At 43.2% G+C, this 138,709-nt stretch overlaps 1 protein-coding gene across 3 annotated transcripts; it reads right to left on the minus strand.

Annotated features, from left to right (window-relative positions):
- Positions 1–27,758: 27,758 nt before the first annotated feature.
- Positions 27,759–114,014, minus strand: SCN10A (sodium voltage-gated channel alpha subunit 10). Of its 3 annotated transcripts, none has more exons than XM_047754344.1 (27): positions 113,745–114,014; positions 111,628–111,755; positions 107,658–107,738; positions 89,601–89,729; positions 89,006–89,097; positions 86,478–86,669; positions 85,984–86,050; positions 81,303–81,444; positions 80,951–81,159; positions 80,079–80,235; positions 75,197–75,490; positions 71,748–71,856; positions 69,355–69,593; positions 65,920–66,093; positions 56,214–56,573; positions 53,556–54,002; positions 52,097–52,231; positions 50,364–50,487; positions 49,251–49,405; positions 45,920–46,093; positions 41,929–42,051; positions 39,724–40,008; positions 38,940–38,993; positions 37,992–38,129; positions 37,644–37,748; positions 32,072–32,342; positions 27,759–29,378 (listed from the first exon to the last, which is right to left on the minus strand). In XM_047754344.1, the coding sequence occupies exons 1-27, from the start codon at positions 114,012–114,014 to the stop codon at positions 28,171–28,173; spliced, it is 5,862 nt and encodes a 1,953-aa protein (XP_047610300.1). In that variant the 3' UTR covers positions 27,759–28,170. The 3 variants fall into 3 exon arrangements, with proteins under 3 accessions (XP_047610300.1, XP_047610295.1, XP_047610305.1); XM_047754339.1 differs by having other exon boundaries at positions 53,550–54,002; XM_047754349.1 differs by lacking the exon at positions 75,197–75,490 and having other exon boundaries at positions 53,550–54,002.
- Between the last annotated feature and the right edge of the window lie 24,695 nt (positions 114,015–138,709).

Consider the following 138,709-nt stretch of genomic DNA (forward strand, 5'->3'; position numbering starts at 1 on the left):
AGACAAGACACCATAAAACTCCTAGAAGAGAACACAGGCAAAACATTCTCTGACATCAACTGTACAAATGTTTTCTTAGGTCAGTCTCCCAGGGCAATAGAAATAAAAAAAAAATAAACCAATGGGACCTAATCAAACTTAACAAGCTTTTCCACAGCAAAGGAAACCATAAAAAAGACAACCTGTGGAATGAGAGAAAATAGTCTCAAACAATGCAAGTGACAAGGGCTTAATCTCCAAAATATACAAACAGCTCATGCAACTCAACAGCACAAAAGCCAAACCACCCAATAGAAAAGTGGACAGAAGGCCTGAACAGACATTTATCCAAAGAAGACATACAGATGGCCAACAGGCCCATGAAAAATGCTCAACATCACTAATTATTAGAGAAATGAAAGTCAAAACTACAATGAGGTACCACCTCCTACCTGTCAGAAGGGCCATTATTAGTAAGTCTACAAATAACAAATGCTGGAGAGGGTGTGGAGAAAAGGGAACCCTCCTACACTGTTGGTGAGAATGTAAATTGGTACAACCACTACGGCAAACAGTATGGAGATAGCTCAGAAAACTAAATATAGAGCTACAATATGATCTAGCAATTCTGCTCCTGAGCATGTATCTGGACAAAACTTTCATTGAAAAACATACATGCACCCCTATGTTCATTGCAGCACTATTCACAATAGCCAAGACATGGAAACAACCTAAACGTCCATCAACAGATGAATGGATTAAGAAGATGTGTTACATATACACAATAGAATACTACTCAGCCATAAAAAAGAATGACATAATGTCATTTGCAGCAACATGGGTGGAACTAGAGACTCTCGTACTAAATGAAGTAAGTCACAAAGACAAATACCATATGATATCACTTATATCTGGAATCTAATATATGACACAAATGAACCTATCTACAAAAAAGAAACTCATGGACAAGGAAAACAGATTTGTGGTTGCCAAGAGGGAGGGGGAGGGAGTGGGATGAACTGGAAGTTTGGGGTTAGTAGATGCAAACTATTGATTGCATTTGGAGTGGATAAGCAATGAGATCCTGCTGTATAGCACAGGTAAATATATCTAATCACTTGTGATGGAACATGATGGAGGATTATGTGAGAAGAAAAATATGTATTTATATATAACTGGGTCACTGTGCTGTATAGCAGAAACCAACAGAACATTGTAAATCAACTATAATGAAAAATTTTTAGGAAATTATACAAAAAGAAAGAAAACCCCCTAGTTGCAGAAAACATGGTTGTCTATTAGAAAATCCCATGGAGTCTTACAAAAACAAATTCCTAGAACAAACTAATAAGTAAGAAAAATCACTGGATACACATCGATCAACACACAAAATGCAATTACATTTCTGTATATTAACAATGAATACATGGAAATTGAAATTAAAACAGTTATCAAGAAGATTGGATCAAGATGGCAGAGGAGTAGGATGTGGAGCTCACCTTCTCCCACAAATACATAAAAAATAACCCCACATCTACTTGTAGAACAATTCTCATAGAACATATCATACAAACTGGCAGAAGACCTCAGACTTCCAAAAGGGCAATAAAATCTCTACATAACTGGGTAGGACAAAAAGGGAAAAAAAAGGAGAAGAGAGAAAAAGAAATCAGGACAGTACCAGGACTCCTGGGAGGGAGCTGTGAAAGAGGAAAGGATCCCACACCTGGGAAGATGTCCTGACTGGCAGAGAGATCAGCTGGGATGGAAGGGGAGCCTTAAGCCCCAGAGAAAAGCCCAGAAACCAATCAGGAGGGGAAGGCAGAGAAAGAACCACACTGGTGATCGGTGCCACTGCCTGGCACACCCCAGCCAGAGATACTCAGACAGGGTATGGGTGCTGAGACTCAGGCCATGGAGGTCAGTCCTAGGGTTAGCTTCATGGAAACAGCCTGAGGAGGCTAGGGTGTGGTGTGGCACAGATAAAGGAGTGTGAAGGAGGCCTGGGGCCACTAGACAAGCAAGGTGCCATTGTTGGGGAGTGCAAGAGGAGGGGAGCAGGACCTCCTTATGGTGGTAAGAACTTACTTCTCTGTGTGCCTACAGGATCAAAGGCAACAGGACACCTCTTGCATGGGCACAGGGGCAGGCAGAAACCACTGCAGCCATTGCAGACTCCAGAGGTGGGTGTGGTCTACCACCAATGAGGGTCAAATAACTGGACATCACCTGCTGCCCCCACTTCCTGAGGAATGTAAATATTCTTCCATTTCCACTGCCAAGGGCCCTGCAACCAGACACAACCCATTACTCCCACCTCCTTGGGAACACACATGGGCCATGCAGCTGCACACTCCCTATTAAGGGAATAAGGGCATGCAACACTGAGGAAAGAGACAGCAAGCTTCCAAACCAAAAGTAGCCCTCAAACAAACAAACAAACAAACAAACAAAAAAACCCACACAATCTTCCCAGGGACCCTCCCACATAAAAATAGCCCTCCAATTCTATAGTAGGTAATTGTTTTCCCTAAATTCACAGGCTAAGAGAAAAATAAGCAAAATGAAAAAGCAGAGGAACCATTCCCAGTTAAAGGAACAGGAGAATTCCCCTAAAGGAGCAAACAATGAACAGACCTCTGAAGTCTAATAGACACTGAGTTCAAAAAGAAGGTAATGAAAATACTGAAGGAATTAAGAAAGGCTATCAATAGAAATGCAGATTACTATAAAAAGGAACTAGAAACTATAAGTAGGAGCCAGGAAAAATTAGAAAATTCATTTGCCTAGACATAAGCTGAGCTAAAGGCAATTATAGCAGAATGAATAAAGGAGAGGAATGAATAAATGACTTGGAAGATTGAATAATGGAATTTACCCAGTCAGGATAGCAGACAGAAAACCAAATGAAAAAAATGAAAGCAATATAAGAGACCTATAGGATAATATAAAGCATACCAGTCTATGCATAATAGGAATCCCTAAAGGAGAATAAAGACAAAAGGAGATTGAAAATGTACTTGAAGAAATTATGGCTGAAAACTTCCAAATCTAACTAAAGAAACAGATAACCAGATACAGGAAGCACAGACGGTCCCAAACAAGATGAATCCAAACAGACCTATGCCAAAATATATTATAATGAAAATGGAAAAAGATAAGGAGAGGATTCTACAGGCAGCAAGAGAAAAACAAAGAATTAATTACAAGGGATTTGAGGCTGTCAGCTGATTTCTCTACAGAAATACTGCAGGCCAGAAAGGAATGGCAAGATACATTCAAATTTCTGAAAGAGAAAAATCTGCAACCTAGAATACACTACCCAGAAAGATTATCATTTAAAATAGGAGGAGAAATAATTTCTCAGACAAGCAAAAACCAAAATAATACAAGAATACCAAACTAATTCTAAAAGAAATATTGAAAAGTCTCCTCTAAATAGAAAAGAAGAAAGATATAGGTAGGAGAAAATCAAAATTGGAAATTAATCACTTAAATAAGCCAGTACATAGATCAAAAAGAAAAAAAAATATTTGTGAAGGTGATGATAAACATAGGAACAGCAAAAGGATAAACATGAAGATGTAAAAAAGGACATGAAAATCATAAAATGTGGGGGGGTTCTGGTTGTGGCCCAGCAGAAACAAGCCCAACTAGTATCCATGAGGATGAAGGATTGATCTCTGCCTTCCTCAGTGGGTCAGAGATCCAGCATTGCCATGAGCTGTGGTGTAGGTCACAGACATGGCTTGGATTCCATGTTGCTGTGGCTGTGGTGTAGGTGGGTGGCTGTAGCTCCAGTTCAATCCCCAGCCTGGGAATTTCCATATGCCATGAGTGTGGCCCTAAAAAGCACACACACACAAAATCATAAAATGTGGGGAAGGAAAGTAAGAAAATGTATACTCCTTTTTTTTTTTTTTTAAAGAATGTGTTTGAGCTTATATCACTATCAGTCTAAAGCAAGCAGATATAGGAAGGCGTTAACATTCTCAAAAAACAGGGCAACCACAAATAAAAAAACAAATAATAGATTCACACACACAAAAAGAAGAGAACACTAGCCTTAAATAAAAGGAAGTCATCAAACCACAAAAAGTAAAATTAAGGATAAACACAGAATCGATGTCAATGAATTGACTGTTCCAATCAAAGGACACAGAGTTGCAGACTGGACAAAAATATAAGAGGCTATATACAATATGCTGCCTACAAGAGACCCACCTTAGGGCAATGTACAGACATGGATTGAAACTTAGGGGATGGAAAAAGATATTTCATGCAAACAGAAACAACAAGAAAGTGGGAGTTCCGATACTGAGACAAAATAGAGTTTAGAACAAAGGCCATAAAGAAAGACACTCATGTTACAAGGATTACTTCAAGAAGAGGATATTACACTTGTCAACATATATGCACCTAATATGGAAGCACTCAAATAATTAAAGCAAATACTGTTAGACATAAAGGGAAAAATCAATGGGACTACAATAATAGTAGGAGACTTTAACATCCCTTGACATCAATGGACGGATCTTCTAGACAGAAAATCAGCAAGGGAACAGAGATCCTAAATGACATAATAAAACAGACTTAATTGATATTTTAAGGACATCACATCCAGAAAACCAGAATATACATTCAAGTGCACATGGCACATTCTCTAGGATTAACCATATACTAGGGCATAAAACTAACCCCAACAAATTTAAGAGTACAGAAAGTATCTCAAGCATCTTCTCTGACCACTATGGCATGAAACTAGAAATTAAACAGTGTAAGAAATGAGAAAAAACCTGACTACATGGAGACTAAACAACATGCCACTAAAAAACCAATGGATCAACAAAGCAAAGAAAAGGGAAATTAAAAAATACCTTGAGATAAACAACAATGAAAATACAACTGTACAAAATCTATAGGATGCCACAAAACTGTTCTTAGAGGGAAGTTCATAGCAATATAGGCCTTCCTCAAAAAATCAAGAATCTCAAATAACCTAACCTACCAACTAGAAGAATTAGAAAAAGAAGAACAAGAAAAGTCAGTATAAGAAAGGAAATAATAAAGATCAGAGAGGAAATAAGTAAAATAGGGATTAAAAAAATAGAAAAAAGGAGTTCCCGTCGTGGCGCAGTGGTTAACGAATCCGACTAGGAACCATGAGGTTGCGGGTTCGGTCCCCGCCCTTGCTCAGTGGGTTAACGATCCGGCATTGCCATGAGCTGTGGTGTAGGTTGCAGACGCGGTTCAGATCCCGCGTTGCTGTGGCTCTGGCTTAGGGTGGTGGCTACAGCTCCGATTCGACCCCTAGCCTGGGAACCTCCATATGCCACAGGAGCGGCCCAAGAAATAGCAAAAAGACAAAAAAAAAAAAAGAAAAAAAGAAAGAAAAAAAATATCAATAAACCCAAGAGCTGGTTCTTTGAAAGGGTAAACAAAATTGACAAACCTCTGCCAGGCTCACCAAGAAAAGAGAGAACCCAAATAAACAAAATAAGAAATGAAAAAGAAATTTCAACTGAATGCGGAAATACCAAAACCCATAAGAGAATACTATGAACAAGTGTATGCCAACAAATCTGACAACCTAGAAGAAATGGATAACTTTCTAGAGACATAGAGCCTACCAAAGCTGAATCAAGAAGAAATAGCTAATTTGAACAGACTGATGACTAGAAGTGAAATAGAATGTACAATTAAAAAAACTCCGGGAGTTCCCACTGTAGTGCAACATCATCAGTGGCATCTCTGGAGCACTGGATGTAGGTTTGATACCTGACCTGGCAAATAGGGTTAAAGATCAGGTGTTGCCATAGCTGTGGTGTAGGTTGCAACTATGGCTCGGATCTGATCCCTGGCCTGGGAACTCTATATGCCATGGGGCAGCCCAAAAAGAAAAAAAGAAAAGAAAAAAATCCTTAATAAAGGGAATTAAATAGGATTCAAAGAAATGCAAAGATATCCCATGCTCTTGGATTGGACGTAAAATTTAAAATTCTTAAAATGGCCATACTACCCAGCATCATCTATAGATTTAATAAAATACCTATCAAATTACCCATGACATTTTCCAAAGAACTAGAACAAAAAAATCCAGAAATTTATATGGGACCAGTAAAAGACCCACAATCACCAAAGCAGTCCTGAAGGGGGAGGGAAAAGGAAGCATAACTCTCCCAGACTTCAGACAATATTACAAACCTACTGTAATCAAAACAGTTTGGTACTTGTACCAAAACAAACATATGCATCAATGGAACAAAAGAGAAAGCGCAGAAATAAACCCACACACTTACAGTCATTTAATCATCAACAAAGTACACAAGAATATAAAATGGGAAAAAGACAATCTCTTCAGCAAGTGGTGCTAGGCAAACTGGACAGCTACATGTAATTCGATGACATTAGAATACACCCTCACACCATGCACAAAAATAAATTCAAAGTGTCTTAAAAACTTAATCATAGGACATGATACATTAAAACGCCTAGAAGGGAACATAGGCAAAACATTCTCTGGCATAAACCACACAAATGTTTTCTTAGGTCAGTCTCCCAAAGCAATAGAAAAAAAAAATAAGCAAGTGGGACATAATCAAACTTAAAAGATTTTGTACAGCAAAGGAAACCATGCAAAGAATAAACCTAAAAGACTACCTATAGAATGGGAGAAAATATTTGCAAATGATGCAACCAGCAAATGCTTAATCTCCAAAATGTACGAACTAATACAACTCCACAACAATAAAACAAAAAACTCAATAAAAAATGAGCAAAGACCTAAATAGACATTTCTTCAAAGAAGACATACAAATGGCTAGTAAGCACACAAAAAGATGCTCAACATCACTAATCATGAGAGAATTGCAAGTCAAAACTACAGTTAAGATACCACCTCACACCAGTGAGAATGCTCATCATTAATAAGTCTAAAAATAACAATTGCTAGAGAGGGTGAAGAGAAAAAGGAACCCTCCTACACTGTTGGTGGGAATGTAAGATGTTACAACCACTGTGGAGAACAGTATGGAGGTTCCTCAGAAAACTAAAAATAGAATTACCACACAATCCAGCAGTCCCACTACTGGGCATATATCTGGACAAAACTATAATTTGAAAAGACACATGCACTCCTGTGTTCACTGCAGCACTATTCACAGTAGCCAAGACATGGAAAAAACCTAAATGTCCATTGACAGATGAACAGATTAAGAAGATGTGGTACCTATACACAATGGAATACTACTTAGCCATAAAAAGAACAAAATAGTGCCATTCACAGCAGCATGGATTCAACTAGAGATTCTCATACTAAGTGAAGTAAGTCAGAAAGAGAAAGACAAATATCAAATGATATCACTTATATGTGGAATCTAAAATATGGCACAAATGAACTCATCTGCAAAACAGAAACAGACTCATAGAAGAGACTGTCATTGCTAAAGGGGAGAAGGGAGGGAGTGGGATAGATTGGGAATTTGGGGTTAGCAGATGCAAATTATTACATTTAGAATGGATAAACAAGGTCCTACTGTATAGCACCAGGAACTATATCCAATCTCCTGGATAGACTATGATGGAAAAGAATATAAAAAAAGAATGTATGTATGTGTATAACTGAGTTACTGTGCTGTACAGCAAAAATTGGCACAACATTGAAAATCAATTATACTTTGATAAAAAAGCACATTATAATTACTCCAAAGAAAATAAAACACTTATATGTAAATCTAATAAAACATGTATAGCATCTGTATGCTGAAAAATACAAATGTGGATTTTAAAAATCCAAGATCTAAATAAATGGAGATACATATCGTATTAATGAATTGTAAGACTCAGTAAAAATATCAGTTTTTCCCAAATGACTCTATAGATTGAATGTAATTTCTGTTAAAATCTCTGCAACAGTTTTTGTAGACATTGACAAGTTTATTCTAAATTCTATATGGAAAAGCCTGGGACTTAAAAGAGCTAAAATGATTTTTTTTTTTAAAGTTGGAGGAGTCGCTCCCCTCAATATTAAGCCTTACTACATAGTCACAGTAATCCAGACAGTGTAGCACTGGTAGAGGGATAAGCACATAAATCCATGTAATGGAATAAAGAATTCAGAATAAATCCCAAACAAAATGTCTAACTGACTTCTGACAGATGCAAAATCGTTTCAATAGAGTCAGGATAGACTTTTGAATAAATGGTGTTGGAGCAAAAACATGAACTTAGGAGTTCTCTTGTGGTGCAGCAGGTTGGGGATCTGGCATTATCATTGCTATGGCTTGGGTCATTGCTGTGACACAGGTTTGATCCCTGTCCTGGGAAATTCTACATGCCATGGGCAAGCTAAAAAAAAGTGAACCTAAACCAAAACCTCAAAATTAACTCAAAATGTATCACGCACTTAAATATAAATGTACAACTAAAAAAACTTTTAGAAAAATATATAGGTGAAAAACTTCAAGATTTTAAGACTTAGACATGACATCAAAACCATGAAACATAAAAGGAAAACTTGGTAAATTGCATCTCATCAAAATTTAAAACTTTTCGTGCAAAAGACCCTAATAAGAGGACGAAAAGACAACCTATAGTTAGAGACAAAATATTGGCAGTCCACATATCTGACAAAGGACTGTTGTCTAGTATGTGCACAAAATTCTATAATCTCAACAGTAATACTAACCCAAACAAATCGAAAAGTGGACAAAAGACATGAACAGATGCTTCACTGAAGAAGATTTACAGATGGCAAATAAAGTCATGAAAAAATGTTTAGGGAGTTCCTGCTGTGCCTCAGCAGAAATGAATCTGACTAGTATCTGTGAGGATGTGGGTCCGATCCCCAGCCTCACTCATTGGGTTGGGGATCCGGTGTTGCTGTGAGCTGTGGTATAATTTGCAGATGCGGCCCGGATCCCAAGTTGCTGTGGCTGTGGTGCAGGCCAGCAGCTGTAGCTCCCATTCAACCCCTAGCCTGGGAACTTCTTCCATATGCCACAGGTACGGCCTTAAAAAAAAAAATTCAATTATTGTTAACCATTAGGTAGTGGGTAAGTGGGGGTTTGTTTGTGGAATTGTTCTTTGTACTTTTCTCTGCATTTTAAAGTTAGAATAAAAAAAATAGAAAGAAATTCGATCCAAATCAAACAAATCAACAAACGAGAGTTAAATGAGTAGAGTGAGTCTAGATCACCTTCAGCCAAGTTTTGCTGTGAAGGACAACAGGCAGATGGGTGGGAGGGAGCTGTGGGGAGGAAGGGGAGTGTGTGTTTTAAGATGGGGGACACATAACATATTTGAAGGCTGGATTGAAGATGTATGTGATTGGAGGCACAGACTGACTCTTGATTGGCCTCATTTTAGGAGGGGGTAGCACAGAGCATGTGCTTATAGAGGCAGGTGGGTTTGTCTATTTATTGGTGGGAAGATGTCTGATAACTTTATTCTTTCAATTAAGAGTAACAGGATGTTAAATTCTAAGTGTTGATTGAGACACCAAAATGTAATAAATCTGACATGTTGAAGTGAGGTGCTAGACCAAGATGCAAATTTTTGAAGAAATAGTTCCGTGACTCAAACTTCACTCACATTGAAGGATGACAGAGTCAGGATGAAGGTGGAAGGATTTTTGGGGTTGATTATTTGATGAGAGGAGCTATAGTGGGCAGATACAGTGTGCAGAGACCCATCCCCACCTCCACTGGGGAGGTGCTGTGGGTGGGATGTCTGCCTTTTATCTGAACTCTGTGAGGAGGATTTTAGGAGGCCAACTTCGGGAACCCTGCAAATGGGAGAGGCAGTGGCTGGTGTTTGACTCCTGCCTGGGACATTAAACAGCCAATGGTGGGCTGTCTTAGCTGTTGGCAGAGAAGCCGAAGGAGAGGTGGCTCTACTGTGACAGAGATGCCCTCCCAGAATTTGTTAGGGTATTTGTCAGATCCATGGCTGTTCCCATGAATCAGATGTGGGTTATGGGAGAGAGAGAGAAAGGAAGAGAGAAAAGGAGGGGGGAGAGAGGGAGAGGGAGAGAGAGTTTATGAATCTATCAGGGCCCTCAGCAGAACCTGGAGGTGGACCACCTCAGGGTTTCTCAGGGCTGTAGGAAAAAGCGAGTGGGCAGATGAGCTGGAGGAGAGCATATTACTCCAAACAAAGGAACTGCAGGTGAGAGATTCCCAGAACCAGAGCTTTTAGATGAATTCATAAAAGCTCCCTGAGAGTCATCTTTAAATGTTAGCCAGGCTCAGAAAGCAGGAGAATTTTCTAGGTCCCTTCTCTCTCCAACCCACAAACCCAGTTGGAGTCAGAGACAGCATCTAGGGGAGTGGAAGCAGGCAAGTGAGTGGGGAAATACCCACTTCCCAAGAGTGGAGAGCTTGCTGCAGCCCACCTCAGCTTGAGGGACAGGGAGGAACCAGAACTTTGAATGAAGTTGGAATCTTTGGTTATTACACAGGACCAACATGCTAAATGTCAAATCAATTGTGTTTTGAGACTTAAGTGACTTATTACACAAAAATAATCAGCAAAGTTATGACACAATCTGAGATTTCATTCAGAAGTGTTATAACATACCCAAAGAGGACATGCAGATGACCACCTGGCACATGAACAGATGTGCCACACCACTAATGATCAAGGAAACTCAAATCAAAACCATAATGAGACATCACCTCACACCTATCAGAATGGCTATCCTCAAAAAGAACACAAATAAGAAATGTTAGCAAGTATATGGAGGAAAGAGTACCCTCATATACTGTTGGTGGGAATGTAAACTGGTGCAGCCTCTGTGGAAAACAGATGGAGGTTCCTCAAAAACTTAAAAATTGAACTACCATATGACCCAGGAGTTTTACTCCTGGGTATATGTCAAAAAAAACCCAAAACGAACAAACAAAAAAACCATGTAATTCAAAAAGATACATGTACTCCAATGTTCATAGCAGCATTATGTACAGTAGCCAAGATATGGAAGCAACTTAAGTGTCCATCAACCGATAAGTGGAGAAAGAAGATGTGGTGCATATATACAAGGGAATATTACTTAGCCATAAAAGAGGAATAGAATCTTGCCATTTGCAGCAACATGGATGGACTTATGCTAAGTGAAATAAGTCAGAGAAAGGCAAACACTCTATGACATCACTTATATGTGAAACCTAAAAAGTGAAACAAATTAATATTATAAAACAGAAGCAGACACACAGACCACAGAACAAACAAGTGGTTACCAGTGGCGAAAGAGAAAGGAGGAGGGAGATATGGGGTAAGGGGATTTAGAGGTACAAATTATTAGGTATGAAATAAGCTACAAGGATATACTCTACAATATGGGGAGTACAGCCAATATTTTATACTAACTATAAATGGAGTATAACCTTTAAAATTGTGAATCACTACATCATACACCTGTAACATATAACTTTAACTTTACTTCAATAATAAGTAAATAAAAATTTAAGGAATGGTGAGTGACAGAAATGAAATAGCATCATTTAATAGAGAAGTGTTGGGAGCATAGACTGAGGAATGAAGGAGGAGAGAAGTTAGGGGTTGGGAGGGTTGTGAGTTTGAGAAAAAAGAGGCACAAAAATATAATTTTGGTGGGTAGGAAAATTAACTTTCTAGGGAAATGCAAGTAGGATTATTGGAATGTATTTATAGCCCATTTGAGGTTTATGGTTATGAAATTGAAGTGAGACCAGCAACTGTGGGGAGCAGGAGCAGAGAAGGTAGAGATTTGGGGTTAAATGGAGGAATTTAAAGTTTTACTGGACATGTAGGAGGCAGGGAGAAGGTCGCAAAAGGTTTGAACATGTTCTGAAGCATTAGATTATCAAGATAGACGGTGACACAGAGTGGGGGCAGAGAGAAGGGGAGTGATGGAAAGTCGAAGGATGGAAGTCCTATAGCATTTGGGGAATTATTTAGGTGGAGGTAGTAAGGCAATCACACTGGAGAGGGGATAGTTGGCAAGATTATAAGATTGGTATTGTTGATGGTGATGACTGCTGAGTGGGTGGTGAATGTAGGGTGGAGGATGTGCCCCTTGAATCTGAGAAACCCTGTGTTGGACAAGCCCCTCTGGAGCTGAGGATAGGAATAGGGTTGTCGACAGTGAGCCAGAGGCTGTGGCCTTAATGAATGTGGAGAATAACCTCAGACTGTCACTGTAAAGTTCCATGGGTGGATTAGAAGCAGGGGTAAATGGGGTCAAAACTAGGATGAGGCAAAAAAGGTGCCAGGGTGCAAAATGTAAGGAGGTGCCCACTCTCAGGTTTATAAGGTGCACAATAGGACTTGAGAATGAGCACCTCCCTAAATACTGTGCCCAGGGCACCTTGCTTGCCTCACTCTGTCCCCACCCTGGTAGATAGGACTAGAGGGAAAGGCACAGCCCCTGCTAGAGGGGAGGAGGTAAGCCTACTCCTCTGTACTGACTTGGAAAATATCAAAATTATTGTGTGGGGGCTTCTTGAGGGGGTCCTGGCTTCAGGGCAGTGATGACTGGGGGCACCTTGGAAGGAGGGGTTGCTAGATTTAACTAGAAAACATCCTTTCTGCTTCAAGATGGCTCAGGATTCTCCAACAATACATTCTGAGTATCTGCCCTGGTAACCTCCAGTTGTGGCACCTTCAGGATTTACAGCAATGTTTATGCAGAAGGAAACTTCTCCCTGCGCTGCTCCCATCCATGACTAAAGATGGTGGGGGAACAAGAGCTGGGCCATGCTCGCCCAGGAAAGAGACCTCCACCAGGTAGTCTCTTTTCTGGGACGCCCCACCAAACTGGCTGAGACTTTCTCAGAGCTGCTCTGCGGACTGAGGTTGTCAGGCTGCACCCTGCAGGCCCACAAGCCCTGTGCTTGCCTAGCTACAACCAAAGGAAGAGCCTAGAGTCAACAACAGAAACGACAGTGGTTTAATGGATGGGGGAGCTTACATGTCTGAGGCAAGTTCCCGGAGCGACTTGCCACGGTGTGCAGCTGAAGGAGGGCAGGACATGGCATCAGGTTTCACTTCAGGGGAAGGGGAGAGGAAAATTGTCAATTATAGGAGGAATTGATGCCAGGTGGGCTCACCGGTTACCAGGGAAACCAGCAAGAAGCATGTCCCCCTTTGAGAAGAACCATCACCAGCTGGGACTTGGAGGCAAATGTATAGTCAAGTGCATAGGGTACAGGTGAAGCAGGCACTGGTCAGGCAGGAGATACAGGTGTAAACAGAGCAAGAGAAGGGCCACTGTGAGTGGTTTGACCTTACATTCCATCCTTACACATCCTGCATGACCCTTACAATCTTGGCGTGGCCCTTTTCTGCAATATCCCTGGAGTCAAGTGTGTAGGGGGCACTAGATGGGGAGGGGCAGGCTCTGGCTTTAAAAGGAACATTCTGGTGGCCTGGGCAGGAATTAGCAGTCCTAGTACAAGTCTGCCACCCCATGTTATTGTCAAGCACCTTTAGGGTGGACCCTTTAAGTTTTTCCAAACAACAACAACAGAAGAGTTAATGCCACTAGTTGGACTTGTGCGTCCAGAAGTCAGCCTATTCCATTCCACACAGCATAGCCCGGGCAGGGCTCTGGGGAAGTCAGGTGTATAGTAATGCTTTCTCACCTATTGGCATGTGAGACAGAATGGCGGTGAGAGTGTTTTCCCCCCACTGTCAGTCATCCTCAAATAGTCCCAGTAGCCGGGTCAATTTTTCATGAAGTCCTGAGAAGGATGACAACAGCATCTCACTGAAGACCCAGCAATTAAACTCATTTCACAGTGAACCTATCGTTGTGGCTCAGTCCTCAAATAGATTCCCTTTGCCCAGATTAGGGACGAAATGTAAGCCATCTAACAGGCCCAGCACAGGGGAGATGATGACAACTGAGTAAAATACAAGCAGTAACCACCTTCTGAGAGAACATCACACTCGCCTGTGGTTTTGTCCTGGTGTGCAATAATACAATTCAGAAAACTCTATTTTTCAATTATACAGGAATGTGTCTGAAATCATGTCTACAATGGCCACCTAGTTTTACCTTGGATGTCTGAACCACAGCAACTCCATTCTGACTTTCAAATGCATTCTCTTCCTCAGTGGCCAAAGCAGATGTAAATGCATCTCTGAAAGGCCACAAAATAGGCCACTTTGGTCAGTAAAATTTAAGTTAAACCATGTATAAGCCTGCTAACTCCCCCCAACCTCAGTACCGCAGATTTTTCCATCATGTCCTTTTGACTGCAAATCTTTCAATAGGAAACACTGACAATCAAAGTACTTGTCCTATAATGTTGGGATGCTGCCTTCTACCCCAGGTTCAGATCATGTCCCTCGGTATAGGACCCCTTTATATTCATCTAGTCATTCACATTGGGGGAAAACAAATCAGATCTCATTAACAGGCTCAGAGATCTGTTAATGTGGAAACGCTTTAGAGGCCATACATTTTATCACTTACACCCAAGTGTGACACAAGCATCGTACATGTGCTTTCAGCAGCAGCCTTACAAGCAAGCATTGTCACACATTGCAAGGAGTTATATTCTGTGACAACTCCATTAGAAAATTTTCCTCCTTTGCTGAACATCAGGGTGAAAATACGGCTATCACAGTAACGTTCCTAAATCTAGACCTCAAATAACAGAACTGGAATTTAACATCCACTGAAACATAATGTTGTTCTGAAATTACCCTCATCTCCACCAAACACTGCCAAATCAAGATGAATTAGTTTGCAAAGTAAGTCTGGTCAATTGATAACATAGGCTCCTCCAAACCAGCAATGGTAGAACTCCTCAGAAGGGGTGTCAGACAAGTCTTTTCCATCATCCTGATGAGGCTGCTCAGAACCCAAGAGCCTCCAATTTACAGAGGAACCAGGCAGAGAGAAAAGAAAACGAGTTCAATTCTACCCACAGGAGTAGTTTATCAAATTGCTGCAAGTCATAACTAACTTGAGGGTGAAAGCTCCCCTGTATCTGGAAAACACAGATCAAAAGCAGTAATATTCCAGAAAAATCCATAAAATTATAACCATATTCACCAGTTCCCTCAGTAACCAATTCTTTTGTTAATTTTTTTATGAAATCGTCAGGGCTTTCCTTAGGATTCTTTTAATTTCATACCCATGCCACCCCAGGATCACTCCCGCAACTTTCAGGCCCTACATTCCAGCAGAAGCCCCACAACTTTCCATTCCCCATCCTGTAGTTCCCCTCATCTTGGCGCTCATAGGAGTTTCCTCAGTTTCCTGTCTGCTCTGCCAATTGTCAGGCTGCACTCCGAAGACCAACAAGCCCCATGTTTGCCCAGCTCAAAGACCAAAGACAGAGCTGGGAGTCATAACAGAGACATCAATGGCTCAATGGACTGGGGAGCTTACACGCCTGAAGCAAGGTCCTAGAGCGACACCCCACCGTGTGCAGCAGACGTCCAGATGGCAGGCAGGACATGGCAGCAGCCTTCACTTCCGGCGGGAGGGATAAGTTACCAGTTATAAGGGGAATTGACTCCAGGTGGGCTCATTAGTTGCCAGGGTAACAAGCGAGGGGCACGCCCCTCACCACGCCTTTGATAAGAACCAGCACCAGCTGGGGCCTGGAGCAAGTGTGTAGGAAGGTCAGTCAGTTGCATAGGGTTCAGGTGAAGCAGGCACTGGTCGTGCAGGGGATGTACAGAGAGCAAGAGAACAGCCACCTTGAGTGGCCTCAATGTACAGAGTTTCTTTTTGTCTCATCTTCCTTCCTTCCCTCTCTCCTTTCACAGTGTCAAACCTGCATCACAGTCTGAGGCTCTCTCTGCCAACTCCTGCTCCCCCTCCCCTTTTATTCTTCATAAATATTTCTCCCATTAAATCTCTTGCATATCTAGTTCTGACCTGACCTCAGCTCTTGGAGGACCTTGCCTCACCATAGCAGGGTGTTATGGGAGAAGTTTGTCTTAGTCTGTAGATTCCCTATGGGAGAGTTCCAGTGAGGGATTTTTAGAACTGGTTGCTGCAGAAACTGTTTCAACTGGCAGAATAAAGACATCTAGAAGTGCTCTCTACTATTCTTGAAGAGATCTCTATTCAGAAAGATGTAGAATTTGTAAAACATGGTGCAAGTCCAAAGAAGGGATAGTGGTGACTTAGGTAGACATCACAGTTCACGCATATGACGTCACTGGAATGAAGCCACCAGTTTGACCCCTTACTTATTTTTCAGGTTTCAGGGGAGAGCTTTGGCTTGCTCATTGATTTATTTTCTTTTTTGCCTGCAGCCTCAGCATACAGAAATTCCCAGGCTAGGAATCAAACCTCCTCTGCAGCAGCGACCTAAGCCACAGCAGTGACAATGCCAGATCCTTAACTGCTAGGCCACCAGGGAACTCCTGATTTCTTTAATGGGATGGACAACAAGGGGGAAGCCAGAAAGATTCTCCCATAGTCCTCTGCTGCTCTGAGTGGCACAAGCCAAGCTCCTTGTTAACTGATGGCCACTTAGTACAATGCTGTGTGCCAGAAAGTCACCATGACAACCTCTAGGTAAAGTCCCAATTTGGTGGGTCTTCTTGCAAACTGCAGAATGCCAAAGTAACCTAATACAGTCAATTGGGTGATGGGTAGAAAACTAGGAGGGGTGATGACAATACTGCTTCTAGGCAGGACCCTTTGTACACTTGTATAAGCTGGGGGAAGTGATTCCTTTCCTGCAGACCTTTGTCCAGGAGTCATACATAGCAAGTCTTCAGATGGCATGCATGAGGACCGCATGAGAAAATAGCTTCCTAATTCTGAGCAGAGGGATATCTGGAAGTTTGTCTTAATTTGCATTCTCCCAGATCAGGAGCTGAGACAAGGACCTAGGGGCAGGTAGTTTGTTTCAGAGATGATTCTGAGAGTCAAAAGAAGCAGACAGAGAATCAGCTAAGGAAGGCATAAACTCCCCCCCAAAGCTGGTTTGCGCTATGGGCAACTGGGCAGGGCAGGGGTAGAGTGAGTCTGGAAAGTTGCCCAGGGTACAAAAGTTAAGGGAGCACTTACTCTCAGGATTGTGAAAAACTGGTCTTACAACTAGGGCTCAGACTTTCTATGGATTCTCTGAGAAATCTGACTCAGAATTTTTCCTCCATGCATGGGTGGCTGGGGGTACTTATTTATCTTCCAACTCTTGTCTTGTATTGGTTGAGGATTGTCCTTAAAGATGTCACCATCTCCTCTTTTCTCAGCACTTCTGGGCTGCAGTGCCTGTGTAGGGAAAAGCCCAGAGGCTTTGGAGAAAAGCTGAGACGAAAAGCTGCATTATTCTCTTCAAAGTCAGACAAGGCAAGAGATGTGGTGTAGGGCACCATTAGTACCTGCTACAGGATCTGGCAGTCAAATCCAAGCATGCACCCGCATGTTCATTGCAGCACTATTCACAATAGCCAGGACATGGAAACAACCCAAATGTCCATTGACAGATGATTGGATTCAGAAGAGGTGGTATATATACACAATGGAATACTACTCAGCCATAAAAAAGAATGACATAATGCCATTTGCAGCAACATGGATGGAACTAGAGAATCTCATCCTGAGTGAAATGAGCCAGAAAGACAAAGACAAATACCATATGATATCACTTATAACTGGAATCTAATATCCAGCACAAATGAACCTCTCCTCAGAAAAGAAAATCATGGACTTGGAGAAAAGACTTGTGGCTGCCTGATGGGAGGGGGAGGGAGTGGGAGGGATCGGGAGCTTGGGCTTATCAGACACAACTTAGAATAGATTTACAAGGAGATCCTGCTGAATAGCATTGAGAACTTTGTCTAGATACTCATGTTGCAACAGAACAAAGGGTGGGGGAAAAAATGTGATTGTAATGTATACATGTAAGGATAACCTGACCCCCTTACTGTACAGTGGGAAAATTAAAAAAAAAAATCCAAGCATAGTTTTCCAGAGTGTAGTTTGGAGGAGCTACCCTCTATTCTGACCACCAAGGTGCTGGTCGTGTCCAGGGAGGACCCTGCATGTGGTTAGATGCAACTTTGCATGTGAAGCACAATGTTCCCCACCCAACACCTCTATACATACTCAATGGGGGAGGGGCACAGCATTGCCCTATGTGAGGACCAGCCTGGGACACAGAGTAGGTGGATGAGTTCTCTAATTTTCGCCCCTTTTTTCTTTCTGCTTCTTTCGTTTGTCAGAGCGGGTACTTTTTTCCTCCATTAAACCTCCTTAGTGAATTCAGCAGGGCAGGAATATTTATTCCCATTGTATAGACAAGGAAGGTTCTTCAGAGGAGTTGTGACATGTATGCAAGGGAAAGTCTGGAATCAAAGTGGGACCTTCTGCTCTCATCCAGAGCTTGGTCCAGAGCACCATATTGCTTAGCCGATGAGTTGAGTGTTTCTGTGTGGATCATTGGCAGACATCCTCACCTTCCAAGTGATGTTCTAACTACAAGAAGTATCATTCTTCTTCTTCTTCTTTTTTTTGTCTTGTCTTTTTAGGGCTGCACCTGTGGCATATGGAGGTTCCAAGGCTAGGAGTCTAATCGGAGCTACAGCTGCCGGCCTACACCACAGCCATAGCAATGCCAGATCTGAGCTGCATTGGCAACCTACACCACAGCTCATGGCAATGCCAGATCCTTAACCCACTGAATGAGGCCAGGGATCGAACCCGCAACCTCATGGTTCCTAGTTGGATTCATTTCTGCTGCGCCATGATGGGAACTCCAAGAAGCATCATTATTCAGTAGACATACAAACATGGGTACACACACACCTTTATATTGCTTTATAATTTGATTAAATCTGCAAGCAAGAGCAGCCATATTTCTAATAATCACTTAACTCACTTCTGGTAAAAAAAAAACAAACAAAAAACAAAAAAACAAAAAACTGAGTTGGGGAAAAAAAAAAAGATTCTATGCATACCCCTTTAGAATTTGTTATCTTTGTGCAATGAATTATATTGACTGAGTTTTGTTGTGGTTTTTGGTTCTTCTGTCAGAACTGGCATTTTAAAGGGTTGATGGTAGACATGAACTTTCCCGGTACAGATTTGATGCCCACAGGCAAGACCTGCCTTGCTCTGCTTGAACTCACTTGGCTGATGATTCATCTGGGGCATCTCAGGAGAACACACTTCAAACATATTTCCTCTTTAGGAAATATGTGAGTGATTTTCCTGAGACAGAGTACATTGCTGATATTTGGGCCCTATAAGCATTTATCTGGAGGAAAAGGACTTGGACCTATCACCAGAGATGGAAATGGAAGCCAGCACCCTCATCTATGCTATGGGGTTCTATCTGAGCAGACTTGGTACTTTTAGTCAATGTGCATGACAGACTCAAAAATCCATAGTTCAGTCCCCATTTGGCACCCCCCCTTAATCTCTCTGCTTTAACTTCCTCTAATTTGTCACTGTTGCCAGATGGATCTTTATAAAACCTGAATTTAACTTGAAGCTTGTAACATGCATCAGGCATTTTTATTCACCGAGCTTCCTTCTTCCATAGTAACAGTGCCTTAACTTTTGGGGAGGGGGCATGAGGAGTGGGAAGAGGTAAATGACTGCAGTCTTGCTGGAGCTATTGATCAAAATTCACTTCCATTTTCTGGCTGGAGCTGAGCCAATCAGATGCTCTCTCCTGGGAATCTGAATCCTAATGGACATTCCCCTCCCCCACTCCCCCAAAAAGTAGGAACTGATTGGTCCTGGCCTCATGAAGAGATTGTCTATTGGTTCCCAAAACCCAGAAACCTGCCCAGCCTTGGCTGCAATACTTGCTGAGTGTTTAGCATTCATGTTCCATTCTGAGCTGTCCAATAGCCTTCCAATAAATTCTTTTTATGCTGGAATGGGTTTCTGTTGCTTGTGACCAAATAATTCCTACCAACATAGAAATTGATATGAGACTGGTGGTACTATTAATAGACCTTAAAGTGTGGCTTTGGCCAAGATGAGATGGGGTAGAACACTGAAAATCCCCTATCCCCAGGTCTGAATCTGGAAATTTTCGGCTACAGTTTTAGCTATAGTCTATTGTATTCAGAGACTTGCACCACCTACCTCTTGCAGCAGGAGTTTAAGGACCTTCATATAAAAATGTCTAGAATTTGGAAAGATGTGGACTACTTAGTAAAGACACACACACACACACGAAAAACTTTGCCTAAACTGGCCCATGTGAAAGCAGAAAGGGAGGCCTTTTCTGGCTATGGCCAGCAACCCAAGATCTTATAGACCTTCTATGCCTTGGAGAATGGAAAAAAACAAATTTCTGTCCTAAGCTAATATTGGTGGAGAAAAGGCAGGGAGGTTGGAAAGAGTGGTGTGCTGGAGCCAGCTCATACTGACTCAAGTTGATGTCTCTTTCCAATTTTGCCTTCAGGGATGTCATATCCGTAGCTTGACATGAGCCATGGTGGGAGTATTTATATCAGATAAATCAGAAAATGCTACAAATCAGGGATTTCTTTTCTCTCCTGAGAAGTTAATTGTTAAACATTTACCAGCATACTGATCATTGGAAACATAAAGGCAGAAGTAAGAGTGGGAGCTGGGAGAAGCCTGATGTTCTCCCCTCCTCCCCTCAAAGGATCCTGTCCCTGTACTCTTATAGGGCAAAAGAGATATTGCTCCAATTTGAGGAGCTGTCCAATGGAATACAGACCAGGTTAAGTGCAGGTAACTGTGCCTCTATACCCAAGCCAATTTTTTTAAAAAAACAATATCTATGTACGGTGGCTGCCTGAGGCCAGGATGCGGGCAATTCAGCTGAGAGGTGAATGAGGGCAAAAAAAATCTATTACTAAAAAGCAGTAATATCCAGTCCTGATTCTATACTGAAGGATCATAACCTGACAAGATCTAACAAGTTGGTAAAATGTAAGAGGTAGAAATCACACTAGTGTTTCAAGGGAGTTATATTGCCAGAGAAACTTCGGTCCAGGGAAATAAGAGTCTGTGATTGCTCAAACCTGAAGACAGTTTCCAGGGCTCACTGGTAACCAACAGAAACTACAATAAGCCGTCCATTACTTGGAAGAAATTGCTTCCTGGTGCTCCTTTCTCATGAGGGAGGAGGTCAGTGGATGAGGAACTCTCCCAGAAGCAGGACCAAGAAATCTGTCCACTGTCAAGGCCAGCAGTACACACTCCAGGGTATGCTGTGGACTAGCACTTTTGGAGGTGGGTCCTCTTTTTCCACATAGAGATTTTCTTTTAAAAAAAATTGAGGAGTTCCCGTCGTGGCACAGTGGTTAACGAATCCAACTAGGAACCATGAGGTTGCTGGTTCGATCCCTGCCCTTGCTCAGTGGGTTAAGGATCCGGCGTTGCCGTGAGCTGTGGTGTAGGTTGCAGACGCAGCTCGGATCTCGCGTTGCTGTGGCTCTGGCGTAGGCCGGTGGCTACAGCTCCGATTAGACCCCTAGCCTGGGAACCTCCATACGCCACAGGAGCGGCCCAAGAAATAGCAAAAAGACAAAAAAAAAAAAATTGAAATTAACATGTTTAATCCTATGCTATTTTCTATGTGATGGCTAGCCTTTGGGTACCGGGCCATGAGAAGCTACCTTTGGGTTGATTAAGAAGAAAGAATTAGACAAATATTGTGAATTTATTACTTTGACACTGTTCTCCATGCTGGGGATACATCCATGAGCAAGTAGAGTCCTTGCCCTCAGAGAACTTATATTCTAGTGGGGAAGACAAGCGATGAGCAAGTCCATATATAATACCTCAGAGTGTTCTAAGTGCTGGATGTGGCTGGTAATTAGATAGGTTGTTCAGGGAAGAATGGAAGAAAGTGTGGAAATGAGCCATGTGGATATAATGGCTGAGGGAAAGCAAGTCCAAGGGCCTTTGTCCTGAGGCAAGAGCCTGCCTGATGTGTTTAAGGAACAGCAGGCAGCAAGGAAGACAGTGTAGCTAAAGCACAGAGAGTTGTGGGGAGATGAGTTCAGAGGAGAAGAAGGGCCAAATTAGGTAAAACCAGGGTAATGATGTCTGCTTGGAGTACATAGAAGCCACAGGTAGATTTTGAGCTCTGGCTGCTGTTTGAGTATAGACTGCTGGGGGAATTCCCACTGTGGTGCAGTGGGTTAAGGATCTGGCATTGTCACTGCAGCAGTTTGTGTTTATTGCTGCTGAGATGCAGGTTTGATCCCCAGCTGGGCACAGTGGGTTAAGGATCCAGCGTTGCTGCAGCTGTGGCATAGGTTGAAACTATGGCTTAGATTCAGTCCCTGGCCCTAGAACTTCCATATGCCGAGGGTGTGGCCAAAAAGAGAGAGAGAATAGACTGCCGAGGACAGGAGCAGAAATTGGGGACCATTTGGAAAGCTATTGAAGTAATACCTGTCGGAGATGATGATTACTTGGATAAAGTTGATTGTTGAAACTTCCCTTTCTCTAGAATTTCTTTTTCTTTTGCTCACTATAGAGCTCCCAATCCTTTTGCAACTCAGCTCAGTTAATCCAAGTCTGAGATAGAAACACCACAATTCAAAGCAGCAGACTTTGTGAGTGAGGAGAACCTAACGTAAGCTATTTAAAACTTTTAACTTGTGAGCTGTGACACACACACAGAAAAGTGCATCAGACATATATGCCTAGCTTAACACGTGGTTATAAAGAAAACCACCTAGATGGGAAATTAGAACATTACCAAAGACCCAGTTACACATGTCTCCTTCCCCCATTGGTAATCTCTACCCTGACTTTTATGGACTAATCTCTGCTTTCCTTTATACATTCCCTAAACAATAGATTTAATTTTGCCTGTTTTTGAACCTCATAAAATCATATAGTACATATAGGTTGGTGCTGGCTTCTTTCACTGAATGTTATATTTCTAAGATGCATCTATAAACTTGAAAAAGGCTCTATATGTCATCCATTTTCATTAAAGCATAAAACTACATTCCAGAAATGTACCACAATTTGAGATTTTATTCTACTGCTTATGGACATTAGGTTGTTTCTAATTTGGGTCTATTACAAACAATGATGAAAAGAAATCTTGTTCATGTCTCCTAGAGCATGTGTGCATGGTTTTCTCTAAGTTTTATACCCATCAGTGGAAAGCCCAAGCCATGAGTGTAGATTCAAATGTACACTTCAACTCTTTCAGTCAAGTTAAACTGAATCTAAAATGATTGTGCCAGTTCACACTCTCCGGAAGGGCACTAGCCCTCTTGCTGTTCTCTATCTTTGCCAACACTTGATATTTGTTAGATTCTACAAGTTTTACGGATCTGATAGATCTGTAGTGATATTTCACCATGGTTTTAATTTGCATTTCCCTGATTACAATTAGATTGTGACCCTTTTACATGCTTATTGGTTATTCACATTTCCTCTTTTGTGAAGTGCCTCTTCAAATCTCTTGCCATTTTTTCTACTGTGTTACCTATTTTGTAATGATTTGAAGATGTTAATAAAATTCTCCTCTAGATATTAGATTTTTGTGTTTTGTATATTTTATCCACTCTATACCTGGTTGTTTTTTTTTTACTCTTTTCCATGATATAGTGAAATGAATTTATGTTATAAATTTTAATGTGGTCGAGTTCATCAGCCTCTTCTTTATTTCATGTAGATAGTTTCCTATATTACTTCTAAATGTGTAATTTGCCTTTCACACTTAGGTATACCTGGAATTGATTTTAAGTACAGTTTTAGGTAGGGGTACAATTTTGTTTATTTTTCTCATGAAAACACAATTGTCTTTGCACCATTTGTAGGAAGGTCATCTTTTTCCTCACTGCTATGCTTTGCCATCTTTGTCCTATATTAAGTGTCTGTATATGCTATGGTCTGTTTCCTTCTGTTATTCTCAGCTAAATTGTATTTTAGTGTGAAAACATTCATTATATACTTTTAATCCCTTGAAAACTTTTTGAATCTTATTGTATGGCCAAGTATATGGACTAATTTGTAAATATTGCATAAGTACTTTTTTTTTTGTCTTTTTTTTTAGGGCCGCACCCAGGCTAGGGGTTGAATCGGAGCTCTAGCTGCCAGCCCACAGCACAGCCACAGCAACGACACATCCAAGCTGTGTCTGTGATCTATAGCACAGCTCATAGCAACACCAAATTGTTTAACCCACTGAGCAAGGCCAGGGATCGAACCTGCATCCTCATGGATACTAGTCAGGTTCATTACTGCTAAGCCGCAATGGGAATGTCCATAAGTACTTTCAAAGCACATTTTTTTTTGCAGCTTCATGATGATTATTTACATAATATATATATCCTTTTATTTTTACCCTTTTGGTAACCTTAGGTTTTAGAGGTATCTCTTTGCAAATATCACTTATTTGAATTTTAAAAGTTCTGCCTGATATTTTTTCACTTATTTTGGGGGCATTTAGTCCACTTACATTTAATATAATTACTGATAATATATTTGTGTTCAAATATATTGCATTACTCTGTCTTTTCTAAGTTGTTCCTCTTGTTCTATATTTCTTTTATCCCCCTCCTTACCTAATTTTGTTGATTGCCTAATTATTTATTAGCATATTTTCCCCTTGTCCAACTTTGGAAATTGTATACTGTTTCTGTTCTGTTAGCGGCAACCCTGGTAATTAAGTCATGCATTCTTTTTTTGGGGGGCGGGGGGGTAGGGGCAGGCCCATGGCCTGTGAAAATTCCAGGCTGAGGATTGGACAGGTACCTGAGTGGCAATCTAAGCCTCTGTGGTGGCAAAGCAAGATCCTTAACCTGCTGAGCCATAAGAGAACTCCAAGTCACGCATTCTTACCTAAATATAACAATTATAAAAATTTTACTTTACTCCTGGATAAAAATAAAGCTTTAGAACCCTTACCTTGTTCATGTCACCCCATGAGGACATGTTATTGTTGTTTGGTATTTATCCAGAATTTTCATCATTTTCAATGGGAGGAATGATTCAAATAGCTTGCCACTGCTGGAAATTTTGGAATTGTTTTTTTTCCCCCCTTCACCTTCAACTGTATTCAGCTCCAGGCTGAGGATCTGTCTTATTAATTTTATATCCCTAGGACTTGGGAAAGTGACTTCACCTTTGTCTTAAGGCAAATGCTTATCACACCAAAGCTCTACCTACATCTTCCTATCTGTGTTGGCTGAATGTTCCTCAATGTTCCTGATCATCTGTGTCTTATACAGTTTAATGGATAAAAAGTCAGGGTGTGGTTATGGTGGAAGCATATTTTAAAGAACCTGTAGGCTCCAGATATTCATGTAGTCAACACCACTATTCTGTACTGATAAGGTATTCTCATGTATTCTAGGCCAGAGAGTAGCTAGTGCCATCTCCTAGGGGTGAGGTGGAGAAGGTAGCTCTGGCTCTTCATCTGCTCTGGACCTCTGAGATTTTCTTCCCTTATAAGTCTAGTTCCTACCTTGTAAGTAGACTACCAGGTGAACTTTGGAACTAGATATAGTAAAATTTATTTATTTTATTTTATTTTTTTGTCTTTTGTCTTTTTAGGGCCGCACCTGTAGCATGTGGAGGTTCCCAGGCTAGGGGTCCAATCGGAGCCATAGCCACCGGCCTACGCCACAGCCACAGCAACACCAGATCTGAGCCACATCTGTGACCCACACCACAGCTTGCAGCAATGCCAGATCCCCAACCCACCGAGCTAGGCCAAGAATTGAACCCACAACCCCATGGTTCCTAGTTGGATTGGTGTCCGCCACACCACTACGGAAACTCCTGATTTAGTAAAAATTTTAAGGGCTAATCCTGCATTTGTATTAGATACATTTTCTGAAAACTGTGTAAGGCAAGCTGCATGTACTGTATCACTTTTCCACTGGTTCCCATTAGAAGCTGGTAAATCTACGTGGGAAAAAAACGTGGGGTGAGTTCATTTCCTAGGGCTTCTAGAAGAAAGTACCACAAACTAGGTGGCTTAACATAGTAGGAATTTATTCTCTTGAAGTTCTGGAGGCCAGAAGTCTGAACTCAAGGTATCAGAGGGGCTATGCTCTGTGAAGATTCTAAAGGACAGTCCTTTCTTGCCTCTTTCTTGTTTCTGGTGGTTGCCAGAATTCTTCAGCATTTTTTGTCTTGTAATTCCATCAGTCCCATTTCTGTTTCTGTCTCTGTCCTCACATAGCTGCCCTCTCTGTCTCTCTCACTTTCTCTCTGTGTCTTTACATGGCACCCTCCTTTCTGTGTGTCTGTGTCCAAATTTACCTCATTTTAAAGACATCAGTCATTGGATTAGGGCCCACTTTAATCTAGTATGACTGTAGTTTAATGTGATGACATCTGCAAAGACCCTATTCCCAAAGAAGCTCAGATTCCCAGGTACCATTGGTTAGGACTTATCTTTTGGCGAGACACAATTCAACTCGCAAATTGGGACAAAAATGTAATAAGAATATCTTTGAGAATAGTATCATTTACTTCATAAAACTAGTCTGATGGTTGGGTACCTTTAATTCTTCCATACAACACTGTAAAAGTTAGCCAGTCCCCAAGCTCTCTGTCCACCCAGCTGTCTTATAAACTCTTGGGTGAGCATCCTCTCTGAGGGCATTTTCATTGGCTGCATGAGTTTTAGCTGTTGAAGAAGCTGTACAGTCAATATGTGTTCTCTCTGGTCCAGTGGAACTAGGGAGGAAGAGCTATTTTGCTGAACTCATCTTTTAGAGGCAAACCAGGCCTCCAGAGAATAGCTGATTTGTACTGGGTCAGCCTGTGCCCTTAGCTATTCCAACATAACCTTATTAACCTGCATTTGTGGGTGCCTGCAAACCCCAACAAGAAATTTGAAAGCCTCTTTGGCCTCTGATGGACCAACTGCGACAGAGAAAGGAGAGCAAGGCCCTAGAAAATCTATATCCATGAAGCATGTAAGGTGGACCTGTCTTTAGACTTTGTGATTAAATAAATGGAAAACCTTATAAAGCGATCAAATATATATCAGTGAATTGACCTGATCCTTGTCATTGTGGCAGGGAATGTCCTAAGATTTAATAGAAGATCATGCTGTCATTAAACTCCGTTATGTTCTATGTTGCCACATGAACTTCTTCCTCTCCTTCGTCTTGAGACCTGCCATGTGCCTTTTGTCTCCTGATAAACCCATACTCCATCCACTGCATAAATCAGTGAATCTTTGGGGGCTTAACACCCATTATGTCTTGTGCTTAGGGCAGAGCCTCTCATATAACAGGTACTTAATGACACTTGTAGAATGAATTAAAGAAAGTATTGGCCATAACTTTGATCTCCCAGATCATCTTTCTCAAAATTTCCCGTTTCTTTTGATTGCATTCATTACAGGCTCCTGGCCCGAGGGGAATATGTAAACTTTCCTGTAAGATGTGAAACAGGCTCTGGATTATATTAAAAAACTGCCTTTTGTCTACACAGCATAAAGGTCTGGCCGTTGCCACTTCAGAAGAGTGTTTTTGTCATCTAAATTGGGAATGGGCACCATTGTATTCTACAATAGGAAATGCAAGGGCTGCAAAGAGAATCCATTCTGCCCCTGGCCACTGTCGGGAAAGAGGATCAGAGGGGAAAGAGTTTGGTCCAGGTCAGCCAGGTGAGCATTGGAAGAGTCTGGATTAGAACAAGCTCCCAGCCTTAAGCACAAACTGCAAAACATCAGGAACTGCGAAAGTGAAGAATTGATTTATGACACTTCTAAAAAATGATGCCTTAAGATATAACACTGGCTTTGACATATATTTAAAATATTAATTTTAATAGATATATCAAAGGCTTTTCATGACATAGACCACAGGTGCTACCCTGGGCCAGAGCAATTGTCATCTCTCAACATGCAGCCATGCAAAATTCTAAATAACACTTCCAATCTCTATGTGGTGTTTCATGAAGGACAACCTTGGATCTTCAGCAACATTCATACCATGTATCTTTGGAAGTTCTGGTCCTGAGATGTTTGTGTTGGTAAATACAAGCTCTGGTCACCATCAAAATAAAAGGACTAGGGATATTTCCTGGAAGGTAAGGGAACCCATCATCTGATATTGAAATTTAAAAGGGAAGACACAGTGGAGATGCCCTTGGCCTCTTTGGCTTCTCCAAAGGTGGACACCAACTGCATTCCTTGCCCAGTCCTGACAGTGTGACCAGTGGCATGCATTGGTGAGGTGGTGGTGGTAAGTCGCCATGGAGCAGAAGGACATATCAGAACTGGACATGCCCATGCTGGAGTGTCCTCATTAGGGTCCAGGGGCTTCCTTATTGGCAGCCTCATTTTCATGTTGCATTGAGCTTGATGTGCTTAAATTGACTTGATCACTGAGGCCTCCAGTGACGCTGTCGTAGGACGGTGGGAAAGATGTGGCAGAGGCCGTTTCAGATTTGTCTGGGAGCATGTGGTTTTCATTTGCCATGAATGTAACAAAGCCTTCATCTGGCACTGGTACGGCCTCTTCCTCAGCCCTGGGCACACCTGAGGGACTGGAGATTGTCATGGAGCGTTGGAGCACATAGCTCCGATAGGCCTTTTGGATGACAGTGGCTGAAATGTCTTCTTGCTTCCACCGGAGGGTAGTTGCTATTGGTTCATAAGATGCTTTTGAAAGATTAGTTGCCATGAATTTCTCTTCCATATTTGCCTTCAGAGAATCCAACTCCCCAGATTCCCCCAAGACATTCTTGGTGAAGGCAAACAGGATGTCCAAACAGTGGATCTTATCTCCAGGGACCAAGGGCAGGTCCATCTGGATTAATATATTCCGATTCGGTTTGGGGATTCTCAGGGGGCCAGTGAGGGTGTCTGCAAAGTCTGAGAGGGCAGAGAAGGTAATGAACTGGGTGGCCTCTGGGTCAAACTTCTCCCAAGTCTCATAGAACATGTCAAAGTCGTCCTCACTCAGGGGCTCTGTGCTCTCCTCTGTGGCCACATTGAAGTTTTCCAGAATCACTGCAATGTACATGTTGACCACGATGAGGAAGGAGATGATGATGTAGGTGGTGAAGAAGAGGATGCCCACCAATGGGTTTCCACAGTCCCCTCTGGTACTGCTGCTGTTGGGCAGGTTAGGGTCGCAGTAGGGCGGCCCCGTGTTGAGGATGGGGCTCAGGAGGCCGTCCCAGCCCGCCGACGTGGTGATCTGGAAGAGGCACAGCATGCTGTTGGCGAAGGTCTGGAAGTTGAACATGTCATCGATGCCAGCCTCCCACTTGACGTAGGCGAAGTTGGCCATGCCGAAGATGGAGTAGATGAACATGACGAGGAAGAGCAGCAGCCCGATGTTGAAGAGGGCGGGCAGGGACATCATGAGGGCAAAGAGCAGTGTGCGGATGCCCTTGGCCCCACGGATCAGCCTGAGGATGCGGCCGATTCGGGCCAGGCGGATGACTCGGAGGAGTGTTGGGGAGAAGAAAACTCCAAGTGATGTAAGAATTTCAGCAAACACCAGGCCTTTAAAAGTGAGGGGAAGTGATCTAATTAGTACTTCTAATCACAAGCCCTGACAGGCTGTCATTGCACCTCATCATCTCTGCCCCATATGGATCTCCATGTGAGCATCTGTATTCAAGGACTCTGTGCCTGGCATAGTGCTTGGCATAAAGTAGGGGCTCAGTAAGTGTCCAATGCATAAATCCTTTCTCCCTGGAGTAAGTCTCATTCTTCCTACTGTGTTCTTATCTTTCCCTCCATCTTATCTTCTTAGTCAACCTCCATGGTCAAAATCCTACCTTCTGCAGCCTAGTTCAGCTGGAAGTGATTGCACCCTACTTGGCACACACACACACACACACACAGAGTCCTATGTTTCTGTCTGTGACACAGATCTGGCTGTTTCCTGAGAATTCAGCTTTTGGGCCATGCCTTTTCTTCCACTCTGGTCCTATGTTCTGTGAGGGCCCAGACCCCCTGTGATACATCTCCATATCTCCCACTGTGAAGATTGACTCAGTTCCTGGCACATGGTCCCATGGATAATTGTACAGAGCCTAGTATTAATTATAAGGGGCCTGAGGAGTTGGGCAACAGGCTGACAGCTAAAGCCGAATGGCTTTAAGTGACCAGCTGTCTGCTTAATGGCGTTTATTTGTTTCTTTCATTTCCAGCTGTGTTTGAACTCTGTCTTGGGGCCTAGAGATGGGATTTTTTAGGGTCAATTATAGCTCCTCAACCCAACTATAAACAAGACTGTATACGTCTCCCTATGTGATATCTAACTTGAAGATCTATGAAGCTTGGTCTTGGGGCTCTGCAGAGGCCTGTTAAGACCACCAAAAATTAGGCGAAGCTTTCAGGTCAGACAGGATCCACAAATACTCGGGACAAACGACAGGGGGTATGATCAGAAGCTCTCTCTCAGCCAGGGTGCCCTTGACCCTTTTCCCTTACTTGTCTTTTGTCATGTGAATATGGGTGGTTATAATACTGTGTTGGAAGGAAAAGGGAGAATTGATCAATAATTATAATTTTATATTATGAAATCTTTATTACAGCCCCTCTCTTAAAGTCCAGATTAGCTGGGGCATTGTCCCATAGTGTGGGACACATTATATGTCTATATAATCAAGTGAAATTCTATCAGCCAACTGGTCTACCTCTTCACACTTGTACTGAGATACTCAGTGCACGTTTCACTGGTGGGAAGGAAGAAAGGTGGAGAGAGAAGGAGGGCAGAAGCATGGCTGGTGGGTTCTTGCAGTGTTTTCAAGCTTGCTCTATGAGTAATTTCTGACAGTGAAGGGTGTTGCTATATAGGTCATAGGAACTTGTAGTTAAGGAATCCCCATGATAGAATGGAGTACTTTGAGTATATTTTATTGCTACAGGATTGATATTGGAAGTCACATAAGCAAGCTTCCTTCCCTAACATAGAATCAAAAATGGCCTTTAGAGTTTCTCAGTTTGGAGGGCAAACAAACAAAACAAAACAAAACAGACTTCCCACCAAAAAAACCTTGGGAGCAATAGAAAAATAAAACAAAACAAAAAGCAAAAATAAAATTAAAATCCCCAAACACAACCCAAGGCTGTGTTTCAGCACCAGGATAGGGGGATTGATTAAATGATGCCAAGTTGTATTTAGATGCTATTAACTCTTGAGGATAAATCGATGGAAAATTAAATCTATGGCTATGCCCTGACATGAAAAGTAAGCAGGTCAGGATATATTTACAATGCAAAGTAAAGCTGGTGTGCTGGGATTTGGCCTTTATAGGGCCAAACTTTGGCTAAACCACACAAAGGCCAGGGACAATCTCTTAGTTGTTTGTGGGAGGTTGTTTATGAAAAAGGACATTAGCCTGGTCTAAAATCAGTTCCACCATTTACAAACTCTATGACTTTGCATAACTTCCTTAATCTCTGAGGTGCAATCAATATTAAATGTATAAAATGAGTATAATAACACTCTTACAGGGCTGCTGTGAAGCTCCATGGAGGCCAACCCAGTGCTCAGAACTCAGCAAGCACTCAATTACAGTGGGTGCTCCATTCCCCTCTTTAGCCTCTGAAATCCATTCGTTTTTCTCTGAACACTGTTAGCCCCCACATACTGAGCTTGTCATTCAACAGCACCCAGACTAGGTCATAACAGCACTGATCTCTTGGAATTGGCCCCTTGACTTTTCTATCACTCATATTCCCTAAGTGGACAGTTACACAGAGATTTAATTCCAGACCCTTGACTTAAGAATCTCCTTTGAACAATCGCCTTCTAGTCTTTCCTCACTCTTCTGGCAACCACCTCCTTTTCCAGAAAGTATATTATGACTCACCTCACACCATACCACCCACTCTGTTTTGAAGGCCATAAAGATAAGACCCACCAGAAACGCCATCCTCTTAGGTTCTCTGGTGAGTGATTATTCCCTGTCAGCCCCCTGAATTTTGGCAATGTCTCTGCACACAGTAGGTGCCTGAATACATTTCATGGCAGCAGGGAAAAGGCCAGTGGAGCCTCTCCATTTCACTGAGAGGCCAGGGGCCTTTTAAAGCCACTGCTCTTACAAAGCAGCAAATACTGAGCTCCTACAACACATAATGTAGGTTTCTAAATGTTTGTTAGTTGTCCCCTTGGTTTTGAAAGAGCAGCCAAAACAACCCCAAGCAGAGCCTGGGTGTCCCCACCACACGTGATGTCCACTTACTCAAAACAGAGAGGACGACGACAATGAAGTCAAACACATTCCAGCCATTGATGAAGTAGTAATGCCTCAAAGCAAACATCTTTGTGACACACTCGCCCGTGAAGACAGCCACAAAGAACTGGTTGATTTTGTTCAGGATTTTTGTCTTTTCTTCGCTCTGCTCATCAGTCTCCACCATCATGGTGATCATGTTGAGGCAGATGAGGACCATGATGATAATGTCGAAAGTTTTCTTGGTCACGATATCAAAGACAAAGCCCTGGTACTTGTTCTGAGAAAACAAGAGAGGGTACGTCAGGCCTTCATGCCAGCGTAAACTAAGCATCTAGAGAGGCTATGTTCTTCACAGACAAGTTTTGAAAGTCTGTCTCTTTTGTCTCCCTCACACTCCACATCTAAACAGAAGCTGAGTCCTGTCGTTATTGCTTTTAAAATCTCACTCTTAGTTGATTCTACCTCATTGCCTCAGTTGAAGTTCTCATTGCTTCTCCTGGCTCCATGAAGTCACCAGGCATTTTGTCCTTGTCCATGCTCTTCCCTCAACTTGCAATGCCCTTCCAGTCCCTTCTCTTGGCCATCTAAATCTCAATGGCCTTGCATGATCCATCCCTTCTAAGCCCCACTTCCTCCAAGGAGACTTCCTTTATCACATTATATCACATGGCTCCATCCCTTCTTTGGGCTCCCACAGCCATTAGGGTCAGTCCTGAATTCTAGTGTTTTGGGTACACTTTTTTTTTTTTGTACTAGTCAATGAGCTCTTTGAAGATGGGGCCAAGTCTTATTTAACTGCGTTCCTGTAGTACTCTGCATAGAGCAAGAGTTCAAGAACTGCTTGAAAAATTACTTACTTGAGGGTAAATTCAAGTGTAGCTGTATAACTTATTCCTATAAATGTTCTTTTTACTGCTAGGGCTGTGCAGATACCTAAGCAAGGCATGGTGTCAGGTCTAGGTCGTTTGCATTCTCAGAGGGAAGCAGAGCAGCCCCAACAACCAAGAGATCATTTTTTGGGGGAGCTATTTTTAGGGTGCTTATTAATTTTAAAAAATTTTTTCATTTTTTGTCTCTTTAGGGCCACATTCACAGCATATGGAGGTTCCCAGGTTAGGGGTCAAATCGGAGCTGCAGCTGCCAACCTATGCCACAGCCACAGCAATAGGGCATCTGAGCCATGTCCACAGCCTACACCATAGCTCATGGCATTGCCAGATACTTAACCCACTGAGCAAGGCCAGGGATTGAACCCATATCCTCATGGATACTAGCCAGGTTTGTTACTGCTGAGGAACAATGAGAACTCCAGTTTTTACGGTGTTTAAAATTTTTTCCTGGTATGGTCCTCTAGTCTCTCCTGTGCTGTTAACATCTTACTGCCCTGTGAATTCTCGATTCCAGCCTCATCCTCCACCCCCACCTTCTCTTGGCCACTTCTGAGCTCTGTGGAACTTACCTGCCTTGATCTGCAAACCTCTCCTCCTGCTCAAAGGCTAATTGATCATTCTCCTCACCCCACAGACCCCATGGCTGGGGGTATGCCTGAGGTCTCTCTTGTTCCTCATTGTCACCCCCAGACCTTTGCTTGTGTCTTGTGAAACCCTTCTTCCTCTCACATCTGCGTCATTGAGTTAGCTCACTTTCATCTCCTCTTCATCGCTGCCACTCACCAACTTCCTGGTCCCTCTGCTTCATTACTGATGAGTGAGGCTCCTCACCACACTTGGCCACTCTTAGCTATTTTCTCTTGGTTCCTTTGCTAAATCTCTAATGATCTAGTTTTTCCTAACTTAAAGAAAAATCTTCCTAAACCTCCCATCTCCCTCCAGCTCCCACCCTACTTCTCTCCCCACTTTCACAGTTAAATTTCTTGAAAGAGTTTTGTAATCACTGTTTGCCATTCATTCCTAAACCTACTCCAACAGAGCTTTTGTCCTTGTCCTGACACTGATGTGGTTCTTGTTAAGATCACTCGTAACCCCCATGATGCAAAATCCCAGGACACTTGTTTGGCACTGCTCACCACCCCCTCCATCTGGAAACACTCCTTTCTTGATTGCCATTAAGCCTAACTTCCCTGGCTCTTTTCTATCCTTTCTTGTTGCTCTTTTTTGAGTTTTCTTTACTCAACCTTTACATGTAAGAGCTCCTCAAGACTCAGCCCTAGGATTCCTTTGCTCTTCACCCTGTTCTTTCTCCCTTGGCAATCTCTCCAGCCTGTGAATTAATATGTGTGTGATTTTTTCAAATTGTTTTCCTGTGTCATTGAACTATCATCTCTGTGAAGGCAGGAACTTTGTCCATCTTACTCATTACTCTATTCCCATTGTCTGCATAGTACCTGGCATGCAATAGATACTCAATAGGCAGATGAATGAATGGATGACAGAATGGATAGCTCTGGATTACCCACACCTCAAATAAAATTATAAAGCCACTCCACTAGGTGGATTAAATATAATTCTGTACAACAGGCTTCTTGAACATGTACTATGTGCAGTGCTCTGCATGAGGGGCTGTGAGGGAGAGAGGAACCTGTTATGAATCTCACCAGGATGCTCCCAGGAGCTGCAAAGCAGGCAGAGGGAGAAGGGCTGTGACAGAAGCTGGTTCCTACTTTCTGCTTCATGGTGGGGATGGTTTGCTACCCTGCAGGGTTAGAGCAAAGAATCAGACCCAAGTGGGCCTGGCTCCAGGCATAACTGCTGGCTCATGTCTTTTTTGGAATGGGGGAGGGACTGCTGAGCCACTAATAGCTTTCATTCCCTCATTGAAAATGATGAAAAAAAAAACAGAGTCGCATTCATGGCCATACGATTTCTAATTAAACAGAGCAAGCTCCTAATTTGCCCTGGATATTCAGCTACTGGGGAATGGAGCAGCTTGCTGGCCACTCTTGGCTTAGCCTGTGGGCAGGGATCACTTCTTTGCATCCCTCAGTGCTCTCAGAGATGATGAAGTGGGTGACTGATGATGTAATATTCTGGAGCCCATAATTTTCCTATAAAGTGGAGTATGTGAAACCTGCTTTTAGTGATTTCTATAGTAGACAATGTTATAGCATAAAACTTACCAGTCTTGTGGAAGACTTAGTCTTTGCTGTGGATGAAGCATAAGATTTAGAATTTGGGCTTCACCTGCGGCAAGAAGTAATGTATGCCATCCAAGGCTGCCCTTGCCATGAACTGGCACCTATGCACCTTTGGAGCAGAGTCCTGTGCCAGTGCTCAGCTTATCTAACCAGATAAACCTGTAGGACCCCCTCAGGGAAGATGGGCATTCCAGCACCAGTAATTTGTTGAAAAGGAGGCTGGATCTGGGAAGGTGAGTCTTAGGTGCGAGTGGGAATTTCTTTTTTCTCTTGGGTGTCTTTCTTGGCTCTGGACTCTGTGGAGGGCAGATGATCAGCCTTGTCCTACTGGGTGGTGGGTGCCAAGATGCTGCCTGCCACATGGATGCTAGCCAGGAGCTAGGACGGGCCAAGGCTTGTGGGCCCTGGAGAGCAGCCAGATGTAGTTGCTGCTTGGACCCTGTCCTGCTAGTTTCCCTTTTGGCATCCCTAAGCCTCAAAGTCTTGTTTAAATGTTCCAGCCTTGCCTCAGCTATGCAGAGAGGAACAAAGGAAAGAATGTTTGCCATGCTTGGACCAGAATATTAAGGAGAGAGGCATGTTCTCCCACTAAAGCCAGTACAATGCTGATAGTTAATTAATAATAGACCCACTCCCATCCAAAAAGATGGCTAATCTCAGGAACACAGCTGGGCTATGAGGTCTCATTTCCCTTATCCATGTGAAAGACCTCCTCCAGTGCCAATCTTGAAGGACCTTGGTTAGGGCTTAATTAGGAATCATAATGATGTTGTTGTAGGTCTTCCTGCCCAACCACTGACTTCCATTCCTATTTCAGAGCCTGGAATTTCAACATTCAGTTCCTACCTTTGTATTAAGATAGTGTCCTTTCCGGAGTTCCCATCGTGGCACAGCGGAAACAAATCCGACTAGGAACCATGAGGTTGTGGGTTCGATCCCTGGCCTCACTCAGTGGGTTAAGGATCTGGCATTGCCATGAGCTATTGTGTGGTCACAGACACGGCTCAGATACCGCTTTGCCACAGCAGTGGTGTAGGCCAGCAAATGTATCTTCGATTTGACCCCTAGCCTGGGAACCTCCATATGCCGCAGGTGTGGCCCTAAAAAGCAAACAAACAAAAAACAGATGGTGTCCTTTCCTAGGGTCCCTTTTGGAAATGCAGCTCACCCTATCCCAAGGAAATTAGCCTCCTGGAGAGGAGGAAGCTATGGTTGCCTATGGGATTGGCTGATGAGGAGGGAGAAGCTGAGATGTTATAGAGATTGAGCAAGTGTGAAGGGAAAGGTACAAAAACTGTCATGATTTTGCCAAGGGTTGTACCTAGCATAGCACTCCTTGGTGTCTGGTCCAAATGTGGATTCAATACTAGTCCAGCCACCAGTAAAGGCCAGCAGGGACTTAGCTACTTGTTTCTTAGGTCTTAGGACCCTCCTTCCATAACCCCTCCTTGGCTCTGAGTGGCTGGGCCAACCTTTCACCTACATCTTCTGGTACTGAATCTGCTCCTATCCACTGCACACTGGAGGGATATCCCAGAGCCTCAGGGACTCTCCCTTCAGGCTAACTCAACCCAGTTACCTTGAGTTTGTGGGGGATTTGGAAGGAAACCTCTGCTTCTTCAGAGGTCTGCACATTCCATCAGTCCCCATTTGTAACACGTCTTATCAGAGCTGAGAATAGTAATAAATTTGTGACCACTGTTTCCAAGTAAAGTGTGTGAAAGGTCATAGCATTTTCCCCCTCCTGTGAATGTTTTCAAGATTTTGTGCTCATTAAGTTTTTAGTTTTAGTTTATGCAAACCCCATGCCTTGATTTAGAAATCCTAATGCTTTGGCCAATAGAATGTATGTCTCCCCAGTTCATTTAGGGAAAGGCCTGTATCTTTGTTGAAGGTCCTTAGGCTTTACGTAGGGAAGGACAAATGGGGTTGTGCTATGGTTCTTTGTGAATAAAGGAATCAAAGGGGAGCATGGCTTTAAGGGTCAGTCAGTCCTTAATCACTAGAGTGGGATAATTTTTGGTTCCTATTACATCACCTGACCACAACCATGACTGGGTCCACAATCCTAAGAGGGCTGGGTTTGGCCATTTCCTCTCTGCCTACCTGTCCACATGGGGTGGAATGTGGGGTGAAGCTGGCAATCCATTGCAACCTATATCATGATGTGTAACCACAAATTTTTTCATTGTGGGGTTCTAACCATCCTTACTATTATTTAGCCTAATCTTCTCCCAGTCCTGTGCTATACCACTCAGCCAGTTGTACAACTCAGTACTTCCCTATACAGTAGGAGATATTTCACTCCAGAAGACCAGAGTTGCTGCTTGCAGACTTTTCTTCCTTGGGCCTGGGAACCCTCATTATATCATCCCCAAACTCTCCTCCACTAAGAGCACTAGCCAGACTCCTACTGGCACAGGTATGGGCTGTTGGGTTGGATTTTTAAGACACGCTCTGCCAGAGGAGAGCTCTGGAGCTCACCAGAGGCCGTGGGATAGGCTTCTGGGGTTTCTTGGAGCCCAGCTTCTTCATGGCATTGTAGTACTTCTTCTGCTCCTCTGTCATGAAGATGTCCTGGCCCCCTAAGTGCAGAGAGACAGGGAAACACGCACAACTGTCATTGCCCCCTGAGGGCAGCCATCACTCCTTCAGACCTCAAACAGGGGTGAAGGCTGCCATCAGGGGGCAAAGGTCAGTGTTGGTACCAAAGGCCAAGATTGGGCTCCTAGTCAGGCAAGAGGACTGTGCTTAGCGGTGGCTTCAGTCACGAGGCTGGGAGTGGGAAGTCTAAGATTTGCCCTACCACAGAAACACTTGAGCCCCACTTATCTTTTTTTTCTGCTGGTTGAAGTTGTCAATTATGACTCCAACGAAGAGATTGAGTGTGAAGAAGCCACCGAAAATGATGAAGATGACAAAGTACATGTACATGTACACATTGTCCTCCCACTTGGGCTGCATGTTCACCTGTGAGCAAACAAGGAGGGGCATGGTAGGATGGGGTGTCTGAGCTTGTGTTCACCTCCACAGAACCCTGAGACAAGGACCTGGGTGCAGGTGGCTTATGTAGGAGGTGATCCCAGGAAGCAGGAATGAGGGAGGGGTGGGGAGACAAGAACAGGATAAAGGCAGTGCCATCACATGGGCACTGGCACTCCATCCTCTAAGGACCATAGAACACACCTCAAAATTGTGCCTCCAAAGGAAGGAAGCGAGAACATTTATCTACAGATTCCTAAAGCTTATCTCTGAGGTTTGCCCCTGCAGACGTACAGTCCTCCACCCTTGGGGGGAGGGGTTACTGAGCAAGCTCTGAGGCCCCAAGGAAAGGTAAATCTCAGAATCAGAAAACTCAGGTGGGCTGAGGGCATGTGGGGCAGGGCATCAGTAATGTCTGCCCCAGTGGGAAAGGGTCTCTCCCCAACAGTACCCATCTCCTCCACTTGGCTGCCATGATGGTGCCTGAAATTACATTGTTCCAGCCACTGCCCTCGCCCTTGCCTCTGCCCAGGGATTGCCCTCACACACAGTTCTTCAGAGGTTTCCTGATAATTTCCTTAATGGTGAGTGGAAAAAGAACTTGAGAAGTCTAGAAGACTAGGTCAGCTTAAACATCTATCGGAGAACCAGCTGCCACTGCTCCAGGGAAGGACAGTGGAAGGCTGCTGGGTGACTGCCTCTCCCAGCACCAAGGCCACCTTCACTCCATTTCAAATAGACTAATGTGGGAGGGATGCACAGAGTGGGAGGCAGTAGGCACCGCAGGCTAAGACTCACCTCCCGGGAATCGACAGCTGCATACATGATGTCCATCCAGCCTTTAAAGGTTGCCTAGAAACAAGGAGCAGAGGCCACTCAGTGTCTGCGCATCCATCTACACTGGCCTCTGTTTTGATTCGCTTATTTGTCCGTTTTTCTCATAGAGCATTGGGCCGCCTGGAGCCAGTTCTGACATGTCTCTGATTTCAGTGCCTGGCACACCGTAGCTACTCAGGCACTAGTTTTTGAATGAATGCATGAGCAAATGATGGAATGGAGGAAGTTGTAGGTAACTGCATGACAAAATGTATATAAGCAATTGCATCAACATGGAATGAACACGTGGATGAAGGCAAGGGGTGCATGAATGATTGTATGCCTGGAAGTATGAATGTTATTGACTGTCGTCATCACAAGCATTATTGATCATTATATTACACCTGGAACATAGTTTACTACCCTCTAGGAGGTGATTTGCAGTAGAAGACTGAATATATGGCTATACAATGTCTATTTTCTACAAGCAGTGTATTCTAAGTCATCACCTGATATAGTCCCATGACAGGTGGGACCCCTTAATTCTATTCTTTTAGCACACATTGGTCTAATTGCACCACTGTGAGACCACACTCATCAGTAGGACCTTTCAGCCTCACGATGTAGTCTGTAGGAATGGGGAATAAGCTCAGTTTACAGAGTGCTACCCCTTGCAAAATCTCCTTGTAGAATCTTCTGGGAGACTGCAGACCCTCCATGTTATCGAGCAGCCAAAGGAAGAAACGTGGTTGATTTCAGGACTCACCACCTGTAGAAGTGCAAGGTAACCCATTGCAACATTATCAAAGTTGACCTTCACATTGACCCAAAATAAGCTTCCAGTGTAGTTTTGACGTTCACAGTCAGATATGTTATTCACAGTAGTCCAAGGCACAAGAAGAAAGCCTTCAGTTGTGTTGTTGATGCATTTCTGAAACTTTCCTGCAAAGAAGTTCACGCCCATGATGCTGAAGATGAGCCAGAAGATGAGGCAGACAAGGAGGACGTTCATGATGGACGGGATGGCGCCCACCAGGGCATCCACCACCACCTGGAGGGAAAGGCAGAAAGACCTGGAGCCCCACAAATTCCTCCCCCTCTTTGCCAAATCCCACTTCTTTCTACATTCACTCAGGCTGCTTCATGAGCCAGTGGCCTTTGAAGTAAGAGATGTGGGTTAACTAGAGCCATATTTCAGACTCATAAGACAGAGACATGGGCAGCTGGAGATAGGTTTATACCTTCTTTCTAAATTTCACTCAGGGTAGGTTCCAGTATCTCTCCTCCAGATTGAGAAGATAGACAAATTCACACGTACACAGATGCTCATTTAGGGGTGTAAGCATGTGTGTTGTGCTTAAGCCTTGCTTTATTTTCCCTAAGTACAACACACAACATAAGAGTTTATAGTGTGCTTTGGTCAAGAATCAGTGAACACCCAAATTCATATTCACAAACTTGCTTACTTGTAAATCAGCAACCTGGATATAAAGTAAAATAAAGATCAAAGTATCTCAGTGATAAACTCCTAGTGTTTGTAAAGATACAAGTTAATTTTTTCCCCGTACCTGTGGCATGTGGAAGTTCCCAGGCCAGGGACTGAATCCAAGAGGCAGCTGTGATCTGAGCCACTGCAGAGAACATTCTGGATCCTTAACCCTCTGTGCCACAGTGGGAACTCCAACGAGTTAATTTTAAAATCTTACTTTTGTGGAGTTCCCGTCGTGGCTCAGTGGTTAACGAGTCCGACTAGGAACCATGAGGTGCGGGTTCAATTCCTGGCCTTGCTCAGTGGATTAAGGATCTGGCGTTGCTGTGAGCTGTGGTGTAGGCTGCAGACGCGGATCGGATCCCGCGTTGCTGTGGCTCTGGAGTAGGCTGGTGGCTACAGCTCCGATTAGACCCCTAACCTGGGAACCTCCATATGCCATGGGTGCAGCCCTAGAAAAGGCAAAAAGATAAAAATAAATAAATAAAGTATTACTTTTGTTTTGAAGATATGATATTTTCTTTGAGGCAATGATAGAGGAAGAAAGCAAACCTTGCTTTCTGTACCAGGAAATTTTGTAATTAGGAGGAAGGGGAGGAGGGGAAATTAGCAGCCCCTTGCGGTCCCAGAAGATTAGGGCCAGGCTTGTGAGCATTCCATCCTGAGGAAGACAGTGAAGCTGATCTCAAAGGATGAGGAGAGGGATGGATGAAAGGGGAGAATCCATAGGACCTGAGGACTTCGCTGGATTGGGGAGAAGATACATTACAGTGGGAGAGGACTGAGCTGATGATGTCATTACACATAAACAGAGTGTCAGAAGCAAGCCTTTTTTTTTTTTTTTTTTTTTTTTTGCTTTTTAGGGCTGCACCCGCAGCATATGGAAGTTCCCAGGCTAGGGGTCAAATCAGAGCTACAGCTGCCAGCCTATGCCACAGCCACAGCAATGCTAGATCCAAGCCATGTCTGTGACCTACACCATAGCTCGTGGCAATGCTGGATCCTTAACCCACTGAGCAAGGCCAGGGATTGAACCCGCAACCTATTGGTTCCTAGTCAGATTCGTTTCTGCTTTGCCACAACGGGAACTCCAGAAGCAAGCCTCCTTTGTCATGGAAACATGAAGCTCAGGATATTCTGGAGGTGTTGGCAATAAGGACAAAAGGCAGGGTGGGGAGACTGAGGTGAGAGATGCTTAGGAAACCATGAAGCAGGATCACCTCTCTAAGAGCAGGAGAGAGTGAGGTCTGAGTCCTGGTGGGTATGATTGTTAAGGTGAGAAGGGAAGAGGGCTCACAGAGGGACTCAATGTACCAGGCGAGTTGGGACACTGTAGCATTGCCAACATCAGAGCAGGAGGTGGGGACCCAGAGCCCATCTGCAGGGCTGCGGCCTGGAGCTCAGGGTCAGCAGTATGGAGGGTGTAAAGGGGAGAAGGGTACCAAATATCAAAGACCAGAGCAGCTTGGAGATAGGTCTTACCCGCATGCCTTCAAATCGAGACAGGGCCCGCAGTGGCCTCAGGGCACGGAGGGTTCGAAGGGCTTTGATGGATGCCATATCAGAATACTGCAGCAACTTTGCTATAAGGCTTGTCAGTGAGATCTGAGTGCAGGCAGAGAGAAAGAGCATCACCCTAGGTAGGGTTCCAGAAAGTTGGTCCTGGTAGAAAGAGATGGGAACTCCCTCCCACCTCTTACTTTGCCGACATGGCTCCCACCTTATTCTGAACTTCAGTGAGAGGTGTAGCAAGAGTTCAGTTTCTTCTCTTTCATTAAAGATTTCATTAATCATTTATCTGAAGCTTTGGGCAAGAATATTTCAGTCTCCCACATCACCACCCCCTGGTATGCAGATGGTCAAGCTCCCAGTGGAGTTCCCCTTCCCCTTCTCCTCTAGGACACCAGCCAGGCCCCAACAGCCATGAAAATCTAATTGACCTTCGGAGACTTGGAGAGATGCTGATCCTTCATGGGGGTTATGCTGAAAGTCTATTTTGAGGAATATAAAGTGAGTCTTAATTGTTTTTGCTCAGAAAAGTGGAAAGGAAAGAGTCCTGGGCAGGGTGGAATCTTGTTCCCTCTCAACCATAGTTTTTTGGGACTTTGGATCAGTGCCTTGCTACTTCAGGTGGCATTCCCACCCTTTGTAAAATGAGAACCCCAGGACCCTCACAGCTCTGCAGCTCCTCAGGAAGAGTGACTGGCATGGGGCCATGAGATCCCACTTTGACAGGCAGTTGAAATGTAATTACTGAGTTGGGAGTCTGTGTTATAGGTCGGTCAATTTTGTCTATTTTTTAGTGTTGGACCAAGGACATCAAAGGACACATATTGACATGGAAAAATGGTCACATCTTCCAGGAACTTCAAAGGTGCCAGGGAGATTCCATGTATATTGGCTTGAGCTTGCCAGAGGATGTGACCCGATCCTGGGAGATTCCAACTGTGCCCTGATTGGTGGGCTGAACTCAGGCTCCGCTTACCTTGACAGCTAGGTGGGGATGTACATCAGAACTTCTGAAAGGGCAGGGTTTACACTTGGGTGCTAGAGCCTCGAATAAAGCCCTTTCTCTGAATGGTGACTTCCTTCACCAGGACAAAAAGGTGGAATGGAAAGGAGCTCCTTCCTTCATCCAGGCAAGGCTCCAAACACCAGTAGGTGGCACCCAGCTGCCTGGGAGCAGGAGGTCTGGGGACAGTTCCATGCTAGACCCTGTTCAGTCTTTTGTTCAGCCTCTGGGAAGTCTGCCTCCTATACAAACTCTGCAGTTGGGGCAGTCAGGAGCTGGGGCCTGTCCATCAAAGCCCTCCCACCCAAGCCCAGCTCCACTTCCACTGCTCAGGCACTAGCCTCCCCAGTATTGCATCCATCCCATCATTTCTCCACTGCAAATTTGATTATGATCATGTTTCTCTCTTACTCCCAAGCTTCGCTAATGCTAGCATTCTCAGGATAAGCTCCAGACTCCCTACTCTGTATTATATAGCTACAGCCTGCATTTCCAGTCATATTTTGCCCATATATCCTATCCAAATAAAATCGTTGCATAAATGTACCTGTCTGTACCTTTGCCCAAGGTCATCCTTTAATTGAGATTGGACACCACCAGTCCTTCTTTCACCTTGTTGCCCCTGCCCATCTTAAACCCCACATCTAATACCACCTCTTATATGAAACCTTCACAACTACCCAACCCCCAGAATGGAAGAAGGCTCATGTCTCTGTGTTCCTAGGACACTAATTATTTCCAGCAGTGCTCACCACATTCTCTTCCTCATCATATGTTTATTTCTCGCTGTGTGTCTTATCTGATGGAAGATTAAAGTATAAACTCCTGGAGATAGGGAATTTTTATTTCTTGGCTTCTGTCTCTCCAGAGCACTTCATAAAACAATCCAATATTCAGTTGTTATAAATAAACATTGGATAAATTGAATCATGTTGGGATGGATTGATGGAAGGAAGGAAGGGAATAAAGGAGAAATCTTGATGAAAGTTGAAGGATGTTTGGATAAAATAACGGATTAAATGATCTAAGCATGGATATGATAGTTGAAGGAAAGGATGGAAAAAAAGAAACCAAAGGAGAAATGACAAAATACAGAGGCATGGATAGTGGATGAATGGGATAGATTGGGGAAGATGGATGGCTGGGTAAAATGACTGATGGATGAATGAAAATATAGAGAGGCGGATAGAATAAAGGAATGGAAGAGATCACAGAATGGACAAAAGGTTGACTGGATGGATGAATGGATGAATGGAAGAAAAAGGACAGATGAGTGGAAGAAAGGAAGGATAGATAGATAAGTGAAAGGAAGAATAAAAAGATGGAAAAATGAGTGAATAGAAGAATGCTTGAATGAGTGAACAGAAGGTCAGATGACTGGATAGTTCAATAGAAAGACAAATAGGAAGATAGAAGGGTTAAGGACCAATGATGGGTGGAAGGAAGGTTAAGATAAATAGATGAGTAGAAGGGAAGGGGGAAAGAAGAATGAGCATGGATGGATGGAAGGAGATGATATGAATAGATGTTAGGAAGGAAGGAAAAAGTCAGGGTGAATGGTTGGAGAGATGGGAGAGGGATGTATAGAAGGAAGGGTGGAGGGTCAGAAGGAAGAATTAGTAGGAGGAGGGATGCATGGATGAGTGGGTGACCATTTCAGGTGATCAGGGCTGAAACTAGCGAGACCTACTTAGGTGGGAATTACTATGCCCTGAACAGGGGTGGACAGCTAGAATAAAACATTTTCCCTTCATTTATGAGGAATTACTTGATATTCACAAAATTATCACCTGTGATTCAGATTTCAGGCCTCACAGCTAATCCTTGTGTTGCAGTGGCCTGATGCTGCTAGTTCACTGGTGTCAGGAAAGAAGAGAATTGGGTGCACAGACCTGCTGTGGAGGACCTGCCAACACAGGAGGCTGGACAGAATGTTCTGAACTGGACCCCATCCAGCTTCAGGAGGCAAGCACCAAATACAGACACATTTCCTAACACCTCTGATGTGCAGACCTTGGCACTGGTGGCTGTGGGAATGTGAGAGGCAGAGACAAACATAGCACGTGCCTCCCCTTGCCTGCAGGGACCCTCAGCCATGCAGCAGGGAAGAAATAGCTCAGGCAGCCATCCTGCCAAGCCAAGACTGTCAGGGCCTGGACAGATAGAGGACTGTGTGGTTAAGAGGAGGAGGAGGTCACTCCTGGCTTTGGGGCTAGGAGGACTCTTAAGAGAAATTTATTGGGGATGGTATCCCCAGAGTTTTGAGGAATCTCAAGTTTAAGGTGTGGGAGGTACACGGTAAATCCCCTAATGCAGGGCTAGTGGCCACAGGTTAGTCTGAATATAGAGTTCCAGCTCATCACCCCTCCAAAGGCAACCTCTGCCCCTTTTAATGCCACTGGGGAAATACCAGTGGTATAAGCTCAGTGGTTCTCAAGCCTGTTTGCACACTGGTCATGCCCAGGAGCTTTCGCAAAATACTGATGCCTGTACTCCATCTAGGACCAATAAGACCTGAATCTCTGGAAAGAGTAGTGTTTGTTCATTGTGTTCTTGAGAGCTCCTCAGGTGATTCTAAAGTGCAGCCAGGGCTGGAGACCATTGAGTTGGGGGAGGGTTGATTCTCTAAGCTGGACAATTCCCACTATCCATAGGTCCAGAAGCTGTGTCAGTGGATGCAAGGTCATGTGCCATCTTGCTTTGGATATAAAATACAGAGGTCAGTAAGCAGTCTTTCTGGATGGAGACCTAGGAACTGAGGATCACTGTTGTGTTGGAATCATGTACTGCCCAGATCTTACCTGGACCACGGATACGCAGGGCTATTCTCAGACCCCTTGCTAAGAATTCTCTTTGGAGTAGCCCCTGAAGGTCAGACCTCTGAGCTTCCTTTGCACTGGATACAGTCATCAGCCAGAGGAGAGGACCCCAAACCCCATACGTGCCTACTGGGCCACTCACGTTCACGATGAGGAAGTCCAGCCAGCACCAGGCGTTGGTGAAATAACTGTTTAAGCCATAGGCCACCCACTTGAGCAGCATCTCAAACACAAAGATAAACGTGAACACCCTGTCAGTGTACTCCAGCAAGGCCTTCACTGTGGGCTTCTGGTCAAGGTAAAAATCTTCAAAGGCCTGTAAGGAAGGGAACAAAGTGGTAGGCAGACAGCCTGGACCCAGAGCCCTGGGGCCTAGGGACTGGGAGGGGCCCAGTCTGCCCTGCCTGCAGTCGCTAGAAGAGTTTGCTAACCAGCTTGCCCACATCATTTTGTTTTCTGCTCTGGGGAGGAATGGTGGGGGTAGTGGAGGAGGCTCTGGAAGATATAAACCAGGACTTCCTCGGAGCCAGTGGGGACACACAGCCCTGCTTACTTTGCAGGGGAGCTGAACACAAGTGAGAAAGGAAACCTTCTCAAATTGGCTTTTGGAAGTAAACCAAAGGAATTGCTAACAGTGACTTGGTTTAAAAATAAAAGCATCAAAGGATGTTCATGAAAATAAAAGTAAGACTCCTACATCTCACTGGTAATCAAGGAAATGCAAATGAAGAAAAGATGCCGTTTCTCTTTTATCAGATTGATGAAGATGAAAAGGCACTGGTGTGGGGGGAACCCCCAGTGTCAGTGTGGTTGTAAAGAAGCAGCTACTGTCACACAAGGCTGGGGGAAGTGAGAACTAGTTCAGTCTTTTGGGAAGCCAATTTGGTAATATGATTCAAAGGTTTTAGAAACCCAGCAATTCTGCCTTCAAGAGTGTGTCCTTAAGGACCCTAGATATTACTGGTGCCCCACCCAGATCCTGTTTAAGGGGCCAATGAGACCATCACTGCTGTGAACATTGGCTGCTAACAGCTGGCCAATGCTTCCATTGCCCGAGGACACTTCCTTGGGCTGAAGGGAATTGCCTCCACCTTAGGAGGTTATATGGCCCCTCTGGAGGCAGCCGCAGCCAGTGCCTGACTGTCCCCTTGCCTCAAGATGGGACAGTTCTGTGATGTCCTTTATGCTTTAGAGCTTCTGTGGGATCAGGCTGAGGCTGGGATTCATGTGAACCCAAGTATTTTCTCAGCTTCTTTCCCTGTCCTACTTCCTTCACATGCTCCAAACTTAGAGGGAATGGCCTCCACAAACTGCATCAGAATTCCTGCCTCCAGTTCTGCTTCTAAGGCTGGACCTAAAACTGGAAATAAGCCAACATCTCTGAAGGAGTGTATATAAGGATATTCAGTGCTTATTAGAAGTGAGCATGGGGATTAGTTACACTGAAGCCATTTAATGAGTTGGGAGGAGCACAGTACCAAGAAAATTTACTGAGAAATTACAGAATGCACCAATGTGGTTTCCATTTGTAATATTTATGTATTACATGCATAAGAAAGATGGGAAGGAAGTGCACCAAAATGTTTTCAAAGTGAGATTCTCTTTGAGTGATAGGAAAATTGGTGATATTTTTTCTTTGCATTTCCCCATAATTTCCAAGGTGTTTTTTTTTTTTTTTCACTTTGTCAGATAAAAACTCATGCTATTTTTTTCAAACATACTCGAAGTAAAAGCATAAGGAAGACTAAATTTGGTGCCAGCCTGTTTCGTCCCTTGGGGAAGGAGATGGGGAGGGAGGGAGAGCAATGGGGTGGGGCCAGCAGCTGGTGCCCCGTGTGAGCTCCCAGGCAGGAGGGGAGGGTGGGAGAGCAGCTGGGCATGTGGAGAAGGGGAGGAGGGAGAGAAGGGAAGGGATAAGGGGCAGTGGAGAGGAGAAAGGAGGAAAGAAAGCCCGTGGGAGCCAATGAGGTAATGAAAAAAGCATCTGTCCACAGCCAATGTGGTTACATTCTCATCAAATGATGGAGGTTAAAATTTTCAGCATAGAGGGAAGAGTAGGTGTGGTGAAAGCACTTCCCAGTCTCCTCTTGTTGTGCAGTGTGGCCTCTGCACTCAGGACTCTGCTGAGACTGCTATTTTAGGGGGACAATTGCCACCCTGTGCCAGGGCAGTGGGCAGCGTCAGACACTGCCACCCCCTCTCCACTCAGCCAAGGTGGCAGGCCAGCCTGCTCCGTGAAACTCTTGGAGCTTTGTGCCTAGTTTTCCTCTCACCTCTCAGATCATACCTTCTCATCTGCCTTTGCTCCTCCCTAAGGCTGGGATGACACCCTGAGCAGTTCTGGCTCCCTTCCTGGGAAATCTGGCACTTAAGTGGGTGCCCACATAGTCTGTAGACTCTTTTCAGGGAGTAAACCCAGGGAGCAAGAAAAGTGGAAAGAGTCAGGGCCATGAATCAAGAGGTAGGGCGCTGGTCCTCCCTTTAACTAATTAGCCGGGATCTGGGCAGCTCCCCACATGTCTTTGTGCTGAGGCTTCCTCATCCATAAAATGTGGACAGCTGGGGATGATGAGCCCCTTCCTGGGTCCACATGTACCTTAGTTCATTGGGAAGATTGGCTGAGATTGTGTAGTGAGCCTAAGCACTACAGAAACATCTGCAGAGAGAAACATTCTTTCTTGTTCTACAAAGCTGGGCATTCAGCAAGGGGCTTAAGTGTCTCAGCTCAGAATCTCTATGCCTGTAAGGCTTTGTTATTCAAAGTGTGGTCTATGGACCAGCAACATCAATATCAGGTGGGGGCTGTTGGAAATGCAAATTCTCAGGGCCCACCCCAGACTTTCTGAATCAGAGTCTGCCTTTTTTGGGGAGGTGGGGGATGAACCCACAGCATGTGGAAGTTCCTGGACGAGGGATTGAGTCCATGCCATAACAGTGACCCAAGCCTCTGCAGTGACAAGGCCAGATCCTTAATCTGCTGCACTACAAGGGAACTCCCAGAATCTGCATTAACACACTCCCCAGGTGATTAAATTTTGAGAAGTGCTGTTGTAATGGTTTGTGGTAAGCTCTGAACGAGTAATAGAGATATTTGCAAGCAGCTTGATACGGCAAGGGAGATCAGAAGGTGGAAAGTCAAGGACTTTGGGATCGAATGAGGGCTACTGACAAACTGGGTAACCTTGGACAAGTCCTATAAACCCTTTGAATGTCAGTTTCCCCACCTGCAAAGTGGAATGTACATACTCAGTGCTTAAAATTCGTGCAGGCAGGTGTAGCAGGCCAGATATGGGCACCTCCAAGCCCTCCTGCTGAGGGAGCCCACGTGTGGGGCTGTGGTTTGCCTTTCAGCCGCAGATGAGGAGACTTTTGGCCCAGGGATCAGGGGAGTCCACTACTGCAGCCTCAGGGTTTTTGGATGGTGTGAGACCCCATCTGGAGGGCTTTGGGGTGGGGACCCCACCTCTCCTCACCAGTGCTCCGCTGCTGAGCAGGATCATGAAGATGATGAAGCTCTCAAACCAGCTGTGCTCCACGATGCGGTGGCAGGTCTTGCGCACTTGCCAGCTCACGGCCCATGGCAACTTGGAGCTGTTCACTCTGCAGCAGGGACAGTGGCGAATGCAGCCTATGGGGAGAGAGGACTGATGGTGAGTGATGTTCCTCCGATAAAGGAGGAGCATTTGGGCCCCAGCCCTGCAGGGAAACCGCTTTGCTAGGAAACCCACTTGCCACTCCTTTGGAGAAGAATTGGGGTCCATCTCAGGCAGCCTCTCCCACCTGCCCTTTAGGTGCCCCTCTCCACTCTGGCTCTTGCACAATCTCACGTCCTCCCAACCATCTTCCTCCCCATAGAGGATACCATAGTCTCCGTCCAGGAGACTTATCAAGCCCTGGACCTGGGCCTGGGCCTGGGGGTATCTGAGGGGCAAGGCCATGAGCCTGTGCTGAACTGGGAGGTCACCACACGGCGGGAATGGGGCCTGGGCAGCCTAGCCCAGGGTCATGTGAAACTGGAAAGTATTTTTTCAAATATTTTCAAGTATTTTTTCAAAACTTTTCCATAATTATTTACATATTCATTATTATTCATTTATTGTAAAATGTCTACTGAGAATGCAATGGGCCTCGCTGTTCTAAACATTAAGAGCAATGATGAGAAAGATGCAGGTTCTACCTTTTAAGAGTCACATAGACTGGAAGGACACAGATGTATCAGGGCCCTCCTCTGGGCCCTTTGGGGCCCAAGTCAGGAGTTTATGGTGGTGGCCACCTTTTCCCTTTCAACTTCCAGAGGGATAGTTTACATAACTCGGTGAGTGTTTTTGAGGGTCAGAAGGGAGGCAGAGCATCTGTTATCCGGGTCTGATGCAATGTAAGTTGCATATCCCACCGCTAGGCTGCTCCCCGTTGACATCTGTGTTTGATGCCGGGCCCTCAAGCCTGGGAGTGAGGAGCAAGGGGCCCTGCTTCTCAGTCTCCCATGGACCCCAGGCCAGGACCCCAGGTTCAGAGAGGCCCAGATCCGTGTTTGTTGAGCTAGATTCTGGCCCTAATGAACATCAATCTAGATTCTGCCACTCTACCTTCTGTGAAGCAGTCATCTGGTTCGTCGAGGTCATCTGCCAGCTCGGGGATCTTCCTCAGGATCTCCTCAGGATCCAGGCAGTCCACAGTGCTGCCTTCTGAGGAGCTTGTGTCATCCATGCCCTGGAGGGCAGAAAACCCAGCAGTAAACTCAACTCTCTGAGGGGCCCAGTGAATCTGCACACGGTCACCACAGGTCCAACTGGCCCAGGGCTCTGAAATGTTCTAAGATGTGGCGAGAGCACCCTTGGGGCTGGACCACCATGGCGTCCCTTGTGATTCAATGCCTCACCAGCTGAGCCCCAGAACAGCGATGCTCTCTGTGGAGGCCCGGAGGTTCAGCTGTGTGAGGCTTTAAACCTCTAGGCCCCTGATGGAGTGCTGGCGGTGGCCCGAGACACCGTAATTACACCCACAAAGACGCTCAGCCTTCACGGGGCTTGAATATTTAATCACGGAGCAATGCTTCAGGGGCCCTGCTGCCCTCCTGGCAGCTTCAGCCCTATAATGTCTCCAGATGAATTCAATTAGGAGCTGAAGCTGCTCTCATATTAGTAAACCTGATCGCTTGGCTAATGGACCCAAATGGTGGGGTGGGTCCCCATCTGTCACTGTCAGGCTCCTCCCTGCTTGGCCAGGGTCATGGACAAAACAAAAATAATCCCAGCAGTGGTGTACTGAAAACAATGAGTAGAGAAAACTAGCTGGGGGAGTCCTCAGAATGCCCAGCAGGAACCTATTGTCCACGTGTAGAAGATGGGCCAGCACCCAGCTGGACCCAAGAGGCTGGTGTTCACCCAGGGCCCTCAGATCCCCTCTCAAGCCCACCGTCTGTCTCACCCCGCTGGGTTAGCCTTGCCCAGAGGCACTGGCTCTCCTCAAACCGATGGGCTTGATAACTTTGGGATGAATTATGTCTTCCTTATTTTTGCTTTCCCAGTGCCTGGCACCATCAGCACTCAGGGGCTAGGTGTCAAGTTAAATTCTTGAATTTAATACAGTACTATTACAGATGCTGAGTCTTTAGAGATACCTCTTTCAGTGTAGCTTGTTTTCTTTAAAAATTTGTAATGAAATCACCAAGTATATTTTTACCTCTTATACGCCATTCCTAAATCTTCCTGCTCAGTCTATGTGAGGCTGTCAGTAGAGCACTCTGTACAGACAGCCTCGCCCCAGCACCAGTCTGGTTTTGGCCAGAGAAGATGGTGTGGACAAAAGAAAGCGGGGGTGGGAGGGTGGGGGCTAGTCACAGGGAAGACTCCCTCACCCACAGGAACTCTGGCTTTTATCTGCTGGCTCTGAAAGATACTTAACTTGCTCTGTGGATTGTCTTTTGTTTCCTTTTTTCTTGGCTGTCATTTTCTGGGCACTTATTTCCATTTCAGGCAGAAGCTAAACACTTGACAAGCAACATCTCATTTAAGCTTCCAAAGAATCCTACCAAGTAGGCATTATGGCTTAGTTTCACAGATGGAGACATGGAGACTAAGAGGGGTTAAGGAAATGGTCCTTGGCCTTCCAGTTTATGGAACATCACTCTTCCCACTGAAATCATGCTGATTCACCCAGAGGTTAGGAAGGACTTGAAAAATTCTCAGCATGAGACACGATGTTATGTGGTTGAGTGCAGTCTGGAATACCCACGCCTGGCCCCGTCAACCAGCCCCACCATACCACTGGTCAGGGTCCAGGAGGCTGTTCTGCATCTCTAGGAAGCTCACATACCTACCTCTGCAGGGCCCTGAGCAGCAGCCTTGGCTTTCCACTTCTCACCTAGGTATGGAGCCAGGTCCTCAGAGGATGTTCCAGGACCTGGGCTCCTGGATGAGGAGTCCTCAGACCTCCCAACTTGCTGCAGCTGATCCTGTTGGTGAGAGAGGGTCCCAACTTGTATACGTGGGCTCCCCCTCAGCTGACCATTTCTAAGTTTGAAGAGATCTTGTACAGCACAGTCTGCCAGAGCCAAGGACCTAATATATACAACTAACATAATACGGTCAGACAGATCTGTGTGTAACTCTTGATGTCATTACTTACAAAAAGTGTGACCTTAGGCAAAGTTATTTAACTTCTCTGATCTTCCTTTTTACCCCATCTACAAACTTAGAGAAGGCAAGATCTACTTCATTTGGTTATTTCGATGACTAAATATGTTCATCCTTGCAAAACACTTCACACACAGTGCCTGGCTCCATAGAGGTTAGCCATGACCATTATTACTTGTCCAAGGGTTAGAGTGGTAGTGAACTTGGCCCTCCAGACACCCCAAAGACCCCCCAAAGTAACTGAAAATGACTCTGAGTGGAGACAACCATCACAGAGTTCATGTCCTTTACTCTGGGGCTGGTGATGCTCTGCCCTTGGCTGTCACCCAGACAAAGGCATGTAAAATATGGCAGCTGATAACAGCAGCTGCTGGAACACAAGCGAAGTGACAGCTGCAGGGGAAGGAGGCTAGGGAAGAGCTACAGTTCAAAGTACAGCTGTCTGAGGCCACTTAGTGGCCTGGCCAGCGGTGCTCCATGTCCCCAGGTCCCACACTGAACCATGCCTTCACAAATTGTGCAGATGTTCATGCCTCGAGTTGTTGAGAAGAGGTTAACAAGGGTTGATTTATAAGCATAAGGTAGAAAGGAACTGTGTGAAGCATTTAAAAATATATGTTACCAGAAAATGTGCTTTAAATTTTTTTGTGCCAAAAGGAACAAGTGTCATTTCCCTGTGACATCCCTTGTCAGAAAAAGCTGGATGAATGAGTCACATAATGATCATGACTCTTTAGGCTGCTGGTGAAGATGAGCCTTGCTCTTGGACAACATCCCGTTCTTAGCATCTCATGCACAGAGACTGGGTTGGGTGTAGCAAATGGGGCAGCTGTGTTAAAGACAATTTCAAGCACCTCCAAGTGGCCTGGGTCTCAGGCACTGTCCCTGCTCCCTGCTTGCCTGGGGAATTCTGACTCTGTCTTCCAGGTTCTGCTTAAATGCCACTTTTTCCAGAAAGCTTGGCACAGCCTGTGCTTCCTTACATCAAGGGCTCCTATGCCTTGCTTGCCTGGGGCTCTTCAAGGCTGTGCCAACCCTGATGTTCGAAAACCTCTTTATCAAAATTTCCCTACTTCCCCTCAGCCATTCCAGCCCTAAGGCCCCTCCCTGCTTCCCGTGGCTGTCCTGTGGGAGAACTCTCACCTGCCCTTGGGGGATCACTTCTTGCTGCGTGCTCCGAGCATCCTCCTCACCATCATCCTCCAAGTCATCGAGGTCAGATTCGCCCTCGGCAATGGGGACAGAGACCCATATGTTAGGATTGGTGATGAAGTCACTGTGATCATCCCTGGGGCCTCTGGGAGCCGGGAGCCCTCCAGGGTTCACCACAGCTGTGTCAGCAGCAATGTGGTTCTTGGCTTTGGGGGTGGAGAGTGGGAGTTTCACTACTAGCTGAGGCTCTGCCTTGGGCTGGGGGAGCAAGCAGGGCTGGTTGAGGAAGCTGCAAAGGGCCTCCTTGGTGCGCTGGCCAAACAACTGAATCCGTGCTAGGGCCAGCTGCAAGTTGTTCACCTCCCCATCATCCTCCTGGGTTGTGAGGTTGTCAGCACTGAAGGAATTCAGCAGCAGGGCGATGAATAGGTTAAGCACCTGAAAAAAGGAATGGAAGGAAAGATCACTCAGTCAACAAGCAGAGCCCCTCCATGGCCCACCAGGTTGGCAGCTGGATGGCAGGACAGCCACACCTGGGCCTCTCTCTGCCTACACAAGAAGCTTTCCCTCTTGGAGCCACGGACATCCTGATAGCAACTGAGGGGAGCCATGGGGGCATCCCAAGTGACCTGCTTCAAGTGCACAAGACTTGTAAGTACATTCTCTACCATAAAGGAGGATCACCCCTGCTGAACAAAGGGACATTTAGAGACAACAGAGAGGAACAGGCCCAGGCCTGCCCCTGGACCACCCTTATCAGCCATACCCTGGGTTCTGTTGCTCACTCTGGGATCCTGGGCCTATCTCCTTGCTGCTTCCTACTCCAGGTCCTTCACCTGTAAGGAGGAAGTGGAAACTCCCTACCTTTCAGAGAGGTTGTTAAGAGGAAATGACATGAGGGATATAAAAGTGCTTAGAGAGGCAAACTTCCTGTCTTGGGTCAGGGGCACCAGTACCTCTGCAGGGATGGGGAGCTTAGTTTGGGAGAAAGGAGCTTTGCCCCTACTCAGGAATGCAGGCAGGAGGCACCTGTGGCTCAGTAGCCCTAGTGGGAAAAACTCTGAAGAGTCTATATTTGTTGTTTCATACCCTCTCTTGATTTAGGTTTCTCTTATCTGTAAAACTCTTATGGGAAAAGAATCTAGGTTTGTTGACTTCCAGGGCAAAAAGAAATGGGCTCCTGGGAGTTCCTTTGTGGTGTATTGGGTTAAGAATCTGTCATTGTCACTGCAGCTACTAGTGTTGCTGCAGTGGTGCAGGTTCATTCCCTGGCCTGGGAACTTTCATATGCAGCCAAAGAAAGGGGAAGGGGCTCTTGCAAGACATGGAAGCAAACCAAGCATCCATCAACAGACAATTGACTTAAGAAGTTGTGTACACACACACGCACACACACACACACAATGAAACACTAATCAGCCATAAAAAAGAAGGAAATATTGCCATTTTGCAGCAATATGGATAGACCTAGAGATTATAATGCTTAGTGAAGTGAGTCAGACAGAAAGAAAATTACTATTGGATATCACTTATATGTGGAATCTAAAAAATAATACAAATGAATTTACACACAAAACAGATACAGACTCACAGACTTAGAAAATAAACTTATGTTACCCTTTTACCAAAGGGGAAAGAGGGGGAGGGATAAATTAGGAGTTTGGGATTAACACATTTACGCTACTATATATAAAATAGATAAACAACAAGGACTTACTGTTTAGAACAGGGAAGTATACTCAATATCTTGAAATAACCTATAATGGAATATAATCTGCAAAAAACCCCCATATCACCATGCTGTATATCAGAAACTAACACAATATTATAAATCAACTATACTTCAATTTAAAAAAATAAGAAAGAGACTCCTAGAAATCACACCCTCCACTACCCCTACCTCACTTCTCCAGGCCAGAGCTGGGAGGGCAAGGGTGCCCAGAACTTGAGGGAGTGGAGGCAAGCCAAGGGTGAGGAGCCAGGCTGGGACAGAGAAGGGGTGCTGGGACCAATTGGAAGAAAGGCCTCCAGAGGGGCTCCTTCCATGGGAGTGGATTTTGTTATTGTCATGATGGCGTTGGATGTTGTCCATGACCCAGCTCCTCTCCCTCCTCTTGTCCCACTCTGCCTCCTTCTTGCTCCTAGTTAGAACCCGTGTAGCTTGAAGACCAACTAACTCTTACTCACCTGGAAAAAAAAACAAAAAACAAAGAAACAAAAAAACACCTTCTGAGACCCCGTAGAGTGGAGAAGGGAAATTTTCCTTCAACAGCTAACAGCTACTATTTATTGACTTCCTGCCATGGCCCAGACATTGCACTAGGCAATTTGCATATGTCATTCACATAATTTAATTCTCCCAGTAAGCCTATGAGTAAACACTATTTTCTTGATTATAAGGAAATTAAAGCTCAGGAGATTGTCTCTTGCACAGGGTCACCCAGCTTTATCAGAGGTGGAGCTGGGATTCTAAACCAGATCTTTCCTGTTCTGTCATATGTGCTTATTCCAGCTGCTTCTCAATGGACAGTTCTTATGATGATGTGTCCCACATGACCCTGAAAAGTTTGAAGACTTTTCAGTCAGGGAGGTATGGTGTCAAAGCTTTCCAGTATAACCTGAAGTCTCCTGCATTTCCCATGCACTCACCACCAGGTTTCCCAGCACCATTACTGTCAAGAAAAGGATGAGGCATATGGACTTCTGGCCGACTTCCATGCAGGCCCACATGTTCTCAATCCACTCTCCGCAGAGAATCCGGAAGACGATGAGGAAGGAGTGGAAGAAGTCATGCATGTGCCAGCGTGGCCAGTCCTCTTTGGGTGCTGAGATTTTGTGACGGTTGGTATTATAGCTTTCCCCCAGGAGCTGCTTGCCAACCAGAGCGAAGACAAAGACAATGATAGCCAGAATGATGGTGAGGTTCCCCAGAGCCCCCACTGAGTTGCCAATGATCTTGATGAGCATGTTTAAGGTTGGCCAGGACTTGGCCAGCTTGAAGACCCGCAGCTGCAGAGAAACAGAGATTGTATTATGTCCTGGGGGCTGCTTCCATCACCTTTCAGCTCAAGGCTTGCCCAGAGACCAAAGGTCTGGAAGAAACACAAGGCAGCTCATTCCATTAGCAGGGATTGATATCCCAGGAAGCTACCATCAGAGACATTTCTTCCTATGTCACCAGTTACTCAAAAGTATGACCAGCCCTCTATGGTCCCTACATATGAATGTGCTCCACAAAGTGTGGATCAGTTCTAGGGGGTGGAGTGGGTATGATGGAGATCACAAATGTGTGAGAAGAGCCCACTTTTGACCTGAAGAGAGGCCAGCCTTCTGCAGGCAGAGCAATTTGAGGTACTAGCTAACCATCACCTTAGGGCATTTCTCACCTTGAGGCAATGGACAACATCTGTTGCCCACACCAGCTCTGAAATGGCAGTATGCATGATTTTATGAACCTGGGATTCATATGTTTATTTAATTGACCAACCAATCTACCTACTTTGTTGAAAGCTAGCCACACATGCACATGGCACTCTGCCAGCCTGTGAGGTATATGGAGAAAAGTATGCAGGCTCCTGCCTGCATAGAACTAAGGGTTTAGTTACAGAGGCAAGGCAAAGATCAATGAAGTCCTCATTGTAGACCCATTTGTGCTAAGTTCCATAGGAGAGCAAAAGCACCATGCATATAGATGTTCAAATGTTTAAAAAATAAAAAAATTAAAATTAAAAATTTTTGTGTGGTTCTTTAATTTGTTAGAAAGAAATGCAGCTGTCACAGGGTATTTACGAAGCTCTTACTAAGAGCCAAGCTCTGGCCGAGGTGCTAGGATGCCATGCTGGACAGAGAAGCATCAGTGTCATCACCCAATACAGCAGTAAGTCCCAAGGGGCAGGGGTTAACCCTCTTATTCAGGAAGTTCCATATTCATTTTTCTTTGCCATAGGGGGGAGTGTCTAAGTTCATTTTATATCTAATCTGTAACTTACTTTAATAAGGATGATTTAGTTTTAGAACAGAATGCAACATAAGTCTGTCCTCGACTGGAAAGGTCACCACTTGGTGATGAAATAGACTTTGCACTTGTGAAGAATATCAGAAGACAGAGTAAAATGGTAGACTATATTGCGTACCCCTGGGTTCCTTTTTCCAACAAAAAGTTAATAAAATGCTAGATAATAAAATCTTAAGCATATTGATGATCTTTCAATAAAGTAAGTAATTATTTTTGGTGAGGGGGCTGCACCTATGGCATATGAAAGTTCCCAGGCCAGGGACTGAATCTGAGCTGCAGCTATAACCTATGTACAGCTACAGCAACATCAGATCCTTAACCCACTGTGCTGGACCAGGAATTGAGCCTGCATCTCAGCAGTGACCTGAGTTGCTGCAAAGACAACACCAGATACTTGACCTACTGTGCCACAGTGGGAACTCCAAAGTAAGTAATTCTTTAGCCAAAAATTAAATAACGGTGGGAATTTGGGGATAAAAACAGATTGCTGAAGCCAGCTGTTTCTCTGAAGACATCTGCAAAACTCAGTGAATCTGGGCATAAGTTGTAATGGTCTCATGGGGCATAGCAAGCAGGAAACACATCCCAGGGCTCCCTAAGGTAGAGAGTATAACGGGAATTTCTCCCCTCATGAAGGCTAGATCCCATAAGCAATATCTCTCAAGACAAGGCAAACTTAATGGCAAATTTTAGATGAAACTGAGAGAAAGGTAACTGTCAGAAGGCACTCACTAAAAGATATTCTAAATGCTGTACTTCAAGTGGAAAGAAAGTGACCCCAAGAGGAAAGTATTATATGCAAGAATAGATAAAGAGAAAGGAAGTGATAAATATGAGAGTGAATCTAAATAAATACTGAGTGGACACAGCAATAAAAATCTCATGGGGTAGGGCAAAGACTGGCTATATGGTCACCCTTCACATATCCTCCTCTCAGACACAAAGGAAGACTGTTTTCCAGCTTTACTTACATACAGTTGAGGCAATATGACTGGGTTCCAGCTGACACAATGGAGATGGAGACAGAAGTAAGGTACACCACCTTCAGGCAGAGCCATAAAACACTATGCACTTTCTCTTCCCCTCCCATGGCCACTTTAGAGGCCACCCATTGAAGATGACATCATACCATCCTGGATCCTTGGGTCACTGCTTGGAGCAGACACACCAGGAGAGCTTCTCAACCAGCCCTGAATATTCTGTGAACATAAACCTCTATTATGTTAACTTGCAGATTTAGAGACTGTTGCTGCCACCAGCTGTACTTCTCCTGAGAAATGCAGAAATGGGTGCACTGAATATAGCCATTGCCATTTCAACAACACAGAATGTGTGGCACTGGCTTAGTGACCATGTGATGGACAACAAGGAAACTGATAGAAGAAAGCTTGGAAAGTGGCGATCTGTGTTGTGGGGGTGAAATGATTGCCTGTAATAATTCTGGGTCAGATCATGAGCCAGAAGCCCTAGGGAAAGGGTCTATAAAACTGAACATTAGTTTTGTGTGTCAGTTGTAATTGGTTATGTTTGTCAAGATGTTACAAGAAAGAGATGAGCTCAGGGAATATTTGGCTTATTGATAAGAAATAAAAGGAAATAGAATCCAGAAGTTTAGAATCTTCAAGTTTTAGGGGAATTATACCGCTTTAGATCTCTAAGAGTAAGCAATGGGATTAAGCCTTTATGTGTAGAACAGTTGAATTTTTCATTTTCAATGAAATGAGGCACATCTTAGCAAAGATCATATTAATGGCATAGCTAACATTTGAAAGAGAGAAAAGAGAGAGAGAGAGGGAGACAGGTATGGGGACCAGAAAGCAAGGAAACAAAGCAGAATTGAGAACTCTGTCAAAGAAAGCACTTAGTGTATAGTGCACAGAGATGTCTGAATCCATCTAAGTTTTAAAGGAATTGTATTGCAAAAGAAACCATGAGCCCTGACTGAAAAGCCTTTGACTGTTTAAATCTGGCCATCTTTCTACAAGCAGGAGGTGAGCTTTGAAGGCTGTATATACCTTCTTCAGATATGGCACAGTCACTTCTAGGAGCAGTCCCTCAGAGAGCTGACTGACTTGCATCAGACTATGAGATGAGCGAGGAATAAACTTTTACTGGGTTAAGCTACTGAATTTTCTGTATTGTTTGTACAAATCAGGAATTATTTATAAATAATTAAGCCATATAGCTTTTAAAAAACAAGATAAAATTAAGATATTTAACACAATAATAAGTTGGAGAAGAGAACTGGAATAAAAATGGTCCTGGAAAGTAAAGATTTTAGCTAATTTTTTATCCAGCACAAATGAACATCTCCTCAGAAAAGAAAATCATAGACTTGGAGAAAAGACTTGTGGCTGCCTGATGGGAGGGGGAGGGAGTGGGAGGGATCTGGAGCTTGGGCTTATCAGACACAACTTAGAATAGATTTACAAGGAGATCCTGCTGAGTAGCATTGAGAACTTTGTCTAGATACTCATGTTGCAACAGAACAAAGGGTGGGGAAAAAATGTAATTGTAATGTATACATGTAAGGATAACTTGATCCCCTTGCTGTACAGTGGGAAAATAAAAAAAAATAAATTAAAAAAAGAAGATTTTAGCTAAATTTTTACTTTGATTAAGTTAACAATACATGCTGTCTTTTTTAAGGTAATCATTCAAAGAATAAAAACAGAGTATTTTGTTTCCAGACCAATAAAAAAGGAAATGGAACAAGGAAAAACAAACAGTCCAAAAAAAAATCAAGAAAAAAGAGAACAAAAATACTAGATCAGAGGAAACAAATAGGAAAACTAGAATATGATGACAGACACATATCCAAACATATCGGTATTCACAATAAAATAAGTGGACTAAATTCTTTGGTTAGTAGACAAAGAATGGATTGTCAGAACTGAATAAGAATCCAAAGTCTGACTGTGTACTACTTAAAGAGACATGTAAAAATCCTAAAGAAACACAAAGACTGGAAGTAAAAGGATGGATAGAGATATACCAGGCAAATTCCATACTAAAAGAAAACAGAGTTGTTTAATTACTATCAGTCAAAAGAGATTTTTAAGGCCAAAAGCATTTCTAGGGACAAAGAAAGTCAATTCTCACTGATAAAAGTTTCATTCCACTGGGAAGATATAACTTAAAATACGTGTGCATTTAATAACATAGGCTCAAGATAGAACCATGAGGAGAAACAGACCATGCTTTAATCATAGTAGGAGATATTTTTATACACTACCATCTCAGTAATGGCTAAAACAAGAAGATAAAAATAAGCAGGGATATAGGATATTTGAACCACACAATGAACTTTCTCTACCCAATGGTTATACATGCAGAGTATTGTACCCTACAGTTGCAGAAGACACGTTCTTTGCAAGAGCATAAAGAAATTTTTCAGTATATTGAGTCAAAAGGAGATTATCAATAAACTTCAAAGCATTAAAATTATACAGTGTATGTTCTCTCAGTATAGTACAATTAAGCTGGAACTCAATGGCATAAAGATAACTAGAAATACATACATTTCAAAATTAAGAACCATGCATCCAATTAACTTTTGAGTCAAAGAATAAATCAAATTTGAAATTAGGAAATATTTAGAACTAAACAATAAAGAAAATTCTATATATTAAAGCAGTTCTTAGAAGGAAATTAAAGTCTTCAACAAGTATATTAGAAAGGAAAATAGGTTGGAAACTCCATCTTAAGAAGTTAGAAAAGAATAAAATATGTAGAACAGAGGATGCAATTAAGATAAAATGCAAGATTAATTGAAATAAAAACATCAATGAAGTAGAGAGGATCAACAAGCTAAAAGTTGGTTCTTTAAAAAGCTTAATTAAATTGATGATCTTTGGCAAGATAAGTAAAAATAGATAAGAGAAAGCATAAGTCACTATTTTTAAAGGAAAAAAAGGGTAACATAAGTACTGGTGATATGGAGCATTAAAAGATAGAGGCATTGAATGCACAATGCTATGCCAATATACTTGAAAATTTAACTGAAGAAAAATTTTTAGAAAAACATAACTTAGCAAAACTAACTTGAGAAATAGAAAATCTGACTAATTTCACTACCCATAAGAAAATTAAATCAGTAATGAAAAATCTTGACCTCCAGATGGCTTAATTAGCGAATTCTACCAACTTAACAAGAAACAAATAATACAAATCTTACCCAGAGATTGAATGTAGAGGAAGAAGAGTATCCCTCACCTCTTTTATGGAGATTAGCATAACCTTGATGCCTAGATACTAAAACCTAGCAAGGACAATGCAAGTAAGGAAAATTACAGGCCAAATATTACTCATCAATAGGAATACAAAATTAAAAAAAAATTTAGCAAACCGAATCTTCAAATGTATAAAAAAATATATCACGATCAAGTTGGGTTTATGCCAGGAATGCAAAATTGATTTAACATCAGAAAATCAATTAGTATAATTCACCACTTTAACAGATTAGGAAGAAAATCATGTGATTATCTTAATCACATGGAACAACTGTCTGATAAAATTAAACATCCACTCATGATTAATATTCTTAACAAAAGAGAACTTCCTCTGCTGATAAAGGTTTTTTAAAAAATCTTTTTAAAAAAGCTGCCACAAATATCAGACTTGCTAAAATACTGAAAGCATTTTCTTTGAGATAGGAAAACAGCAAAACTGCTATTAACACTTCTCAACAGTGTACTGGATGTCCTAACCAGCACAGTAATGTAATAAAAAGAACCAAATGGTATAAGGATTAGAAAAGAAGAAACAAAACTCATCATTTGCATATGATATGATTGTGTTAACAAATTTAAAAGACTACAGAGATAAGTCATGAGAATAAGAGAGCTATCTGGATACAAAAATGTTAAATAGCAAAATGCTAGCGAAAACAACAACAAACAAAACAACACCCAGAAAAGAATATTTAAAAATAAATTTCATTTGGAGTTCCCATCATGGCTCAGTGGTTAACAAATCTGACTAGGAACCATGAGGTTTCGGGTTCCCATCGTGGCGCAGTGGAAATGAATCCGACTAGGAACTATAAGGTTGCAGGTTTGATCCCTGGCCTCACTCAGTGGGTTAAGGATCCGGGGTTGTCGTGAGCTGTGGTGTAGGTCACAGATGCGGCTCGGATACTGCACTGCTGTGACAGTGGTGTAGGCCGGTGGCTACAGCTCCGATTGGACCCCTAGCCTGGGAACCTCCATATGCCATGGGTGCGGCCCTAGAAAAGACAAAAAACAAACAAACAAACAAAAATAAATAAAATAAAATAAAAATAAATTTCATTTAGAGTTCTTTTGGGGTGCAGTGGATTAGGATTTGGCACTGTCCCTACAGTGGCTGTTGTGACTCAGGTTCGATTCCCAGGGCGGGAACTTACACATGCTGTGGGTGTGGCCAAAAAAAATTTCATTTGGGATAGCATAATGAACTAGGGAATAACAAAAGATATGGAGAAAATTATAGAACTCTATGGAAAAATTATAAAATTACTGAAAGACTGAAATACATGGAGAGTATGCCCTTTTCATGGATCAGAAGACTATATAATATAAAGGTTACATTTCTTCTCAAACTCATCTATAGATTATTACTGTCCTTCAAGGAAAAAAAATTTGTATGTATACAGGGTATGTAACTTGGCACTTTCGTTCTAAAATGAATATGAAGTGCAGGGGCCATAATATTCCTGAAGAAATAAAACAAAGTGGGCAACTTGCCTCACAGACAGATGTATTGGAGGCAGTTGCAGTGATAAAGACAGTGCAGTACTTGTACGAGAAGAGATCAATGGATTAATGGAGCAAGGCTTAAAATGGTAGGAAGAGAAGTGATGCGACTTTGAGAGGAAAGAAAAAGCACGAATGAGGACACAGAATTTTTCTATCTTCCTTCTTTCCTTTTTTTCTTTCATCTTTCCTTCCTTCCTTCACTCAACAGGTGTTTATTGAATTCCTAGTGTGTACTAGCCCTTGGAATAGAATGGTAAACAAGAAAACTCTGCTTTGTGCCTCACAGAATACCAGGGTAATTGTAAAGTGTGAAAAATAGGTTAATTTGATGAGGGAATCCAACTTTAGATAAAGTGGTTGGGGAGACCTTTCTGAGGAGGTGATGTGTGAGTTAAGCCAGGAAAGATGAGAATGAATGAACAGGAAGTAAAGACTAGGGGAAAAGTATTCCAGGCAGAGGGGATAATTATGCAAAGGCCCCATGTCAGAAACAGTTCTGTTATGTGTGATGAAGAGAGAGGAGGCCTCTCTGGCTGGAGCAAAGTGGGCAAGAAGAGAACATCTGGAGAGGTAAGCAGGGCCTGATCATGCAGAACTTTGTAGACCATCTCAAGGATTTGGGATTTCATTCCCAGAGCAATAGGAAGCCACTGATGAGTTACCTGTAAGAAATGTGCCTTACTAATGTAAAGTGATAATAATGGGGGAAACAGTGTGACTATGTGCACGTATGTGTGTGGGGGGGTGTATGGGAACTCTGTACTATCTGCTCAATTTTTCTGAAAAAATATAAAACTGTTTTAACAAATAAAACCTACTTAAAAATATGAAACTGATGACCTGTGTGAATTTTCTATAGTAATGTCCACAGTTCAGGTGCATGCATGGCAGAGGGAAATATTTGGCTTCAACTCCAGGGAAGGGTTTTACGAAACACAAACATATGAAGGAGCAGAGAGGAAAAATAGTTGAGTTTGTTTTCAAGGGCATAATAATACTGATGGGCCATCATCAATGGATGGTGGAAGGGGTGGGAGAGGAGGACTAAAAGCCCCTAAGAAAGTGTGAGGTTGGTGCAATGGTTCGGGAATTGCGAGTTTATCAGCATGTTAGGATTGCATCAAGGGGCAGGCACCTAGAGAATTCTGCAGACCCACGCTAAGGAGTAAACCTGGTTATTTTTTGCTTGTTTGAGACTGTAGGCTTAATGGAATCAGAACAAAAGGAGCATGAAGACCTTAAAACACCAAGTTTGTATTTCCCCCAATGTACCAAAGATGTTCCTATGCTATTAGGAAACCAACTTCAGATCCTCCTTCTCTTATTAATTCTTATTAATTCATAGGGAGTATGGAATCTCACTCTCTCGATAACTGTGCTTGGACGTCTTATGTTCACCATTAGCATAAGTGCCTGCCTCTTGCCATTTTCTAGATACTTAGAGACATCTATCCCTCTAAAAATGTGACTCAATGCTAATCTTCTCCAGTTTCCAGGTTATGAATAAAGAGCCCTGTAGGCTCTGCCCTTCTCCATAGGATAGTGAAAGAACCGTCATCAGGCAGAGGTCATCAACCAGGACATGCTTCAATTGGCCTTTAGAGTGTTTTTTTTTTTTTAACTGGATTAGTAGTATTTTAAGTATCACACACAAAAAAATATGGATTCCTGGCTTCTCATGAAAAAGTAGAAACTGTGACAATAATGGACAGGGCCACCTCTTTGGCATAAGTCACATGGATTTCTGTGTAAATGCCTCTCCCTGGAGCTGTCCTCTAGATGGTCTGGGAAACTGGAAGACCTCAGTAGCCCCAGACCCACCTCCTGGACATCTGGCAAATCTGGCAGATGTGACTCTACTCTTATGAGCAGGTGGCCTGTGGTCAAAGGGGCACCAGCAACAGGAATAGGTGAACCCCTCCTGTAGAAAGCACCCCAGAACTAGGTGGGGAGAATAGCCTGGACATGTGAATAGTAGGAGGCAGTTTCTGAGGTGCATGAAACATTGGGACTGTGATTTGGAGACCCGGGAATCAGAGGATGAGCTCTTGGGGATGGGAGGAGCTGGGACTTTGGAGTTAGGCAGCCTGGCTTTGAGATGCAGGTCCGAGGTTCTGTGAGGCAGGTCTCTCCCCTCAGCAGTGGGGAGACTCTGGGCTACCATTTAAGCACCCTGTCTCAGTTTTCCTCATCTGTCTGTGGGGATAGTAAAAGCAGCTCTCTCAGGGTGTTGTAAGTGTGAAATGAGGTGTTATGTCAAGGGTTCAGCTCTGTACCTCATACATGGTCAGACCTCAAGAAACAGTAGCTTCTCTGCTTATTGCTGTTACTGTTATCTGATAAGAGAACAGGGGGGTTCTGGGAAGCCCCGTCTTTGTGCAGATGAGGGGACCCAGGCTCGGAGAGAAGAAGGTACATCCCTACTTTGGAAAACACCAAGTCTCCAGCTCCCAGGAACCAGGCCCTCCCTCCTCCCCCAGGGACCAGAGAGGAAGAAGGAGCTGGTTGGTGGGGTCCCCAAAGGACGAAGTCTGTTCCCAGTGGGGTGATTCCCTGGATGTCTTAGAGGAGGGGTCCCCAAATCGCCAAGAGAGTTCATTACCAGGCGGAAGGTCCGCAGTACCGTCAGGCTGCCCTTCCTGGCCATGCCCAGCTCTATCAGGCTCACGGTGACAATGATGCAGTCAAAAATGTTCCACCTGTTCTGAAAGTAATAGTAGGGGTCGAAGGCTATGATCTTGAAGACCATCTCAGCAGTGAAAAACACAGTAAAGACCTGTGGACAGAAACAGGATTCATCTCAGAGAGTCTGTTGGTCGGTCAAGACAAATAGAGCAGGGAGAAATGTCTTGTTTATAAAGTGGCAAATCCCTTTACCTCGTTTTTACTCAGTTCCTATATTATCTGTGGGCTCCTGAAGGACTGGGGATGGGAACACTCACTGTGGCAGCACAGAGAAATCTCTGGACCAGTGCTCAGGGAATATGCATTAGTGTTTCCATGCTTCGGTGAACGGTGTTGGACATGGACTAAGTGGATAATCATTAGGATATAATCATGATACAATTATGTAAAGGAAAAGTCAATCTGGTTCAGCAGTTTAAAAGCAAGGATCGATTGTGGGGCGACCCAGACACAGATAGATAAACATTGCACTCAGCCATTTCCTAACTTGTATAAGGTTGAAGAAGGAGAAGTTCCCGTCGTGGAGCAGTGGTTAATGAATCTGACTAGGAACCATGAGGTTGCGGGGTTCGATCCCTGACCTTGCTCAGTGGGTTAAGGATCTGGCATTGCCATGAGCTGTGGTGTAGGTCACAGACGCAGCTTGGATCCCACGTTGCTGTGGCTCTGGTATGGGCCAGTGGCTACAACTCAGATTAGACCCCTAGCCTGGGAATTCCATGTGCCCCAAGAGCGGCCCTAGAAAAGGCAAAAAAGACCAAAAAAAAAAAAAGAGGTTGAGGAAGGAGTTCATCCTCTATCTCAATTCCTTCCTCTGTATAATGGGCCTAAGATGAAATAATCTGCAATTCTTAGTAAAGGTCCTGGCAGAGAATATTTCATTAATCAATAATAGCTGTTAGCAGGAATAAAAATAATACACCATCTCTAAGATTCTTTCAGCCCTGAGTCTCTTTAATGGTTTTAAATAGGAAAGAATTCTGACATTGAGAGAGGTCAGGGCCAGGCTCAGGTCACACAATATCCAGCAAAGAAGGGAGACAGGCATGGAAGAAGCCCAGCAGAGTCAGGTGCTTTTCTCTCATTTGCTCTCATCGGAGCCTCTCACCAGCCTGTGAAGCAGAGGTGATTGCATCCCTTTACAAAGGAGGAAATGTCTAAGAGTTTGACTTGCCTGTTGCCACAAGACTGCAACTGTGTGATGCAAAGAACATCTACTGACTACCCTTTGTAAGCAGGTCTGTTTGGTGGGGTAGAGGGTAGGGATGAGGTCCTGTGCCCTAGAGAGACCTGGGTCACCTCTGACCCTTCATCAGCTGTGCCACCTTGGGCAAGATACTTAATCTCTCTGAGTCTTAATGAGCTCTTATGTGAGAGTGTTATCACCTGGTAGTGCCGTGATGCTGAGGTAAGATTCATAGACACCTGACTCATTGTAAAAATCACAATGAAAGAAAGTGCCTGATTGTCCTTTTTTAGAAATGGCACTGAGCTCTGTCACAGCCATAAAACCCTTTGGTTTTTCTTGCCTCAAGGTCTCCAACTGTAAAATGAGTTGTGGGCTCAGAGGTCTTTCCATAAGACCCTATGGGGTCTACGAAGACTTCTTGGCAATAGGCTCTCCCTTCTCTTTCCATTTCACCTCTTGCCACATAGAATGTGACCTCTTAGTCCAGGTGCTGCTAAAATGTAAGGCATGCTGGCTCCACAGTGTCCCAGAACTTGTTGGCACCCTTTTCACATCCCTGGATTCTGGGAAAGGGGGAGATTTCTGGACAAGAGTAGTCACATTTCTTCTGGGACCCCTCCTTCTACCTAGTCTGCAGCCTACCAGGAGTTAGAAGAGCTGGACGGCTCTGGTGGACCTAGTTAGCCCTCCTGCAGTGGGACAGACACCAGTAAGGACATGGAGGCAGGACCTCGACCTTCCTAGCCTCTGCTTTTCTTGTGTGCATATTCACATGTGCCTGTGCACAAGTGTGCGAGCACACACACACACACATTCCCTCTCTTGTCTACCTTGGGCAGTTCTCATGCACTCACAAACATACATACACATGTACACTAACATGCACAATCTCTCTCTCACACACTAGCAGGTCCTGTGAGGGAGTTTAGCATCCAGGAGTTGAGAAGTGTGAGCTTTGGATCCAGTTGACCTGGGTTCAAATCTCAATGCTGCTACTTACTCACCTCTATGACTTCAGGCAAATTACTTAACATCCTCTGTTTTTCCATCTGTGAAAGGCCATAATAATAGTACCTACCATATAGGGTTTTGTGAAAATTACATGAGAAGCATGTGAGGCCATGTCCGATGGTGGTCAAACAAAGTTGGCTATTGTTACTGTTTCTGCGGGGGCACAGGCTGAGGATCGTTTCCCTCTTAGTCTGACAATTTACTCCATATGTATTGAAATCTGGTACGGACTTTATCTTGTTGAAAGACAATAATACTAAAGAATGATGGAAGAGGGGTTCCTGTTGTAGCTTAGTGGGTTAAGGACCCGACGCTGTCTCTGTGAGGATGTGGGTGTGAACCCTGGCCTCATTCAGTGATTTAAGGATTGGCATTGCTGTGAGCTGTAGTGTAGGTCACAGACATGGCTCAGACTCCGTGTTGCTGTGGCTGTGGTGTAGGCCGGCAGCTGTAGCTCCAATGTGACCCCTAGCTGGGGAACTTCCATATGCCACAGATGTGGCCATACAAAGAAAAAAAGAAAAAAAAAAGAAAGAAACAATAACCTTCTCTAATATTTATTTTTAAAATGACGGAGGAAAATTTAAGGGAGAGTCCTATCTAAACCAGATGGAAAAAAAGTTCTCACTCCCTGATGCTTTTGTGACAACAGTAATCCTGTTCCTCTTCCTTCCCTCTTGTTACTATCCCCTCTCCCCCACACTTTCTGCCCTTAAATGACAGCACTGATAAAACTCAGCCATTGTGTTTTCCAGGCTTAAAAGAAATAAACCTGTAAGGAAACTTGAAAATCCATAGATTGTCTTTAGATGGGAAAGTGGCATTTATCATTTTTTTCAAGGTAGAGACTGCTGCAATCCAGAGAATTCAGGTGGCTGTCCTAAGTTCTGTAAAGGGGGAGCTGGAAGCCCCTAGGTCAGGGCTCTCTCTCGGTGCACTTCCACCCATGTTCATTCATCACAAAGCAATTTCCATCAGCTCAGCCTGGTCCTCCAGACTTGACTTTCTGTACTCAGTGTCCACACATCTCCCATGTGGCTCCTCTGCCCTCAGCCTGCTAGATCAATACTCCAGTGAATGACAGCATGCCGTCACCCCACCCTAATCCCCCCAGCCAGGACAGCATGGGTGGTGGCTCGCCAGGGCACTCACAATGTTGCCGATCTGGAGCATGGCTTCAAAAGTGGGGCTCATGCCGTGGTGCTCCATGGCCATGAAGACGGTGTTTACCACGATACACAGAGTGATGGTGAGCTCGGCAAAGGGGTCCGTCACAATACTCCAGAGGAGCTTCTTGAGCTTCACCCATGTGGGGCAGCACTTCCAGATCAGATACTTCTGAGCCCAGTTGGTCAAGCAGCGTGGGCATCTCGGCTTAGACTCCTCGAGCTCTGCATCACCGGTGGAGCCAATGATAGTTGTTAGCCAGGCATGGACTTAGCCCACCTCCCCATGGCCATCCCCTAGACCTTGTCATTACTAATAACATGACTAATAACTCTCACCTCCATCTCAGCACTCCCTCTCCCTCTCTCTGATTATCACTTTCTCCTTTTTGAGCTCCTGTAGCCTAGCAAGTGCAACCCAGTCTCTGTCCCCACTCAGTCCTCCAAACCATGGCCCCTACACTTTTTAACTGCTCATCGTATATCATATCTTTAATTCCTAATTACCCAGCTTAGATTTCATGTTCACCCCTCTTTACACTCCTTGCAGACAGCCTCAGTTCCCTGGCCCTCTCCCCTGTCCATTGTACTTGTCTGGCAAAACTCCAACTCTGAATAAACCCAACACACAGTTGACCCTGTACCTGCACCCAGCCAGCTGAACCCAGTTAGAAAAAACACATAACTATGCTGACTGGTCCCATCTTGTCACTGCCCAGGAATCCTGCTGTTTCTCCATTTCAGTCCTTCAAACTTCCAGACCAGCATGTCTTACTACCTCCCTCCAACCTCTTCCTCCTCCTCTCTAATCCTCACTCTCTGCTGATGAGTAATTTATTTAATAGTGATCCATGAGGAAAAATAATACAAGAGTATGCACACACTGTTGTTACTGGAATAGGTACACATTTCTCAAAACACAAACTCAAGTATGCAAGAAATATAACTTAAGGATTTTTCCCCTGTAACTGAATTTAATTTATATTTCAAGTCTCCAGCCAGGGGACTTTGTTTTGGTCAATTCACTGTCTGCTACTATTTCTCATCTGAAGTTGTGTCTGAGTTTCAGGAAGCTCAAGGCTGGTGGAGGACTGAGCTGGTCCTGAGTCACTGTCAAGTGTGCTTTACTTGAGTCACCAACGTTCCTATCTGGTCACTGGTGGGAGAGCCATGGAGATGGCTGTTCCTTCTTTGGTTCTCTCTCATCCTTCTGCAGCCTTCAACGAGAGCAAGGTCATCATACAGATACTCTCCTGTGGTTCCGGGGCCACAGTGCACCCTCTGGGGCCACCTCAGACCTTCTCTATCCAGGTACATTACCAGCCCATTCTACCCTACAGTTTCTCTGTCACGCTGGGCATGTGGGTCTCTCTAAGGCTTGCCACCTCCAGCTTCACCTAGAAAGTACAGCACAGATTGGCCCTGTTTCAAATCCTTAAAACATTTTTTTTGGTGTCTATTGTCCACCATGCCCTCTCCTGCAATTTGAATTCAGCCCAGGGCTGGGAGGAAAGAACCAAGGGCCCCTTTTCAGGGACACACCAACATCCAAGCTCCCTTCTCCAGCATAGGACATTTTAAATTTGCCTGGAGGATATAAATAACTGGATATGACTAAGGCCATATTTTCCATACCCTGAGGCAAAACCAAGGCTGATAAGAAGGGAGGTCCTAGAGTCAGGGTGAGAAGGATGGGGCCATGCTCTTTAGGAAACGGGGTGCCAGGTGGTCATTCCCTCCCTCCACCCTTGGCTTGGTATAAGCAAATGGAACTTAGATCCATCCCTGGGATCCCCAGCTGACTGATGGAATCCTGAATTGACAAGGATTTAAACTGACTGATTAATTTATTTAAATTGCCCTCTAATGCTCAGCGCAATAGGGGCACCTAGAGACAGAAATTACATTATAACTGTGAGAGTTACAGCCTTGAAATATATCAAAATACTTTTTCCATGTCTGAAAATTAAAGATTGTTAATGGACTTCTTTTGTGGTGCAGTAGGTTAAGGATCTGGTGCTGTCACTGCAGCAGCTTGGGTTGCTGTGTGACGTACGTTTGATCCCTGGCCCAGGAACTTCCATATGCTATGGACTTGCCACCACCCTGACCTCTCCTCTACCCAAAAAAGACTTAAATCTCTTGCATATCTGAGGGCATTTCATTCATTGGATTCTATTGTTTTTGAAAATTTATCCACATTTTAAAAGCCACATTGATAAAGGGTAATGGGGAAAAGGGTATTAAAAAATAGAAGTATTTATGATCCCAGGATACAGAGATGGTACCCTTTGACACAGATTTTGGGAAGTCCATCTTTTGCTCATAGGGGGACTCACCATGGCGCAGTGAATGGAAGTTCAAATGAGCAATACTTACCCTCAAGGACAGAGGTCATGATACTGACAACGCTCATTGCCCTTTGGACCCGGAAAGTTTCATTCAGGTATTCTGCTGTTAAGAAAGTCTTCTGTCCTGCATCAAGTGCCTGCTGGGACACAAAAAGAGTCAGGATGCTCCCACAAAGCAAAGACAGTGGCAAAGACAGATCACTCAGCCTCTTATTGGCCTGTCTCGGGTGGCTGCAAGCTGCCCAGGGAAGCTATGATCCTCTGTAGTCATGTTTGGAGTAAAGGGGCTGCTGCATGAACTTGGGGTTAGAGCTCAGGCAATGGGGAGCAGGACACAGGAGCAACTAGAGCCTGAATTTGTGGCTAACAGATGACCTGGGCTCACCTAAGGTTTTGTAAACTCCTGTCCTAGGACAGGTACCTGGGCACCAAGGTGGGGATGGGGCTGCCTTAAGGGTGTCTGAGGTTTCAACCCAAGGGAAGTGGGAGCTGCAGGGGAAAGGTTTCAGGAAGTCATTATGAGACTTCTGGGCTGTGCATATGACATTTATCCAGAATTCCTACTCCATGATAGGTTTCCTTGAACTCCCTCCTAAGAGGCCCATTTTTCTCCCTAACATACAACCCAACAACCCAGTTCTTTTTTTTTTTTTTTTAGGGCTGCACCTGTGGCATATGGAGGCTCCCAGGCTAGGGGTTGAATCAGAGCTATAGCTGCTGGCCTACACCACAGCCACAGCAGCACTGGATTCTTAACCCACTGAGTGAGGCCAGGGATCAAACCTGCGTCCTCATGGATGTTAGACAGATTTGTTTCCGCTGAGCCACTACAGTAACTCCACAACCCAGTTCTAATTCCACATGGTCTCTTTTTTCCCTGAGAATATTTCTGTCTTGATGATCCATTTCTTCTTCTTCTTCTTCTTTTTTTTTTTTTTTTTTTTTTTTTTTTGCTTTTCAAGGCCATGCCCTCAGCATATGGAAATTCCCAGGCTAGGGGTCGAATTAGAGCTACAGCTGCCAGCCCAAACCACAGCCACAGCAACACTGGATCCTTAATGCTCTGAGCAAGGCCAGGGTTTGAACCCGCATCCTCATGGATACTAGTCAGGTTCCTAACCCACTGAGCCTTGATGGGAACTCCTCTAGAAACCTTTTGATGAGGAGTTTTTTTTTGTTTTTGCTTTTGCCACACCTGTGGCATGTGGAAGTTCCTGAGCCAGGGATTGAACCCATGCCACAGCAATGACAATACCAAATCCTAACTGCTAAGTCACCAGAGAACTCCCTTGGTAAGGTTTTTATAAGGGGAGACATGGAGACCTGAAGAATTTAAGGGACTTGCTTAAGGTGATTCAGTTGGTAAGTGGCATAGCTGTGACTGAAATTTATGTCCAGGTGACATGGAAGGGCTTAAAGTGTTGATCTTGCACTAGCCAGATAATTTCACTAACATGAATCAAGCCTGGAATATCCAGGAAAGTGGTCATCTAGGGAGCAATGACAAGGTTTCTTGAATGAGGCATTTTCAAGAGTGTTAAAGTACTTCTAAGAGGGTCCGACAGCCTTGACCTGCGGATTCTGGGTTGATGATTCTTCAGAATCACCTGTGAAGACTAGCGGAGGCCTATGCTCCACCGTCTCTGCCCTGCTCTGTCCCTGAGGAGGGTGACCTGGACAAACTGCATCACCCTCACTTCCTGGTTCTGGTCAGTGGGAGGCACAGACAGATCAGAGGCTGGGAGGAGAGCAGAGCTGGCTGTGTGTTAGCTGGCTTCTTCCTTGCTGGGCTGTGGCTGAGTAGAGGCTATGATCCTCCACCTCTATCAGGCCACCTCTCACATACAGGGGCAGTTCTTGCTAGGCTGTGGTCCTTCCCCTCACCCTTCCAGCCTAGGCTTGGAATAGCTTCCCACCAAGGCTAGTCTCTCGCTGCCTCACTGTCCCTTCTTAGTTCCAGAGCCTAATGAATACCTCCATAAATACTTCCATAAACTCTCCCCACTTGCCCACTGCACCAGCTCACCTGCTTCTTGCTGGGACCCTGAATCCCATGCATTTAGTCAGAGATGCTATGGTAACCCTGTAAGACTTACCCAAGTCACTAGAGACATATAATTGTCAGCTCACAAGTCTGTTTGCAAACCACTGTGTGTCTGGGGCCAGCCAGAAGGCAACAACAACAACAACAACAACAAAAACAAAACAAAACAAAAAAACCACTAGAAGCATCATTATTGAAGCTGGAGGGAGAGCTTGAATTAAATCACAGCTCCAATCCAATGAAGAGTCCCTGGTTTGCCATTACATTCTATGATTATTCTATTAAGAGTACTGGCCAATTAGTCACTGCTGCCTAATTTGTGCATTTTGGCAAGTTATTGCTTCTTTGAGTAAAGCCAGGGACATTTTGCTTCTGCTAATACCTGTCCAGGGCACCCAGGATTACTCTGAGTTTTAACTGTCAAGCCCACAGTAGCTTGCACAGAGTTACACGCAAGAAGAGAAGAACTTTAATTTTTTTTCATACTCATCCAGGGAGAAAACAAGCCTATCTCTAAAGCAGTGATAGTGAATAGGGACAGAGAAACTCTGGGGAAAAAAATGAGATCAACCAGCAAATATTCTATACCACTGTACTGATAGGGATGGAGTAGGCACAGGTAGTTGTAGAAGTCGCAATAAGGGACCATAAATAGAGGGGGAACCTAAGGGACTTTGGGAGATCACTGTAAGTTAGTAACTGCTCAAGAGGACCATCAGAACAAGGCAGGTTTGCCTGACTAGTGAAGGTGAGAGATATGCCCTAGGTCATTGGGTGGGGGATGGGGTGAGGCCTGCATTCAGATTCAGACCAAGGACAGGAGTTTGAAGACTGCCCTTCTGCTGATTTGAATACACACCTTACGGGATGCTAAAGAGGAGCTACTGCTTGAAGAAAGAGGAAGAGGCGGTCTTTTCTGACTCCCACTCCCCTTGGATGATAAACCTGTAGCCCAACAGATCTGGACTGGGGGGTGGAGGCAGAGCTTCTGTGCCTACCTGTCTGCTTGACTATCTTAATAAATCTATTTCTTGTCTATCACTTTGTCTCTGGCTGAATTACTTCTGTGTGGAGACATGAAGAACCTGAATCTCAGTGAGTCTAGATACTGGGTGAGTGATTCTAATTTAAAATTGTGGGTTGAAGTCCCAATCTGGGTTTTGGCTGGGTTTGAGCCCCAATATGGGTTCTGGCTAGATTCAGGCCATTAGTGCTCTCAGTTTTAATACTGCAGAGTAAACCACAAAAACTGATCTCAGGTAAACCCAACCTCTCTCTTGGTCTCGCCTGCCCTTTCAGTAAAGTAGAAGTAGCTGGGAGGTGTTGGGCAGAGTGATGTCTAAAGGATCCTTCCACCGGTGACACTCAGGGCTTCTTGGTCTGAAGCTCTTGTTAGAGAGCAGCCCCAGAATTTGGAACATTCACAAACTCACCGAGACCTCGTTGGCTCCAGGGGCAAGCTCGCTAGTGGGTAACGTAGGGTGTCCATCTTCTCCACACCCTGAGCCAGGGTTGAGGGTTTGAGGCAGTGGACTCCTAGCAAGGGGGCTTTGCTGGCCTGCACCCCTACCCAGAAGCAGAGAGCCCCGACGGCTTTCATGGTCTCCAGGAAAGATTCCATCATCTGTGACACCATCAGGGAATGAGATGTCTCGGCCAGGGGCCTGGAAATGGAACACGCTGCCATGGCTAGCCCGGCGTCTCCCAGAGGTGAGGCCTAGGAAAGACTGGACATTGCCCCAAGAGAGCTGAGAAGGAAGTTAGGCTGGAAGATCATCATGTAGGCAGATCTGGAATTCAACACTTCCCTTCACCCACTCTCATTTCCCTGCCCTTAACCTTGTGACCTTGAAGTGGAAAATGAAAGAAAAAGAACTATGGGACATTCTAGGTATATGTAGGGAGAAAACAGGGGAAAAGAATACTCTTGACACAGACTGGGAAAAGGCCAAAAGCAGTAAGAGACTGCAAGGTGTTCATGATCATTATGTAGGTCGTCCTGGCCAAGAATGTGTCAGAGAACAACCTTGTGACCCAGATGGGTCAGTAGTTTGCCAGTCTTTGGCCATGGGGCTGGATGAAGCTGTCTTAAGTTCCTTTCTTCAATGCAAAGTTGTGGCTCAGGAGACTATTATATGTATCAGCACAGGAATAAGATTGGTAAAGGGTTGATGGATGAACGAGTGCTCTTTATTGTCTGAAAATTTGGTTTGACAATTCATTAGATAAACCTATATGGGTATGAGCATTTGTGTTGCAAAGGAGGAGACAAGAGCTTTGTAATATAATGAGCTTCCAGGATCCCTTGAGGCAAACTTTGAACAGCCAACAATGGGGAGATTGGAGGGAGAGCCGCAGCCTAATTTCCTGGAAGAATAGTGCCATTCCTCCAAATCAATAAACATTTCCCATCAAAATCTTCCTCCAAGGGAACCGTGTGGCTTACAGTTGCCAGAAGAAAGGAGCTAATTCATAGGCCCAGAGCCCCTGGATGCTGGGTTGGCCGGTTCCCATGACTGCCATGGGAACCTGACCAAACAAGTTGTCAATTCTGAACTCAGGTCAGAGAAGTGTTTTCAAAATCTAAACATTAACTTCCTATCAAACTCTGATCGCATTGCTGAATTTGTCCCTCTTCTCCTTTTATTTACTAAATTACTAAAATTGAGACCTTTTATTGATTAAAGCCCTCTCAACTTACCCCCTCTCCCATAGAATTGAAATTTTGCTTTCTTCTTAATTTGGAGTTCAGTCTCATTCAATATCCATCACTGTAATTCAGTACTGAAAATGCAGTACTCTTTGCCTAGAATATATGTCTAAGGTCTATGAATTCATAAAAATCCATGAATCCTTCCCATTTTTGAAGCAAAGAAACAGAACTGGCAAATCCTTATTAAAGTGGTGACAACTGAGTTATCTGCACGTGGGCACTAAGCAAACCAATCAAGAAAAACAAAGAAGAAAATTTTGGTTCCATATTTGACAAGCAGTGCCACCAACTAAAATTTCAGAGTTAACCTGTTTGACAAATGGTGACAATGACCTCTTGAGAGGGATGAAGTAGGATAGTTAAAGAGTTGCTTGTAGAAGTCCCAGTAGGGAACCGTAGACAGAAAGGGAAACCTAGGGCACTTTGGGAGACCACTGTAAGTTATTAATAGCTCAAGAAAGCCATCAGAACTAAGCTGGCTTGCTTAACTACAAAACCACAAATAAAAGCACCAGATATGCCTCAGGTCATATCTTGTGACCTGCATTCAAGTTCAGCAAGACAATGACCCTTAGGACCCAGGGCAGGAGTTTAAGGACTACCCTTCTGCTGATATGAATAGGCAACTTGAAAGTCCTAGTCTGACCTTATAGAGTCCAATACTCTCTTACCAGATACCAAGGAGGAGCTACTACTTGAAGAAAGAGGAAGAGGTGGTCTTTTTCCACTCCCCTGGATTATAACATTGTAGCCCACCTAATCCTCTAGGCAGAGCTTCCTTGTCTGCTCACTTGCATCTCTCACAAGCATCAATAAATCAGTTTTGGGAGTTCCCATAGTGACTCAGCAGAAACAAATCTGACTAGCATCCATGAGGATGCAGGTTTGATCCCTGGCCTCACTCAGTGGGTTAAGGATCCGGCCTTGCCGTGAGCTGTGGTGTAGGTTGCCAACGTGGCTCAGATCTTGTGTGGCTGTGGCTGTGGTGCAGGCCGGCAGCTACAGCTCCAGTTTGACCCCTAGCCTGGTAGCCTCCATATGCTGTGGGTGCGGCCCTAAAAAGATAATAAATAAATAAATAAATAAATAAATAAATAAATAAATTTCTTGCCTATCACTTTGTCTTTTGCTGAATTCCGTCTGCACTGAAGCACAAAGAACCTGAACCTCAAACCGGGTGAGTGATTCTAATATAAAAACCATGGGTTCAAGTCCCAATCTGGGTTTAGGCTGAGTTCAAGTCATAAGTGTCAGTTTCAATCTGAATCTAAGTACTGGACTTGCCTTAAAATGCATCCTCCAAGCAGACTGACTGGTCTCCTGTCTGCTCCCCAAAATTCCTGCTGTCTCTCTCTTAAGTGCTACCATCAATGTCTCTTTCATTACTATTGGTCAGAAAGTGGCTTTTTTATTAAAATTGTCTATGGTCTATTTATTACAGTAACACACCTGGGAAAGCAGGAAGAGACTGCCTTATTGAATGGGCTTCAATCAGTTGGCATTAAAGAAGTACCCAAACTGAAATAGAGTTTTAACTAAAGAGCAACCCCCCCTTGGCTAAGAAGGCAGCTGCAAGCCTTTCCAGCTATGCTCATCACTATACAACCCTTCTTGTAATAATGTAACAAATGTGTGCCCTATGTCCAAGCCAGCAGCCCTGCTAATCATGTACCCAACCTTGCTTATCAGTTCTGCTTCTGTAACCTTGCTTGCTCAGCTTCTTAGGGAGGAACACTGTCTGCTTGGGGATGGGGGGAGGTCCGGGATGCTTACATGGGAAAATCAAGAACTTGTAGTGTACAAAAGTTACTGAGAACAAAGACCTGGTGCTCAAATTCTGGAAGTGACTCCTCTGAGCCCGCACCGGTGCTGAATAAACCTTACTTTTCCATATCTCCAAGTGCTGTTTGTCTCCTTCCACTGCCACGGTTTTTGCAGATTCCGCAACAAAACTATTCCTTCCTATCTTTTCACATACATGTTCTTTCTGCCTGGAAATGTTCCTTCCCAAATCCTCACAGTCCTGAATTATTGGAGGACCTTCTACTCACTATTTACTACTCACTTCAATTATTCCCTCCACTGGAAGCCTTTCCTGATACACCCCCACCCAAATAAGAGTACATATTTCCTCTTCTAGACCCAAACACCGTATGTGTGTCCCTAATATAGTGCTTAACATGTAATTGTTTTTATACCTGCCTCTTCCACCCAAATGGAAGTCCTTGGGAAGTGGACAGTGTTTTAGTCAACTCTTTATACCAAGCACCTAGTGTTGTTGAATTAATAAGACATGGTTCTGCTTTTTCCCTCTGAAGGTAAACCTGCCTGGGGAGACAAGCACATACACACACCAGAAAATTATTGGACATTAAGTGCTACTCTTTGTGGGGCTAACTGAATGGGAGAAATTAAAGCCCAATTCATTGTCACTGACATTTCTATGGAAGCTGTGATTCATCTGGTTCGATGATTATCAAAGCCCTGGTCAAATCCCCTGTGAAACAGCTTCTAAACTGTTTCCTGTTCATGCCAGGTCTAAACTGTTTCCTGTTCATGCCAGGTCTGCTCAAAAGAGGCAGAGCAAGGAAGGGAAGGGCACAGACTCTGATAAATGCTGAGGTATGGGTGTCATTGAGGCCAGTGTGCATGGGAGTGTCTGTGAACACACACACACACACATCAGTCTGGGGAGAGACTGTATTCCAAAAAGGAGAACAGTCTTCAGAGGAACACAAGGAAAAGAAATTGAGAGGGAAGTGAGAGTCAGTCAGTAGGCCTGAAAAACAGCCATGTTGCTCCCCTTCCCCAAATGATTAGTACGGGACCTACTTTACCCTCTCGGGCCTGTGGAAAAGGTATAAATGGGGTACGCAGGACTTTGATGGGAGAGGGAGCTGGTGGAAGGAAACTTGGTGAGTCCAGGGAATCTTGGAGCGGGAGGTAGAGGGCTATGGTTGGGAGAACTGCTACAGGGTCTGAAGTGAAGTACTGCAGTTCTTTCCAGGTTGGCTCTTGTCTCAAGATGGGTGCTGGGATTTCCTGCACCAGTAGTAGGTGCGAATTAGAACTGCAGGCACAGAGGTGTGAGGTCAGAAAGAAGCTTGTAAATGATTTCAGCACCACAAACAAGGACCCCTCTCCAGCTCCAGAATTGCAGACTAGAGTGTCAGAAGGAAGCTGACCCTGACGTCCAGATACCTCAGGGTCAGCATGTTCAAGGTTACTGCCTGCCCTACAAATCGAGGTTCTTCCTACAGTGCTCCTGTCTTAGAATCACCACCCATCTAACTGCCCAATCCAGAAAGCTGGGATGCATTTTGGACTTTTCCCTTCTTTTCCAACATTCCATAGTCTCAGTCTTATTGTTTTCCCCTAGACTTCATGAGAGTTTTTATAATCCACCCTTTTCCCCATTCGTAAAATGTCCCTGTCTTAGTTTAGGCCATTTGCAGGGGGCAGGGGTCTGGATTACCAAAACATTCTCCTAGTCTCTGTGCCTCCAGCTACTTTTCTACTAAAAACCTCTCCCCACTTCAACATACTGTCCATGGCAGATGCAAAGGTGGGTCATCTTTAAGGCATAAACCTGAGCCCCTTACCATTCTGTGCTGGTTATAAGGCTCAGATTGGGGTGACTTGTCATCTGTGGAGCCCTCTGACACCCTTGGCTTCATTCTGTACCTTCTCTCACTGGCAGTTTTGGAGGCCAAAGATGATCCATTGTGGGAGCAGAGAGAGGCTGTGTCAACCCCTAGTCTTTCTAGGACCTGAAGGGAGAGAATAGCAGCTGTAGCCAAGAGTATTTGGTTGAGCTTAGCATAAATGTGTGTCCCCTAGACATGGAGTGTCACGGAGGGGAGGACATTTAAAACAGAGGAGGTCAGGATTAGGACGTGGGTGGTGGTGGGATTGAGACATGGCAGGAAGAGCCACATCTGGGTCACCTCCCTCATTCATACCCTGTAGTAGGCCCTGACCAGATCTCTTTTACAAGGTCAGTACACTCATCTCCAGCTGCTTGAGTGTTAGCTACTAATAGGCTATGGCTGTGGAATCCTACAGAAAATTTCCTTTGACTGCACATTTGACCTAGGCAAGTATGGGGGTATAAAGGGCCAGCCCTCTTGCCTCTTAGGTAGGTAGTTATCCCTGCCTAACTCTGTGGTACAATTCATGCCCTGGAGCTCCCCATGGGATCAGGCTGAAGACAGTCCTTGGCTGAAGTCACATTCTTATTGAATTCTTCCCCTGTCCCATCCTGCTTCCTTCACTCTCCTGAGAGCACCCCTCAATAAATCACTCACATAGGCTCTTCATTCAGGTCCTTTTTTGAGAAAATCTAATCTAATATGGTCCCTGAAATAAAATGAATCTTCCCATGGTTCCCTAAAATGACGGCCCTAATCTAAGAGGCTGGTCCAGACATCTGCCCAAGAACATATAGCCGGCAACAGACTTCACAAAGATCCACCCTTCAAGGACCTTCTGCTCCTTCTGGCACATCTCAAATGTCTCCTGGTACATTTTCTCCTTGGCTTCAATTTCAGCAATGGTGGCCTTGTTCTGCTCCTCATATGCCATGGTGACCACAGCCAAGATCAAGTTGACCAGGTAGAAGGACCCCAGGAAGATAACAAGCACGAAAAAAACCATATAGAATTTCCCAGAAGCCCTCAGGGTCTGCAGATTTAAGAGAAAGAAGAAAGACATGTAACCAGAGAACATGGGCACCTGACGTGGTCAGGGTCCTCCAGGAAAAACGTCATCACGCAGCCAACCCCAAGCCTCCAACTGAGCCCATATGGGGACATGCAAATCAATACCTGCTGGTAGAGGCGTTCCCAGGAATCCTGTGTCATGAGGCGGAACAGTGAGAGGAAGGCCCAAGCAAAGGAATCAAAGCTGGTGTAGTTAAAATCTGGGTTGTCAGATGTTTTAAGGCAGAAATAACCTTCAGGGCAGTGGCTGCAGCAAAAACAGAGAATGTTGTCAACTGTACAGCCTCCTGCTTATTGGAGTCAAGGCAGTTCAAGGCTGTGGGAAAACCACAGGGTCTGAAGTCAAAGATTGGAGTTCAAGGCCTCACCTTCCTCTTATTAGCAGGGTGACCTTGAACATTCAGTCTCTTTAGGTCTCAATTTTTCTTGCCCATTAAATGGGGATGTTAATATTAGGAAACTGTTGATGGAAACCACCTGCTTTGGCCAGGCGTGATAATAACCACTTATGTGAGTTGTCCTGATAAGGAACACGGAGGAGGTGGGCTGCTGCCAAAACCAACTGGAAAAATTTGGGAGGGGCCAAAAGGAGGGAGGAGAACCCAGCACACAATAGTCCTGCTAACCTCCCAGAAATTCTCAGGCTTACTGAGGGATGTGTGCACACAGCCAGGAAGGGTCCTGGGTAGGACCAGATATGGGCACGAGCAAAATGATTGGCTAGAGAAAACCTGGAAACTAACTCCACCTCCACAAACCTGGAGACTGTGAGCCACGAGAAAGAGCACTTCTCCTGGTTTCCTCTACCCTGCTGCTCTGAGCTCAAGCCCCCTTTTCTATAAAGTCTTTTGCTTTGCTAGTACCTGTATCTCTTCAGACAGTTCATTTCCAAGTGTTAGACAAGAGCCCATTCTTGGGCCCTGGAAGTGGTTCCCTGCCTCCCAACAATAGTACCTTTACTTCAGAGCTTCATGCAGAAGGAAATGGCCTGGAGAAGGCTAGCTGGCTGCCCAGACATGAGCCCATAAGGTGGTAAGCTCTTTGCAAATTCACATGGGGCAGGGGCAGGGGAGAGTCAATAAAACCTGAGCTGGCTGGCATCACCAGCAGAGTTGTCTTTCAAAGGAGGACTCATATCAGCCAAGTTCACTGACCAATTATGTGTAACAATGAAAACACCACTTTCCACTAACTGAGCACTTACTGTGTGCCTCTTTCTCCCCTAAGTGCTTTACAAATGCTATAATTTAATCATTTCCACAATGCTTTTTTTTTTTTTAACAGATGTGGAGGTTGGGGTTCAGAGAGAAGTCAGGTGTCTAAAACTACACTGATGCCAGTGGATTTATTTAAAGAAGAGAAGTGTCAAGTAGCCTGGGAAGACTGACCTATGAAGGAAGGCCAAATTGAAGATGATTGCTTGGTGAGTACTGGGGGGGAGGGGGGGAAAGGCTGCACTGCTTCCTCTCTCTTTCTCTCTCATAATAAAGGTAAGTAGATGTTGGGAAGTATCCCCAAGTATCCCACGCATGTGAGAGCTCTCCTCCACCACCCCAGTGGGATGGCTGGGTTGAGGGGACAGTAATGCCTATTTTGTAGTTTGGGACTCTAATTTTTGATTCCTTCACCAATGCCAGGCTTTGAAGGTGGAGGGAAGGTTCTCTTTATTTCAGAAAACACACACCCCAGAACCCATACAATTGATTAGGACCTGACAACTTGATTATAACCAAATCTCAATTCTATCTCTAGAACTAATTGGAGATCTGCCTGTTTCCAGATGCTATAGACCCACATATAAAGATAGTCTCTTGCGGCACAGTGGGTTAAGGATCCATGACTGTCACTGCAGCAGCTTGGGTTGCTTCTGTGGCTTGGGTTCGAGCCCTGGTTTGGGAACTTCCACATGCCACAGGTGTGGCCAGGAAAAAAAAAAAGAAAAAGAAAAAGACAGTCTCTTAGTTTCACTCTCCCAAGGAACTAGTCAACCCATTACCTGTAGGGAAGTTAATGCTAAGGGCAGCCTATCTTTATGTCTTCAGTAGAATCCCACTATACCTACACATTAACAGCTTACTGCACTGAGAATTAGATGAGACTTCAGTGCAAAGGCTCTTGTAAGTTGCCTTCCGCATAGTAAATATTACATGTAAAATGCTAAATAAGGAGTTTCCACTGTGGTGCAGCAGGTTAGGGATCCAGCATTGTCTGTGTTTTCCTGGGTTCTATTCCTGGCCTGGTGCAGTGGGTTAAGGATCTGGCATAGGTGGCAGCTGTGACTCAGATTCAATCACTGGTCAGGGAACTTCTATATGCCACAGGTGCAGCCATAAAAAATTAATTTAAATATAAATAACATACAAAACTAAAATTCTTTTTTTTTTTTTTTTTTTGCTTTTTAGGGCCACATCCAAGGCATATGGAGGTTCCCAGGCAAGGGGTTGAATCTGAGCTATAACTTCCAGCCTATGCCACAGCCACGGTGACAGGGATCCGAGCCATGTCTGTTACCTATACCACAGCTCATGGCAAGGCCAGATCCCTGACTCACTGAGCAAGGCCAGGGATTGAACCTGCATCCTCCTGGACACTAGTCAGATTTGTTTCTGCTGAACCATGAAGGAAACTCCTAAAATTCTTGATTTTAACCCAAAGCTACCAAAAGGATGGACTGGAACAACATATGTGAAAAAATGCTGAAAATTATCAAGTATTTCTCCACCTCGAGAACCAGACCTTCTCCCCACAGTGCCACCGAGTGGTATGGGCTTCCACTCAGGGCTCTGGCTTCTCTGTGGCTCAGCACAGAACGCAGGTTTGGTGTCCACAGCATGCCTGCCTGTCAGGCTTATTCTGCCCATCGTCTAAGCTGACCTCTGCTTGACGTCTGAGCCCTAGCCACTTCCCCACCTGACCATGACCTACCTAGAGGATATCTGGTCTCTCTCAGAGCTGGGAGGAGGACCCCACGGATGGACCCCATAACATGACCACAGTCAGTGCGTGGGCTACTGTGGAACCATCTTCATGAGAAATGCCATTATTCAGACAGGAAAAGGACACTGACAGGCCCTTAATTTCTATTTAAATCAAAGAAAATTGACATCAGAACACCTCTCTCCCTGAGCTCAAGAGCCAAATGCCAAGTGCATTTGTGAAGAAAGAGGCCAAAGGGCCTGTGTTTCTCAAATTCTTCTGTTAGTCCCATCCCTCAGCTCTATCCCAGACTGTTTTCCCAGTGAGCTGATTAAGGCAGAATTCTGTACATGTCCCACCCAGCTCTACTTGCCCAATAGAGAGCTGTCAGCCACTCAGGGAGCGGGACTGTGTGGATTCCAGATGCCCTACGGTGGAGATGGAGAGGTGAGCCTTTCTGACCTGTTGTCTGATCTCTTTCTGCACCCATGGGCAAAACAGCAGGCAGACTTGAGGGGTTCCCTACCCCTTTGCTTTGACTCACATTCTGTCCTTCCACCTGGAATAGTTCCACCCAAACATCTTATTTATCCAGCCTGGAGACATCTTGCTTGCCTTTCAATCTCACCTCAATCACCACCTCTAGGAAACCTTCCTTGATATCCTTCCTGCCTCACACCATCACCTTGCTGTGTTCCCCCAGCCCAGGGAGCCTGGAGCACAGCACTGGTTCTCCATGGGGTAGCATCTTCATGTGTATGCATCAGAGCTCACAAACTGGCAGATTGCTGGCTAATTTGCATTACTGAAATATTTTGTTTGGCCTACAATATGTAGACATTTTTTTGGAATTGGTAGCCAATGTTTATAGTTAAGAAAGTTCACATAAAAATCTAAATTTCCTGTCTCTTTTTTAAAACTTGGGCAATCTAGAAGCAGTAGACCCACATTTCCACACGACAATCAAAACTGGACTGCGCAATGGCTACCCCTTTATATGGGGCATGAACTCACATGGTCATGGTTCCCACCCGGCCTACTGCTCACATTTGTTGTTATATTTCTGGCCTCTGTAAGAATTTGAGATCACCAACTCTGTTGTGTGAGGGTAATGAGACCCAGGTGATGGAGTTGTGATAATTAAATGGAGAGCATCTAACAAAACGTATTTGATATTAGTTCCTTCCTGGAGTAGACCGTTTGCAAAAGTGACCATAATTATTCCCCTCCCTGTATCCACAGCCCTTTGCAATATGATGTTGCAGATTCTCCCATCAAGAGTTAGAGTCCATTCCCTCATTCCTTGGATCTAGACTGCTCACTAGACTTGCCCATGCTTTAGTCAACAGAATGCAGTAGAAGTGACACTGTACCAGTTCTGAGCCTAGGCCTCAAGAGACCTTGCACCCTTCTACTCTTTCTCTTGGAATCCTGCCTCTACCCTGAGAATAAGCCTAGGCTAGTCTACTGGGGTTGGAGGGGTGGTAAGAGACCATGTGCAGCAGAGACAAGACACCTCAGTTAAGGACATATTAGATCATTTGGAACCCCACAAATCTGTCCAGTTTGCAGTTGCCTGAATGAGCCCAGCCAGTGTCAGAAGAACACGAGGCTGATCTCAGCCCAACATGCACAGAATCCTGAGCTAAATAAATGGCTGGTGTTTGAAGCCACAAAATCTTGGGGTTCTTTGTTACATAGCAAGAACTAACTCATACAGTCCCTCCCCATGAGCCTAGGATGGCAGAGGCCATGACATATTTATTTCTATATCTTTCTCAGGACTTGCAATCCAGGCAAGAAAGAGCTGACAACAAGAAGGAGAAAGGACTGCTGGGCATTAGTGCTTTTTCATGGGTGGAGCACTCACCCTGAATCAGATCCATTGCCACACAGTAAACGATCAGAAGTGCCTGGTTTGTTGGTGTAGTAATCTGTAAAATAAAGGAAGAAGTGAAAGATTTACATGATTCTGAACCTTCAACTCAAGCCTTGAGTGGTGAAAGCCACACCTGCTAGGTCTTCTGCCTGAGCCATGCAAGTTCCCTTGGCCATGTGCCCTCAGTGGGCTTGTTGGGACACTTGGAAGGGAAAACATCTCATCTGGGAAGAGAAAAGCTGAGCAGTGGCTTCAGCTCTGAGCTTCCTCCAGCAGAGGCAGAATGACCTGCCTCTTGATTGCGAGCTCATTTTCTTGTAAAGGGGACACTGGGCACAGAGAATGGGAAACCTGAAAGTAAAACATAACTCACAAGAAGCATTTCAGCAGAAAGAGGAATCAAAACATGTGACTATACAGGTATGCAGGGGCTTCACACCTCCCGCCAACCAGACCTTGGTCCCTACGGCAGAAATTCCACTCCTGTTTTTCATGAGAAGAATAATTGGCTGTCTCGTTGACAAGTGTGCAATTCTTGACACATTTGTTCTTGAGATTGCCCTTGAAGAGCTGCAGGCCCACCAGGGCAAAGACACTCAGGCAGAAGATGGTGAGGATGGTCACATCAGCCAGCTTCCTCACTGAGTGGATCAGGGCCCCCACGATGACCTTCAGCCCTGTGGAAAGATGACAGTGATACTCCACATGGATGAGGTGCCACATGGACATGCCTGGCACGTTTGCATCTTAACTGTCTTACCCTGCAGGTGTGAGGTATTTTATAAACTCTCGGGTAGTTCCAAGCCCATTTCCTCATCTGAACCTTGCAATAAGCCTGAGTGACAGGCAGATAGAGATTACTGTCCCACTGTAAAGATGAGGTAACTGAGACTCAAGCAATGCATTTTTAAAATCATCTTTTTTTTCCTCCTTTTTTGGCCACAGTGGTAGCATATGGAGTTCCCAGGCCAGGGGCTTGAATCTGAGTGACATCTGTGACCCATGCCACAGCAGCAGCAACATTGGATAATTAACCCATTGCACCAGGCCAGGGATCAAACCAGCAATGCCACAGAGAAAAGCCAGATCATTAACACACTGTGCCCCAGTGGGAAACTACTAGAATCATCTTAAAGCTAATAAATTCCTGACAGGAGAAACTCTATTTAAAAATTAATTGCTGGGTAACTGCTATGTTCCAGGCACTGTGCTAGGCATGAGGATACTGACCTCACTCGTCATTTGACATCTGTTTTTCTGTCCTCACTCCAGTCCTGGGAGGTAGCTTGAGGTGGGAGAAACATGAACCTCAGTGTTTACATGTGTGTGTGTGTGTGTGTGTGTGTGTGTGTGTGTGTGTGTGTGTGTAAGAGAGAGACAGGGAGAGGGAAGAAGTCAGGAGAGAAGGAGGAGGGAGATATGCACGAGAGAAAGAACAGGTCTGACACACAAAGACACAGAGAGATGCACATAGCAATAGAGTGAGGCGATGAAAGACACTGAGAGTCACTGAGGCAGAAAGAGAAGGAGCACAGCTGGCAGCAAGGATGGGAACCCTGCTTGTTTAAGAAAGGATGATTTGTTGCTCTGGCAAAGGAAATCATCTCTTTAGGAAAGCAGCTTCCCAAATTGCAGAAAGTGTTCTGACCAGGGAAGCAGACTGCAATCTAGCCTGGCCTTCTCATTTTGGTTAAGAAATAACCCAGTGAGCATCCCCTGCCTCATGTGGTCCCGTTGGGAGCCAAGCAATGATTAAGGCACTGGCCTATGGTTGGGCTGTCTGACAAGTGAGGGGAAACTCCATAGCTTTATTGAGCAGGTGGGCACACAGAGGAAGCCTGGGGGTGGGGGATGTGGGGAAACTGAGAAAGACAAGGGAGAATCCTTGAGAGTGTTGACTGTGGCAGAGCCCTGAGGATGCATATGGGTTGAGGGAAGAGAGAAAGAGGGGCTCTCCTGATGGACAAGCAGCAAGGCTAAGGGAAATGAGCAAAAAATCTTTGAGTGTCTGTGGATTCTGGAATATGATGTGAAGTGGGTAGAGGAGAGAGATGAGGCAGGAAGGGTTCTGGACAGACTAGGTCTTATATACAAAACTAAGGGTTTTCCTGGCTGAGAGTAAGTGACAGAGCTACCAAGAGGCAGAACTGACTACTTATTGCTGCAACTTTTTTCATGAAGAACATTGTCCAGTGGCAGGTGGAAAAGACTTTCCAATTGCTCCCTGCAGAGCCAGATACAGAACTGTGGAAAGACACTTCTGCTCTAATGTATTTCTGTTTCCCAAATGAGGGCATAGGTTCTCTGGGGTGAAGGAGTGGGGACAACTCATCAGGCCACAAGGGGGAAGCATTGAGTGCTGTCTCACGGCTTTTAACCTGGTCTCTGGCCTCACCATACCCTCCATCAACCCAGCTGGGGAAGAGGAATATCACTGGGTTACTACTGGTGGCGACAGAGATCTTGGAGGCCCAACGAGGTGAGCCCTGACGGAGTACTTTTGTTTCTGAATCATCTGCAAACAAGAATCGCCTAATTATTTTCTCTTCTGTGAGTCCAAAGCCAGCGCTAAGGCTCAAACTTTCAGATCCACGGACATGGCAGAGACATTCACCAGAGCCTAGGGCTGCCTTTCTCCCTCTTCCCTGTTTTCAAGTTTACACCTTTAGTCTAAAGTATAAATGAGAATCCACTGGAGGTTTGCCTGAACCCCTCAGCAGGAACATAAAATGAGGACATGACCTTCTCATCATTTGTCAGTGGCAAAGCCATGAGGACAGAATATTGGCTCAGAATCAACATGTGAGGGTTCCAGATCACACTTTGCCTCTAGTGATGAAGACCTGGGATTGCGTTTTCTACTCTTTGGGCCTCAGTCTCTTTGTCTCTTAAATGAGGACAATAGCCCATGCTCTGGAACTTTACAGGGCTCTTGTAAAAATCAAAGCGGGACATCAGGCTGTGGAAACCAACATGTGCTCTATGAATAAATGCGCTGGTTAAAGCAGCTCACCTGGGATCACAGACACTGTTTTTAGAGCTCTGAGAACTCTGAACGTCCGCAGACCTGAAATCCCTCGGAGATCTATCGCTTCACCAACATATCTGGAGGACCAGAAATCAATCAACATCTCTGCAAGAAGAGGGTCTTGAGAATTCATGCAGCATAAATAAGGACACTTGGGTAACACAATCCTAGGAAGGACCCAGAACAGACACTGAGAATGTACACCTACAGACTGACAGGAACACTGATTTCTATGTTTTCCAGAATGGCCCCTTTGGGAAGACATGTGGTGATCTATGGGGCTCTGTCTGCTTCATGCGTGGATGGATATTCAAGCACGTGGATGCTGAGCCTTGTCTGATTCCCTCTGACAGGCTAGTTATCAGCTCAGTTTTGAGGTCTCCAACTTCTCTTTGAGGGTGTGGGACCAACCCTGGAAAATGACTCCTAGAGTAAAAATCTGTAGCAAGAGAATCCCAGGCCACGCAGTCACAAGTGAGGAGGCTGGATAGAGGGAAGGAAACACACCCAGAGTGGAAGCCTGGCTACACCTACAACCCCACACAGATGCACAGACAAAGCAGTGTGGAGAAACACTCACGCCAGGGTGATGACACTAAAATCCAGCCAGTTCCAAGGATCTCGCAGGTAAGTGAACTCATTTAGACAAAATCCTCTTGCCAGTATCTTTATCAAGGCTTCAAAGGTATAAATGACAGTGAAGACATACCTGGGAGGGAAGGCAGTGAAGGAATATTAACTGTGCCTTGGAGAGAGCTCAGGGAGGGAGGGGCTGTGATTGTTCCAAAGGAAAATATACAAAGATCATCACCAAGGTGGGAAGGGGGAGAAGGTGAGGTAAGGAGATGGGACACAGACTGAAGAACTCAGAGGAATCACACAGATGGGTGGGGCGGGGAGGGAAGTTTGTGGATGATCAGCAGCCACTGCTCCTCTGAAGGTAGGCAGAGGGAGATGGCATGACCCCTGCAATGATGTTCTGAACAAAGTTTCTCCTGCTCCATGAGGTTCCCTGAGGCTTCCTGCCCCGAGAGAAGCTTCAGCTCCTCTCTGAATTCGTTGATGGTGGAAGCTACCAAAGAAGGAGGAGGCTGGCTACATCCCTCCTCTCCAGACGGCTCTGCTTCCAACTGTCTTTTCTTCTCACATCATGCCTGGTCTGCTGGCATTTCTGGCTGCAGGGATTCCAGTCTAAGAGCCATATAAAGCAGTGAACGACTAGGTGTCATGGAAGAAAAAAGCATCTAAATTCACAGACATTTTCTCAGGAGGATGGATCCAGTTAGAGGATGTCATCTCAAAACAGCTCTTTTTGTTTTCTGCTGGATGCTTTGTGGGTTTGGATTTGAAGATGGATCTGAAGCAGAGGTTGAGAATAGGGTAGTGCTTCTGAAGTGTTCAGAAGCCCTCAATCACCTATAGTGGTTCTCAAACTCTAGCACACATTTGACCCCCTGGAGGGCTTGTTGAAGCATAAATTTCTGGGCTCTATGCCCAGAGTTTCTGTTTCAGTAAGTCTGGGGTAGGGCCCAAGAATTTGCATTTCTAACAAGTTCCCAGAAGAGGTTAATGCTGCTGGCTTGGGGAGTTCCATGGTTCTACCTTTTTAGAACGATTGACCAAAGCGGTTCAGATGCATGCATACACCACACCTACTACTGGATATATTACCTTTTTCAAATTGTAACATTATAAATGTAAACTCTAATATGAAAAATGAAAAGACTTTTGGTTTAATATGGCAGATTGAACATATGTGTTTACCTCCATCCTCTCCGAAATCCTTCTTAAATGATAGTAAAAGGAATTTTTTAAATAGCGTAAATTCACTAGGACAATGATGATGGAGAACAAAACAGCATTTTGGAAATTAGCATGGAAACAGATGAGTGATAACTGACAGCAGACCTAGAAAGCTGAAGCCTTAAGCTGGAAGTGGGGGAAGTCCCAGAAGCAAGTCAACCTACATGGCAGAGCAGCTTAGGACTTGAGGATGAAAATACCTCTGAAAGTGGGGTTTGGCGAGATGATGGCAAGTGTGGCTGAAAGGGCAGTTTCAAAGTCTTTATAAGAAGCAGTTGGGCTTTTTTTTTTTTTTTTTTTGTCTTTTTGCTATTTCTTGGGCCGCTCCCGCGGCATATGGAGGTTCCCAGGCTAGGGGTCTAATTGGAGCTGGAGCTGCTGGCCTACGCCAGAGCCACAGCAATGCAGGATCGTTAACCCACTGAGCAAGGGCAGGGATCGAATCCGCAACCTCATGGTTCCTAGTCGGATTCATTTACCACTTCGCCACGACGGGAACTCTGAAGCAGTTGGGCTTGCTAACCTCATTCCATACTACCATTCAGGGAGGAAGTAACTCCTCTCATCTGGAAATAGACTGAACAAGAGAGAGACAGAATTGCATCCTGAAAAAGGAAAAATCTCTGGAAAAGAGCTATGCATCACGCCTAGAGAACATCCAGACCAGACTGAGGCAGATGAGGGACTCTAAGAGGGATTTCCCCAAGAAAAATGGAAACTGATGGATAACCTGCTACAGTCAAGTAAACTGAATGAAACCTCTGGGAAAGAGTTTCAAAGCAAATTAGTGGTAAATAAATAGAAAACTGAGCAAATGAAGAAATGAAATCCTTATTAACTTCAGAGAAAGCAAAAAAATTGCACAAAAAGGAAATGTAACCAAAGTATACTGCATGATACAGCCGTGAACAGTATTTGCTTAGTAACACTATTGTATAATCATATATGCAGTCAAACAATGTACATATTATCTGATTATCTAACCAAAAATTATAATAAAACTATAATGGGAAGATGAGTGTGAGAGGAAATCAACATGGGTATGTGGAACTAATCCATTTTTTTCCATAACAAGGCTAATAGGTAATACCTAACATAGAAAAGTTTTTCTAAATAGTAGTCTGAATATATTTTTAGAGATAAGGAGGTATCAGAAGAAAGCAGTAAAAACCGCTGAGAGTGGTGGCCTCTGGAATTATGGGATTAGGGGTGAGAAGATGAGAAATATGAAATTGTGGTTTTTGTTAGAATCTTTATGGACTTATGTGACCTTTTAAACCATAGATCTGTACATCTTAAATAAAAGTAAAAATCAAAACAAAATGTGAATAGCAGTAACTTTTTTTTTTTTTTCCCTATCTGTGAGAGGAGAAATCGCATTTGAAATCATTCATGACGAATCTATATCTGTCTGGGTAGCTGATAGAGCTGTCAGCTGCCATAGCTTGTTGGGTTCCCCCCACTCTTTATGTTTTCTGAATTAGAAAATCTTAACTCAGAATTATAGGTTGTTGTGACGTTTTGACAGATATTTCTGGCCTTTCAGATCAAACACAGATCCAAAAATTATGGGAGAGTTGTCTCTAAAGACTATGTTCAGTGTTTCACCAGAGGACCAGGGCCCCAGCTTAGTGCTGCTGAAAGCTAGAAGGTTAAAGGTCTCAGCTTGGGAGGCAGCGGCTGATGGAATCACAGCCTCTCTGGTGGCATTTGCCTCACCAGGTATTTCTGCATGTTCAGTTGCAAAGATGGATGTGATTTCTAATATGTGAAGGCATATTTTTAATATTTTTCCTGATGAAGAAAATCATCGGTTTTGGGAAAAAGTCGAACTCCTAGCCACTGAGCTACGTGCACCACTGTTCAGTTCTAAGAAGTCATGATGTCCAATCATTTAAAAATCCTGGGAGTTCCCATCGTGGCGCAGTGGTTAACGAATCCGACTAGGAACCATGAGGTTGCGGGTTCGGTCCCTGCCCTTGCTCAGTGGGTTAACGATCTGGCGTTGCTGTGAGCTGTGGTGTAGGCTGCAGACGCGGCTCGGATCCCGAGTTGCTGTGGCTCTGGCGTAGGCCAGTGGCTACAGCTCCAATTCGACCCCTAGCCTGGGAACCTCCATATGCCGTGGGAGCGGCCCAAAGAAATAGCAAAAAGACAAAAAGAAATAAAAAATAAAAATAAAAATAAAAAAAATAAAAATAAAAAATCCTGATACTTAGACTCTGAAGTCAAAGATCCATGCTATTCAAAATCCTAAATGTATGACTGAGAAATGCCTCATGTATTCCTAGAAATGGTAATTTAAAAAATTTTACTCCTTATTTGAAAACACTGCAAACAATTTTTGTTTGCCAGCCAGAGCAGTTCAATGTGGAAAAGCATCTTGTACTCATTTTTTGTTTCAGCCCTGTAGGCTGAGCAGACATATATTAAATGGCCACAATCAGCTTGTAGTCACAACTTCTATGACATTCTTCAACAGCAAATCTGGGTCTGGAGGCAATGAACCCCCACTGTTTTCATCAATAAGATATAGACTACATTTGGAAGCAACATCTTCCATTGGTATAGCAATGCCTTTCCTTGCTGGCGATGTAGTGGGAGTTTCTTCAATATTAATTCAACCATTTTTTTGTTTGTTTATTTTTGTCTTTTTAGGACCGCACCCACGGCATATGGAGATTCCTAGGCTAGGGGTCTAATCGGAGCTGTAGCTGCTGGCCTACACCACAGCCACAGCAACACCAGATCTGAGCTGTGTCTGCGACCTACACCACAGCTCATGGCAATGCCAGATCCTTAACCCACTGCTTGAGGCCAGGGATTGAACTGCAACCTCACAGTTCCTAGTCAGATTCGTTTCTATTGAGCCACAACGGGAACTCCTAATTCAACTATTTTTCAATTGTGGTGAAATACACATTACATAAAATTTACTACTTTAACCATTTTAAAGTATGCAATTCAGTGGCATTAAGTACATTCACAAAATTATGCAACCATCACCACTATCCATCTCCAGAACTTTTTCATCATTCCAAACAGAAAATCTGTACCCACTAAATAACTCCCCATTTCTCCCTCTCCAGCTTCCCGACAACCTCTATTCTACTTTCTGTATCCAAAAATTTGCCTATTCTAGGTACCTCATGTAAGTAGAATTAGATAACACTTGTCCTTTCATGTCTGGCTAATTTTACTTAGCACATTTTAAAGGTTCATCCATGTTGTGGCATATAGCAGAATCTCATTCCTTTTTAAGGCTGAATAATATTCTACTGTGTGTACATACCACATTTTGTTCATCCATTTATCTTTTGATGGGACATTTGGAAAGCTTTTGGCCATTGTGAATAATGCTGCTATGAACACTAGTATACAAGCTAATATACCTTTTTAAGTCCATTTTGGAATTTACAAAATAATCTTTAATGAAACCAGAAATATCTTCTTTTAAAAATCTTTTTAGGAGTTCCCGTCGTGGCACAGTGGTTAACGAATCCAACTAGGAACCATGAGGTTGCAGTTCAATCTCTGGCCTTGCTCAGTGGGTTAAGGTTCCAGCATTGCCATGAGCTGTAGTGTAGGTCGCAGATGCAGCTCGCATCTGGTGTTGCTGTGCCCTGGTGTAGGCTGGAGGCTACAGCTCAGGTTAGACCCCTAGCCTGGGAACCTCCATATGCCGTGGGAGTAGCCCTAGAAAAAGCAAAAAGACAAAAAAAAAATCTTTTTAAATAGGACAAAAAGTCACTGAGTGCTTCACTCTCACATATATGGTGAATATGTACTGACAATTTATCATTTTACTCAACTCTAAAGTAAAACATCTGCTTGTTTACATACATAACAGTCATGGATTTTATTTATTTATTTAAATCAAAGTATAGTTGATTTACAATGTTGTGACAATTTCTGCTATACAGCAGAGTGACTCAGTCATACATGTATGTATTCTTTTTTATATTCTTTTCCATCATGGTCTATATCCCAGGTGATTGGATTTAGTTCCCTATGCTATATAGTAGGATCTTATTGTTTATCAATTCTAAATGTATTAGTTTGCATCTACTAACTTCAAATTCCTGATCTATCCCACTCCCTCCCCCTAACAGTCATTAATTTTAAATGCCACCCACATGAAAAGAAATCCAATAGTTCTGATAAAGGAATTCTGATTATTTCTTGCTTGCTTTCCAACTACAATATTTGTCATTGATTTTGAAGCTGGTTCCATGTCTAACTAGCAAGAGTATAACTGTGTTTGGTTTTGCTATAAAGACAAATGATGACTATATAGTTTTCATGTTTTTCAAACTTTAACATCAAATTTTTTGACAATTTTGTACTGGAAATCCTTGTTTTGTGTTTGTACTAGAGACAGTTAATTGGTTCAGAAGTGAGGTTGGTAAACTTTATCAGAAAATTATATGGAGGGAGTTCCCTCATGGCTCAGCAGTAACAAACCTGACTAGTATCCATGAAGATGCAGGTTCGATCCCTGGCTTTGCTCAGTGGGTAAGGGATCCCGTGTTGCCGTGAGCTGAAGTGTAGATTGCAGATGTGGATCGGATCTGACATTGCTGTGGCTGTGGCATCGGCCAGCGGTTATAGCTCTGATTCAGCTCCTAGACTGGGAACTTCTATATACTGTGGGTGCAGCCCTAAAAAGACAAAATAATAATAATAACAATAAGAATAATATGGAAGTTTTGGTAGCTTTCTATTATTATTTGATAAAAATGTTAACAGATAATAAACTTGGTACTAGGACAAAAGGATCATTGATCCAAAAAAATTTAATTATCATTTTTCACTGTCATACTCCGTTTTCTTATTTATTTTTATCTGCCTTTGTGAGATTATCCACATCCATTGTCCACTTGTCTCTTGATGTACAGATTCAGGCTTTATGGTTGTGAAAGAGATCATTCATTACTTTTATTTGTAAGCTAATTTCATATTGTAGAATTTATTTTTCTATTTTCATCCCTATTGTTATATTTCTCCAAACCACTTCTGAAATGATGGTTTATTTTTTGAATTGTGATATTATGCAATGGTAACAATGATAAATGCAAGTTTAACAAATGTAAATGTAGTGTCAGAAGACAATACCTTTGTTAAGATAAAGTATTCAAGATTAACTGAGTCAGTCCTTGAATCACATAAACTGCTTGCTTTTTTTGCTGGGGGGGCACACCCACGGCATATGGAAATTCCCAGGCTAGGGGTCAAATTGGATCTGTAACCACTGGCCTACCCCACAGCTATAGCAATGCCAGATCCCAGCCTCGTCTGTGACCTACACCACAGCTCATGGCAACGCCGGATCCTTAACCCACTGAGTGAGACCAGGGATTGAACCTGCATTCTCATGGATGCTAGTCAGATTTGTTTCCACTGAGCCACATGGGAACTCCCCTACACTGCTTTTGAGAACATAAAAAGTCAGAAAATCTACAAAAATTATGATTAATCGTAAATTTCAGATTCTTAAATCATCTGTTCATAAAATGATGGCATTGCTTTTTCTTCTGAATCTTTCACGTGATTTAGAGGCTACTGAGAGAATTCTAGTGACTAGTAGAGATCCTTTCATTACTTACTGAGAAATACTGTGGGATTTGTGGATCATAAGGTAGTTCTATATTCAGTTTTCTGAGGAACTTCCATACTGCTTTCCATAACGGTTGTACCAATTTACATTCCCACCAACAGTGTAGAAGGGCTCCCTTTTCTCCATACCTTCTCCGGCATATTTTTTGTAGACTTATTAATGATAGCCATTCTGACCGGTATGAGGTGGTAACTCATTGTAGTTTTGATTTGCATTTCTCTAATAATTAGTGATGTTGAATATCTTTTCATGTGCCTACTGGCCATATGTATGTCTTCTTTAGAGAAATGTCTATTTAGGTCTTCTGCCATTTTTCTATTGGGTTGTTTTTCGTTGTTGTTGTTGTTGTTGCTGAGTTGTATGAGCAGTTTGTTTATTTTGGAGATTAGCCCCTTGAACCATATGATCCAGCAATCCCACTTCTGAGTATATACCCAGACAAAACTATAATTTGAAATGATACACACACCCCTATGTTCACTGAAGCACTATTCACAATAGCCAAGACATGGAAGCAACCTAAATGTCATTGAGAGATGAATAGGTTAAGAAAATGTGGTACATATATACAATGGAATACTATTCAGCCATAAAAAGGAATGAAATAATGACATTTGCAGCAACATGGATGCAACTAGAGATTCTCATACTAAGTGAAGTGAGTCAGAGAGAAAGAAAAGCACCATATGATATCACTTATATGCAGAATTGAAAATATGGCACAAATGAGCCTATCTACAAAAGAGAAACAGACTCATGGACATAGAGAATGGACTTGTGGTTGCCAAGGGGGAGGGGATAGGAAGTGGGAGGGATGGGAGTTTGGGGTTAGTAGATGCAAATGACTGCATTTAGAATGGAGAAGCAATGAGGTCTTACTATATAGCACAGGGAACTATATCCAGTTTCTTGGGAAAAACCATGATGGAAAATAATATAAGAAAAAGAATACATATATATATGTATATATATATATTTTTTTTCTGGGTCACTATGCTGCACAGCATAAATTAACACAACACTGTAAATCAACTATACTCTAATTTAAAAGAAAACAAGCAAAAAAAAAAAAAAAGACATACTGTAGGGGATGGAAAGAGCTAAACTGTTCCGCAGAACAGAGTGAGAATTTGGAGTTCTCAGAGATAATACAGAAGGAAGACAGTGAGGCAGAGAGATGGAAAAGCAACCCAAAGGGACAGCTTATGTGAGAAGATTGTAAGTCAAACTCAGGTACCAAGATAGATCAAATGAATAAGCGTCATTTTTTTTTTCTTTTTTGGCTGCCCCACACCATGTGGAGTTCCTGGACCAGGGATCAGATTCAAGCCAAAGCTGCAACTTATGCCACAGCTGCAGCAATGCCAGATCTTTAATCCATTGTGCCGGGCCAAGGATTGAACCTGTGTCCCAGCCCTGCAGAGACTCTGCTAATCTCATTGCACTTACAGTGGGAACTTCCGAGCTAGATCAAATGAAATGCTAGCAAACTGAATCCAGCAGTGCTCAAGCTGGAACCATTAAAATAGATTAGCGGAGTTCCCATCATCGGTGCAGTGTTTAACGAATCCGACTAGGAACCATGAGGTTCGGTCCCTGCCCTTGCTCAGTGGGTTAGCGATCCGGCGTTGCCGTGAGCTGTGGTGTAGGTTGCAGACGTGGCTCGGATCCCGCGTTGCTGTGGCTCTGGCATAGGCCGGTGGCTACAGCTCCAATTGGACCCCTAGCCTGGGAACCTCCATATGCCGCGGGAGCGGCCCAAGAAATAGCAAAAAAAGACAAAAAAAAGATTAGCAAATTTATTAATGTAATCTACTATATTAACAAAGACTATGATAATCTTAAACACAGAAATATTGATTAAAAACCAACACTCATTCAAAATGAAACTCAAACCAAAAATGGAAAGTTCCATAACTTGACAAGGGGTAATTATGAGAACCCCATAGTCATCATGCTGATAGTGAAATATTAGAAGCATAATCTTTAGACGCAAGAGCAAAAGGAATATTCTGCTACTATAGCTTCAATTTAGCATTGTGCTGAAAGTCCTGGCCAGTTTAATAAGATAGGAAAAATAAAGTGGTATAAGGATCATACAGGAAGAAATAAGTTCATCATTATTTGCAAATGATATAATTGTTTAAATAGGAATTATTAAAGGAGTTCAGCAAGGTTACTGAATGAAAAACCAACATATAGAAAATTAATAACAGTAATTTATTTTAGAAATAAAAATAAATATTCAAAAGGGCAAACAAAATGATAATGTATCTAGAGATAAGATATGTAAGAACTTTACGGAAGACATCAAATGTTATAGAAGAATATAAAAGGAGGTTTATATGAATTGGGAGATACAACTATATATGTTGTAAATGTGGCAATTCTTCCTGTGATGATAAATTCAATGCATTTACAATCAAGGTTTCAGCATATTTGTAAGAAAAGAGCTGAAAAATCTGATCCTTAAATTGATACGGAAAAGTAAATAAACAGGAAGAGCCAACATAATTTTTAAGAAGACAAGTTAACTGGGATGCTATGATCAACCAGGTCAAACATTATTATAAATCATTTAGGTTCTGTGGTGTTGATTCAAGGAGTGATGCAACAGATTATTAGGAGAAATAGACTTGAATACACATGGGAATCTGGTGCATGAATTAGTAGAAGGAATCATTCAGGAAATAATCTATTAAAAATGGTGTTGTGAATAATCCATATGGAAAAATATTAGAAGCTTATCACACACCATGCACACACACACAAAAGTCTAGGAGGATGAAATATCTAAATGTAGAAAGAAATATTATGACTTTTAGAAGAAAATACAGGAAAATATCTTATCGAACATTTCGCAGTGATAAAAAATTACCAAATGGATGCATGTATCCATTTAGATAAATCTCAAAAACACAATATTGATTTTTAAAGCATCAGCTAAAGCATGCATATAATATGATATCATTCATATGAATTTGAAAAGACAGAAAATAATACTTTATGTCTGTGCTGTCAGCTACCCATCTTCCTGTCTTCAACTTCATTTCACCATTCTTTTCCAAGGAAGATAACATTTATCTTTCCACTGTGCTTTTTCCTACAGCCAAATTGCTGTATTTTGTCAAATTTTTTTTCCAGATTCTCAGTATGTTTAGTGACGGGTGCCCCATGGACATCAAAGGGCCCTTTCAATGACACTCTGTGAGTTCAGGGGGTCGGGAGGGTGGAAAAGTTTTGCTCTGGATGTTGTTTACACTTTTTCCATTCCTTAGCTTTCCATCTTTTCATCTCATTCTGGGGACCAATCTGACATTTTGACATTTCTCCACTTTGGCTCAATGGATCTCTAGTTTCTTTCCAGCACAAGGGGGTACTTTCAAAAAAAAGGAACACACACATATGGAATGGAATATATATATACAGATATAGATATAAAATCTTCTCTCAAGCAGACAGGTGGGCAGGCAGTCAGGGAGGCAGGTAACAGGGAAGCAGGTAACAGGTAACAAGAAGCAGGTAACAGAGCAAAGCTAATGTTTGAGGGGTTGGTAATGGCAGGGAGGGGAGATAGGGATGGGAACCACTTGTGTTTAAAAGACTGTATCAAGAACATGGCTATAAAATTGGCTCCTGGTGTTACACTGACTATAATTTAATTTTTACTGAAAAATACACAGCATGATACATGCAGTCTCAGTCTATCCCAAGGATGTTTACTCTGTCCCTCTGGGCTCCCAGCAACAGTGGGTGCTATCAGTTTCATTTCAAAAATAAAATCTGGAGTCTGAATATTTTCTTGAGGCCAATGATGCTGAACATCACCCAATACCTGTCACACACAGTTCTAGAACTAGGACCAGCCAGGTTTATTTTTATCTTTTCTATTTTTTAAAGTGTGTTTATAAAGGAAATTTTATCAATAATTTAATTAATATAAAATTTGACAGAATAGATTTAATAATTAGTGAGAATGGAGATTGGTACAACTTTGGAAGATGATTTGGCAATATCTCAAAAATTAAAATTGTACATTACTTTTAAAAAAAAAAATTGTGCATCCCTTTGACCCAGCAAATCCACTCATAGGAATTCATCTCTCACATTTAACCACATTGTGTGGGTGAAGATACATGTATATGGATATTCACCAAAGAATAATGATGGCAAAACATGAGGATTTGTTGATTATGATAAACACAAATACCTATCACTAGAATAAGAATTAAATGAATTTTGCTTCATCCATGCAAAATCTTTTCAATCAATTTCTACAAAACATACTGGGATTTTTATAAGGATTTCATTGAACATATAGATTAATTTCTGACATTATAATAATGGTGAGTCTTCTAATCCATTGAATTTATTTTGATACTTTAAAATTTTTCTCAATAATGTTTTGTCTGGGAGTTCCCATTGTATTGCAGCAGAAATGAATCCAACTAGTATCCATGAGGATGCAGGTTCGATCCCCGGCTCAGTGAGTCAGGGATCCGGTGTTGCCGTGAGCTGTAGTGTAAGTTGCAGATGTGGCTGGGATCCCACATTGCTGTGGCTGTGGAGTCGGCCAGCAGCTGTAGCTCCGATTTGACCCCTAGCTTGGGAACTTCATATGTGGAGGATGCAAGCCTAAAAAGCAAAAAAAAAAAAAAAAAAAAGTTTTGTCATTATCAAAATACTTTATACTGTTTTTTTTTTTTTTCAGTAAACAGGTCCTGTGCATGTTTTCTTACAATAGCTTTTGAGTTTATTCTACTGTTTTTTTATTTTCTAATGAATTAACTTTTTCTCTTTAAATTATTCACTTTTTTTGTTTCTTGTCCTTTTACAGTTTTATGTTAGGTACTTAAATAATTTTCTCTCTCTCTCTCTTTTTTTTTTTTTTTTTGCTGATATAAATACTCTCTGCTTCAATGTTATGGACTATCCCCTAAGCACATCTTTAACTGCACTCTTTTGTTCTGACTAAAGTTTTTTAAATTTTTTTCTTCCCTGGAAATTCTATAATTTTGGTTTGTATCATTTCTTCAATCTAAGAATTCTTTTTTTTTCCCCCCAGTGGCAATGCCAGATCCATAACATGCCGCACCACAAGGGAATTTCCCATCTAAGAAATCTTTGGTTTTAAAAGTTACCAAATGGTAAGTCCTTTCTCTCTCTCTTTTTTTCTTTTTTGCTTTTTGGGGGCTCACTCGGGGCATATGGAAGTTCCCAGGCTAGGAGTCGAATTGGAACTGTAGCTGTCAGCCTACACCACGCAACAGCAACTCGAGATCCCAGCCGTGTCTGCGACATACACCACAGCTCACAGTAACGCCGGATCCTTTAACCCACTGAGTGAAGCCAGGGATCCAACCTGCGTCTTCATGGATCCTAGTCAGATTCATTAACTGCTGAGCCATGAAAGGAACTCTTTTTTTTTTTTTGGTAATTATTTTCTCATTTTATTGCAATGTAATCAGGGAATATTTTCTTTATTATTTCTACTTTTTGAAATTTATTAAAGTTCTATTGTTTAATATTTGGCCAATTTCTATGGTTATTTTTCAGGGAATATAGTTTGAAATGTATTAATTAGATCTTATTAGTTGTGTTATTACTCTGACCACTATATTTTGTATACTTTTTATACAATTGATCTGATTAGAGTTGAAAGAAATTGGCTACATTTTTCTATCCCTATAATGTTTCTGCCTACATACCCCAATATTCTTTTAATTTTTGATTTATGAACATTGTTGCCACATTATTTGTTGCAAAGATATACATTACTGTTATGGATTATTTAGCATTACAGGATGTTATTTTTGTCCTGTTTAATAAGCTTTGGCCTAAATTTCACCTTCTCTGATATGAAAATCATGCCTCCTGCTCTTTCTGTTTGCCTTTGCTTACCTATATCTTTGACTGTTTTAAAATTTTGATCTTTCTCTATCATTTTGAGTGGTATATTTTTTAGTCAACATAGAGTTCAATATTGCTTTGTTATATAACATGATTTTTTTAAACAGATGAGTAAAACCATTTATATTTATTGACATGATAAATTTACTTGGTCATAGTTTGCTTATATTACTTTTTGTTATGTTTTTAATAATTTTAAAAATATTTCATTGTCTGGTATATTTTATTTGCTTTATTTTTTTCGTTATGATTCTAACTTTAGAGGAGTTTTTATTTTAGTTTTTGTGGTTGCCTTAAAAGTATACATTTGTAATTAAAACCATGTAATACATTGCCTTTGGTATGCTATCTCTTTAACTAATATATCTTATTTCCATTAATTCTCTTTCCTTCCCCTCTGTTTTATCCATCATCTGATTGTACTTAATAAGATCTTTTTCCTGCTTACCTTTATACTGTTAAATGGAATTATTTTTCATTCCTTGATATATGAACTTTAAAGAATGCTCTTTAACTTCTTGCTATCATAGAAGCAACAATAAGTGAACATATACTGCTCTCATGTTCTTCCTTTTTTCTAGTCCCAGTTTTTGCTATTTGTACCATGTCAACATTTTCAGGGCCTCTGGGTTTTAGGGGGTTAAATACCTTGATCCTCATTTTTATCCCTCTCTGCAGGCACTATCATTTAACAAGCCCTGGTCTGCTGAGTCATTTACCAATCCTCCGCCCACTTTTGGTCTTCTGAGATTGTTTTGACATCTTTTGTCCTCTGTGCTTTCCTTTCTACTTCTCTTTGTTCTTGTATATTTATACTGTTCTTATTCCCATGCTGTCATTTTACTGGCATTTTGAGAGGGTTGGGGTAAAACATATTCAAGCTATCTTCCATATTTAACCAGAATCCCCAAATAACTTTTGAGAGAAAATGCTTTGCATTAAAAGTTTAAAAAGGATAGAAATTTTACATGCTATATCATCTGTGCATATATATATATATATATATATATATGCATATATATATAGAGAGAGGTACAGAAATACAGAAATAAAGAGAGAAAGAGAGAAAGATACAGAGACAGGGAAAGAGAGACAGAGAGACAGAAAGAAAGAGAACTAAAATACTGACAGTGACTTATCTATCTAGTAACTATCTTCTGACATATTTTCCAGTATTCTGCACTTTACACAATGGTCATTTATTTTAAAATTATTTTTTTAAAGCTTTTCATTACGATGTGTAACATGCATAATGAAAGTCCACATGAAACATAAACTAGTTGTAAAATGAATGCCTGTGTATTAGTCAGCTCAGGCTGCCATATCAAAATACCATAGGTTGAGTAGTTAAACAGCAAATATGTATTTTATTATAGTTCTAGATGCTGGTGCCAGTGTGATCAGTCCTCTTCCTGGCTTGGTAAGGGCAATTTCTAGCTGTGTCTTCACACTGTGGGAGAGAGAGCTCTGGTGTCCATTCCCCTCTTATATAAAGGTACCAGGTCTGTTGGATCACAGCCCTGCCCTACGACCTTATTTAACTTTAACTGCCTCCTTAAAGGCCCTTTCTCTGGTACAGTTACACAGTGCAGGGGTGGTGGCAGTTAGGCCTTCAACACATGAATCTGGAGAGTGGGGGAGCCAGGTACACTGCTCAGTCCACAGCAGCTATGTGACAGTTAGTCATGTCACGAAATGGAACATTTTGAGCACTCACAAGCCCCTTCCTTCCTCTGCCCTAAAGGTTAGTACTTCCTTAATTTGGGGTATTTTTTCCTGCCTTTTTAATTTATATTTTACTTCCAAAGTATGCATCCTGAAATGAAATAGTTAAGTTTTGCTTGTTTTTGAATTTTGTGTAAATGTAATCATATTTCGGCAATCTTTTGTGTATGGCTTTTTTTGTTGTTGACTATTATGTTCTTAAGACTCATTCCCATTGTGGAACTATAGTTTATTTATATTTATCACTGTACATTATCCACTTTTAAGAGATCCTACTGTATAGCACAGGGAATTATATCCAATCTCTTGGGATAGAACATGATGGAATATGAGAAACAGAATGTATATATATATATATATTACTGAGTCACTTTTCTGTACAGCAGAAGCTGGCACAACATTGCAAATCAACTATAATTTCAAAAAAGAATATAGTAGAAATAGTTAAGGTACTCAAAAATGTATGGACATTTTGGTGGTTTCCAATTTGGGGCTTTCATGGGGAATGTTCATGAACTTTCTCGCAGCTGTATCCTGGTACCCGTAAGTATATTTTTCTGTTGAATGTATGTACCTAACAGTATAACTAGAGGATTACAGTGTGTGTATGTGTTTTTACCTTAACTCGATATTATCCACTGGTTTCCAAAGAGGTTGTACACATTTATATTCCCACCAGCAATATATGACTTTCTGCTGTTCTGTATTTTTTCTCAATATTTGGTATTGCCACAATTTAGAATTTTCCTCATCTAATGAATGTATAATTATCTTTCAGTGTGATTTTATTCATATTTCCTTTATTAAGAAAAGGGTTAAAAATATTTTCATATATTTACTGACCATTTGGATTTCTACTTTTGTGAAATATCTATTTAATTTTTTTGTTCATTTTCCAGTTAGTTTCTCTGACATATTTCTAACTGATTTGTAAGGTCTCATTATTTTGGACAGAAATACTTTTTAGGTACATGTGTTGCAAATATCTTCTACTCAGTATTAATCTTATTTTTTCACTCTCATAGTCTTCTGTTGAACAGAAATTCATAATTTTGGCATAAAAATGTATCAGTTTTCACATGTAATAAGCCTTTTCCTAATCTGAAGTCATGAAGACATTTTCCTTTGTTTTTAGACCTTCTAAAAACTTTATGTCTTTGTTTTTCACAAATAAATTTAGATCTTAATCCACCTAAAATTGATTCTTTTTTTTTTGTCTTTTTTTTTGCCATTTCTAGGGCCGCTCCCACGGCGTATGGAGGTTCCCAGGCTAGGGGTCCAATTGGAGCTGTAGCCTCCGGCCTATGCCACAGCCACAGCAACACGGGATCCGAGCCGTGTCTGCAACCTACACCACAGCTCACGGTAACACCGGATCCTTAACCCACTGAGCAAGGCCAGGGATCGAATCCGCAACCTCATGGTTCCTAGTCGGATTCGTTAACCACTAAGCCACGATGGGAACTCCTAAAATTGATTCTTATTGATAGCATAAGTTAGATACTCATTGTGATTTTTATGTTTGGATTCCTAATTTGTCAGCATCATTTGCTGAAGTCTGCCCTTTCCCTGCTGTTCTTCAGTACCACTTTTCTTACCAATTCAAGGTCTGTATGTGCACTGGCTTGTTTACGGGCCAACTACTCTGTTCTACTGGTCTGACTAATCTTATGCCAATGGCACACTGTTTCAATTATTGGAGCTTTATAGTAAATCTTGATATCCAGTACAGCACATTATTTTCTCCCACCTTGTTTTTCTGTCTCAAAAGTGTCTTGGCTATAATTTGCTCTTTGCATTTTCAAATAAATCTTAGAGCCAGTTTGTCAAGTTATTCAAAAAAAAACCCATTGGGATTTTGATTGGAATCACATTAAATTTATTAGTCATTTTGGGGAGTTTTAAAATATTGTGACTTTGAATCTAAGAATATAATACATCTCTCCATTTGATAGGTTTTCTGTAATATCACTTAATGTTTTTATAATTTCTTTGTGGAGAATTTACTCATACTTTGATAATCTCATTTCTAGAAACTTGATTTTTTTTTTGTCTTTTGTTGTTGTTGTTATTGTTGTTGTTGCTATTTCTTGGGCCGCTCCCGCGGCATATGGAGGTTCCCAGGCTAGGGGTCGAATCGGAGCTGTAGCCACCGGCCTACGCCAGAGCCACAGCAACGCGGGATCCGAGCCGCGTCTGCAACCTACACCACAGCTCACGGCAACGCCGGATCGTTAACCCACTGAGCAAGGGCAGGGACCGAACCCGCAACCTCATGGTTCCTAGTCGGATTCGTTAACCACTGCGCCAGGACGGGAACTCCGAAACTTGATATTTTTAACTGCCAGTGCAAATGGTATTCTGTTTGTTGCTAGCATATAGATATACAAATGATTTATGTATATTAATTTGTACTTTTATTAATTCCAATAGTTTATCTCTAGATTATATTGATTATTTTATGCACACAACCACATTATCTGTCAATCAAAGCATCTTTGGTACTTCTTTCCTTATTCTTATACCTTTTATTTCTCTTCCTTGTCTTACTACACTGGCTAGGATCTCCTTTACAAAGCTGAACAGAATTGATGAAACAGACATCTTTGTTTTTTTTTTTTTTAATCTTTTGACCTCAAAGAGAAAGTTTGCTGTGTTTCACAATTAAGTATGATATTTGCTCCTTTTTTCTTATAGTTTTAAATCATAAACAGATACCAAACATTATTAAATGATTTTCAGCATCAATTATGATGACCACTTGATTTTCTTTAATTTATTAATAGAAATAAGCACATTTCCTATTGTATCATGTATTAGTGTTACAGTCAGGAAAAGATAAAAATTTAAAAGTTGGAAAAAGAGAAAGCTCTACAGACCTCCTACTATTATACCAAAAATATGACAGGTTTGAGCTGGGCTGGCATCCCTCCCAGATGTGTTGATGCACTATGTTTTTGGAAAGTCCCCATAGTCCGAAACTACAGAGATTCCACCATTAACCCAGGGTGATAGCATAATCTCAGGAATATTAAGGTCACTTTGAAGTATATGAACCAAGATAGTTTCAGCAGCTGCATTCATGGATGATTTTCTGAATATGTTTCAGGATAATTTGTTTTTAGTTCCACCTCAATTTTGTTCCTGCCTCTCTTTCTGAGTAGGACTTCCCTCAACTTCATTTAGGTGTGCACATGGCAAGTGAGGTTGTGGGGTGGGGGCAGCAGGGGAGGGAAATGGGGGCTCATCTGCCCAGGTCACCACAGACCAGTGAAATCAGACCCTCTGGAGCTGGGACCCAGGCAACAATATTTTACAAATATCCCCAGGGGATTCCAATGGGTAGCCAAGGTTGAGAACCACACATCTATAGCTCTTTGAAGCTGAAAACCATATGTGTATGTAAGAAACAAAGTCCACAGAGAGGAAGATATCTAGCCATTGCAAAGTCAGATAGACAATAGGACTCTACATTACCCAAATAAGACCCAGCAGGATGAATAAGAGAAAGTGGCTGCCAGTGAAGGAAGAGAAATAGGGGGCAAAAAGGAAAGCCTTAAGAATGGCAGCAAATCTACTCACTCGATTCTCTCTGGCAGTTCCGATTGGGTCATGCCAACACAGTTGACCAAAATAGTGATGGTTATAAATACACTGAACCACCTGAGAGGTCTGTGTTAAGGAAAAGCTGAGAGTCACCATGTTTTCCTGATATCATCTATGATCACCTTGACAGTGAATTGATTAAATTCGTAACTCTTAGCTATGAATTTAATCAATTAAATTCGTAACTCTTAGCTATCATCTTGTCACAACACAAAACAACGGTTAACACTTACTAAGTGCCTGCCCTGGGCTGAATACCTTGTCCAGATTATTTCTAATACAGCTAACCTACAGATGGATATTATTATCTATACATTGGAGCTAAGAAAACAGGATGACAAAGCTAAAATATTTTTCCAAGTTCATTTAGCTAGTCAACCATGGTGCTGAGATGCGGACTCAGATTGTCTGATAACAGAACCCTGAGCAAGATGAAAGGAAACAGAATACCTTCCTAGAAATGTCCTTCTGTCCCGACACCTGCATTTCACTATACAATAAGGCCTGAAATTTCATCCAGCAAATGTCTCTTTTTTCCTAAAAGGCAAAAAGAATGTAGTAATGCCCCCAAACTCTAGTTTCATTTTCTGCTGTTTCAGTTACCTGTGGTCAATGGTGGTCTGAAAATATTAAGTGGAAAATTACAGAAATAATCATATGTTTCAAATTACCCTTCATTCTGAGTATCAGGATGACATCTAGGCCTTCCCACTCCCTCCCACCAGGCATCCCCAACCATCAACATCATCATGGCTCCAACCCTAAGCAGTAGACCCTGCCTCTAACTTATCATCAAGATGTCAATAGTAACCTGATGCTATTTCACAATGCCTACATCATTCACCTCATCTCATCTCCTCACATGGTGTTTTATCATTGCACATCATCAAAACACAAGAAGGGTGAGTATAGCACAATAAGATATTTTTAGAAAGAGACCACATTCACCTAACTTTTATTACAGTGTTTTGTTATTGTTCTGGGGTTTTTTTTGCTGTTGTTGTCTTTTTGCCTTTTCTAGGGCCACTCCTGCGGCATATGGAGGTTCCCAGGCTAGGGGTCTAATACAAGCTGTAGCCTCTGGCCTACGCCACGGCACAGCAATGCCAGATCTGAGCTGCGTCTGTGACCTACACTACAGCTCATGGCAATGCTGGATCCTTAACCCACCGGAGCAAGGCCAGGGATTGAACCCGCAATCTCATGGTTCTTAGTCGGATTTGTTAACCACTGAGCCACATCAGGAACTCCATTATTGTTCTATTTTGTTGGTTGTTATTGCTATTAATCTCTTACTGTGCCTAATTTATAAGTCAACCTTTATCATAGGTATGTATAGAGAAAAACACATAGGGTTCAGTACTGTCTGTGGTTTGGAACGTATTTCCCATGGATAAGGGGAGACTACTACATTCCTAGAAGTTAGAAATAAGGGGAGGGCTACACACATTCCTGGGAATTAGCCTGGTCAGATTGTTTTTCTAACCTAGATGGAGTCACACAGAGGAAATGGACATCTGGTTAGAAATAGTGGAAGCAGAAACAGGGAAGTGAATTGCTGGCTCAAAGAGAAAATTCTGAACATGGTTATGCTGTTGTGAAGAGCTCTGAATAATAAGAGAGGAGGATCTTAGAGGAGAGTTGGGGGAAAAGGGATTACCAGAAGGGGATGGAGACACTGAAAAGGAAAATGAGTGGAAGGAAGTAAACATATGGGGAAGAAATGTTGGTGGGAAAGTCTAAAGATAAATTTCTCCCATTGGACATTTTGCTGAGGACTAGCTGAGTTCCTAACAATTTCTTCCTAAATAAAAACAATGCCTGAAGTTAAGCTTGACCTACAGAGAGAGTGAACCACTCATCTTCCATAATTTCAATTTGAGCAGAAGTATCTAAATCTATTTTAGTTTTCTGTAAATGCCTTTAATGTGCCCTGTTTTATAGTTACTTAGGAACACATCTATTTTGAAAAGGGAAATTCTACTAATTAAACCACATTTTCCTGTTGACTTATAATTAAATCAAGAAATGTATGCACATGGGGGGAAATGTTAACCCAAGGATTAAATTAAAATCGTATCTCCAACCCCATAAACCTTTAAAAGAATGATATACTCTGATAATGTTACTTGTGAAAACATGCGTGCACAGCAAATTTGATTAGAATTATGATTTTGGTGACTATTAAGAGATTGAGAATTCCATACCTTGAGGAATATCTGGAGTGATGAAGTTACCAAATTCATGAGATTTAAATATATAAATGCAGACTTTTGTGAGGAGACCTTTAACAGCTTTTCTATCCAGCTTGGACTTCACCCATCAATTATGTACTCATCAAATCTCAAGATAAGAATATTTACAGGATACTTGGCTTTTTAAAGAGGTTTTACTTCTAATTAGTTTTTTCTTACTCAACTAGACATAATTCAAACAGGATAGATAAACAGGAGCTTGTATATTTCTGCTTTTCTTTTTTTGTAATTTTTGTGATTGCATATATTTTAAAGAAGCACCTAAGTAGATGACATACAGAGAGAATGAATTACCCTAATTCATTTCCATCAACTACCTTCTTACTTCCTTACTGCTGATACCGCTTTAAGCAGGGTGCAGGCTGGACCTTTTAACTAGCTGTGAGACCTTGAACAATTAATTGAGTTCAAGTTCAATCAAAAACTCTGAGTATCAGTTTCATCATCTGTAATATAGGGCTGCTAATCCTTTCTTCAAGGGTTTCTGTACCTATGATGATATTGATGCTTAGGAGGTTTTTTTAGCAAATAGGAACCTATTATCATCATTAAATACTCTTCCAGAGCATTATTAGGAAAGCCAAGATTGAATTAAGAAAATATGATTCCCACTGGTTGGCTATAAAGGTAAAACATATAAAGGGAAAATGTAATGCAACTCCATCAAGTAGTCAGTTTCATTCTGAGATGATTCTGTGCCAGGGCTACCAGCTACCTGAGTCCTGTCCAGCAATTTAGCGAGCTCCCCCAGAGTGTGAGGCAAGAGCTCCTTTTTATTGGACCCCCCCTAAGAAGAGACTGGCTACCATCTGCCAGGCAGCCGAGGCAAGGCTGTTCTTACAAATCAATCTCCTAGAAGCCAGGGCTGAATTTGTTATTAGGAACTTCCAATTTGGACAGTCACCAGGGAAGATTCTTGGAAACCAAGCCAAAGTCTCTTATTTGTCATAGTTTGGTTTGCCTTGGCAGGGAGGTGGGGCGGGGGGGGGGGGGGAGAGAAAGAAACAAAAGCTGGAGGCAGCTTCTGAAGGTTCCTAAAGCTATTAATTTAGTATAGACATTTTACTAACATGTCTCTAATTACTACATTCCCCAATGACATGAATCTCAGACTATTGACATTTTTGACCTGCTAGTAGTTTGGGGGTAACTTGTGCGATAGGCAAGTGCCCCATGACCAATGGGGCCCCACTGAGACAATTTTTGCTCTACCCTTTGTGGTCTGCTCTCTTTGCCCCCTAGGAAGAGCTCCTCTTTTGCCCAATAAGAAACCACTCTCCATCATGGCTAGGGCACAGAGTAAAAATCCATGCCTATTTCATCTGCCCCATGAATACTTGGGGCCTTCTTACTGGTTATTATGTTATGGGAAGAGCAGGCCACATATGGTGAAAATGTGTCTGGGTGCATCAGCAATCTCTCCTCATAAAGAGCATATTTTTCAAGTTGTGCATCCACAGGTAGGTCCAGACTAGTCTAGGTGAACCCAAGCTCACCTCTGGGTTGCATGAACACCTCTTCTGTCTTGGGACTGCTCTTGGGTGTTGATGCATTAAAACCACATTTAAAAAAATTAATAATCTTATTGTTTCAGGATTCAATTGGAGGAAGGCTTTGTTGTTAACCCCTGAAGAAGGTATTGGAAAGAGTAGGCAAGGCCTGATTCTATCGTGTGGAAGAGGCAGCTGTGCAAAGGATATGAGTGGACAGACACTTTGATGGCTGTTCTTCTGATCAGGTTGAAAGGACTGAATAACCACAGGGCCCGAGTGGCACTAAATCTGGAAATGGTCCTCCCTTTGTTCAGCACCATAAATGTCTAAAATAAAACACAACAGGAGGGGAACCTCCAGTGAGAAACATGCATCCTCACCCAACCAAGGGTTGAGTGTGAGATCATCCTAGTCTCGTGAGCAAGTAGGGCTCTGGAAACTGTGGGTCAATGAGAGGTAATTGGAAAGACAGAGAGTTAGGGAGGATCAGGAACTAAGAGTTGTATCCTCACGCTCCTAGTAAGACCTGAAGCCCCATGGCTGACTGCATCAGGATGGGACTCTGAGAGTGTCCAGTGAACAGACAGCTGACCCCAGGGCGGGTGAATGCATCATGCCCGTGGTAAGGTTTATGGCAGCAGAAGGATGGAGTTCTGGTTGCATGTAATTCCTCTTCTGCTTAGTGGATCATCCCTGGTCTGTGATGGTCCTTCCGTTTTCCACCTCCTAGGTCTCCTCTTCTAAATTCTTTACCATTCCCTCCTTTGAGCATCTGGAGGAATGAGGGCTCTTGGCAGGTGAGAGGAGAGAGAAACATTCCAGTGTCTTTTTAATTTTTTAATTTTTTTGTTTTTTAGGGCTGCACCTGTAGCATATGGAAGTTCCCAGGAAGTTCCCAGGCTAGGGGTCAAATCAGAGATACAGCTGCCAACCTATGCCATAGCCACAGCAACACTGTATCAGAGCCTCATCTGTGACCTACATCATGGCTCAAGGCAATGCTGGATCCTTAACACACTGAGCGAGGCCAGGGATTGAACCCACAACCTCATGTTTACTAGTCATATCTGTTTCCACTGTGCTACAATGGGAACTCCTCCAGTACCTTTTTTATTTTCTCTATAAACCATAATTGAAGGGCTGATTCCTGCCCCTCCCATATCCCAAACATACACAGAGCACTTTTTCAGCTGTGTAGAATGTCCAAGATACAATACAAACACAATAATTGTCATGAAATAGCTCTCATTTAAACCAGTGGTTCTCAAACTTTGATTTAGGACTCTTTTATTTTTTGATTTTTTTTTTCTTTTTATGGCTGAACCTTGTGGCAAATATAAGTTTCCAGGGCAGGGGTCGAATCTGAGCTGCAGCTGGGGCCTATGCCACAGCCTCGGCAACACCACATCCAAGTGACATTTGCGGGCTACACTGCAGCTTGTGGCAACACTGGATCCTTAACTCACTGAGTGAAGCCAGGGATCAAACCCACATCCTCACAGAGACAATGTCGGGTCCTTAACCTGCTGAGCCACAATGGGAACTCCTAGGACTCTTTTATACTTTCAAAAATTATTGAGGACCTCGATGATCTTTTGTTAATGTTTATAATTTTTGCTTATACCATGTGTGTGTATGTGTATATATATGTGTGTGTGCATATATATCTATAACATATATAATATTAGAAATGAAAAAGATAGGACATTTTAAAACACAGGAGTATACCAACATACAGTAATAGCATCTGCTAAACAGATATGATCCTCCATCAATAGCCTCTATGTTCACTATTGTATGTTCATAAAAAGGTGTCAGTGAAAAAGACAAATGTCATTCTAAATATCATTAAGAAATAGTTTTGAACTCCTGAACCCACTAAAGGGGTTTTGGGAACCCCTGGGGTTTTGAGATCATACTTTGAGGGCCACTGGTTTAAATCATCCTGATTTCGGTTCCCTTTCCCCGTTCTAACCTACCCCCCATCCTCAAGATCTTTGCTCCCCACTTGCATAGAGAGCCAATACCTCTGGATGTCTGAGGCCAGAATTCATCCAAGAGATCAGCCAACTTCCTCTAAAAACTCCACAGCAGTTGTCAGTATTTTTGAGGATTTGGGTTTAATTAACCACTACCATAAATATCATAGTGATTCACAGAGGGCTTTGAGGAGGTGGGTTAGTTATTTTTTTTTTCATTAACTGAGTCCAGCTGACAGCCACATCACCCACGGTATAGGAGGACTCCTGGGCTGGGTGGGACAGAGAATTCTTCTCCCAGAGCTGATAACGGCCATTCCAGCCAGAAGCCCTTACCCGATGTGTGCTGTAGAAGGGGTCCAGATCCTCCAGCGGCTCCCCAACCAGCTCTGCTGGGAGCTCACCATAGAACTTGGGCAGCTGGTTGCAGGCTTTCAAGTTTAGCTGGGGTCGAGCCTTCTCTTTCTGGCCCTTCTGCACCCTGGGCTTCTCTTTGGTTTTCTTTACTGCTTGCTTGGCAGCAATTCGCTTTTCAATCTCCACCAGGGACTCCGGAGTGAATCGACGAAAGTTGGTAGTTTCCAGGATCCCAAAGGGGAATTCCATCTTCTCATTCTTCTTCAGGAAGAATTTATACTCTTATGAGAGTGGACATAACCACAGAGAGGTAACAGCCTGCCTCCTGGCCCTCTCCCTCCCACTTTGCTTGCTGGAACACCACCCTCCACATTTCCAGTTCCTTCCTTAACTCACATTCAGTTCCCCCAGGACCCCACTGCCCCTTCAGCATTCTCAGGGGAGGCTGTTTATTCTACCCTACTCCAGATAACTCAGGGATGTACCTATGCTCTCCATGAGCTTCTAATCATTGCTCCTCCATCATTTTTGTAACCCACCATCACATCACCAGATCCAGCCATACTGCCCTCTCTCCTCCTTTCTATGACCACTGAGTAGCAGGCACTCTTCTGCATTCATCAAACACTTTGGTTCAAGCTGAGTCTCATCCTACTTTCTCACCACAATCTTTTATTATTGACATTTTCAACACTTCTTCCCTTCTCTGAACTATGTGTGGACCCCCAGGCGGCTTGATCTTTGTCTGTGGTGGAACACTTCTCTCCTTTTCTGGATCAGATCCCAGAGTCCACCATTTCGACCATTCCCTTGTCCTTATCCTAAATACACAGCCTAGGTCAATCTAGGTGAGTTTGTTTCAGGTTTCTCTGAATCTGGACCCTTCAAGGGTGATGGGAAACATCAATGCTCCTTGGGAACCATATGCTTTCCCTAGGCAGCAGTTTCTTGTGGTCTAATATTTCAAATATTCTTCATCTGTACTAACCACTATTCCCCACTTCCCTTTGCAGTAAGACACTGACCATGTTCTCTCTCTCATGAAGAAAACCTAACTCCCTCAACTTCATGCCCCCAAACCTCCAACTTACTTGGATCTACACTTTTCTTTCTTCCCTCCTTCCAGTCTGGGGGAATATTACCCCTCATTCTGGCTGAGAGCAATATTTTCCTTCTGCACTGGATCTTTCTCTCTCCCTACTTGTCTGCTTGTTCCTTCCTATCAGCATTTAGATATGCTCAAGTCTACCTCAACTTTAAAAACTTTCACCTGGCACATAGCTCACCCAGTTCTTCCCTCTCCTCTCCTCCTATCTTCTTCTGAATTTTATAATGGACTCATTTCCACTCACGTCTCCAGTCATTCTTCAGTTTTATCAGCTTGATGTCTCTGTCCACTACTTCACTAAAATGCTTCCTTGCAAGGACAGCAGAAACCTTCTTGTAGCTAAATTCAGGGGAAACTTTTCAGTTGTTATCTTGATGGGGTTATTGGATATTTTGACTACCTCCTTTTCCTTGAAACACAATCTCTCCTCAAGTGCTATGGCATACTCCATCTCCATCTCCTCACTTTCTCCCATATGTGACTGTGACTCTTGGGGATCTACATCACACTTTTAAAATTTTTTGCATGTTAATAATAATAACATCAATAGTACTGATAATAGCTAGCATTTACAGAGATCCACTATATTCCAGATTCTGGATTAATAAATTTGCATGCATTGGACTTCCTGTTGTAGCTCAGTGGTTAACGAATCTAACTAGGAACCATGAGGATGTGGGTCCGATCCCTGGCCTTGCTCAGTGGGTTAAGGATCTGGCATTGCCGTGAGCTGTGGTGTAGGTCGAAAACGCGGCTCGGATCCCACGTTGCTGTGGCTCTGGTGTAGGCTGGCAGCTACAGCTCTGATTGGACCTCTAGCCTGGGAACCTCCATATGCCATGGGAGTGGCCCAAGAAATAGCAAAAAGACAAAAGAGATTTGCATGCATTATCATATTACCCATCACTGTATCCTATGAGGCATTATCTCTAATATATAAATAAGAAACCAGAGCAGCAAAGTTAACTTTCCCAAAATCACATTCCTAATAAGTGGCAGGGCAGGTGCTCTTTCCTGGGTCTGACACCACCTCCTGAGAGCATCTCATTCATACTCATGGCTTTAGTTTACTTCTATACACAGATTACTGTATCTTCATCCTCAGCCCCTGTTAAAACCCTGGAACTCAGGCCCTAATTTGACATTTCTACTTGAATGTCTACTGGGCACCTCAAACTCAACATGCCCCAAACTGAACTTATTATCTTGTCTCCACTCCTATCTAATACCTACTTCTCCTCTAAGGCTCTCTTCTTCTTTGAACGGCCCCCAATTGCCTATTTCTGTCCCTGTCCACAATCTAGGTATCATCATGATGCCTTTTCTATTCACTCCCACATCCAATCAGACATCCAATGTTTTTTGTTCCATCTCATTAGGATCTTCTCTCCATGTTTCTTTAGCCTCTCCATCATACTGGTGGTTCAATCACTGTCATGCAATGATCCCCCCCTCCAGGTATCCTTTTGTTTCCATTTTAGTTCTTTCTTATCTATTCTCTAACCGTAACCAAAAGGTCTCTCTAAAATGCATATCTGGTTATATTTTATTCAAAATCCTTCTAAATCTCCCCACAGGACTCAAGATAACCCAAACTGTGTGCTTACCTCTCCAGCACTGTGGTTGTCATACAATTATTATTGGTTTATCCTTGAATATGACCCATTATTTTTCATTTTTAGACCTTTCCATGTTCTATTTCCTTTGCCTGAAGTTAGTCCCTCACCTTGCTTTGCCTTATTAATCATCTCTCACTCTTGGTTTTTGAGATAACTCCTCCATTTCTGACCCTTATATGAAATCTGTGTTAAGTTTCCCATTTCTTGCTCCCATAAGTCACTGCATTTTCTCTGTAAACCTCTGATTTGTGATTGCTGTTTTCTTTTCTATTTTTCTCACTCAAATGTAAGCTCATTGAGGGAACACATTTATCCTGTTAGTTGCTGATTTTCCAGGCCATAGCATTTAGTGTCTAGCATTTAATAAATACTCAGTAGATATTTGTTAAAAGAATAGTATTTTTGAGTTTTAGGGAAACAGGGAAGAGAAATCACCAGTACCTGGACTGTGACACCAGGGTGGATAGAAACTAACCATATCCCATGTTACTAGTGTGTGTGTGGGTGGGTGGGGGGGTTCTGTTCACTAATAACTTAAGGCAGGCATTCCTAAAATCCACCCTGATCTGGATAAAATTTGTTCTCCAAGGAGAACAGTGAAGGCTGGAATTTGGAGGGCTGCAGGGGTGAAGAGGTGCTGAACATTACAGAGATGCTGTAGCCAGAAAGGAAGAAGAATAAGGATATGGCAGTGTCATAGAAAATTAGGAAGAGAAGTTTTAAGAACTGTTGAGCCTTATCCTAGGGGTGGGAATAATTTAATTCATGGAGACTCAGAGGGAGCATAAATAAGTACCATGGAGTGGAAAGAATGTGATTAGAGTTTGAGTTACTGATAGAGAGTGGTTGGAACATGGATGTAGCTACAAATACAATTAAACTAATTATGAGGGGTACCCAAAGTGCAGAACCATGATAATGAGCTGCTTCAGGTTCTGCTTCCATGACTTGGTTGCCCGTTGTTATTAGGATGTCACTAGGATTGAGAATGTAGTTGAACATTTCATGGATGAATCGTGAATGTGACCAAGCTGGTACTGAGTAATTTTAACTAAGCCATTGACACATCTGACTGAAACTGTGTTTTGTGTGGTGCTGAGAGTGTGGTTAGGCTCTTTAGTTAGTGGAATGAGCAATCTAGTTAGGTTTAACACTGGATATATTGCTGGGGTCTCTGTGCTAATGGGAACATGGAATTAAATGTCCCTATTTTGAGGGATGTGGCTAGACTAGTCAAGACTTAGAGCAACCCCTAAAGTGTCAGCATTTTAGATAGTTGATGATACTGACATATGTCTAGCTGAGCTGTCCATTGCCCTGAAAATTTTAATTGTTAGGCATATGATTGGAACAACAAGGAAATTGGACAGGTGAGTAAGCTGTCTATAGTGGTGGAAGTGTGACCACATTATCCATGCTCCTGCCCAGTAGTCAGAGATTGAACATCAAGTATCTGGGACATCAGAAAAATATCACTGAGCCACCTTTGAGGTTGAATAGTTCTGAGTTGCCCCTGGTACTAAAGGAGTGGGGCTATGGGAATCCTTGCTGAGCATAATTGACCTCCAAGTTATTCAGAGTTAATAGCTAGCTAATCTGTTGTCCAAGGATGGAGTATAATAAAAAGTATTTACAGTGTGGAGAAAATGGCATGTACTGTCCGTAGTGCTGAAAGAGCAAGACGGTGCCAGGATGGAGTTGAGCTGTCCATGGTGCTGAACAAGAATTGTGAGGATGGTTGAGAGCTGAGTGGGAATGGTTTTCTATGGGGCTTGGTGAGTAACTGACCTGTTTGTAGTGCTCAACGAGTGTACAAGGCTAAAGTGCTGAGAATAATCAAATTTACGTGGGTAATAAAATGGAAGAAAAGAGTAATTCAAGGAAGAAAGAAACGTGGGGGTTTGGGGGGGGGGCAAATGCCTAACAAGCATTTAATCAAAACATCTCTGCCCACCAGAATGGCAATCCAAATGAATCAGAAAAAGAGAAAAATATTCTTTGTCAAGGGTCTTTGTCTCCCAACCCAAACCCGCTGAAACTAGAATCAGAATGAGGGGAAATATTTTGGTGAATAAGGAAGAAAACAAGTTCATCATCACATGAACTGGGAATTCAGCTCCAGAAATTCAGGATGGTGGATTGAGTCAGTTATAGAGACTTAGAGTCATAATTATTAAAAAAAAAAATTAAGAACCAAGGGAGAGAGTGTGGTTTTGTTAAAATAGCCCTGGAATTGGAGAGAAGAAGCTTGAGTTCTGACACTAACTAGGTTTTTTGAATTGTCTTACCCTCACTTCTTTGATTTGCGAACTGGAGATAACATCTGCCTTGCTAATCTGACACTGCTGTTGAGAGAATCAAATAATGTATGTGAAAGCATTTTGTAAGCTAAGTGCTGTGCAAATGCACAATGTAACTTTAATAGTTCCCATTATACATGAGATTTAATAGCCGATAGCTACTTAGCCTATTTCAATTCCACACCACTAGCACACAAACTAAATAAACATTTCTCGGCATACAAACTAAATAAACATTTGAGGTCATTTACAATTAAACACAGTGTTAAATACTCATAATGTTTCTACTTTATTTTTCTATTCCCACCTTTAGTGTATGAATACTTTTGAATATAGTTCAGCTGGCCAAAGTAAATGTTTATTTAATGAGATGATATGAATTATAATATACTCAAGAATCTCAAAGGAATTCATGCTATAGATAAGAGTTTTTATTTAAAACATATACACTCTTTTTACTTTCTCCTATTCCTAATACCCTCCCTATCAGAATTCCTATCCTATTCAACAGGTCCCTATCAGAGTAAAACACTAATAGACCTTCAGAATTCTTAGATGAGGGAGCCTGGCAAGCACCATGAGTCCTTATAATTTTTAAAACTGGCTTAACATGCCCAGTTATATTTAAGTAAGCTAAAGATTTTGTAAGGATAAAGTGCAAGCTTGATTCAACAAGAATATTGAAATCACCACATAGACAATTATTTGCCATCTATCTGTAAGTCCTGGTAGGCAGCAGAATTGTAGCAGTCAATATCATAACTGATTAAGGGTTTGTTTTTTTTTTTTTAGAAATGATGGGGTCCCCTAGCATCAGGTTTAACTAGAAAGCATAATATCACAAGTGACATCATAACAAATGCTCCCTTTAGTACATGTCCTAACTCTTTAACACACTCTAATATGCCTTTCGCAGCTCCTTTCACTAAAGCTTTTTCTAAATTGTAAATGACTTCCAGGGTGCCAAATTCAGATGAACTTTCAGATCTTGACTTAGTTTCTTCTCAGCAGGATTTGACACCATTGACTACTCTCTTTTTCTTGAAATCCTCTTTCTTTGTTCTGAGACTTCATATTGAAGACTTCTTTTCTATCTGGCTTTTAAATATTGGAGCTTCTTGGGGTTCTGTCCTAGCCTTCTTCTTCATCCCCTCTAATGGAAACCTGATCTCTTCCTGTGGATTTAACATCCACTCAAACTTCTCTTTGTGCCAAACCTGGTATCTGTCTGTTCTTTATGGATCTTCATCTAAACTGACTTCTTCCTTATTTTGGTAAAATGCACCATCAAGCACCTGCTTGATGCCCACATCATAAACCTGTAGGCTCTTTCTCTCTCTCACACACTCCACATGTACTCTAATCACCAAGCCCAGCCATCTTTTATCTGGTCCCTATGTTTGATCACTACCTGGTCTCTCTGCATATTCTGTTTTGCCTACATACATACCAACCAACACAATCATTTTTAAATGGATGATAACTCCTCTGATTATACCTTTCAAAAGCTTCCCAAGCCCTTAAGACAGTGTCTAAATTCATTCACATAGCATATAAGGCCTGGCATGACCTGGTCCCTTCCCATCACCTCCTTCGATATCACTCTCTCCTCCCATGTCTATCCTGGACTTCTTCCAATTACTCAGATTCACCAAGTTCCTTTCTGCTTTGGTAGCTTCACAGGTACATTTTTTTTTCCTCTTCAATAATACATTTTCTATCCCTTTTTCATGACTGGCTTCTATTTTTCTTTCCATTTGGTTCAAATATCACTTCCCCAGCAGCTTTTCCTGACCCTCTGAACTAGTTTTCTTTGTTACTCATTTGCACAGCAGCCTATACTTTGAGTAGCCATTTATTTCAGTAATTATCTGTTCAGTGTCTGCTCCTATGCTAGGAAGTAAGCTCCTTGATGCCAAAGACCATGCCTATCATTTCCCCTGCTGTACCGCTAGCACCTAGGATGATGTGACACATGTAAGTGATCGAAAAATATTTCTTGAGTAAAGGAATAAATGAATGAATGACGCTTTCTTAGAGACAGGCTATTTTAGAGGAGGGTTATGAATGTGACCATGATTGTTCAGTCCAAAGTTCCTGTTGTCAGTGTACCTGACTTGACATTGGAGTGAAAAAGATTGTTCCTACCCTCCAAAGAAGGTGACTATGACTGGGCTTCTCTGGTATGGAAGGAGTAGCCTGGATCTGTACACAGAGGCAAGATGCCTAAAGTGAGGGGAAGATAACTAAAGGAGAATTCAATTACATTTACCAAGAAAGAGTCATTGCAATGCAATGGAAAGAACAATGATTTTGGAGACAGGAGACCTGGGCTCCACCCTGGACTTTCTGCTGACTTGCTTTCTGATATTGAGTTGTTGTTTGTCTCTGAGAAGGAGTTATCGCACAGGAAGATGAGAAAATGCCCTATGGTGGGCCTTGTGAGTGCCAGTGTCTTATGAATTTGGAAGTATGGCTTTGAATCATTATGGCTTTGACTCATTCTGAGGGTGATCTTGCAAGGAAAGCAAGGTTTTGTCTCGTTAAGGACTAGGTAGTTTCCGTGAAGACAAGCTAACTTTGCAATAGCAAACATCAAGATTGGGTTTGATTGTGCACCTGGCAGAAGTTTTCTCCAACATGATTGATCTGTTTAGTTTCCTTCTGGATGTAACTCCTGGAGGAATAAGAGGATTGCCCTTAATATTTATTTTGTTTTTGACTCTAGGGAATGAAAAGCAACAGATCTTTGTTCTCTTGGCTACAGTCAAATGTGAAAGGCCTTGTTCCTTTAAGATTTAGGGGTTCTCTCTTGAAAATGCCATAGATTAGAAGTGCTTAGCTGAGCTCCAGGAGGTTTCAGGGTAAGTCAGGAAGACTTAGCTCTTCCTTATTCTGTCAAATATTCAGAAAGTCTTCCATTCTCAGTAATTGCTAAAGGCTTACTATCATTTAACACTATTGAATGTGATGGAGGGTGGGGTGGTGCAGAGGCAAAAACATTGGGCCAGAAGTCACAAGACTGGAGTCCCAGCCACAGGTCTGTAAAAAACTATGTTCAGACAAAAAAAAATAAAAAATAAAAAAAGCCATGTTTCTTGTTTTGGGAGCCTTTGAGTCTTCTCAGAGAGAAAAGAAACCCTAACAAGAGGAAATAATTGGAAAAAATAAGGGCTAAATTATGCAGTTCTGACCATGGAGTTTTAGGCCATGACAAGTGCCTGAAGGTACTGAAGAAGGGCATGACCAACTAGATGAGAAAAACTGGAGAAGGCTCATTGTTTTAGAGTGTTTTTATGACTGTATGTATCACAATATGAATTTCACATGCTCTAGCTAGGAAAGGCATGAGTGAACTCTGGGCTAAGGGGCCTTAAAGAATATGCAAATTCACACTCAGGCTGATGGCTCCCACTGGAGCACTCCTCTCTGTCTGGCCTCGGCTGAACACCTCCTAAAAGCAAGTGGCACCTATATAAGGTTCCTTTCCATGAGGCAATTATATAGCTGTTAATCTTCTTAAACATTAATTATTTTAGAGTCAAATACATTTCTCATGAACAGTAATCCCCCTTTTTCCTTGCTAAGTTTCTAAAGAAAATATATGCAAATTCTGACAGGTAGAAATGGGTTTTGGACAAGTTTCTAAGGCAAGAACACTCTGAATATTATGTAAATGCCAACCAACATAATGCAGCCCACTGGTTTATTCCAGGGAAGAAAAAGGTACTCGGAAAATCTGGTGCTGCTGCATGGCTCTTGACATTGAAGGAATCTGTCTTTTGTCCACAAATCACATTGTGATCCTCAAATTCTACTTTTAAATGGCAAATTCTGACAAAAGTAGTGTATCTCCTTTTAGGCCACTGCTTAAATGTCACTTCATCAGAGATGTCTTCCTTGATCGTACCTTTCTTTTTTTTTTTTTTTTTGTCTTGTTGTTGTTGTTGCTATTTCTTGGGCTGCTCCCGCGGCATATGGAGGTTCCCAGGCTAGGGGTTGAATCGGAGCTGTAGCCACCGGCCTACGCCAGAGCCACAGCAACGCAGGATCCGAGCTGCGTCTGCAACCTACACCACAGCTCACGGCCACGCCGGATCGTTAACCCACTGAGCAAGGGCAGGGACCGAACCCGCAACCTCATGGTTCCTAGTCGGATTCGTTAACCACTGCGCCACAACGGGAACTCCGATCTTACCTTTCTAAACTAAGTGCCTTCATGATGATCTCCCAAAGAATCCTGTTTTTTCCTGACACTTATCACAGTTTATAATTATATTTATTTGTGTGTTTGTTTAATATTTGTCTGCCTCAGTAGTGTAAGTCCTGTGAGGGCAGAAACAAATTTATTCTGCCCACAGCTCTGTGCCCCCCCCAGTGCCTGGCACAGTGTACAGCATGAAATATTATCATTAGATAAAAAGGAGGTTTCAGTGAAATAGTCATATATTTTTTTTTTTTTGGCTGCATCCACAGCATGCCAAAGTTCCTGTACCAGAGATCAAACCCATGCCACAGCAGCAACTTAAGACGCAGCAGTGACAATGCTGGATCCTTAAGCTGCTGAGCCACCAGGGAACTCCCCAAATAGTCACATTTTAAAACCTGCATTTCGCATGCTTAGTGGTTCAGATCTTTTAAAATGTAATGTGTGATTTCAACCAATATTTGAGTCCTCTGAAATTTTTTAATGCTTTTTTACCTCTCCCTCAAGATAACAAAATATTTTCCATTGGTTAAGAAACCAGTATACAGAGAGGCAACATAGTGTGATGGTTAAGTTTTTGGATTTTGGTCTTTTAGGGCCACACCTGCTGCATATGGAAGTTCCCAGGTTAGGGGTCAAATCGGAGCTATAGCCTCCAGCCTTTGCCACAGCCACAGCAATGCCAGATCTGAACCATGTCCATGACCACGTTACACCACTAAGTGAGGCCACAGATTGAACCCATGTCCTCATGGATATTAGTTGGGTTCATTACCTCTGAGCCACAATGGGAACTCCAGGTTCTTGGATTTTGGAACCAGACCATCTGAATAAAGTCTCTATTCTCCAAATTACTAGCTGTGGGACATCGGGAAGTTAACTTCTCTAGTTTTCTCGTTAGGCATCATAAGAGCACTATGTGGTAATCATGAGAATTAAGTGCTTAGAACAATGCTTAACTACAGTACTTAGAACAATGAGTAGAATATAAGAAGTATATATTAATTTTGCTGTTAATATTATTACTACCCAAGGGAATATAATTATTAAGTAATTGACCAGGAAGTGCTACATAATCCATCTGATTTCACATCAAACCATAGTTTCCCTGAACTACAACTGCCTCTAATTGACAGGTAAAGATTCTGAGACCTAGATGGATAATGGATCTTATCCAAGTTCTCCAGATAGAAAGAGGCAGAGCTGGGACAACAATGCAGATATCCCAGTACTTTGTATACTCCAGCACCCATGCTGTCAGTTTCCCCAAGATTCCCTTTCTCCCATCCCCATTCTCATGTTCCATAGAGCCAGGACAGGAGCAGGAGATGCAGTGCTTGGATGAGCATCAAACCAGTGCGCCAGCCAGGACATTTTGAGCTGACCCTATTATTAACCCATTTCTACAGATAAGGCTCTCAAGCCTTGAGGCTGACACAGCCAAGGTCAGAGAATACTGGGGACCTAAGTCATTATTCTTATCTGTTCTGCTCAGAAGATAGAGAATAAAAATATTAACACTGACTCTTTGGAGGGATTATTCTTGGTGATTTCTTTTAAATTAGAGGGATAATATACATACACCAAGTAAATAAGAGGCACTAATTTTTTTTTGGCCATGCCCATGGCATGTAGAAGTTCCCAGGCCAGGAATCTAATCTGTGCCACAGCTGTAACCAGAACCACAGCAGTAACAACACCGGATCCTTAACCCACTGAGTCACGAGAGAACTCCAAGAGGCACTAATCTTAACTTTACAGTGTGGTGCTTTTTTTTTTGTTTAAACATGCAAGCACCTGTGTAACTACTACCAATACCAAGATAGAGAATATTTCCTACACCCCAGAAGACTCCTTTGTATAACCACTACTCTGACCTCTGTCATCGGAGTTGGCTCTTTTTGGGTATTTCTGATCCTTTGCCTAAGTCTCTTCACCCCATGAGCAGTAAACCACCTCCCTCCACCTATCTAAAGTCCACCAACTATTTAAAGCCTCTCTCTTCCTGTAGCATCCTTGATTTGTCCTGCCTGTCAGCTCTGTGAGCAGCTCAAATAATAATAATAATAATAATAATAATAATAATAATACCATGACTTGCTCCATCTCCTTTTGCCTAGGATTATGTCTAATGTAAGGTCAAGTTCACACTTGCTGATGAATCCATGCCAAGCTTTGAGGGTGTTGGCCCCTACCTACAGAGTATGAACAAAGCACCTCCAGCAGAGTTTCCCTCCTGTCACCTGGGAGCCAGTCAGTGCCAAGTGGCAGAAGGAATGCCTCACATGCAGCAGGGAAGCTGAGTTCCTGCTCCTTGTGCCGGTAACCACCTATGTGACCTTGAATAATGGATGGGCTTTAAGAATAAGTCACTAAAACTGAAACTCTAGGTCTGAGTTTATCTATACAACTGGGGCATTGGACTAAATAATAATAGGAATAGTAGCTAACAGGCTGGGCTAAGTCCTTTATACATCCTCCTATTTAAACTTTGAAGTCATCTTGTAAAATAGGTATTACTATGGTCATTTTGCAGTTGAGGAAACAGAAGGAAGTGGGGAGAGTTACCTAACGTGTTAATAAATAGTAAAGCTGGGACACCATCCAAGGTCTGCTCATCTCATAGGACTGTGTTCTTAGTGCCTGGACTCTCTACCTGCCTGTGGTCATTGTGACCTCTTCCTGCTCTTCTGATCCAGTTCATGAAACATGACTCTAGTTCTCTTTGAAGAGCCAGGGGAAAGCACAGAAATGTATAGCAAGGAAAGAAGAGTGACCCTGGGGTCTATTGAGCACAATAGACCACAGTGACATCTTCCCCAAGGACAAAGAATTCTAAGCCTCCCAGAATTGACACCAGCAGGCAAGGGAGAGAATACACTTGATTGAAGCAGGAGAGTGAGAGAAGGTGATGTTGTATTTGAGTCTTTTTTCCATATGATCCAGAACCCCAAGCCATGATTTTAATTCAGGAAGCATTTACTGAGCCACTAGAGTGTGCAAAGTTGTAATGGGGGGTATAAAAATCAAGGAGGCTCAGAACCTGCCATTCAGAAACTCACTAGAGGACATGTACCATACAAATAAACATAAACAAAGTGGTGAGGCAGAAGCAGAGAAGGGTAGAGAGGGCATCATGTCTTTTGGGAGAATGAGGTCTATCCAGAACTCTGAAGGACAGGTAAGATCTGGGCAGAAAGTGATCATATAGAAAGGGTGAGGCTGGTGATGAAGACTGTATGAGGATGGGCCGGCAATCACAGAGGGAGAAGGGGCAGAGTTTCTTTCTTGGGCTCAGGAGGCATGCACTCTAAGTTTATGGTACTGGCTTATATGTGGGACCAAGAACAGGTCTGTTCTGAGATTGGGGGAGCTAATGGGAACTGTGAAGCTGCTGCTTATAAAAAAGCCAAGGTCTCAGGAGTCTTGTTTTTTTTTTGGGGGGGGGTGACATGCCTGAGCATGTGAAAGTTCTGGGTCAGAGACTGAACCCAAGCCACTGCAGTAATCCACTGCGCCACAAGGAATTCTTCACGAGTCTTGTTGATGTGATTGGGCTCTGACACAAGAAATTATGGGCAGAGTTGTGATCACAGTTTTGCCTCCTCCTAAAATAGCATTTCTTGGCAATGTGAAAGACTCTTTATCTACCATTTACCATTACAAACCCTTCTCTTTTTCCATTTCTTCTTTTAATTTTTTTACTTTTTTTGCTTTTTGCTTTTTAGGGCTGACCCCTTGACATATGGAAGATCCCAGGCTAGGGGTCGAATCAGAGCTGCAGCTGCCAGCCTACGCCACAGCCACAGCAACACAGGAACTGAGCCATGTCTGCGACCTACACCACAGCTCACGGCAATGCCAGATCCTTAACCTACTGAGCGAGACCAGGGATCGAACCTGAGTCCTCATGGATACTAGTCAGGTTCATTATCAGGCACGATGGGAACTCCTCTTTTTCCATTTCTTCTTAGATGATGATTTTCTTAAAACCATCCTTGCAGATAACTCTTACATATGCAAAAAATGCTGATGTTTCACTTAAAGTGCTTTTTCATTATTATTATTGTCACCAATATTTGATTGCTAAGTGGGTGGATAGGGAACCCATAAATTATTTTTTAAGACCAATCTAAAATCCTCCTAACATTTGAAACCAACTTGCTGCCATTTCAAAACAAATTTTTCCATCAAACTAAAAGCAATTCATTTTGCAATGTCATTTTCTCTTTCCTCCCACACCATGCGGGTAGAAAGCTCAACCTTTAGGCTGCCACTACTCAAAATACATACGTGTGGTTGCTTCTACCTGCTTCATTTTGCAAGCCCTTGAAAGTCTATCAGACTACACTTTAAAATCACAGCTACTTTTCTCTTTTTCTGGCACTGACCCAAGCAGGTTATCTCAAAGAGAAAATCATGATCAAGAATCAAATGTACACTAAGTGCCCTTGAACTGTGAGGGGGGGAAAATGCCAGACAGAACCACATAAACTTCTGAATGAGTCATTCTTCTGGACTGCAGATTTGGGGCTAAAAATAAAGCAGAGGAGGCTCTGGTTCAACCTACTGTCAGCTTTCTGAACATGTATAAATGCCCCCCTGAAGTTTGGAAGACACCCATGGTCACTTGGGTTTGTCTTTAAAAAACAAAGAAACAAACAAACAACACACTACCTTAAAACAAGAATTTCTTGACCTCATTGCCCATTAGAATGATTCTCCAGAATGTTCTGGAGAGCACTGAAAAAAATATAGATTCCTAGCAGTCACTCCTAGACTAGATTCAGTAGGCCTCAAGTGGGGTCCAGAAGTCTCTTCCTAAAAAGTTCTCCAGGATTTTCTGATTTGTGAACAAGAGCAGAAACCACTGCTTTCAATCTTACCTGGATTTCTCTTATAAGAGGACTTGTTGCCTTGAGTTTGCAGCAAAACTTATCTCTGAAAGCGTGCATCACCTCCTACCCAAAGACCATGGATTCTCTACTTTCTATGTCCATTCTTATTTTAATTTTTCTCAACATCCCTAGGTTATTTGGTCTGTTACCACAGCTTTGGTAAAAATTTCTAAAATCACACGTACCAATAAAACACCTCTTTATATCAATGTGATTCTTTGAAGAGCATAAACTTGATAATAATGTGGCATGTAGATTTGATTGGTTTTGGATTTAGTCTTATTCTCCCCTCAATCCTTCAAAGGAAGGGAAGCAGAGGAGTTTTCTATACAAACAGATTAATGGTAAGTATTTTCTAAGAACTATGGGTGTTCCATTGGGAAGGTCATGTATTCAGATAGCCTACAAAACATGCTTCATTTTGGGATCATGGACAAAACCTATAATTCTTCCCATATCACCCCAAACATAAATCTTTACACCATTAGCCACGGACAGGTGCCACAAGCCCCACAGTCAAACCTTTGCCGCTCAATCTTGCTTGTCTTCTAGGTGAGGGATGATCTCTTCTACCCCAGATCGCCTCCACTGGAAACCATAAGTCCTAGAACATATATTCAGCTTAACATTCAAGCATGGCAAAAAGAAATTCCAACTGATGTCTGTTCTGCCTGGAGGCTAGCGAGCAACTCTGTGAGGGGAGGTTAAGTCCAGGACCCCTGGTTTTGCAAAGACTTACGCTTCTTTGTCCTCAGGGAGGCGGTTCAGCCTGTCTGATGGGAACCTCGCTGTTGTTCACGGAACTGCAAAGAATCCTGCTTTCTTGGGTGTCATTCCCATTTCCCGTCACGAGATCCACTCTAGCTGCTGGTACTCCAGAAAGTACTCTCCTTGGATGGAGGCAGGGCGTGGGGAGGGGGTGGAGAAGCTTATGTGTGATTAGATGGTAAAGTAACAAATGTGATTTTAAATGATCTCATGGGAAACACTGAAACCTGAGGAAGCAAAGAAGCTGCACTTTAGATAACAATGCCTCCAGCGTCCATGATAAACTCCCAGCCTGAAGCAAGGCTGCCTCGATAGCTGGACAGGCAGTCCCCCTCCACTGATCCCAGATAGCAGAGTTGCATCCAATCACAGGGTACCTTCCTTGTCTCTATGTACTGCTTCCATAACAAACACTCACATTTATTAAAATGCTTTTATTTTCCTTCTCACAAATAAAACTTAAAACTTTTATTATTTGTATTCTGAAAAAAAAAATTAAATGAAAAACATACTTGAGTAACTTTTCTACTCATGCATTCTCAGTAATAGACTAGGTTTTATGAAAGAAGAGTTTGAAATTAAATTATAAAAAAGGTCTAAAATCTTAGATTTGGTAAAAGAAAAGAGCAGGAAAAAAATAACCTGTTCCCATGGCCATGGGACCAAGAGGGAGGGAAGAGTGAAGCCAAGGGGAGTGAAGCAGCCCGTCCCGACAGTTCTGAGGCTGCTTTCTTCACCCTGGGCTGGCGTGGGAGTTGTCCCTCAAGGCCAGTTTATATTGCAGGAAATGCTGGATGTTTCAATGCATTATAACATCATTTATTCAAAACTTCCCAAATCAAACAAAGAGTGTCTTCTTCAGGTCATGATTCTATTCTCTCCCTGCAGGAACCAAAACTTTCAAAGGGACAGGCCAAGGAGGGCTGACCCCCCTCCCCCAAGGCTTAGGGTCAGGAGGAAGGTTGGAGGCTTGAGGGTTTAAGTATCACAACAGCTCTGTGGTGATATCATATGATATTTGTATTTCTCTGTCTAACTTACTTCATTTAGTAAGGCCCCTCCTGCTGCAAATGGCATTGTTTCATTCTTTTTTTATGGATGAGTATTTGTTATTATGCATATGTACCACATCTTTATCTACTCCTCTGTTGATGGACATTTAGACAGCTTCCATGTCTTGGCTATTGTAAATAGTGCTGCTATGAACATTGGGTGCATTATGTGATGTGATTTATAAAAGAAATATGTATTTGACCTTCATTCCCCCTGTTTTGGGCACAGAGCTCTTGAAACCCTTGAAATTTCCTAAATGGTGAGAGCCATAAATGTGTCTCTTGTTATGTTAATGAAGTGACTTTTGTAGTGCACCTGAGAATAAGGCTGGTTTCAGGGAGAAGCATCTATGTATTAGAAGATTAGAAATTTTTGTCTTGTCCCTTAACCTCTGGGGATGGCACAGGGTTGGAGGTTGACTCAGTCACCAATGGCCAGTGACTTAATCAACTGTGCCTCTGTAATGAAGCCTCCATAAAACCCTAGGACTGGGTATTCAAGGGGAGCTTCTGAGTTGGTGAACACATGGAGATTTGGGGAGAATGGGGCTGAGAAAGGGCATGGAGGCGCTGTGCCCCTTCCCCATACCCTGCCCTTTGTATCTCTTCCATCTGGCTGTTCCTGAGTTTCCTTTTATAATAAGGTGGTGGTCTAGTGAGCAAATGGGTACCCCGAGTTCTATGAGCCATTTTAGCCAATTATCCAACCCAAGGAACAGGGAATAGGAACCTCTGCTTTATAGCTAGTTGGTGAGAAGGGAAAGTGACAACCTAGGCTTGCAATTGGCATCTGAAGGGGAGGTTAGTCTTGCAGGTCTGAGCCCTTAGCTTGTGGAATCTGATGCTTTCTCTGGGTAGATAGTATCAGAATTGAGTTGAATTGTGAGATACCCGGTTTACTGGTTGTTAAACACAGATTTGCTTGTTTGAGTGAGGAAAACCTCCTCCAACACATACATTGGACCTGGGCACTCAGGACACTTTTAAGTATTAAAGGAGAAGAATTATCTTCCAGAAAGTAACATCTTTTGCAAAGATTTCTTTTGCTGTAGACAACAAGAGAATTATTTTCACCCCCTCTAACTCAACCTCTTCCTGCTTCATCCCAGAAACCTTCCTATACTGAGTAGACACTCATGAAAGTCTTCTTCCCCACTAAGTTACTAAGTTCCCCTGCTGTTACTAAGTAACTTCCTGCTGTGGTTTGTAGTTCATCTCCCTAGGAAGTTTTATTTGTGCTGTTAAAGTGTGACCATTTATTCCGGCATGCTTCACAGAGCTGGACACACAGTATATCTACAAAAACCCTTTCTGTGAAGCTGGGAGTCCCTCCATGGCAGGGTCCAGGACTTATCCTGGGTCTCCAGCCCCTGGCACCATGCCTGTCTGAATACAGAGATACTGAGCTCAGACTAATCGAAGGAATAAAGGAATTGCTACTTTTAATCCATCAGTGAGTTGTCTTGCTTGCATTTATCTAATTGTTTTGAATTGAGATGATGCTTTTAGCCTGTTATTGCACCAATTTGTTATACGTACAAGGGCTTTGTAGCTTACACTTTACTTTGAATACTGATACTAGATGGATATCTGAATATCAAAATAGTCCTTGTTTTATATGTGGAGAAACTGGGGTTGGAAAAGTTGAGAGGCTTCACCCATGCCCCCAGCTCTGCAGTGTGAGGACAAGGAATGAGAACACAAAGTCTCCTACTCTAAGAATCCTGACAGCACAAGTTCCTCAGATGTAACTCTTGCATTCATTCAGTTACTGCTGCTTGGGCAAGCCAACTCCTTTAAGACAGTAACCATCCCTGGGAATCATGGCAGTGATGAGATGCAATGGAAGGAAAAGAATCATCACCAGTTTCTTGGTCCCTCTGCTCTCCTTTATCCTCTGAGGCCCAGCCATTTGTCTCTGTGCCTGTGGTGTGCCCTGGACACAGGCTGAGAGGGTGAGGAGGAGCCCAGGGGCATGGGCACTCTGTGGAGTCTGGTCTCCCTGTCAGAACTCCAAGCGCCAGGGAAAGGCGAGCAGCTTGGTTTCCATGGCGACCTGCCCACCCAGTCCCTGCAGCTGCAGGCCCTCTCTGGCCCCCTGAGGCGGGGGCTGCGGGTGACCCAAGCCAGTCCTGTGCCCACGTCGGCCCCCGCCAGGTTCAGGCCCGAGGCAGGCTGTTCATTCTGAGCTGGAGCTTTGCCTGACACGGTTCCCATGGGGACGGATGTACACATGCTGCCTGTGGTCAGATCCCCAGATCAGAACTGCCCTGCAATTCAGGCAGCTCTTCTCGGGCTTAGAGGCTTTGGAAGAAAGACTGAATTTCAGGTGCCCTAGTCCCTCAACATTCTACCTAGCCAAAGGCAGCTTTAAGAACTTGGCATTATGGAGCCTTCTGTGTTGTGTACAGGGCCTTCTCTCTGCGCCTGGGGCCTGGGGATACCAAGATGACTGAGGCACAGTCCCCGCCCTTAAGGGGGGGGTGGTGAGGAAGACAGCCCATCAAGCTGGTAATTACAGCCCAGAGGGGCCCAGTAACAGTGGGGCTAAGAACAAGAAACAGGAGAGACTGCTCAATCTTGGGAAAGTTTCAGAAGGGGAGCAGGAGGCATTCCAAATGGAGGAAGGGGCTCCTGCAAAAATGTAAGAGGAAAGAATATGCTGTGTGAAATACCAAAGTTCCATGTGTTAGGCAAAGAAGGGGAGGAGGGGCACAGCCAGGGATGGGCAGGTGCCCTGCACTGAGCTGAGCTGGCCTGTGTCCTATAGGAAGAGAGGAGTCATTTTACATAGGAAAGTAGTGAGGGTGGATTTAGAAAGGTCACCAAGGATGCTGTGAAGGAACCAACTGAAGAAGGAGATTAGAGGTGGGGAGGACAGCGAGGTGGCTGTGGAAATCCTGGTCTGGTCGCAGAGGCTGGTGACCAATATCTCAGAGTCAGGGGCCTCCACCCCCAGGTGTGGCTGAGGGTGTACCTTCATGTGGAAATGGCAGGAACCTGGAGCCAGGAGATCTGATTGTCCGCTGACAGATGCCTCACCCACTTCCTGTCTTAGGTCAGGAAGACCCTCAGGGAGAGAGGTCAGCCTCCTGAGGTCATGTTAATTAGGGAGACCCCCAGGGTTGGCTGCTGTGAGGGAAGGGCGGTTGCAGGATTGGGCAGGCAGGGAGATCAGATGGGACCAACCCTATGGGCAGCTCTGGACCTCAGGCACCGTCAGAGTTGTCTGTGTCAGGTGAGTGGCCGGGCCTTCACACTCTCTCTTCAGAGGGTCATTGGAGGTGGGCCATCCCCAGAAGGGGAGGATCTGGAGGCAGCTGCTTGCTGCTGAGGCTGTCCCTGAGAGCTGGCAGCTGCATCTACCTCCAGCACAGCCAGAGAGGGTGGTGGGTACTCAATGAAGGGGATTTGTGCCGGATTCATACCTTGTCCACATCTACAACTTCTCCCAGCAGCAAAATGGATGGGTCTGGACTAGGAGGTCTAGAGAGTCCTCTCAAGTTTTGTTCTAAACTTGTGTGCCTCCAAAGCCAGGAAGCTGCAACAAACAACAAAAATAACTATCATGTACTGAGTGCTTATAACCCACGTGCAGACTCCAAGCTTTTGTGCTCCATTTATATCATCTTTTTTATCCTATGAAATAGGCACACCTATTATCCCACTTTGTAGAGGAGGAGGCAGGGGCCAGAGAAGTGAAGTAACTGCCCAGGTCGCCAGCACCTAAGTGGCAGAGACTGGCTCTTGTGCTGAGTGCACCCTCTGGGTGAACTGGCCTACTTCCTCATTGCAGCTCACACAGCTGCACAAGAAGATTAAGGGTTGGTGATGTGACTGTCACACAAGTATAGGCAGACAACAAGCTGATGCTACCTGCCAGGAACCCCAGGTACCAGGGTGAGGCTTGAAGCAGCCCTCCCCCACCCACCCACTGCCTACTCAAGCATCCTGGGCTAGGGCCTGGGACTGTCCTTAGGGTCTCAGGAATGGAGCAGTGACACATATAAGAAAAGATACTGACTTCATTGAGAAATACACTTACCTGGCTTATAAACAGAAATCCGTTCAGTGAAAGTGGAAGAGGGTTGGGGAGCTGAGTTCTGAGGACTTGAGATGTAATTCACTTGGTCACCTTCCACCAGTGCTTGCATTACCTTCTCTTTCTCTCCAAGTACCTTCCATGAGGTGGACTCTATTCCTCCCTCCCTACCTCTTGACAGATAATTCCTTAGCAAGACGGTCACTTCCATTCACTGAGTGGCCAGGACAGGACAGCTTTGTGCCCAAACCTCATCTCACTCTCACAACAGCCCTGGGAGACGGGATGTCATCCCCATTTCACAGAGGGGTAAATCAAGCCCTAAATGCATTACGTCATTCACCTGGGTCATGCAGCCATTGTGGGGCAGGATTAGAATCTAACTAGTCTATTTGCCCAACCATAGTGTTGAAGGGATTGAGAGCAGGTTCAGGTAAAGGGGTCAGGATTAGAGAAGGAGGTAGCCTTGTGGGCCACAGTTGGAAGGAGAGTAAAGTCATGCAGAGCCACTGGGATGTTGGGGTTGTTTTGGAAGCCACAGCAAGGGGAGCTTCAGAAGCAGAACCTTGAGAGAAGGATTTGGATTCTTTGGGAACAAAATTTTGAAAGGGCAGTTTAGTTGAGCTGGCTTGGTGACCATTATGGGGGTTGTGGCGGTGAGTAAAAAGGCAATACTGACACCTCACAGCAGACTTGGAAGACCCGGTCTCTTGTGTCTAAGTCTCAGTTCCTTGGTGTAAAATGGCCAGGGAGGTGGGGGTTTGGGATAGATGGGATGGGCTGGTTTGGAACATGGTCTGAGAACCATAGTTCAGTGTGTATTAGAATCACCTGGAGAGCACATTTGACCACATTTTTGGGCTCCAGCCCAGCAGTGTGATGGGTGATGTTTTCCATTGCTAATAAGTGAAGGCCATGCTGCAAGTCCTGGCCCTACTGTGAAGAGCACAGGTTTGGTGGCTTCCATGGCCCCTCCTTCCCTGGCATCCCAGGTTTCTGAGACTGAGATTGGCTTCCCAAGCAGGGCCCCTCTCCCTAGCGATGGCCACTGCTGACGCAGGCACAGAGTAAGTGACCCTCTAGTTCCAAAAGCCATGACTGGGAGTGGCTGACACTCTCAATATGCTTTTTGTGCCACCTTTACAGATAATAAGCCTGGAGGTCAGAGAGGTGGTCTCAGAGGTTACACAGCTAATAAATGCTAAAGCCAAGATTAAATACTGGAGCTTGGCTGAGATCCAAGGAACAAAGGAGACCCTTCAGTACTTGGAATGTCTGTTGCTCTGTGCAAAGGTATAATAGGTTATTTACTTGGGAGACCCGGGGCTCCACAGGCCTGAGATTCACTGAACCAACTCCCACCAAAACTTCTGAGACAGGAAGGTCACTGGGATGAAAGAGGTACATTTTGCGTAGGGTCTAGGAGTTACCGGTGGAAAATGGCTTAACAGCACGACTTTCCCCCCAACTTCCCGGGACATGGATGTACAAAGCACAATGAACACCATTGTGATTCCTGAACTTGGTATGGGCAGGCAGAACTAGGTGAGAAAGACCCCCTCACAGGGAACAGAACAGAGCTTTGAGTTATATGAATTTGAATACTAAAGGAGGTGTGATTTTATTTTGTACCCCAGGCTCCTTGCTACAATAGGATGGGATGGGGGTGGTGCTGGCAGGAAAGGTGTGCTATTACTCACATTATCTCTGAAATAGATGCACATTCATTAAAATGACAATTGTTTTAGAGTCATAATTGATACCTGTTTTCATAATTTCAGTCAGAGGGAAAATAGGTAGAAGAAAAGATGCCTAAATCAGCAATGACAGTGAAATCAGAAGGCACCAGCCTGAGACAATGGCATTTCATTTTACAGAGCACTGTTCAGAGGAAAATGCATTGCCTGATGTGGACTCAGTAGAAATTGGCTGAAAAGATTTTTATAAGAGAAAACATTTGGGATCTCGAGCCTCTTAGCCCTTGGCTGGAGAAAAAACTCAGAGCTGGGCTGGAAGAAGCAGGGTGTGCTCTAAGAGCTATGCCATGCCCTGGAGAATCAGGAACTCGGAATACAACTTAATCTAAATGGACAAAGGAAATTCAGAATGGATGTTAATGGATATTTCAATCCAAGATGAAATATGAGTCCAAAGAGCATTCCTTATAATATATATTTAATTGAAATAAACTACATATCTTAAATCAAAAATGATGTTAGCAATTCCATTCAGAATGAGAATTGCTCTGTGACCTTCATTTTCTCCCTCTCTAATGCTTATTGGGAAAAGAACAGTTACCTCAAGTATTTGCTGAATGAATGATTGAATGAATGATGTTACATTGGCAGAGGAAGGTTCTGAAAGTGTGCTTTTAATAATGTAGTTAATTTCCCATGCTTTTCAGGTTTTCTACAGTGAAAAGAAATTACTTTGATAGAATAAATTAGAATTGAGTGGGGGACTGGTTAGGAATCTCTTCTCTTGAGGGTGAGTTTCTTGAAAGGAGCAGATGCCCCCTCTGACCTGTGACTCAACCACAGGGAGAAACATGCTGACAGATGCCAGTTAGCAAGGATGGGGCAGTGAACCAGCTGGGACCCAGTTTCTCTGTACCAGGAGTTTTGCGGGGAGTTGGCATTCCAAGGGAGGTGCTCAAATGGCCTCTCCCTCAACAGACACACAGTTTGGCTATGATGGTTCATGCACTTGACATGCATAATTCTAGAACAACCTAAGTCTGTGGCCAATAAGATAGTAGAGCTGGAGTGCAGCTGAAGAAAGATGGCTGGCAGATGGGTGGGAATTCTGTCTTGTTGAGAAACAGCTGTTAACACAAAGGAGAAGGGTGTGTCCTGGCCACGATCCCTCTCGCTGGTCAGAAATGACTGGAAAATGACAAACCATCTTGGATCTCCCTAGGGTGCACTTCCTGGCACTGAGAATAGAAAATTCACTCAAGGACTTCACTGGAGTACAGATCAGGGTGGGCTGGAGCGTTCCTGGAAGGGGCAGGGCCAAATTTCACACTCTTTCTGTCTTTCTGCTCTGCCATCCTGACAGTATGGCTTCTAGTCTTTGGTGTGCCTCATGGTCACAATATGGTTATTGGATCCCTATCATCACATTTGTATTCCAGGCGGGAAAAAGGAAAAGGTGGCAAAGGATAAAAAGACATATCAACTGATTTAGCCTCCTCTTTGTTTTTGGCCACTCCTGCAGCATATAGAAATTCCTGGGCCAGGTATCAAACCTATGCCACAGCAGCAAACCAAGCCACAGCAGTGACAATGCTGTATCCTTAATCCACTGAGCCACCAGGGATCTCCAAGCTCCCTCTTTTAAGGAGTTTTCTAAAAGGCTCCTGCAGCACTGTCCACTATAACTCATTGGCCATAACTTAAAGCAAGTCTACACCTAGCTTCAAGGGAGAATTAAAGCTGTCTTTTTACTTTTAAGGTGGGCACTTTGACACCTCTAATAAAAACATGTTTCTTTTACTAACGAAAGATGAGAGTGGATATTTGTTGAGCACTGTACCACCTCTGCCACAACTTTCCTTTGCCTTGGCTACTATGGTCCTAGTAGTTAAGGACAGCCGTGGGAGGCACTTTCATAGAAACTAAGCTGCAAGTGTCTTGACCATCAGAAACCTGAAGTAATCCTGACCCTGCTCTAAACACTTTTCAGCAGCAGCCTCAATAGCACAGTTCATCTCTGGGCTGGCCTCAGGTAGGAAAGCACCTACATCTGGGGAGAATAAGTACCTTTGGCTTAAGTACCACAGCAGCTGTGAGCCTCAGAGGAGCTAATGCACATAACAGCACCTCATAAACTATGAGGACCAGGACCTCACTACTAAAAACCAACAGTACTGGCATTACCTGGGAGGTTACTAGAAATGAAAATTCTCAGTCTCACTGCTGCCCTGCTGAACTAGATTCTGTATTTTAACCAGGTCGCAAGTGATTCAGGTGAAGTTTTGGCTTTTCTTTCTTTTTTCTTTTTACAGCCACACCTGCAGTATATGGAAGTCCCAAGGCTAGGGGTCGAATTGGAGGCCTATGCCAGAGCTACGGCAACACAGGATCTGAGCCGCATCTATGACCTACACCACAACTTGAGGCAATGCTGGACCCTTAACACACTGATCAAGGGCAGGGGTTGAACCCATATCCTCACAGAGACAATGACGGGTCCCTAACCCGCTGAGCCACAATGGGAACTTAAAGTTTAAGAAACACTTCCCTCTAGCGCCATGGGCTTCCATCATAAGAGAGGCCAGGTGGCAGGGGACAGGTGAGCTCCCCTGAAACACCTGGGTAAAGTATCTTGGGAAAGTCACTCTCCCCCTCTGGGCTCAGTCTTCCTACCTGTTAGAGGAGAGATTTGCACCAGACCCTTGTTCTACAAAGAGTGGTCTTAGATCAATAGTATCAGCATTGTTCTGGTAGAAATGTCGAATCTCAGTGGACTTCCCACACAGGGTGAGTGAAGAAGGGTCTGAATTTTGACAACCTCCCCAGGTGATAACTCTGTAAAGTTTAAGAAACCATGCACTACATGCTCTGCGTGCTCTGAAGTGAGAAGTCAAAGTCATTTAGGCAACTGGTCTCAGGGTTCTAGTCTGTGATGTGGATGACGGAAGACCACTGATTCCTGGAGCTTCTTAGATTGGGCTGAGTGGAGATAAACTCCCTTTGAGAGCTCAGTGACTGGCAGAGCACAGGCAGTGAGCCACACGGTTAGTACTCTGGGTGCCTAAGCCAGGTCTGAAGCAGGGATCAGGCTTGGGGCTTTCTCATTAGGCACTTCTCCTCTGGAGCTGGATTGGTACTTGGAGCCAGAAGCAGCAGCTGCAGGAAGAGCTCTGGGGATGGCTCCGGACCATGTCTCCCTCTCCCCTTCTCTCTACCCAAAACAGAACTGGGCACACCTGAGGTGCATAGGTGA

The sequence above is a fragment of the Phacochoerus africanus genome, chromosome 1 (assembly GCF_016906955.1).
Source record: "Phacochoerus africanus isolate WHEZ1 chromosome 1, ROS_Pafr_v1, whole genome shotgun sequence".
NCBI classification, from domain to species: Eukaryota; Metazoa; Chordata; class Mammalia; order Artiodactyla; family Suidae; genus Phacochoerus; species Phacochoerus africanus.

What these genes read in the sequence shown, in the direction of transcription:
- SCN10A (XM_047754339.1), bottom strand. Translation starts at nt 114,014, where the DNA reads ATGGAATTCCCCTTTGGGATCCTGGAAACTACCAACTTTCGTCGATTC. An exon ending in TACTGCGGACCTTCCGCCTG is followed by an intron (nt 56,574 to 65,919) that starts GTAATGAACTCT and finishes GTTTCTCTGCAG; the next exon opens with CTGCGGGTCTTCAAGCTGGC. An exon ending in CTGCTCAGGGCCCTGCAGAG is followed by an intron (nt 50,488 to 52,096) that starts GTAGGTATGTGA and finishes TCTGCCCTCCAG; the next exon opens with GGCATGGATGACACAAGCTC.